This window comes from Ostrea edulis, chromosome 3 (assembly GCF_947568905.1).
Source record: "Ostrea edulis chromosome 3, xbOstEdul1.1, whole genome shotgun sequence".
NCBI classification, from domain to species: Eukaryota; Metazoa; Mollusca; class Bivalvia; order Ostreida; family Ostreidae; genus Ostrea; species Ostrea edulis.
In genome coordinates this window covers 3,064,539-3,208,717 of record NC_079166.1, presented here as the reverse complement: position 1 = coordinate 3,208,717, position 144,179 = coordinate 3,064,539, and the positions used below count along the sequence as shown (strand labels likewise).

The window sequence follows — 144,179 nt, the reverse complement described above, 5'->3', positions numbered from 1 at the left end:
GAAATAGGCAAATTCCCAAACGTTTTAGTTTAGATTTATGAAGAACATAATTAGTTGTTTTAAAAATGTGTGTTACTTTATTTGCGGTTGATGCGAATAAGAGTAAGTAAGACAAAAACCATTGATTTGAACCACAATTCTACAGATTTATTAAATTATAAAAATCAACTTAGGATTGTCCATTATTCATTTTTCTCTTTAAATAAAATATGTAGGATATGTTTTATCATTCAATAAAAACAAAGTAGAATTTTAAGACTATAATGTTTTATATTGAACTTTTGTGCATTACCAAATTCTAGAAGAGAGCCAAATTTGATAAATTTCCATAGCAACCATGATCACCAACTGATTTTTAAATATATTTTCTTGAATATGTTATATATATGTCTTATTCTTGTGATTTTTGTGAATATCGTTGATTTTTGCGTTCCAATGTTTTAAGTGGTTACAGAGAATGGCTCTTAATAATAACTACAAATTGATATATGCTAGAGAGTTACATATGCTCCCTTACGAAAACCGAAAGTTAGGCCGCTTTAATCTGACTGTGGATTAATTCTACGAAAAGGGAGATAAAAGTAAGCAAATATGGCATTTCGATTGTGAAATTGAATTCTTTATTGTTCTTCAGATTTACTTTTACGGGAAAGTAATCTATTACAAAATTCATCAACTGCGTGGAATTATTACATGTACAAGAAAATGGAGTGTGAAGAAAATGACGGACTACTTATTATCATCACGGGTCTTCAGTAAACCAAAGGTCTCTCTCTCTCTCTCTCTCTCTCTCTCTCTCTCTCTCTCTCTCTCTCTCTCTGTGAAATGATGCATCCTAGCCATTCTATATCAGAACAACTATTCACATCCGTCTTGAATTCTTTACATATCTAATTTTGAATTAGCATGTACACTTGGTTAAACACAGATGAAATAGTTTCATGAAATGATGATTTAATTTCCAGGGATGTGAGATGTGGACGGAATTCAAAATGCATGACATACAAGAAAACAAGGAAATTACGGTAAATATATTACTACTTCTAAACTCTGGTTTCTTTAATACCAGTTTTCATAGTTTAAACTATCAGTGTGTTTGCAAAAAATACTACTTCGTTGACTCGTATTATTTTATATATATATATATATATATATATATATATATATATATATCCAAATGTGAAAAATTGCCTCAGTGTCCGGTAATCAATAGGTAAAATATTAAATAAATTATGACAACACATTGTAAAACGTAAGCGCTTTCATTTTTAAAAAATGTTCAGACGTTTTACATAATTATATTGTTATGACTATAACAATATAATGACGTCACAATACATAGGGAGTCATTTGGAGCGTATTATTGTGACGTAATACAAAGAATTTACATTAAACTATTAAGCGTAGGTCTAAATGAGCGAATGACATATTTTTATTTTTCTCTCCTTTCCACTAAATTGGCCGTGAAAGTTTGTAAAAAGGAAAAACGTTAAAATGTCAATTTCCACACACGTCTAAATGTTCACTCAGTTTTATTTTACAATATTCCGGTACTTGAATGTGTTGCTTATGTACACGAATTCTGCCTCTAAGAGTTTATTTAATATTTTACCTATATATATAGATATATATATATATATATATATATATATATATATATATATATATATATTGTAACTATAAAGATCCTCTTTTTGTAAAATGATATACTAAGATTCGTTCAAAATCTGATCATGATTATTGTATGTCAAGCTTACTGTTACACATTTTCAAAGACACAAGTGCATAAGTACAATTCATCTGTCATAGTAAGTGGCATGATTGATTTTCATGCAAAACTAACCCTTAATCAAAAATAGAGGGATTTGTCTTAATATTTCGCATAACTAAAAATACCATGGAATGAAACCTAGAAACTTGACTATGCGGTTGCTACATCTAGATACAGAAAAACCAGAATTTTATATTCATATACCCCTTTCCGTGATAATTTCTTAGTCATTGTTGGACTTCTTACTTAATCTAAAGAACGATCTTGATTTGGTTAATCACGTAAGCTATTCATACCGCTGTTCTATGTTGGGTAAGTGGTCTACGTTTTAAGCATCCGGGGACTTAGTAGTCACTTTCCATAACTCTAGGCTGAAATTAAGTTCCTAATGATCAATCTCATAAATCCTATAAGTAATACAAAATAGAGAGTTGGGCAAAAACGGACCACTGGACACACCAGAGGTAGGATCAGGTGCCTAGGAGGAGTAAGCATCCCCTGTCGACCGGTCACACCCGCTTGATCTTGATCAGGTAAACGGAGTCAAAACCAGTGTACCACGAACGGTCTAACAATCAGTAAGAAACACGTCAGACAGCATTTGACCCATTGATAGGTTATATTGGCAAGCTAGATCGTTATAACGATCATAGAATTTGCAAAATGCTGACTTTAAAAGAGGCTATTGATCAACGAGACATGACTTCGGAGGAAATGACTATCTATAGAGTTCTTTCTTGACGTGAAAAACATATAGTATGAATGTATGAATGTTTAGACACATTTTTGTCTACTAATTTTTGGAGCTGGCTATGCTTGTTTCAGGACCTTTAGGTGCTATCCATAATATATGTTATTTGTCTGTACCTGCATACATTGCATCAATTTCAATTGCAAGGTAATTAACATATAGGTATATGAATAATACCCCTGTGGTGGTTTACATATTGATATCATAATGATGAACAGGTTGGTCATCTTAAAAACGCGGATCACTGGTTCGCTTGGAAAAGACTTAATGGGGTGAATCGAAACCTGATTAGGGCTGTTGATGGAATACCAGAAAGGTACGGTATCTTATCAAGCTAAAATATCCTAATTGAAGACTCCAGATATTGTTTTGAGTTGTATATGTAGATGAAAAAGGGGTGATAGATTTTTCTATATTTTAATTGTAGATTTCAGGATATTGATGGGAAACCTCATCCATATCTAGATCAATCTGGATCAGACAAAAAGCTATTCTTTGAGGTGGATCTTGCTGAGATTTCAGAAGATAGTGAAAACCTTTGTGTAAAATTTATTTTAGTTATACATTCAGAATGCTTAACGAGGTTGACCACTGTTCGTCATATTCACCTTTCATTCAGCTAAAACGTAAATTGAATGGTTTATTTTTTTATTTTAATTGTCTGCATTTCTGTTTGCATTACTATTGCTGCTTATTTCTCTTCTTTAGATAAAATGTATTGTATAACAATGTCTGCAAAAATCAAACCATAATAAAAAATTTAAAAAAAACGCCGAAGCTAATAGACACCTAAGCGTGAGTTTCTGCAAAGTTTTAGGATTCCGAAGCAATTCATTATGATGTTTTTTTTGGTTTTCACTATTCAGAAACGAACCTGTCAATATATATGTTTATCAAGTATACAAGAAAAAAGGGATAACTTATTCCAATGAGACCATATACTTCAGTTACTGCAATTTAAGCCATTCATACCAGCTCTAAAGCTCTAAAGCAAATTGAAAAGATATCTTGTTTACGTGTGGCTATTACATGATAGTAACTCACACGACTCACACGACTTGAACCTCATGTGTAAGTCAACTAACCTACAGGTGGTGACGTCCAAAATGTGTGAAATAGCCTTCAATGAAAAGCGACGATAACGAACAATGATCAATCTCTTAACTCCTATAATATGACTTGGAAAATAGCTAAGACACTAAAGAAATGTAACAAACTATACTATATTTCCTGGTAAAGGTAAGATGAAATAGTGAAGATATCAAGCAATGATCAATCTCACAACTTTCACAGTAGGGCAAACATGGACTAGTGGCTAGAAGGAGTAAAAATCTCCTGTCAAACCGATCGCACCCGCCTTGACCCCAATATATCGATCGGGTAAATAGATGAATCCGCAGTCAAATTCGGTGTGTTGAGAACGGCCTCGATTGGGCGATCAGGTCTCAGTCTGTTGGAATTCCCATGGACGCGAATTGTGCTCCTTTGGTAGCTGACCTATTTTTATATTCTAATGGGGAAGATTTTATTCAAAAGTTTCTACATGAGAACAAATACCTTACTGTAGCCTTCAACTCGACTTTTAGGTATATCGACCTAAACTATTACCAATAATCACTTTAATTCTCATGTCGATTCGATATATCCCAGTAAACTCGAAGTAAAACATCACAGAGTCCTGTGCATCTGTGTTGTAAGTAGAATGCTCTTGTTCTGAGTATGATCATTTTTTAAATCGAGACAGGCTACTGACAAACAAGTTGATGTTGAAGGGTTTTCAACAATCTTGTTTAAAGTCAGCATTTCATTAAATTCCATTGTCGTTATACAATTTTGTTATTTGATCAAATATTGTCTGACGTGTTTTATATAAATTTTAGGCCATTCTTTACACACTAATTTTGCCTACGGTTTACTCCGTTTACCGGATCAAGATATAGGACTCACAGTTCAACAGGGGTTGTTTGCTCCTCCTAGGCGTATGATCTCGCCTCTGGTATTTCCAGGAATCCGTATTTCCCCAACTTCCTATTTTGCATTCCTTATAGAATTAATGATAATGATCACTCTTCATTATGCTCATCTTTTCATTGCTATGAAACATGTTAGACAGCATTCTACCCAATGACAGTTTGCATTGGTAAACTAGATCGTTATAACAACCATGAAATTTGCGAAATGAGGTTATTGCAACCCACTTGTGCGCAGCATCCGAGCGGTGTATGAAGCAGTAATTTTAATGTGTAAAACAAAACTGAAAAGGCTTTAAAATGGACAATGAATGTTCTTTCAAATTCTCATAGAGTGCAGATCAAATTCAGAACCGTAAGTGAGGCCTTAGTAAAGCGTCCAGAGTAGATGAGTAGATGCGTCTAAGATTTATGATATACCAAGACCTATATGTACATATAAGCGGATAGATGTGCCCATTAATTATATGTTACCTGAATTGTTAATAATGCGGTTTTTTAAGATTCTACACATAATTCCTATTGCGTGGAAATTACCAATAACAATCTTATGTTTTAGATGTCACCATTAACAGTACTCTTTGTGGTATATTCAGAATTGTTGATGCCAGTTGCCATCTGCGACCATCATAGAAATAGGGTCAGTTTAAAGATGAATTTTAATGACATTTTATGATACAGATTTTGATATTCGTTTTGCTTTTATATGTAAAAACTAACAGCTGACTGTGGTAGAAAAGAAATATACTCTCTATCACCACCTCCTCTGTATTCAGTTGCAAACGGTATTCTATACCGGATGATGAAATGGTATTGTTATCTATGTAGGTTTCTATACCTGCAACGGATGCCCATGAGCGGAGGGAAATTGAAAGATGGACAAAAGAAAAAATGAAATTTGACATGATGGATGCACAGTACCATGAATCTATTACTCACTTAGGTACTAGTATTCATACGCACAAAATATACTCTCTAAGGAAATAATACCTGTGCAGCTGGAAAGTTGCGACCAACACGATATGCGTGAGATAATTCAAACTATTGAGAAAGTTATATCTGAATATGAAACGTTGTTATTGTTCTGTGTTGATTTACAAAAGAAATACTGATTAAATTTGAATCCCAATATAGTTGTAAGAGGTCTTCTTACCTTGTCGCGTTCACACATATAGGCCTTAAATGTGTACTTGTCTTGTAGAGTTAATATGTATAGTCCTTAGATGTCAACTTATCGTGTAGAGTTCATGGGTATAGTCCTTAAATGTCTACTTATCCTGTAGAGTTAATATGTATAGTCCTTAGATGTCAACTTATCGTGTAGAGTTCATGGGTATAGTCCTTAAATGTCTACTTATCCTGTAGAGTTAATATGTATAGTCCTTAAATGTCTACTTATCCTGTAGGGTTCGTGGGTATAGTCCTTAAATTTCTACTTATCTTGTAGGGTTCATGGGTATAATCCTTAAATGTCTACTTATCCTGTAGGGTTCATGGGTATAGTCCTTAAATGTCTACTTATCTTGTAGGGTTCATGGGTATAATTCTTAAATGTCTACTTATCCTGTAGGGTTCATGGGTATAGTCCTTAAATGTCTACTTATTCTGTAGAGTTAATATGTATAGTCCTTAAATGTCTACTTATCCTGTAGAGTTAATATGTATAGTCCTTAATTGTCTACTTATGCTGTAGAGTTAATATGTATAGTCCTTAATTGTCTACTTATGCTGTAGGTTTCATAGGTATAGTCCTTAAATATCTACTTATATTGTAGAGGTCACGATATAGACGTTAAAATGTCTACTTATATTGTAGGGTTCACACATATAGTCCTTAAATGTCTACTTATATTGTAGGGTTCACACATATAGTCCTTAAATGTCTACTTATCCTGTAGGGTTCACACATATGTTGATGGATGGTGTTAGCGTCTGTGCTCGTAGAAACCTCTCAGACAGACATCCACTTCTGATCCTACTGGCTCCTCATTTCCGATACATGCATCAAATCAATTAGTAAGTGCTTATTATATACAAACACAGAGAGGTTAGACATATTAATCTTCATATGAAACAAAATATGGTATGTCCATTATCCGGTGATAATTTAATTTCACTCGTAACACGCAATTTGAGTGGATGGGCACACTGAAAATAAGTATGTAATGTATAGCCAAACTTGGTATTGGGGCACAACTCCTAGCAAACTCAAGTCGGTACTACAGGTACTTTTTCTGAATGCACATTGCAGTACTGTAAAGATACAGGCCTACTATGAAATAAAAATGGACGGAAATAAACAATAAGATACTTTTGTTAAACGGTTTTTCTCTACGTCAAACAAACGTACATCTACATGTAGAAAAACCTTTATGATATCCGTATCATATTTGAATAACAGCGAAAAACAAAGATGCCATATTCTGGTGTGTCCAGGGGTCCGTGTTTGCCCAACTATCTTTTTGTATTGCTTGTAGGAGTTATGAGATTGATCACTGTTCGTTATCTTCACCTTGCATTCGAAATAATGATGTATAAAGAATTTGCAAATTTTGTCCACTGTGAACGATTCCTTGATCTGCCTTTCAAAGCATAAAATGTGTCACGTTTTACCAGATAACCTGTGCATCGTGTCCTTTGGCCACGATTTGTGCTTCGTTATAATATGACCTGTTTTAAATTTTTATTAGGCAGAATTTATTCAAAGGTTTCTACATAAAAGGCGACGATAACGAACAGTGATCAATCCCATAACTCATATAAGCAATACAAAGTAGATAGTTGGGCAAACACGGACCCCTGGACACACCAGGGGTGGGATCAGATGCCTAGGAGGAGTAAGCATCCCATGTCGACCGGTCACACCGCCATGAGCCCTATATCCTGATCATGTAAAAGGAGTTATCCGTAGTTAAAATCAGTGTACTAAGAACGGCCTAACAATCGGTATGAAACACGTCAGACAGCATTTGACCTAATGATAGGTTTAACTGGCAAAATAGATCGTTATAACGACCATATAATACGGATTGTCCTAAGTTATGTTATATCGTATAAAATAGGTAGAAATTAGCCCCATTTCTTATATATTCATTGTTATAATTGGTTGTGAATATTAGAATTTTTTAATTATACAAATGTGGATATATATTCTATATCTAAAATTAAATATTAGTCAACACCTTTATGTTTTATAGTCTTGCAACTGTGAGGCTCTTAAATAAAAACGGTTACGTCGATCAGGATATGTTGATTAGCCGAAAGGAGATGTTAATGGCAGTGGCGAAACAGTAAGTATTGTATAAAAACAGGAATGTTTTGTATCAATTAGAGCGTTGTATCACTTATCCTCTGTCGTGTTTTTTTTAATTTGAATTGCTTATCCATGCCGGATTCATAACACTATTCACTTCTTTCTTATCTTTACGGGGTTTTTTTAAATTACAAGTTATCCATATTTTGTTATAAAGATATTCATTATGCTATATAAAAACGAGAAAAAAGTCATGCCATGTAGTATGTTTCTATTTCAACCTTCTAAAATGACTATTCCTTTGGGATCCGTGTTAGAATAGGTCCTCAGTACCCCTTGCTTGTCGTAAGAGGCAACTAAATGGGGCGGTCCTTCAGATGAGACCGAAAAACCAGAGGTCCCGAGTCACAGCAGGTGTGGCACGATAAAGATCCCATCCTGCTCAAAGACCGTAAGTGCCGGGCATAGGCCTAAATTTTGCAGCCTTTCACTGGCAATGGTGACGTCTCCATATGAATGAAAGATTCTCGAGAGGGACGTTAAACAATATTCAAACAATCAATCTATCTAATATGACTTCAGGTTTCTTAAAGGAATTCTTTTGAAGAGCACATGTACAGCTTTGTGATATGAATTATTTTTACTTTGTATGAAATGCTTCAAAACTTTATCAGTTGATGGGTTTTGATTGATATTTTTGATGAAACAAATGCAACATTTTTGTAAAACTTTTCTTCTAGTAGATGTTCTCATCTGACAATGACACTAGCAATAAAGATGACTACTTAGAATGTACAGAAAATGTAATCAGTTTTATATATTTTGCTATAGCAACAGGACATGGCGTCTAGATCACCATGGATCATTTAAAAAAGATTTGAGAACGAGAGGTGTAGAGGTATGTTACAGAAAGCTTCATGAATATTTTATGAAATGGATTGTAATTAATTTCAAAGTCGGAGAGTTACTGCAGTATGTATTTTGTCAACTTTGAAATGCAGGAAAGAATTCATTATTTTAAATCGTATTAAACATGTCAAAGATTATCTAGTGATTTATAAATGCATGTCTTATGTGGTTGGAAGATTGTTGATATGTTATATTGTTACAAACGCAATATATTTGATTTACATCACAGAATCTTCCTGGATACTACTTCAGAGATGATGCCATGAAGGTGCATGAAGCTATCCAAGACTTTGTCGATGAATACGTCAAACTATATTACGGTTAGTATGAAATGTAACGGATCAAGAATTGCTTGATTGTAAAACTTCATAAAGAAGCAGTCGAAAGTAGATGCTTATTCCTCCTAGGTACTTGATCCGACGTTTGGTATATTCAGGGGGTCCGTGTTTGCCCAGCTCTTAATTTTGTATTTTTTATAGGAGTTGTCAGTTTGATCACTGTTCGTTTTCTTCACCTTTCCATTATTAAGATTGATTGATTGATTGTATCTTGCTTAACGTCTCACTCGAGAATTTTTCACTCATATGGACACGTCATCAAGATCGCTTCAAATTTAGGCCTATGCTCGGCGCTTACGGCCATTGAGCAGTGAGGGTTCTTTAGCGTGCCACACCTACTGTAACACGGGTCATCCGTTTTTAAGGTCATCTCCGAGGACCCGTGACGTTCACACCTGAGACCGAGCGTTTGGCGATGGAACTGTCACTACCTATTTTAACGACTTAGGTGTGTCGCCGCCGGGATTCAAACCCCGGGCCTTCCACATGCGGGGCGAACGCTCTAACCTCTTGGCCACCGCGGCGGTCCCATTATTAAGGTTCCAGTGACAAAAATAAACCTGTGAAAAACGCTTCTCTTACACTATCGTATCACATTCTTTATAGGATTGATAAGATTGATCACAATTCGTTATATTCTTCCTGTAACACTGTTTCAAATTTGCAACATCTAAATGGTAAATTGCAACTTCTACAAAGAAACAAAACCAGATATATTCCGAATAGAGTAAACTTTTCATTCATATGTGGGAGGAAATGATTCGAATTCTTAGGATTTCCCCTCTGTATAATTTGTTCTTCCGACAATTGCTAATGATCCTAGGAAACTATGTATACCAAACCTCTCTATATCTAACCATTCTGAACGGATTTTGAAAACGCTGCACAATGATATCATTTTATGAATTTTCATAATTTATTTCACAGATTTTAAAAGATTTGATGCATTTCTTCTGCATCTCTTGATTTAACCTGGAGCGAATGCAATTTAGGTACAACACGAAGATTGTAAAAGTGGGTCATATGGCTTACATTCTTTTTTAAAAATGTATTTGTCTATAGACAACATGTAGCAGTCAAAGAATAGACAATGTGCTTTTTGTGACAACACTATATGCTATTGTTTGATTGATAATGATTATATACACAATGAAAGGGATTGGACAGTACTAACGGCCTATTTGGGTTTCTCCCAATATTGGTTGGTATTTGGATGTTAAGCTTGTATAGTTCAACACAATGATTTCATGTCAAAATGTTTTCTATATCAGAATATGATATATTGAAGTCATAGAGATGATTGTGCAATTTTCCCATGATAAACTATCCCATATTAAACATATATTAATCAAGCATGATTTATACGTAATATTCGCTATTACATTCCAGGCTGCAACGATGACGTGAGCAAGGATTATGAGCTTCAGGATTTCAGAACGGAGCTCACAAAACAAAGGAATTTGAATGGCACAGGTGGATGTGGCATGCAGGTGAATATATTTTTCTCAACCCCAAACGAATCTCACTCTCATCACCTTGCAAATTATAAGTCATGTGAAGGATTGTGGCTAATGTTGAAATAATTTCGCTTATTCATAAATCATTGCGAATGTAAATCAAACGGAATATGTATCTTGATTCACTATGAGCCTAAGTTTACTAGATTTAATGTATACTACTTCGTGTTGTTCACAGTAGAGAAAATGCGAAGTCATTTGAAGCGTTATATTTGCATGTCTGGCTAGTCGTGCTGTACACTTAAAAGTTGCGACGTCGTTGAATACCAATTCCTGTATTCTTTATATACTGATTTTGACTACGGATTGCTCAGTTTACCTGATCAAGATGTAAGATTCAATGCAGGAATGATCGGTCAACAGGGGTGCTTACTCTTACTATGCACCTGATCCCATCTATGGTGTGTCAAGGGGTCCGTGTTTGTTCTTTTTTAGTTTTTATTCTTTATAGAAATTACTAGGTTGATCACTGTTCTTTATCTTTACTTTTTCATCTTTCAATCGGAAGGAAACAACCTACAATACCAGAAAAAAAGTTTTCTAAATATTGATGGAATACGCTAGTTTCGAGATACGAAGTCTTCTGTATAGGAGGTACATTTAGTGGAACTTTGAATGCCTAAGTGGGACATAGTGGATATACAGCCAACGAGGAAGACGATGAAATGTATTACAAGCGGCTTCTCTTTAAATATGTAAATGTGGGAAATACAAAATACTATCGACAGAAATGTTTTACCGAAGTGGAAACATACAAACAATGTCATATTTGCAAGAAATATATTGGATATGATACTTATGACCAACAAAATAACGTGATAGGATAAGAATGCTATGTATTTAATTACTCCCTAAATAATTATCACTTAATTAGTTTGTGTATCAGTCGAATTCGGGTTATCAAACAGCGTATGAGAAACTTACTGAGTACATTCACTTACGCTGTGATGAATATCTGTCCCACTCCCGCGTGTAAACAAATTCTTTCGCGCCTTACTATGTACGAGAGTTCTCCAAAGGGAAATAACTCGGACGTCTCTCGAAACCGGCGTATTGTAACACGGAACTGAATAAAATGCCAGCAATATTTGTAGTTTCCTTTTATATTGAAATATCTACATTGTGTCTGGATTGCTCAGTCGTTTATCATGTCAACTGCTACACTGTAAGTCCAGCATGGAATTTGAATTCTTCAGATTATTTTCAACTAAAACTGTGGGTTTTTGACTAAATAACGTTTTGAAATTTTTCAATTTCATAATATTGTTGTACAGATCCTCCACAATCTCTGGTGCGTTATTCCTCCCTAATTAAATTTACTTGAAAATGTATGTACATCTGATGTATTATTTGGATCTCTTTTCTTTTCAGGGGGTTCCTGAATTTGAGAACATAGAAAACGTTGTCACGACCTTGACAAGTTTCATCTTCATTTGTAGTGTTGAACACTCCGCTGCAAATTTTCCTCAATTTGACCATTATGGATATCCACCAAATCATCCAGCCATCCTGGACATGGCAGAACATAAAGATGTAAAATCAGCTATTCTAAACTCGGAATATGCCTATATATATCGTAGAAACTCTGGCCCCTGAATAATTCCTATTTTTGATCTGAATTGTCAATAAATGGTTGATATTGAATGAATTATATTATGATTTTTTCACATAGATATTAAAAATTGAATAACATAGATTTGTAATACAACTTTTTTATCTTTGGAGGACCAAATTATGCTCCTTTGAAAACATAATGCAGAATTTAGGGTTACATTTCAATTTGCATTGAAGCTTTTAATGAGGGGATGAACTATACACCCTTCAAGGAATCTATTCCATATTCATCATTTCATTTGCTATTCTTTTTTGTTAAAAAGGTCGAGGAAGGGATTGATGTCTTAATGCCAACTACGAAACAGTTCTTTTCCACTTTGAGCATCATGAAAATTTTAACAATGGTTATGACGAACAAACTGGGTACCTACGAAAAGGAATACTGGGACGCAATGGATAGATCAGCCAAAGGGATTATCGAAAGGTATACACAAGAGCACACACACACACACAAACACACACACACGCATGCATGCATGTATATATCTATATATTGAAAAATACATGTCTGACTATATATAAATACATGTGTTTTGAATTTTAGTTTTCAAGGTAACCTTTCTAAAATACAAACACAAATTACAACGAGGAATAAGGCCATCGAGGACAGTGCTTCGAATGCAGAAGTTATTAAAGAATTTCCGTACGTATATCTTCTTCCCGATAACATCCTGGCGGCCGTTTCACTAAACGATCGTAGATCGTAAACGTAGACTTAAATGTGAACGTAGCACGTACGACCGTTTCACTAAAAGTTACGATTTGCGATTTACGATCAGTATTGATCGTAACCCTACGAGTGGTCTAGGGCTATCGTAAGTGCTCCTACATGCACGTAAATGAGCAATATGGCCGCCATGCTGGCCCGCCTGAGATCATTTTGTGGTAGTATTTACCTGACTGAGTTTGTATATACTTTGTAGGAAGAAAACAATCACAATGAATTGCAGTCTGCTTTTGCACAAAAATATTGTACAGTCCGAGCCCGAATCTTAAATCAATTAGAGTTGTCCTTCTTTATTACGCGACAGTCTCACAGGGGTCAAGTCCGTTTTGGGCCTAGCCTCTGTGACCAGTCTGCTGAAATAAATGTATAGGCAATGCATCAATTCATATTTTAAAAAATGAGGAGGGGGGTTGGGGTTGGATTAGTCAATATTTCAAACTTTGCATGTAATAGAAATGTAATAGGGGGGGGGGGGTATTGCTACATGTGCCTGCATCACCGTTAGATTACATGTATATTTAACATTAGGCAGAATTCAAGACATTAATATTCTCATAGACATGTTCAGAAATTAAGTTTCTTTAGTAACAGTTGATTTAAACCCGAGACTTTGCGATTCGACGTACTCAGCTATTTTTTTCCCCGTCGAATCAATACCTTTGATGCAACTGACTAACTGCATAATACATGCACATTTTAAGGAAAAATATGATAATAAAATGATTTGGTAATGGGGGAGGGGTTAAAATCCCAATTTTGCAAGTGGATCGTTTCTGTAGTTTTATGAAGGTCGTTAGAAATTAAACATACAAACTAGACCTATATGTATACACAGACAAGGGAAGGGTCATTATCGGACCCTTGGGGTTCCTACCCCTTGTTATAAGTCCACTCCCGTGGGGATCCGGGTTAGAATAGCTAGGTCCTCAGTACTTCTTGCTTGTCGTAGGAGGCGACTAAATGGGACGGTCCTTCGGATGAGACTGCAAACACTGAGGTCCCGTGTCACAGCAGATGTGGCACGATAAAGATGCCTCCCTGATCAATGGCCGTAAAACTTGTAGCCCTTCACCGGCAATGGTGACGTCTCCATATTAGCGAAAATTCACGTGAGGGACGTTAAACAATATAAAAATCAATCATCATAAAGTGCAATATCGATAATAATTTTTAATAAAAGATCTGGATTATACATCATCACGTAAAGACGGAAGTTAGCGTATGCTTACATAAAAAAATTATATAGAATACAAACGTATGGGAAAAATAAATTCCAAGTCATTTAAGGAACAAATTGAGCCCATGCTTTGTTTGAAATTTATACAAATAAGTGAATAGATATGTCATTAGTGTTACAGCGTATTTTACAACAATGATTAAACGACGGAGTACATATCCATGGTTTGATGTAGGATAAAATTTCCTATACTTGTGTGCAATTTTATTTTCATTTTATTATTTCTTTTTATCAATATCATTTCATTATCTTATTTTTTTTTTTTTAATCTTGAACATAGTTTACTTATTGATGGAAACTTGGCTCACATGAGCAGATCGATACATGACAATTAAAATTCTAAAATGAAAATCTTTTATGTTATTTCTTGTATCATTTTCCCCCCAATTTTAGTTTCATGAAAGTTAATAAAAATTATTCTATCAATTGTTTAAACATTCTAAGAATTTTCTTTACGTTACACTAGAGATCGGGCTCAAAATTTCCATTATTTTTGTTGACAACTTGCATGGGTTACTGCAGACGATAAGGATATGTTTAAAACCATGAGGAAATAATGAATGGATATTTCTTTCCATGGTAGGATTAATTTTAAATATACCTCTATGGAGAAAAGAGTTCTAAAAAGTCAGACGTAAATCGCAATCGTAAGTGTTACGACAACGATACGTTTCGTGAAACGCTCGTATACGTGCGAGTCAAATGATCTTAAACGTAATCGTACGTTTACGATCTACGATCGGTTAGTGAAACGGCCGCCTGAATTCCATCAGCATCTGATCAGCTGTTCAGGACAAGATCACAGCACCTTAGACATACGGACCACGTTGTACTTTATGCTTTGTTTTTGTTTGTTTTGTTCTTGTATTTATTGGATTTGGACTTCGTTCCGGGACAGAGTGGTCATGAATAAATTGCAAGGAACTAGGTGTGAGCCACATACCACCTTTACCCTTCTTTGATACACATAACAGACATTATAGAAAACATCCATTCAAATCATATAGTCAATTTCAAATATACAAAGGTTAAGATTTGTATCGTTTGATGTAAACAGCATGATAAGTAAGAGAGATGTTAATTTGTGTCGTAATCTGAACATTTTTTTTCGGTTTGTTTTACGCTTACCCATGCCATTGGTATTGTGATTTAAATTCTTTCGTTATGAACTATATGAATTCGGCTGTACACAAACACTCGGGGCCTACCTTTGTTGGTCTGCGGATCGAGCTTTCCCTTTGCAATTTCAAGATATTATTTTTTCTGTTAAATACACATAGAATTATATTCAGTTAGGAGGGGGGGGGGGTATAAAACGTATGTAATATAAACTTCTAAATGCATGATTTCATTTAATAAATTAAACAGTGTCTTTCTTTCTTGTTATTTTGAAATTACACTGACAACGGAGAGCAAATATCAACCTGGGTTGAAATACAATGTGACTCTTTCCCATATATACTACAGTTGTTTTAACTTATTATGCATTTATCAACTTTATATATATATATATATTATATTACTTATATGTATTTCTTATCTAAAATCAATAATCTATGTTTATTATAATTCATTTTTATCTTAGTTCTGTCAATAAGTAGCAATAAAATGATTTTAAAATTGCAGGTGTGTGTTTACAAGATAGTTATATATATCATTTAAAAGATTTACATATATTGTGTAAAGTACGCTTACCAATATTCATTATGAAAGGTGACGATAACGAACAGTGATCTATCTCACAACTCCTATGATATCTTTCATAGTCCTAATGCAGACCCGTCGCATATTCTTAATCAAGTTTTCGGACAAATCTCGTCGAGATCGGATTATAGATTGATCAGCTAAATGTGAGTATTTTGTTAGTATGAATGATTTATCCAGATCAATGTGTTGGACTCCATTAGTACATAATGAGGTATGACTACTGTTTGGTGCAGCTTTCTTCACATAGAATGGCATTATATCAAAATGAATAAATTTCGAGGCTATTGATTGATTGAATTTATCGGTAATACAAAAACTAATTCTGAAAGAATGATACAATATTGTGTTTCAATATTCTAAAATGAAATTTAATCTCTGTCTAGTTTCCTGAGATGACACAGCCATTTCATTGGATTCTACTTATCTTTATTAGCTGCATATTAAAGGTGGTTCAACCACTATATTTACCCAGGGATGTGGATTGTTACCATATTTACATATGTGCTTTACATATAGGCTTCATATGAGCATTAATTGTGCTCCTTTGTTAGCTGACCTGTTTCTATATTCATATGAAGCAGTGTTTATTCAACAACTTCTACGTGAGAAGATAAATATCTTGCTGTGACCTTCAATTCCACATTGAGATATATCGACGACGTTTTGTCTATTAACAATAATAAATTTCATCCATATATCGATTCAATATATCCCTGTGAGCTCGAAATAAAAGACACCAAAGAGTCGTCCACTTCTGCTTCATACTTAGATATTTTATTAAAAGTAGACATTAACGGCAAACAGACAACTCACCTGTATTACAAACGGGATGATTTTAGCTTCTCCATCGTCAACTTCCACTTTCCATGACATTTTTTTAAATTATCAAACCTAACACCACCACCACCACCAAATTTGTGTTTAATTGCAAGGTAGATCCAGCATGGGTCCAGATACCCACCCCTTCAAGATTGACAACTATATACAAACTAATGCGTTTTGTATATTTTCATGCAGCATCTGGTGCATCAAAATTGGTACCGTATAAGTTTTACATTATGACCCCTGGGTCGAGGTCTCTGCTGGTGGACTGTTAGTTCCCGGGGATATCTACAGCCCAGTAGCTAAGTACTTCGTTACTAGCTTGAAAATACGGATGTATATTTAATTGCTGTTATAAAATTTAGAAATTCATTTCAAAATTAAGGATTATCTCCATCACGAATAGCTCTTATCCTTAGACGAATTTGACTCCACTTTTTGGCACACTGTTTTTCCCTATAATAGCTCTAAAACTTCATTGTTCAGGCCCGTAGGAAGCAATATCACTTGGGGGGGGGGGGGACCACACCAAAGTAATTTACGACAAAAAAGTGATATCGACAAAACCATTAGTAAAAAGATAAATGCATAAATATGTGCAAGCATTGAGGTGTACATCATGTTCATAAATCTAATTATGTACATAGAATGTAATTAGTTTCCCAGAAAACCCCTCAACTTTGATTTTAAGTTTTTTTTGGAGGGGGGTGTTAAGGATTTTTTTTAAAATCTTTTTTGTTTATATCTTTATCCTTTTGTTATCAATCATTTGTTAGTCATGAGGTATTTAGTACTCGGTAAACTTTCCAAAAATCGCCAGTCTGTGTTCACTTTCACTTACGAACTCCTCAACTATTTTTTCTGGATTCAGTTCATCAGTCTCATTTTTATGAACATGCAATAAAACCAAATTGTTTATTCGTATTTGGCTCATTGTTGATCTCAGTGATGTTTTCAATCTTTTCAAGGCGCTGAATGAGCGCTCGCTGGTAGCGTTAGTTGCAGGAAGTACCAAAATTAGTTTGAGGATTTTGAGGATCTCGGCAAACATACTTTTTTCATTTGAATGTCTGAAAAATTCAACCACACTTGGTATATCTGGCGTAAAGTTTTTTGGCAAAACAGTCTTTAACATTATAAGCTGGCAGTGAAGATCCTTTGGCTTCAAATCTGTATCATATAGGGTCGTGGCAAAATTGAATTCTTCTTCAAACGTTTGACCTGTGCAAGCCTTAATTACGAGGTTTTCAAGATTAACACAAGCTTTGTAACCTGGTTGGTCAAATCTAGATTTTATGCCTGCTAAAAGCAGATCTAATGCCTCGTAGAAATATTTCCTATACATATCTGCACACGATGAAAAAGTATGTGCTGCTGTCCCATCATCAAGTTTACGAGGAATTTTGCGTTTTCTAGGAAGAACAGGATCATCGATGTTCATCTGTTTTGCTTTATCAACAACTTCCTCGTAAAACTGAGTGAAGATTGTCTCATCTCTGAGACTTTGCAATGCACTCATTGTCGTTGATGCCATTTTTTGACCATCACTCGCCGAGATATTTGGAGCCTGCAGAGCCCTTTCCAAATTATCACTATAACGTAAAAGTTTTTCATTCAGTAAACACCCAAAGAAGAAATCAAACCTGCACATATAAGCAGCCACTTCCCTAATTATGTTTCTCATTTCTACCTCACGCAAGTATTGGAGGCCAATATCTTAGAATTTCTTAGAATTCCATAGTTTGACAAAATGCTCAAAAATGTGTCGGCTTTTATTGTCCATCTTGTGGGACACTAAAACCTTTATTCCCGCTGACGTTTTTTCTAGATTTTGGGCATTTTTTAATGTATTGAAAATCATCTCCCTTCTTGGAAATTCTTTAATGAATTTTGTTTTATCCTTTGCAATGTCCAGGGTGTCTCTAAGCAACTTACATCCCTTAATAGAATCACTGCAAGCTAGGTTAAGAGCATGACCATAACAGTGTATGTAAAGGACTCTGGGTTCAAGTGCATGAATTTGTGTTGCATCACCTGTCTTTGAACCAGCCATAGAAACAGCCATGTCATAACACTGGCCTCGTACTTTGTTGATAGGCAGATCGAACCTCAAAAGGGCATTGTTTAATTGATAGGGTTATTGAATTAGCTCCAATGTCAGAAAGACAGTACATCCCTAATAAATCTTCATGAGCGGTAAAATTTTGATCAACCCATCGAATGCATAAAACAAGTTGCTCTTTGTTGGAAATATCTCGTGTTTCCTCTGCCATTGTTGAAAAGAATTCAGACGATTTGATGAAAGCAATAATTTGTCGCAAAACCTGCAACCCCATCACCTGCAAAATTTCATTTTGTATATCTGGAGCAACATACTTATTTGTCTTGCGTTGTAGCCATTCCTGAAGCTGAGGATCGCGTTTAGCCTCTAGCATGAGAAGTTGATTAAAGTTTTTCTCGTCTTTGTCACCCCGAAGAGCAATTCCTTGTCGAGCAAGAAACTTCAAAATGTTTGTGATTTTAAGCAAAATCTCTGTGTTAGACTTCTTCTCGACTTTGTGCGTCTTTGAAAGACATTCTCCAACATCTTTAACCTCCTCCTTTATCGTAAACTCCCTTTCCATTGCCTCTTTATGGCAATCACTTTTCTCGTGTGCGGCGAATTTTGTGGTTGCTTTTTTCCAGTTTTTAAAACCACTTGATACGAAAGTTTTTAGCTTTCTTGTGACAACTGAGAGTCTTCTTCTGAAATGATTTTATTCACGGAAAACAGAATACAACATCTTTGATTTCTACATAATGTAACCAAGACCACCGATCAAACCAGGAGACATTGAAAGATCTCATCTTTTTACCAAACGTTTTTGCTCGTAAGAAAATATTCCGTGACTGATTTGGGGTACTACCGATCTCTGGGGTATGCCATTTTTCATGTACAACCTGGGCCTTTTCAACTGGTATTTCTGAGATATCATCATCTGAAGAAGAGAAGAATCAATAAAGGAAACAACATTAACATGTTTGTTTGTTTCTTTGTTTGCAGTTTCCCCCAATTTACCTGTTGCAACAGACTCCTCATTTGTGTTAGACTCCAAGAGTGGGGAAGGACTATCTTGTGATTGTTTTGGTTCAAATGAGCGATGAGGTTCAGAATCCTCAAAGGATAACCTCGAACGCTTTGAAAGAGGTTCCTCATGCTTGTGAATACAGGCAACAAAATGATTAGGTGTCCAACCAACTATTTTTGTAGCAATTGTTTGAGTCCACATGATGTGGATAGCATCCTGATATTATTCAGCATCAGCACGGTCAAGAGGAACAATAAGCTGATTATGATCTTGTCTGTTTACATCAGGGTTTTGCACCTGGGGGAAAATCAACATGATTGGTTTCTGCAAAACGTTAGAAGCTACGAACATATGTAAAAGGCTTGAATAGTAACCGTTCTGGGTTGTTTTTATTGTTTCCTTTTGCAACGAAGCAATCAAATCACCAGTAATTAAACACTCTTCTGACAGGGAACTTTCAAAGACATATTGAAGTGAACTTTTGTTTCTGGACATGGTCACAAAAGTGTTTTCATTCGTGTAGCGCTTCAGGTTTGAAACAAATTCAAACACAATTCGTACCCTCATTTCCTTAAAATTGTCCTCATGTCCAAACACAAAAAAGAGAGAGTTCTGAATAAACAATTCCCATCACCATATATCTGAATCGGGATAAGCTCAGAAGGAGCATCATTTGGATAAAGCCTGAGGAAACAGCATCTTTTCGAATATTCGAAGTTGGGATATTAGGTATGCTTGTTGGAAGAGAATATTTCTTAAAAATTTGCCCTTTGAGTCTAACAAGAAAACTTAGTGCTCCCCATCCCTTTTTTCCTGCATTCCTTGCTTCTTCGTGCACTTTTTCGAAAAATGCCTTTCTTTCGTCCGTCTGGGCATACATTGTGAAATATAATCAAAGTTAAAACTGTGCGGAAGGTTGATCTTACACTGATACGATAGTGTCTACTCTTGGACCAAGAATGAAACAGGTCTTGACAGCCTGAGACTTTACAAACTTTGAAAAAGTTGTTACACGTCATGACCTACGTCACATTGGGGGTGTTACGTCACTGATAAATAGTACTTCACACATTGTCGGGTTTACCTTTACCATAAAAACTGTGATGATAAAAAAGTCAACAATTCATCATATTAGCTTTGCAAAAAGATTTTAAATATATACAAACGTTGAACTGGTATTAGGGCAGTTGGGCATAGACATTTTTGTATCAAGACGAAGTTTCTATGAACAAGCTATTTAATGAATTATTAGACCTTGAAAGTTAATCAAGGTCACACATATTAGATACCTTTTGATCAGTCGTCCCTTGCGAGATTTTTTCACTCGTATGAGTCGTCAACAAATACCGGTAAAGGACTTTAAACGACACTAATGCCGGGCACTTAGCAAAGGAACAGTCACTACATATCATAGGTTTGACGCCAGATGCGGAGCTAGGAACAAGAACCAAACCATTACCTCATGATTACGACCTTTTGGATGATGCCCTAAGAAATGTTAAGGCATTAAGTGCTTTTCATATTTTTTTTTATTTAAGCTAAAGGACAGTCACACTGACTGACTCTGAGTCTCATTGAATTAAATGAACTTTCTGCTTAAAAATAATTATACATTACACTATATGTGAATTTTACTATATGAATTTTTTTTGGAGGGAAAAATATTGCCCCCCCCCCCGTGCCCCCCCCCCCCCCCTGGTATAGGCCATGTACATCCCCAATCCGACCTTCCACTCCCACAAAAAGGAGGGGTCGGGCACCCGGGGTAAATTCCTAGGTCAGCGCGTGATTTGCACTATGATACTTTAATTGCAAAGGATTTGCATTTAGAATATGGTTTAATTTCGTTCGTTCTGTTTGTTTAGTCGGTAAATTAATTACTCGCGACAGCACGGAAGGTTACATTCACATGCATCATGTATGTATGTTCGACAAAATGAGAATAATTGAATACCGCGCCGAGCTCTTCCTTCTATCCGGTTTAATTTTGAACATCAGCATTAACTTTTCAAATAGGTGAAACAGGACCTTACCTTTACTTTGAGAGCAACACTGTTAAATATTTCCAACAAGTACTGAAGATTTGTCTCCCCTATTTGGAATCAGCTCTTCATTTGAAAGCAATGTTCAGTCACATTCGAAATTCCACAATGTAACTGAGTATTTTTGAGATCTTATCCTTATTTATTTATTGTACACTAGGAAATGCACTGAATTCTGTATATTCTCCCTATTTTTGTTCATATAAAATACGTTTATGGAATGTCTGATTGTTTGAGCATTACTGTTTGAATAATATAGACTCTAAATCTTGAACGAAATTAACATTTGCCGACTTGCCCTTGAACTTTTGTCTCAAAGTTGATGTACTGATTTTTTACCAGAAACATCACCCACATGACTGTATTGCATCTTCTTTAAAGTCCCTCTCGAGAATGTCTCACTCATATGGAGACGTCACCGATACCGGGGAAGGGCTGTAAATTTCGACCTATGCTCTGCGTATACGGCCATTGAGCAGTGAGGGTTCTTTAGCGTGCCACACCTACTGTGACACGGGGCATCCGTTTTTAAGGTTATCTCCGAGGACCCGTGACATTCACACCTGATATCGAGTGTTTGGCGATGGAACTGTCACTACCTGTTTTAACGACTTAGGTCTGTCGGGGACGGGATTCGAACGCCCTACCTCTAGACCACCGCGGTGGTAATTGTATCCGATCATGTGACGAACAAAAATAGCAACATTGTAAACATTAAAACATGTGTCATAGTAATGTGAACCGTTACGACAATGTCGGGCTTGTTGCGTTTTACGTCTAAATTGGAAAAACGGCATTAAAAGAAATGTAAAACATAACGTTATTTATGTTCTTTTCTTCAAGTTATTGATTTTGTGCGATACCGAGCTGTGTTGTTTGATTTGTTTGGCAATAAAAAAAAATATTATATCGCCCCTTTAGAATTTTTAAAGTAGAATTGTAAAAACAATATAGGGTGATAGAACTCAAAAAAATCACACGAGATCTGTGTCGACATAGATTTATATCGGACAGGAATTGAGAGCAACATTGCACAATGAAGCGAGATTTTAAATGCACTTAATGCAAACTAGCACAACTGACATAATTATATATAATATGATCATAGAAATAATCCTATGGCTTTCATGAAATTCTTTTTCAACGTGCTTCGGAGTCCACTGTTGCCATATATTAACCCCAAATTTTATATTGATATGACAAACTACGGGTCCCTGTCGTAATACTACAGTGTTTAAAACTTCATAAGGCCGAGTCACGCCATTCCTGATCCATCTTGGGGAACACGCACAGTTCTGGTAATGTTGCATAATGAATTAGATATGTTGTTCAAAGGTTGCATGAATGGTACCAACTGTCATATACTAAACCAAAACAATGCAACAAACAAAACGCAAAAAAAAAATGTGAATAGCGTAAATCTCCACAGATTTTTAAAAGTAGTTTTAGATAATGAAAATATGTTTTCTCCGAGTTGCAAACCAGACCAAAATTTGTTTTATTGTGATAAACTATATGAAATGATAATACCTGACAATGTCAGCAAAATATTGACTTGTATTAATGAAGTATTGGTATATTTAATTAATAGATTTATTTTCTATATTTACATTTTGTTTTCATTTCTTTTGGATCCCGTAGGGATCCGGGTTAGAATAGGTCTTCAGTACCCCTTGCTTGTCGTAAGAGGCGACTAAATGGGGCGGTCCTTCGGATGAGGTCCCGTGTAACAGCAGGTGTGGCACGATAAAGATCCCTCCCTGCTCAATGGCCATAAGCGCCGAGCATAGGCCTAAATTTTGCAGTCTATCACCGCCAATGGTGACGTCTCCATGTGAGTGAAATATTCTCGAGAGGGACAATAAACAATATACAATCAATCAATCATTTATTTTGGGATATTCCCAGCTGTTGAAATAGTTGTGCTATATTTATCAAGATTCATACGCGCATTGTTCACATTCATGAGTTCAATTGGTGAAGATATCGAAGATAAAATATTTTAAAGTAGATATTGGTTAGTGTAAAGAATAATTTTCTATTAACACATTTTTGTTACGCAATCCTTTGTCTTTTTAGGCTTTTATATAGGAGAAAGTCCACTTGTAGTGAAAGGGTTACCTGTAGGTGTCCAATAAGTTGACAATTGCTGTCCATTATTTTTAAGACAGTGTCAGGTAAATCCAATAACTTATTAGACGTCTACAGGTAGGCTGAAAATAAGAGAAAGACCATACCTTTGTCAAAGAGATACAAATTTAATTTTAAATTCCCTACAAGTAAGAATCAACACAGATATAGGAAAAATCACTAAAACACTTAAGGCTGTATGACCCGAAGTTCATGTATTATTTTTGTACATAATTACTTTAAAACAGATTAATTACTTTATAAAGTTATCAACTTTCCCTTAATTACATGCTTGAAAACTTCTGCATGTAAAAGAAAACAGTGAGACTATTATTTAGAAAGTAAATATACTAAATACAGTGTGGTACATATATAAATCATCCAGAAAACCTCAGGCCTTTCACCCAAAACACGGTGTTTTCGGTGAAAGGCCCAAGGTGTTCCAGATAACGCATAAATTATACAGTGTTAGACGTCTATAAATAGACCCGCGTGCGTCAGGGGAATCCCAACATGATGTATTAACTCATACGCAATTGCCTAGTTTTAAGGCTAAAAGAGCGTAAAACAACGAATTACTAAGAGGTATTTGATATTTTTATTTCTATTAAACTTATGACACGATACTATTGTAACAAAATACACAGCTTTACATAGATAAGGCCACCGATGATCTAAAAGTTTGACTGGTCACGTGACTGTCACTTGAAATGGCAGAGTGACGTTTTTATTTGTAAACATCGATTTAAAATCAAATTTTGGTTAAAACAGGTGGAATAATGTATGATATGTCATACGTGCGATGATTTAATAGCGTTTTTACGAAATGAAAAAAAAATGTAATTCGGACCATGCAGCTTTAAAACGATATTTCCCCTTGGTAGAATTCTCTGCTTCAACTTTAAGATTCCCAATTTTTTAAATTCCATTGGCCATTATATCGCATCAAAACTTAAATTTGAAAGACATATTTCCATACCGTATTTGAATTTCGCTGGATTCAGAGACACATTCCAAAACTTCTTCACAACGCGACGCTTTTCTTTATGTTTTCTTTATTAGCATATCCTAATTTTATTTTCGCTTTCATGAATAATTTCTTTTCACGAGTTGGGCGTATTGAGTTCTTTAGGCTGACGTTAATTATTTCCTCATCCAAATATTCGAAAACGCAATGCTTTTCAAATCAAAATTTGGCTCCATAACTTTCTCACCTTCCATATCCAGAATATAACACTCATTAAGATAATATTTGCAGTATTTTCATTAAAATCCTTAAATTTTGATTGTGCAATGAAAATCCCATCAAAGGAAGACATGTTGATATGGCTCAGTACTATAGAGTGAGTGAATATAAAAACTGCAGTACAAGACAACTTACCTGACACTGTCCAATAAGTGAACAAAAGAAACAGACGTCTACGCACGACTGGTTATATTGTCAGACTATTCAAAAATAGCTTTATTCATGATTATCATTCTCAATGGGTTTACCTGAGACTGTCCATTCTTAGAACAAAATATGTAACGTTTTAAGTAGGATATAAGCCTCAAACTGTCCATTCTCTGAGAGAAAGAACTGATATCGGCCCTACGGGCCTCGATCAGTTCTTTCTCTCACAGAATGGACAGTTTGAGGCTTATATCCTTTACATATATATTTGCGAGATTGATCACTGTTCGTTGTCTTTACCTTCCATTTATGATAGATGTGCGCGAGCGAGCAGCACTAGTGTAAATATAATTAGAAACGTCACCGATGAAATGAGTTTCGTTTACAATATATGCATATAGTCGTATTAAAACTTATTTTAAGTTAAGCATTAAATTCAATTACATTTTACAAGTTTCTATTACTCAAATTGCCTCTCCCTACCATCTGATTGTCTGTTATCAATGAAAGTGTTCTATGGATACTTCGATTAAATAATTGATTCATTTTTACGTCCTGGCGAGAATTTTTCACTCATACTGAGACGCCACCTGCTGTAGGTGAAGTACCACGAATTTAGACCTACGCTTAGCGCTCAGGGCCGTAGAAGTCAGTGTTCTTTATCGTGCCAACGCCTGTCGCGACACGAGACCTTGGTTTTAAGGTCATATCCGAAAGACCCGTGATTCTCCCTTCTAAATGCCGAGCGTTTTTCGAAGCAGCAATCACTACCTATGACCGATGGGATATTTCGAAAAATGTCATTTTTTATCTCCCTAATATAAGGAACCAATAGATAAGAAATCGTCTTGATTGGTTTTAAATTCATTTTAGTCAACTTAGTAAGTAAGTAAGTAAATTTTATCTAACGTCGGCATTGTGTACAGACATAAACAAATAACATGAGCTGTACAGAGCTCTTAAACCGACTATAAGTTAGATTACATAACTTGTATAAAGTATATAACTTATATTACTAGATAAAATTACTTACTTTTATTTCTTTGATAATATCCAAATAATGCAGCACATATATCATCAAGTTAATTCATATGACTTCACCCATTGAACGTAAACGATTTCATAACAATTAGATATACGCATAATACTTCAATGAAGAAAAATTAAAGAAATGTTTGAGAAAAAATAACAAGACAAATACGGCCATCTGGACACACCACAGGGGGAATCAGATGCATCTGAAGAATAAGCATCCCCTGTTGACCGGTCACACCCGCCGTGAGCCCTCTACCTTGATCAAGTAAACGGAGTAATCCGCAATCAAACTCAGTATATAAAGGACGGAGTGTATTTGTAAATCGGAGTAAATTTATAATTTCTAACGACAATAGAATTTACGAACAGCTTACGTGGTACTTTAAAGCACACTATTGAAACAAATTCAATATGAATTTAATTTTCAGTAGCAGGCCTCATTTTAAACATTCTCAAACACAGAACTTGTTCTTCCCTATCGAATCATTTAAGGGATATGTAGGGGATTATGGAATATTGCAACATAGATATAGGAAGATGACGATGAAGAGGCTGGAGTCGTTGAGTTTGTAATATGGTTGAGTTTGCTTCTAACGTCTAACGTCTATATCAAAATCAGTACCTCTGTAGAATCAGAATGCTGTTTAATAAATTTATTTTTGGGATGACACTAGCTGCAGAACTGTAGCTCTTTGAGAAATTACTGGGATAGATCAGAGACCTACAGACCCACCACTTATAAAAACCTTCTATTTACGGCGCACAAAAAGCTACCGCAAATCGAAGGTTTTTAGAAGGGTTGGATCTGTAGCTCTCTGATCTGTCCCAGTATTTTATCAGTGGGCTACAATTCTGCAGCTAGAATGACACAAGATATGACAATTTTTCGATATGAGTGTTTTAAATGTTAGTTTCCAAGATGAACGTTCTGACATACAATAACATGTTAATAAGAGGAAAAAGAAAATCGAGAAACGTGATCTAATTTAAGATGGTATTGGGAAAATCCCTTACACATATCTTCTTCTAGATATATCCGGAATTTTAGTAGTATCTGATCAGTATCTTAGGTCAATTTCTCCGGTAATCGGACACAGCGCGCATGGGTATATCACAAGGGGTTTGTGTGAGCCGTATCACACCTTCGTCTCTCTCTCTCTCTCTCTCTCTCTCTCTCTCTCTGATATATAATAGACATAACCGGGGGTCGTGATTTAGAACGCACTCGTGGCCATGAATGCATCAAACTAAAGACGCAATGCTCTTTCGAAAAATGCTCGGCTCCTAAATTTCCAAACCTTTAGTCTTTCAGATATAAACTTAACGGAGGTCTGTGTCGCGTCTGGCGTTGATACACTTAAAACCCCTTATGGTTACAGACTTGTGCTCTTAATATTCACCTGAAGTCGTGGTACTTCACGTACAGCTGGTGATGTGTCAGTATGAGTGACAAATTTTTGACGGAACGTAAAACAAAGAAAAACCATAATGGAAAACCTATATTAAAACATAATCTTATAATTAATATATTTCTTTTGTTATCTGTAAACAGCATCGTGAGGAAAAAGAACAGTCTTAAATATTCCACAACAACATCAAAGAAAACGAAGGGCAAACACAGATCACTGGATGCATGAGAGGTGGGATCAGTTCTCCTGTGCATCTCCTGTGCATCAAAATTGGTACCGTATAAGTTTGACATTATGACCCCTGGGTCGAGGCCTATGCTGGTGGACTGTTAGTCCTCAAGGTCTCTACATCCCAGTAGCTAAGTACGTCGTTACTAGCTTGAAAATACGGATGTATATTTAATTGCTGTTATAAAATTTAGAAACATTAATTTGAAAATTAAGGGTTATCTCCCTCACGCATAGCTCTTATCCTTAGACGTATTTGACTCCACTTTTTTGGCACACTGTTTTTACCTATAATAGATCTAAAACTTCATTGTTATTTCGGATTTCAAACATTTCGGTTGAGCATCACTGAAGAGACATTATTTGTCGAAATGCGCATCTGGTGCATCAAAATTGGTACCGTATAAGGTTTACATTATTATGGATTTGAGATACTATTGTATTTCAGCAAAATAAATACCACAGGAGAATGAGTATGTTTTATCTTTGCATAAACCTGAAAGAGTTCCATAATATGCTTTTTTTTTCAGAAATAAAAGAACATGAAGATTATGTCAACGTACATAAATAGAAGAGGAACATCATATCCTATTGGTCTTCTCTAGCTAGATATTGTCGTAAAACCTTTTCATTTCCAAGCTTACTATTTTGTAAATAAATGCTATTGAGTTGAGAAGATTTTTACACAAAAAAATCTGTATAAGTGTTCCAATACACGAACAGATATGCGGATACGAGTTTGAAGGTTACCTTGAATTACACATTATAATGAATTATCGCTTTGCTTTTTATGGAAGTTTCAACATGTTACGTTTATATAATCATAGTGCACCATTTCATATGTAAATACTGTAAACCTATCCCGGTTTGAGTCTAAGCTATATGTATAGATATAATAAGAATTTCGGAAATTGAATAATTGAACAGTTCCAAGAAAGACAAAAAACCACTCTTGTAAAACTTCATCTAGAAACCATTCTAAAGCTTTAGATATATATATTTTTTTTTTACATTTGACGCGCGTTATCTAATACCTCTGTCCAAATTTGTGTGAATAAGATGTAAATTAAATCAATTAAAGCAGATACTTAGTACCAACAGGTATACGAGTTGTTTTTGAAATCCCAATTACTCTGCTGCTATAATGACATTGAGACATTTTGTGATGCGTCATGAATCTCTAATGCTTAGACACGATATGGATATTATAATAACATATCATAGATGCTTTGTTTTATGTTCTGTTCAGTATTTTTCAATCATAATGATACGTCACCAGCTGTACGTGAAGCTTAGGTGCGGTGTGAAGGGGGGTGGTTCTTTCACATATTAACGCCTGTCGCGATACGGGACCTCCGTTTTAAGGTCATATCCGAAAGACCCGTTATTTTCAATTCTAAATGCGGAGCGCTTGGCAAAGGAGCGATCGTATCTTATATTTACGTCTTAGGTTTCACGCCATCGTGACATGAGCGGGTTTGATCTCACGACTTTCTGAATTTTGCAGCTCTTCACCGGCAATGCTGACGTCTCCATATGAGTGAAAGATTCTTGAGATGGACGTTCAACAATATTCGATCAATCCTGGTTTCAAAGAGAAAGCTCTACCGTTGAGTTGGTCATATCGCAGATACTAAAATCCTGAATTGACAATTTGGTATGAAATCCAATATTAGAATATGTATCAGAAATATAAATGAAATCAATTTAAAGGGACTGGTTCACCGTTTTTCGAAAGAAATAATTTTCATTATTGATGTTAAAATTTAAGATATAACTCATTTAATGTTGACAACCAAAATTTGGACCCTCTGAACGCAAGAATAAGAGCAATATTTTAGCCATAATTCTGTTTTATGTAAACAAAGACTCGAGTCTTTAATTTAAACAAACAAACCAGTGAAACGTTAATTTCGTAAATTAAAGCATTTTGATTTTGTACAATCATAAATTTTAACTTTTAAATGACACATTTTATCTAAAGTATACTTGATATGTGATATATATATATAATAGGATTGGGTCAATATCCATTCATTTTGAAAACTTCGTAAACAATAACACACTTCAATCATTGTTTTCAAAACAAATAATAAACTCTCTATAATGAGCTTCTGCCATGATAAATAACTTTATTTTTTGTTATGAAACCTTCTAAACATATTAGACTGTATATTTTGATCATTTAAAGTGAAAAACAAAATTTGGGAAAAAATTGTGAATCAGTCCCTTTAAATGACAGAACGTCTTGTATGTCAATGAATTGGATAGCTTCCATACGTGATTCTCCGAATTTGAAACAGGTGTGCTCTTCTCCGAAATCATAAGATCTAAGACATAAATCAGAACAACAATGAAATACATTGAACGTTACAAAAGATAAGCATTTCGGAAATTGAATAATTGAACAGTTCCAAGAAAGAAAAAAAAAACGCAATCTTGTAAAACTCCAGCCAGAAACCATTCTAAAGCTTTTGGATATTTTTTTTTTCTGACATTTGACGCGCGTTATTTAATATCTCTGTCCAAATATGTGTGAATAAGATGTACATTAAATCAATTAAAACAGATATTTAGTACCAACAGGTATACGAGTCGTTTTTGAAATCCCAATTACCCTGCTGCTATAATTACATTGAGACATTTTGTGATGCGTCACGAATCTTTAATGCTTAGACACGATGTGGATATTATAATAACATTTATATCATATATGTTTTGTTTTATGTTCTGTTCAGTATTTTTCAATCATAATGATACGTCACCAGCTGTACGTGAAGCTTAGGTGCGGTGGGATGTGAGGTGGTTCTTTCACATATTAACGCCTGTCGCGATACGGGACCTCCGTTTTAAGGTCATATTCGAAAGACCCGTTATTCTCACTTCTAAATGCGGAGCGTTTGGCAAAGGAGCAATTGTATCTTATATTTACGTCTTAGGTTTCACGCCATCGTGACATGAGCGGGTTTGATCTCACGACTTTCTGAATTTTGCAGCTCTTCACCGGCAATGCTGACGTCTCCATATGAGTGAAAGATTCTTGAGATGGACGTTCAACAATATTCGATCAATCCTGGTTTCAAAGAGAAAGCTCTACCGTTGAGTTGGTCATATCGCAGATACTAAAATCCTGAATTGACAATTTGGTATGAAATCCAATATTAGAATATGTATCAGAAATATAAATGAAATCAATTTAAATGACAGCACGTCTTGTATGTCAATGACTTGAACAGCTTCCATACGCGATTCTCCGAATTTGAAACAGGTGTGCTCTTCTTCGAAATCATAAGATCTAAGACATAAATCAGAACAACAATGAAATACATTGAACGTTACAAAAGATATGAATTTGAAAAGAAGTGCGCTGTGAATCGTTGAAGGAATGCACTCTAAATTTCGTTGAACTACCTCATGAATTATGATTGTGCGCTTTCAATTCACTTAATGATAATCTAGAGTTGTTAACTACATTGACATTGAAAAATAGAAAGGTTACAGTAACCCAAGGGTCTCTACATCCCAGTAGCTAAGTACTTCGTTACTAGCTTGAAAATACGGATGTATATGTAATTGCTGTGGTAAAATTTAGAAATTCATTTCAAAATTAAGGATTATCTCTCTCATGCATAGCTTTTATCCTTAGACAAATTTGACTCCAGGTTGTTTTTTTCCGCACTCTGTATTTCCCTAAAATAGCTCTTACAAGTTTATTGTTATTTCGGATTTCAAAAATTTCGGCTTGCATCACTGAAGAGATATTATTTGTCGAAATGCGCATCTAGTGCATCAAAATTGGTGCCGTATAAATTTTACTTTATCGACTTTAAAAAAAATTATTTTGCAGACCATTTCTTGTTAGTCATCAAGTCATTTGGGGGTAAGAATAAATGTCTTCATCAATTTGTCTAATGTAAAAACTGTGAAGGAAATCAACAGTCATCAATGTCATAAAAGTTATAAAGAATTCAACTTTAACAAAAGGACCAATTTGGACCCCTAACCCCATCAGAGGTGGAACCAGGTGTCTCGGAGGAGTAAGTGTTCCCTGTTGACCGGTCACAACCCTATGAACTATATATCTTGATAAGGTAAAAGGTGTAATTCGCAGTCAAATCCATTATGTGATGAAAGGGTAAACTAAAGGTATGAAATACCTCAAACATTATTCGATTTAATGACAGGTTTGTATCTGCAAAAAAGATCATTAAAATGACCATAGGTTTGCGAAATGCTGATTTCAACAACTGATATCTCTATAACACCAATATATTTGTTCGTAGCACGTCATGGTTAAAAAAAATGATCATATGCAGAACATGCGCTCACATATCGACCTAGTAGAGAAGTCTTGATTATGCAGGTAATGTTTTGATATTTCTACTTAATTTTGGGAAATTGACACTGAAGAAGCTAAGGTCATCCCGTCTGTCCTGTCTTAGTGTGCCGTTAATATCTACATAAAGCATTCACACATGAAGCTGATATGAAAGACTACGTCATGTCTTTAAGTTTGAGTTCTCTGAGATCAAATCAACTTATCAATGGAAGAAAATATTGTTAAGAAATAGATTGGTGTCGCGTCGATTTTTTTAAATACCGCTTAAATGGTATTTTTAACGAGACACAAATTTAGCGATTTGTGCATGAATGCAAGGTGAAGATAACGAACAGTGATCAATCTCATAACTCCTATAAGCAATACAAAATAGATAGTTGGGCAGACACGGACCCCTGGACACACCAGAGGTGGGATCAGGTGCCTAGGAGGAGTAAGCATCCCCTGTTGACCGGTCACACCCGCCGTGAGCCTTATATCCTGAGCAGGTAAACGGAGTTATCCGCAGTCAAAATCAGTGTGCCAAGAACGGCTTAACAATCTTTATGAAACACGTCAGACAGCATTTGACCCAAAGATAGGTTGTATTGACGAACTAGATCGTTATAACGACCATAGAATTTGCGAAATGCTGACTTCAATCGAGACTGTTGTAACCCCTGTACCATCAACTTGTTTGTCAGTAATCTAATCTAATCATAGCGACTTTGTTATTCCAAGAAAGATAGCTTTCACCTCTGCTGTGGAATAAATATTAGCGATATTAAAATTCAGTGACCTCAAACCTGTCGCTAATATTGCCAAAATGAAATCCTTGCGAAAAATTTCTACTTATACGGTATTGAGCACATGCCACAGCAAGGAATTTCTTTGTCTCCTGTGGAAGTTTTTTTAATGAAAGACAGATCAGCTAATATTGGAGCAATATTTGTACCCATGTTAATTCCAAAAGATATTTAGTAGACCTGATCTCCAAAAAGTATGTAAATACTATTGACGTCAATAAGGAAAGCCAGCATTTTTATAACAAGTTTACAGTATTTGTGCGTGGTATCAGCGTGTTGTTTAAGAATGTATGTTGTTTTTAAGAGTGATCAAAAGATACATATGTGTGAAAATTTCCAAGTAACATCTGTCTATAATGTAGAAAAGCCTTGACTTTGATTTATTGTTAGGAATGGTGGTGTAGACACCCCATACGTTTTAATGTTCATTTTGCAACAAAAAAAAAAAGAAGGTTTTGATCAATTTCAGTACTATTTGAGAATTCAATTCGATTGATACATGTGGATAACTTCTCCCACAAGTTCGTATCATTACTTTTCAAATGGTTAGGGTACCTGCATAAGAGGTTGGCTTCTATAACGTTATCTTTTTATTGATTTAGAATTTTATCAAAACATTTTAAGTGAAATAATACAATCTTTTTCCCCCTAATTTCCAAGTCCATTCCACTACAATGATCATGCGATGCCAGAAATATTCTCAGGAAACCTGGTCACATATCAATTTCTGGACACATCATGGTGTCTTATAAATGCTGTCGTCATTTCCTAAATATCGTTGGTGTTAAACATTCTTGCAGATTTCATTTAATTCATTATCGTCTCTTAAAATCTTTTACATTACCAATGGTTTGATAAATTGCAATGATATTTATTTCCTCATGCATGCAAGGCAGCTGTAAGCATTGCAGGCATGAATCTTAATAAATATAATACGTTTGTTTTACGTTTGGGAATTCCGAAAAAAAATGAAATTAGAATGTAAATCTAATAAAAACTAAATTTCATTTTGAAAATGCATGAGGTTTGGAAACGATTCACGCCGGCATTCACATTTCATTAAAAGTTAATGCGTATATGAAAGTTGACGATAACGAACAGGGATCAATCTCATAACTCCTGTAAGCAATTGTTTTCAAAATGAAATTCATTTATTTAAAAGACAAAAGGTTGTGAGCGATATTCCATAGCATTAACTGTTGAAAGGTGAACACTTTGAAAATGTATGTCATGAATGACGTCATAAGCAATTCACTGAATGCTACCGGTGGTTTATCGTACTATTACAATACAGTTGTAGTGACATTCTCTCAATTGTGGCAAAACTACTCCGGATGAGGATTTCAAATTATTCTAGAAACAAATGAAAGTTTAGCATCTTTACTCCTGTATCTGGGAGTTACATATGATGTATACTAGTAAGCTTGTGTTTTGAATTTCATGTTCCATTTACAACTTTCTAAAGTAGAGAAAAATTAGGAATGAAATGAGGAATGAAAACATCGAGGAAAAGAATCAGGATTCGTGGAGAAGTTCCTCACAGATATCTTCTTCCATTAATCTTAATCCAATAGCATCTGATCAGATGTTCATGACAATCTCGCAGCATTTAAGACATATAGTACGTTGTGCACGAGACACTAACTTCAACTCGGTTTCACTTATACTGTGTATGTACATATCCTAGTTGTGTTGTTACAATTTAGTTTATGATATCACCACAGTGTGCTTATTATTACAGAATACCCCTAGAGATAGAACCAGATCTAAACAAGCGACTCTCACACAGACTACCCCAAGAGAGAGAACCAGATCTCATCAAGCGACTCTCACACAGATGAAGAGTGTCGTCTCGGGAACCAAAACGGCATCTCCTAAAGGAAATGCATTTGACTCTAAAAATCGAGGCGGAAAGGGCTAATTTCACCCTAACATTTTGTGCTCGCATAAGATCCAAACCCTTAACTCGGACTTCAAATGGACAATGTCTTTGTTTCTGTTTAAGGTAAATAGAAATGTTTTTCTTTAGTATGATTTTTTGTTTGAAGCATGGAAGCATGGACAACCTTAAATTTCTGTCTGTTAATGCAAGAGGTTTAAATACCAAAGAAAAGCGTTTAAAATATTATAATTGGTTAAAACATTCAAAAATCGATATTGTATTTTTACAGGAAACGCATTTCATTGAAGAAAACCAATCGTTGTATAATTTTTCATGGTATGGAAAAGCTATACACTGCTTTTCTGATTCAACATTTAGCAGAGGTTATTTCAATATTGACTAAAAATGGATTAGACATTAATATTCTTAATACTCACAGATCAAACGACGGACGAAACTTATTAATCAACGTGAAATTGAACGACATAGAATTGACTTTAATTAATATATATGCACCAAATAATGAAACATGTAGAATCCAATTTTTCAAAAGACTAAGAACTTTCATTAATAATTACTCGAACATTTCATCCAATATTATTATATGTGGAGACTTCAACTGTAAAATAAATAATTGTACAGATAAAAGCTCTAAAGTATTAAATGACATAATATTTCAGTTAAATCTTGTCGATTTATGGACAAGCAAACATGATAAAACAGATGGTTTCACGTGGTGTGATGCTTCTGACATACCCAAAAGTAGAATCGATTTTGTATTCATTAGTAAAACTTTTCTAAATAAATGCAAATCTCCCATGTTACGGAAAATTCCAGGAACTCATTCTAATAGAACCAGAATGTCTGACCAAAAAGCAATTAGATTTGATCTTAATATACACGATAACAAGAGAGGAACAGTTTACTGGAAATTAAATACTTCCTACTTAAAAAGTAGCGAATATAAAAACTAAATTGTAAATATTATACAAAATATAAAAAACTCACAAGTAACAAACACGCAAAAATGGGGAAATTTAAAACATAAAATTAAGCTATTTTCTATACATTTTTCAATCAAATCGCAAAAAAATCTTAAGAATACAATTTCAAACATTGAAAAAGAAATAAATGAAATAGAATCTCTCCCACATCTCCAAATTGATATGAATAAAAAGAGAGACTTGGAGTTGCAATTAAATAACTTGTATGATAAAAAAGCAAAAGGAGCTCAAATTAGGTCACGCGCTAAGTGGCTTGACAAAGGTGAAAAAAACACAAAGTACTTTTTAAGTCTAGAAAAAAAGCATCAATCACAGAATGTTATTAATCAACTACAGAACGAACGAAAAGAAACTTTAACTACTGATGAAGATATTTTGAGTGAAATGTGTAATTTTTATGAAAATCTGTATGATACTAAAAATATAAATTCTTCTGACATTCAGAGTTATTTAAATAATAGCCATATTAAATGTTTATCTGAGAGTGCGAGAGATAATTGTGACCAATTTCCAACTTTAGATGAATGTCGAGAAGCTGTTATGAGTATGAAACACAATAAATCGCCAGGTCTAGACGGTTTACCAACTGAATTTTATCAATGCTTTTGGGATCAGTTATCGGAACTTTTTTTTTGGAATGCTTAAAGAAATTTTTTTCTCAAATGAAATGTCTTTTTCCCAACGACTTGCTGTCATATCATTAATTCACAAAAAAGGAGAGAAATTCCTATTAAAAAATGACAGACCCATTAGCCTTACAAATACAGACTACAAGATAATTGCATTCATATTTGCTCGTCGTTTACAAAAAGTTATCGATGATTACATAAATAACGAACAAACAGCATATATAAAAGGAAGATTTATAGGAAGCAACGCACGATTAATATTCGATATTTTTTATTACTGGGAAAACAATAATCAAGAGGGCTTATTATTATTTCTCGACTTTGAGAAAGCATTCGATTCAGTTGAGTGGAATTTTCTGTTCAAAACTCTAGAAACATTTAATTTTGGAATTAATTTTATTGAATGGATAAAAATACTTTATAAAAACCCTATCTTCCGTTTAAAAAATAATGGCTGGATCTCTAGAACATGCCAGATGCACAGGGGAATTAGACAAGGCTGTCCAATTTCCGAGATTTTATACCTATTTGTTGCAGAAATTCTATCAGATAAAATAAAATCTAATAATTCGATTCACGGTTTTAAAATAAAAACTTAGAAAATGAAATTAAAAATATTCAACATGCAGACGACATGACACTGGCTTTAAGTGATACAGATTCTCTAAAACATGCAATAAACACCATTAAAAGTTTCTGTGAATTAGCAGGATCAAAAATAAATTTCACAAAAACAGAATGTATTTTACTCGGAAACCTGAGAAACCACCTTGAAACAGTCGAGGGAATAAAGGTAACTAAGAAAGCCGTAAAATGTTTAGGTATTTATATAGGTCAAGATAAGATTGAATGTTACAATAAAAACTGGACGAAAATATATCACGAAATTCAAATGTTATTTGAATCATGGAAAAGAAGGAAACTATCATTATTTGGAAAATGTACACTCATTAACTCATTGAAAATGTACACTCATTAACTCATTGAAAATGTACACTCATTAACTCATTGAAAATGTACACTCATTAACTCATTGAAAATGTACACTCATTAATTCATTGAAAATGTACACTCATTAATTCATTGAAAATGTACACTCATTAACTCATTGAAAATGTACACTCATTAATTCATTGAAAATGTACACTCATTAATTCATTGAAAATGTACACTCATTAACTCATTGAAAATGTACACTCATTAACTCATTGAAAATGTACACTCATTAACTCATTGAAAATGTACACTCATTAACTCATTGAAAATGTACACTCATTAACTCATTGAAAATGTACACTCATTAACTCATTGGCTTTATCAAAATTGACTTATGTTGCAAGTATTTTAAAATTACCCGATCCTAAGTTTATAAAAGACATGAATAGGTTGATATATATTTTTTTATGGAATAAAAAAGATAGAATCAAAAGGAACACATTGATAGGGGATATTAAAGATGTAGATTCCACGCCTTATTACTAGTAATCATATCATTCAAAAATATGCAGAAAGGTTCAGCAAAACTTTAAATCTTGATATAGATTATTTAGCTAATACTTCTGAAACATCAACTAACAATTATGGCATTCTTAAAAATTTTCCAGTGTTTTATAAACAGGTGTTTTCTTGCTCCAACCTTTGTCAAGACAACACAAACCAAACTCTTAACTCCACTGAAAAATTCCTTCTACAGCCAATATGGTCAAATGCAAATTTTCTCTTCAAAGGTAAATCAATGTTTCGATGATTGGATAAAAAGTGGAATTTTATATGTTAAAGATATTTTAATGAGGATGGGTTATTAAAATCAGGTAAACAAATTTATGATTGTCTTACTAAGAAAATGAACTGGCTATGCGAGTATAAGATGATAAGACATATTTTTTAAAAATTTCAACGCGGATATGATTTTTCTAAAATTCCCTACATTAAAACCAAAAATATTGATAAAAATGTATGTTTACCACATAAAACTAAAACTTTCTATTCTACTTTGATAAAACATAAATTCCAAAAACCCTCGCTTGCAAAGTTAAGTAGAGAGTTCCAAATAACAGATAAAAAGGAATTGGAATCAATATTTTTATTGAAAGTTATATACATTGAAGACAAATCTTTAGCAGAGTTTAATTATAAACTAATACACAACTTATTGAACAACACTGTTACAAATAAGTGTAAACTGTGTAGAAATGAAATCGAAAACACAAAGCACCTTATTTTTGATTGTATTAATGTACAACATATATGAAAGGTCGCAAGTACCTGTATTAATTTCACAATTACTTGGAAACATATTGCTGTAGGGTTTTATTTAGATAATACTGAATTGATAAAGATATATAACTTTCTTTTATTGCATTTAGAATTTATAAATGTAAGATGTATTGTAGAGTTGTGCAGGTTGATGAGACAGGTGATTTTGTTATTCGTTCCATCAAGGAATATCGCACTGTCAAGTGCTCAGGTTTTTATATAAAACAAAAGAACAGAAACTTTTTCAAAATTTTGTATCCAATCTATAGTTATACTATGAAATTATTTATATCAAAATTTTTAACATTTAAAATTTAAACATTGTTACTACTGCTATTATATGTATGCATGCATATGTATGTATACCTGTGTATATCTGTGTATTATATATACTTGTGTTATATCTGAAGCCACTATTCAGAGTGTCCTGTACTCTTATAGAGCTGCCCAATGAGTGGGATATGAACTGTCGTGATATGTGTGGACTCATTGTGGCAACGTGGCGTTTTAAAAAGAAAACAAAACAACTTATCTTTATTATACATACACTGCCAAATATGTTTCATACGCAGTATTATTCCGTCACTTGAAATTCTGCTGATGTAAATTAATAACTACAATTGTTTGACATATATACTGTATCTATTTTGATTTCATGGTAAAGTAATAATCATATCTTATACACAATGTATCTTATGGTGTTTAACAAAGTAAGTTTTTGAATGACTGATCACTAAATATGAATATTTCCGTTTTCCGTTTTTGTTGAAGAAGCAACTGTCTATGATGTCAAAAAGTCTAGTCTTTCATTTATCGTGAGGAATGGTCGTGTATAGTGTTGAAAAGTCATAGGTTTTAATGCTATTGATTTGGGAAAAATTCTGTGATTTCAGGTTTACTAAAAGTTCTTTAGAATTTTTTAGAATCCGCATTTGATGTACATGTATTTCATTTCTTTTGTATATTTGTATATGTTTTGTCTTGTTTCATAAATAAAAAAAAATAAATAAATAAAATAAAAAAAAGATTCATGTCTCAGTTTAAAATGACACCTATGATTGAGTGACTTGCTCTCTGGCGTGTTTCATACCGATTGGTAGGCCATGTTCGGCACACTGATTTTGAATACGGATTACTCCGTTTACCTGATTAAGACAGAGGGCTCACGGTGGGTGTGACCGGTTGACAGGGGATGCTTACTCCACCTAGATACCTGATTCCACTTCTGGTATGTTCAGGACTCCGTGTTTCGCCCAACTCTTTATTTTGTATTGCTTATAGGAATTACTGTTTGTTTTCTCCACCGTTTATGATTGTTTTCATCCTTATCATAAGTATTACCCCTTTTCTTCACGATAGCTCTATCAATCTGTAGTAATTTCGTAATAACACAGCTACCTGTATAAAACACAGGAACAGTCTTTAAGGTAATTTTCTGATTTTAGATGGAAATCTATAAGTATTTCGATTATTATAATAGCTATATTCTGTATTTTGAAATAGAATTCATATGTTGTAAATGTTCAAATCAATTGATACAAAATGCATTGATTCGGAATACGAAGCAGACTGAAATGAAGGACTTCTTATTCCGTATGTCCATCAAGCTCCAATAATTTATTATACATGTATGTCTCGGAACTTCTTAAGAGGATGTCTCAGTGAAAAATATGCAAAATGGTCCAGTAGAAAAATTCTCTGTTTGGATTCAAACTTTGCCAGTAAAATCTAGTATGGATGAAATGAAATGCTGCAAATTTTTATCTCGATCATTCCATTGGTACAAGGTGGTAGACCTGTTTCTAAAAATAGATTTTCTGTAACAAGATTTTTTGGCAAATTTTACAGGTGTTTGTCCAAATTTGGGGATAAATCAAATGAAATCTTAAATAACTGTTGATATCTTTTATTTTGCAAGTTAATAAATCAGATAAGCACTTCTTGCAATTACAGTCAACATGGCTGACATCCATCCTGTTTAAGTGCAAAAAGGTCATGAAATTGACACATTGTTACATTTTGAAAAATATGCAAATATTCTAAGCTTTTAAAATACTCTTACAGCCATAGTGGTGAATTAAATTTAAAAAGTTCTTTTGCTTATTGTTAACCAATCTATTGTATACAAAATATAACAAATCTGCTGACGGCAAATGCATTTTATAGTATTTTTTACTGTAGGAATATATGGTATATTTTCATGACAAAATATCGAAGTTTTTGAAGCATGTGTAGTGTTATACACACAATGAATTAAAAAAAATGAAAAACATCAAAATATGTCACTGTGGTTGTTCATAAATATACATTTCAAAAGAAAAATACATTTATGATTTCATTCAGATCATAATAAAGAGCAAATCATTCATCAGAAAGGGGGGGGGGTCCACATTAAAATGCAATTTCTAACGGATGCCATTCTCTCTTTACTTTTCAAACTTCTGGAAAAACTACATACGAATGTGTTGTTAAAAAATCATTAATAAAATTGTAAAACAATTTGATTTTTTTTTTTATAAAATTCCTTAAAATTTCTCTGTTTAAGTTTGTAGACAAATGTAAAAAGGTCAGATCTAAAAGAATCATAGTATGTGTCTAATTCAGCAATACACATACAACAATACCTAAATAATCATCAGATTAGAATTTCAAATTACAAATTCACTTTTCTGACTACTGATGAGGTTCCTTAGTACAGTCAAGTAATTTTGTGTAATATATATATATATATATATATATATATATATATATATATATATATATAAACTTGAAATATTCAATGTATATATGCATGATAACACTGTTAAAAATGTACCATTCTGTGGATTGAAATATGTTTCCTAATACGTTTCATAATTATATGTTAACTTGTATGCATACTTATTGAACAATTACAGAAGTAAACACATCACTGACGATACTACTCGTTTGCTCAACATAATCAGTTGAGTCTAAATCAGAAACAAACATCTTTCAGACAACAATTGTTTTCATTTTTGCTTCAGGAGGTTCAATGACAATCTTAAATTTTTTGGACAAATATGAGGCAATATAACCACTTAATGGAGAACCCTGTGGCCTTTTTTCTGCATTTCAATGTCCATTCAGGTTTTTTTCTGCTAGTTGTCTTGGTGGAGTCCATTGTCATCAATTCCTGAAATGACTGTTGATATCAGCAGATCATGAGAAATACTATCATATTTTGAGACATACAAATTAGCTGCTGTGTCCATACTTGATCTTCAACTTGAATTGTAAGAATGATTTCAAATTGCCGGAAGTTTTTCAACATTCTTGCATGATGAGTCTTATGAGAATTTTGAGATTGGTCACTGTTCGTTGTCTTCGCCTTTTCACAAGGATAATGTTGTTGAGTACTATTATCTGTGCTTTCCGTAGAATGACATGCAGAATTTTTATTGTCTGTAAGTATCTTCTGACTCTTGATCAGTCAATTTATGGTGTTGATTGAGCAAAACAGTACCTCTTCTGTGTTCCTTTTCTCTTGGAAAATTCATGAAACATGGAAAACAATGTTTTAAAAGTTAATTAATGATTTATCATATCCAAAACCTTGCCATACTAGTGCCATCATAGTAAGGCCAAAATGAAATGTGTGTTTCCGGTTTCCCTTTTTGCTGCTGACCCTAAATATTTTATAGATGATATACATGTATGAAAAAGAAAATAAAAATCCTGAATTTGGAATTTCTATCTCTTTGCATTCAAATTTCTCTGATGTACATTTTACTACTATTGATCTTCAAAATGTGTGAAAAGTATTTGTAATGTATAGACTTGTATTGAAAGGATATCAAAAACTAAGATTTCAAATAAAATATTTCAATAAAATAAAATGTTTTACCTACCTTAGTACCCTACCTAATTTTTTAAAGAGTGAAATAGGAAACACACATATTTTATTTTGGCCTAATCTAAAGTCAAATACCATCTTTTTGAAACACCTTAAACTTCACTAAATATGCAACATTTGTCTAATATGGTGTAAAAGATAAGATAAATAGTAATTGTGAATACTTAAAATTAATACTTGTATATCATCTGTGAGTCTGTGACTCTTGTGAAAATACTGTGTATGAATTCAAAGATTTTACCTGCACAATCCTACAAATATTCCATTGTAAAATGGTAATATAATAGACAATGAATTAACTCATCTGCATGTACACAGACCCAAAAGTAGAAAAAATATTCTTACTGTGACCAGGCAACCATGCAAGTTGCGAAAAAAGTACTCGTTCTGGACAAGTTAAAATTGGCTCAAGAAGAGTGAATGTCATAGTACACTCGTCATTAGTGACAAGTAAGATTTTCTGTAATTGGTGAATTTATTAACATTTGAACTAGTTCCAAGTCTCAACTACCTGTATCATGAATCATAAAACTGAAATACACGTATAGGAGTATAAAAATCGAAGATATATTGGATGAAACAGAAACTGTAATATCACAAAGATTTAGAACTTTTTGGTTAATCAATCCTTCCACTAACCCCCCCCCCCCCCCCAGCACACCCCCCCCCCCCCCCCCGTGTGCAGTAATGTCAACATCTGGGACCCTATCACTAAACATGCTAAAGTGTATTGAAAAATATATTTTAAGATTTGTTTTGATTAAATAAGCTGTTTTCTTTCATAAATTAAAAAGAAAGAAATTTTGATGCAAAATAATTCATGTGGTTGTATGTATGCAAGGTGAAGATAACGAACAGTGATCAATCTCATAACTCCTACAAGCAATACAAAATAGATAGTTGGGCAAACACGGACCCCTGGACACACCAGAGGTGGGATCAGGTGCCTAGGAGGAGTAAGCATCCCCTGTTGACCGATCCTGATATTCAGTATAATGTCCTGATAAGTCAATTGTACACAAATAATATATTTTTTACAAGTTTATACATCCATATTCTAATTATGTTTATGATTTTTTTATATAATCTTCTAACGTTGCCTACGCCATTGAGTGTAACCTGTGTGGCTTAATTTATGTGGGAGAAACCAAGGGTTCACTTAATAAAAGAATATCGGGGCACAGATTTCAAATTAATAATGGTGGTAACCAACTTCTTTTCAGGCATTTTAATGTACCGGACCACTCCATCTTGTCCATGAGGGTAAGGATTTTGGAAAAAATTTACTATCACACAAACAATCCTACATTAAGCACCCCTTTTCGTAGACAACGAGAAGATTACTGGATCAGGACCCTAGGCACTGCATTTCCATATGGATGCAATGATAATGTATATGATGTGGGAAATTTGACTAGTCCACAAGGAAATAACGTGAATGTGATGGGACTCTTTCCCAATACCCAAAGACGGAAACGCAGTCATGGGCATCGTTCATATAAAAGACCATGTATAAATGATGTCACCTTTGCCTTACGTCAACAGACAATTAGGTACTAAAAGTTCTTTAGAATTTTTTAGAATCCACATTTGATTAACACCACTTCTGGCATATGTAGTCGCACAGTAAGTTTGAAGTTTCTCCTTCACAGCTGTTAACATTTTCGTTGGGAGCAAAGATAGGGGCTTGGTAGAGCACTTACTGGATCCAGCAATGTATCTTTGTTTGTAAGGGTTTTTATGTAGTTTAGGAATCCAGTATAGGTACGGCAAGTCATATTCATTCGACCCATTGACTGGGATATTAAATGTGTCTAAAACTGAAGCATGGTTTTGAAGAATTTCATCTTTTGAAAGGGCAGTTGGAGTATAAGTATGATTACCAAAAGTGGAATTAATGCCAAGTTCGTTTAAAATACAGTTGTAATAATGAGCCTTACAAACAAAGACAATGTTGTTACTAGCTTCGTTAGCTGGAACCAAAACATATTCCTCATGTAACATATCTAATTCTTTTATCACTTCTGGTTTACTAAACACAGAAGGATAGATGGTACGTACTTTTGTTTTCATGTGTCTAATGCGGGATTTTAATATCCCTCTTATGCTTTTAACCCATTCTGACAATGTATCAAGTTTTTTTTGCATATCTAGTCCATCGTCTGGCATAATCTTCGACAGAACTCATAATAGAGATGAAGTTCTGTCGCCAATTAAAAGACCGAGGTTCTCTGTATTTAGGACCTTTAATAATAAGTGATTTGAGGTCTTCATTTTCAACTATATCAACATCACCAGTAATGACATATCCAGCTGGACTATAGTTGAAAGAAGATGAAGAACAAGAACATGTTGGTGAATTACGTATAAGATGGTCTATATCTATGCACTGCAAAGTTTGTTTATAATTAAAAAGTTTGGATGCAATAGTAGAAGTATAGCTGTAGGAAATACAGGGTGTAGACCTGAACTTGAAATAAGTTGGAATGCACGACTGAACCCTTTTATGACGAAGAATGTTGCTCGCAGAATTTTTCCCAAATCAATAACATTAAAATCTATGACTTTTCAACACTATACACGACCATTCCTCATGATAAATTAAAGACTAGACTTTTTGACATCATAGACAGTTGTTTCTTCAACAAAAACGGAAAACGGAAATATTCATATCTAGTGATCAGTCATTCAAAAACTTACTTTGTTAAACACCACTCTGATTCCACGCACAAGTACTCTGAAGTTGAAATAGAAAATATGCTAGAGTTCCTCATTCACAATATCTTCGTGGTCTTTGGTGATTAGGTCTTCCAACAGTCTGTTGGAATTTCCATGGGCACGAATTGTGCTCCTTTGTTAGCTGACCTGTTTCTATATTCATATGAAGCAGCATTTATTCAAAACCTTCTACGCGAGAAGAAAAAATCTCTCGCTGTGGCCTTCAATTCGACATTTAGATATATCGATGACGTTTTGTCCATTAACAATAATAGCTTTCATTCATATGTCGATTTGATATATCCCTGTGAGCTCGAAATAAAGGACACCACAGAGTCGTCCACTTCTGCTTCATACTTAGATATTTTATTGAAAGTAGACATTAACGGCAAACTGACAACTCAACTGTATGACAAACGGGATGATTTCAGCTTCTCCATCGTCAACTTCCCATATTTATGTAGCAATATTCCATTATCACCTGCATATGGTGTTTATATATCTCAACTGATTCGATATGCAAGAGCTTGTTCTGCGTATAGTCAGTTTTTAAATCTTGGTAAGCTACTGACAAACAAGTTGATGGTACAGGGGTTTCAACAGTCTCGATTGAAGTCAGCATTTCGCAGGTTCTATGGTCGTTATAACAATCTAGTTCGTCAGTACAATCTCGCATTGGGTCAAATGCTGTCTGACGTGTTTCATACCGATTGTTAAGCCGTTCTTGGCACACTGATTTTGACTGCGGATAACTCCGTTTACCTGATCAGGATATAGGGCTCACGGCGGGTGTGACCGGTCAACAGGGGATGGTTACTCCTCCTAGGCACCTGATCCCACCTCTGGTGTGTCCAGGGGTCCGTGTTTGCCCAACTATCTATTTTGCATTAGTAATTTCATATTAATTTGGTTATAACTAAACAAGAGTGTGAGTGTTTAACAACTCTATCATGTCATCAGGTAATTCCAATTTTAGGAGTAAATATTAGTGTATTGTCTTGATGAACTTTTTTGATTGTTGACATAATATCTAGGTTTTTCTATGTTTTGTCTTCTTGATAGAAACAAAAATATCTTTTTAAAAAAAACAAACAAAAAATAATTGACGTCAGAGGAGGTGGGGGTGGAGTGGTTAAGTTGATACCCATGCATTGCCCAGGTTCACCTTTATCATGTTTACTGTTTAATGACTGAGTTAATATGTCAATTTGTTTGTTCATGAAAGTGGGTTCTGTGTATGTGTGTGCACGTGTTTATACATACACATGTGAAATATAAACATATGTAAAAATCATAAATAGATACACATACATACATATGATATTTATTTTCTTAATTTGTTTACGAATTAGATCCTACCTGGTCCAACCATAATCACAATTGTCCGTCTCTTTCTCAACCGACCAGTGTTGACAAGTGTAGGGGTTGCCCCTCATTGTGGTTTATCTTTCTGCGTTGTGGTCTGGATGACAGCACCTAGCTTTATTTCTCCTCCATTGTAACCCAAAATTCGATCGATGCATTTGATATATTCTTAGTCTTAATATGCCATTGTCCACGGAAATATTACAATTTTAAATATCGGAAGGATTGCCCCGGCCCCGGCATGTCCAAATATTTACCATACTGTCCAGGAAGTTGTTCAGAGCATTGTAACAGTCGCAAGTGACAAGACACATCTGTCCTACATTCATATATTTGAAATATATGGCATTCACTAAACGCAGTGTTCGAAAAACCGCTGAAATCACACATCTAATGCAATATATGATGCATGTTGCGTCTGCTCGCCATTTTGTACCGTACTTGAATAAAGAGCGGCATTACGGGATATACCTCTTCCAAACATTCTCATAATATTGTAATATTTTTTTCATTTATGGTATGTACTGTTCATTTTTATGATTTTCATTTTTCATTGACTTTATAATATTCATTTACAATAAAATTTGTTTATTGCCTATAAAATAAAACCATATAAATTATGTTTAGATAAAAATATCAAGTAAACAAGATAGTTAAACTCGCTATGGTCATTATTTCAACTACTTGCTTAATACATGTATATTAGATATGAAAAGCCATCAGTGTATTTTATATATTTGTTAAAAACTAAATTGATCTTTATAATTAATATCATTACATGAAATTTTAATCTCCATTTAAGCTGTACTGCTGCACCAAACTTGCATATTTTATCTGTAATTCCAAAGTTTAGCTTACATATGACTTTGTGCTTAATTATAAATACATGCAATCAGAGCAAAACATTAATTTTCTTTAAATTTAACGTATATATATATGATATAGCAAAACAAATAATTTTTTTAAAGTATTGTAATTATTTTATAAGGCCTCAAACTCCCATAATAACTGCTATGCACGAATGCCAATTACTGGTAAATATCAAAACCAGTTGTTTCTAAAAATAGAAACACGTGAGGAAATTCCAAAGTACATTTTTCATATCATGTTACACCCTAGATCATAAAAACAAATAACAAAATGGAAAGTTCTATGTACCCATCTCCGATTTTAGAGATTTTGCATGTTTTTCTCTGAAACATCCTCTTATATCTTAGATATTTTTGAGAAATTGTAATGCATGTGATTCCAAAAATTAATGCAGTGGGTGTTTTGAAGAATATCACCTACAGTGATCCTGGAATTCAAGCATAACAATGCAAACTTTATTTTTCAACAGTGCATGACACATTACTGCATACCGAGAAAACCGACTTCCCTTTAATCCTAGCAATCATCAATTCTATATAATAGGAACTAGAAGTATAAATAGCTGAATCTTGTTCAGATTTTTCAGACCAGTACTGATATTCCGAGCCACCGTTTCTCGAAATGGGTAATGCGCCCCGGCACCCGCCATCACTACCACAGGATGATCCAGATATGGTCGGACGACTGGCTAATATTGGGAGAGCTCAGGAAAAATATGAACTCGAACAAAAAACTTTCGCATTGAAGGATATACACCAAAGAGAAGTTAATGTTGTAAACATTCCGCCAATGGTTCGTATTTGTTGATATTGTTTGATGATACATGAATAATATATAAACATTATTTACTATTGCTCCTTGTGTAATGAAATATTTTTATTGATATCATTAATGACTTATTCAGTGTCAGGCTATATGTACACTATATAAAACCCTGTGTCCAGCTCCATCAAAGATATTTGTTTTTTCTAAGTTCATAGGATTGCAATGCTTGAATAAATATATTATTTTATTCCACATACGAACCACAGTTCAATTTCATTACTTTTAATTTTCAGATACGAGAAGTTCCATTTGCAGAGTGGAGATCGATTTCTTCTTTTGTATGTTCTCTGAGTGATCGGATTTATTTCTGAAACATAGTACACTTTCATTTGACTCGAAAAGCTGCTGAAACTTCAAATTTGAAACCGTACAATTACATTCGAAACATTACAATGCTTGTCGGGTTTTTTTTTTTTTCGATTGTTAATTATCATGAATATTTCACCTGATAAACTATAACCATGGCTCTGTTTTATATCGTAATTGGTTTTAATTATTGGTTGGATTAATGTCATCACACACACGGGAAATCTAAAGAAAGTTTTTGAAGAAAAAAAGCAGGCTGAAATTTTGAAATGTAAACATTATCATACCAAAATACCTTTCGAGATTTGTTTTGGTTAACATAAGTGAAAATTAATAGACAAATGAAATGTAACATCGAATTCGCCTCTTGCAATATCATATTTCTTGGATTGAAAATTCCTTTTATTACATTCTGAATATGTTATTGCCTAAATACGCGCAATGATGCAGTTTTCCTTCTCTTTTTTTTTTCGTGGAATACTTCCATCCAATGAAAATATAATAAATTCATTCCTTAAGAGCTTTTCAAACTAGCCAAATTATCCTCTTGATCTAAAAATGTCGATAATTGCAGAACATCCACCTAAACAAAAGTGGCGTAACAAATTTTAAAAGAGTAATAACAATCACAATGCGATTATCTAGAATATTTTACCAGTGAGGGGATACAATTCTTTTCCAGATGAAATTTGTTGGTCGATTTTTATTCTACAGTCTTTATGAACTTGTTTTTGGACATGGGCGATGGACGATTTTTCAAATGGTCCAACATTTTTTATCATCAAGGGTTTTGCAAATACCAAAGGTTAGTGTATGACTAGAAGTGTATTTACTCTTTTATTGACCACAATAATCAGAATCGTTGTTATCTTAAAACTGTCATATTACTCGCAGCATGCATATCTTACTACGAAGAATATGCATTTTCAACCTCTGTGCATTTTATATTAAGCATTAGTTTATCACTACACTGTATGGCGTGCATAATAGTAGTAAATTTGTAAAGAGCGACTTAGTAATGTTAGCCATTATAAATATTTTGGATTTTTTTCTTCTGATTTTAGGGTTGTGAGGTGTGGAGCTCACAGGCTGTCAACTGCCCGGATCAAGCACCGGTCTGTATAGTCCTTGTTTATATACCTTATTACATGTAATCATACAACCTTGCAGAAAGTAATTGGTAATTCAATGCATTGATATGTCGATTATTGTAATCAAGGCATTCGTATATTTGAGACAGTGGTATTACTATTGAAGGTGGATTTACTTCTTGCACAAATTTGCTAAGCTGTCAATATGTAGAGCTGACATACACATTGTAGGAACAACAAGCGCAAGCGGATCATTGGTTTGCGTGGCAAATGTTGAATGGTGTAACTCAGAATCTCATCAGACGTGTTGAAGAAATCCCTGAAGAGTATTTATATCTTATTTGATATTGTAATACAATTTTCTACATTGATATTTTATTCAATTCAACATTAAATAGATATCAATATTTATATTATGATCATGAATGATTATATGATGTAATCTAAATATAAAGTACACTCCGAATTGATACCACTGACTTTAATGTACATGTATGTATGATAGATTTTTGCCTTTTGTGGACATCATTGAAGATGACCATCCTTATCTAAATGACGCACTCGATGTGCATGCAGAAAATGAGGAATTATTTGTGGTGGATCTAGCGGATGTGTCCTTTAATGAGCCAACTGTAAGTGATTTCCATGTATAATCAATAGTCTGCACTTCATAGATATACATACACATAATTGATTATAGCTAAATGCAACGTGTTTTAATTTTAAAACTTTTGAATCCTGGCCCCCTTATTGCAATTTCTTGACAGCATGTATTGACATATTGTAAATGTTCAATTAAATTCATATATTAAAAAGCAACACGAGTCAAGTTTAAAAGATATTTGAAAATATACACAGTTTTTAAGTGTTGATATGTTTTACCGTCTTATTAATTGAGAAAAAAGAAAGAAAATTGCTCCTTGATTACGACGTCCTGTACTTTCTATGATTTACGTTACGTTGTGTAAACACATTTGTAGTGAGTTTTCAAATTTCGATTAGATATGTTTTTGGGCGATAGCTGATACTTTAGCTGATACTTTAGAACCATTTCTTTCATTGGTCAAATGCTTTCTGACGTATTTCGTATTGATTCTTAGATCGTTCTTGACACATTGATTTTGACTACGGATTACTTAATTTACCTTATTAACATATAAGGCTCACGGCGGGTATGACCGGTCGACAGAGGATGCTTACTCTTCCTAGGCATCTGATCCCACTTCTGGTATGTCAAGGGGTCTGTTTTGCCCAACTCTCTAATTTGTATTCCTTATGGGATTGATCGTTGTTCGCTATTTTCACCTCAGTAAGATATTGACCATGCTGGTTATGGTAGTTCCTTGAAATGGTTTTGGCCATCGAACGTAAACTTTAAAATATTAGTTTTTATTCGATATATTTAACGTGTACTGTTTCATTTATCAGCTTTTGTCTCCCATCGCATTATTCGTTATAAACAACAACCTGTTGATGCCGGTAGCTATACGGATAGATCAGAATGATGCTAATGAGGTAAATAACTTAATTCGATATGCTATATATATATCATGGAACTGCTACTGTATATCAATGATTTTCAAGATCAGTAATTGCATTGAAATTTCAAAAACTCACAATTGTTCTAATTTAATAAACTTCCATTCAACTGTAAGTGAGTTGATACGATTTCTCGTAATAACGTCGTTCAAAACTTACAATTATACTACAACACATTTAAGATTTCCAGGCCCCCTCCCGTTGTTGGGGGTTTCATAGCCATGCAGCAATGGGTGAAGGCGAGAATGTGGTTCAACATGTTGGGCGCGCAATATCACGAGTCCATTACTCACTTAGGTAGGCTATTTAAGCATGATTGCATCTATACCTTGTATACACAAATGCTCTAAACATTTGTCACTTAGGTAATTTTCTATGCATGTTCCCCTTCTTTCAGTTGTATCAATGATCAATGATGGTTGAACCAAACAAAGCACTTTTTGAAAATTGATCTTCAACTATGTTTCAATTATCATTATTCTAATAAGAGAAACCTTAAAATCCCTGAAAGGATCTTGTCTACTTATTTGCAAAGTTCCACATTTTGAATGAATATTTTAAGAGAGAATTGTGAAAGTAAACATTTGTTTGCAGGTTTTACGCATATGCTGATGGATGGAGTAAGTGTGTGCCTGCACAGAAATCTTTCTGAACGCCATCCCATTTACAAACTTATGCTTCCGCATTTCCGATACATGCACTCCATTAATGAGTGAGTAAATTCCTCCTTAAGAGCAACGATTTAAAAAAAATAACAATTATGTATACTTCCAACATTATGTTGTAGGTTGGCCATTTCCAAGTTGCTGGGGCGTGGGGCATTCGTAGACACAGATATGTATTTTGGACGTACACACATGCTGAAATTGATAGCAAGACGGTAATTTCAGAAACAAACGTTTTGATTACACTACACACATGCATGTTTTCAAATTAATCTCTCAGTGGATAATTCATCTTTATATTTTCCCACCTTTTAGACAGTCTAATTATAGATACTGATAACTCCATTTACTTATTCAAAATATAAGGCTCACGGCGGGTGTGACAGGTCGACAGGGGGTGATTACTCCTCCTAGGCACCTGATCCCACCTCTGGTGTGTCCAGGGGTCCGTGTTTGCAAAACACTATTTTGTATTGCTTATAGGAGGTATGAGATTTTGTCACTATCAGTGAACAAATGGCAACTTTACCTGTGAGGCAGTATTTCAATATGTATGTCCAGATAAGTAAAATTTGACAGAGAAAATCCATAAACAACTGATGATAACGAACAGCGATCAATATCATAAGTGCCGTAAATAATTCAAATTTAAGAGAGGGACAAAAACCGATCCTTGGATATACCAGATGTGGGATCAAGTGCTTACGAGGAGTTAGAATATCCTGCTGACCGTCACACTCGCCTTAATCTTAATATCGTGATCAGGTAAACGGAGAAATCCATGGTTAAAATCAGTAACGAAAGAAGGTCCTAACGATTTGAATGAAACACGTCAGACAGTAGTTGACCCAGTGATAGTTTGTATTTGCAAATTAGATCATAATATCAACCATGATGTGCACACGAGAATGTTGGAACCCCGGTAGCATCAACTAATTTGTCAGTAGCAGTAATTGCAAGTATTGATATTAGTTTCAATGAAAACCCTTGCGGATGCACATAGTACTTATAAATGTGATAGTACTTTCGCCAAATCCTTGATCACACTGACAGTGCTGTTAATTAACAATAAAAAACGTTTTTTCTCAAATCTCAATACTTGGCAATTTGGTAGATAAAAAAATTCTTGTTGCTATACCTTGTTTCATTAATATTTTATAGGATATCTTAGGGGAATCGAAATTTGACAAATAGTAATATATCTATCTACCCATTCATTCATTTATCTATCTATATTCATTATATTCTTTAAAACGTCACACTTTCGTCACCCTTATTTTAAGTTTTTAGAGAAGCCGAAAATTATTTACATTCGCATTTTTGTCTTAAAATCCCAGCTTAACCCTGTACACCGTGTCCATGGGAATTCTAACAGACTGTTGGAAAGACCTGATCACCATAGACTACAAAGATATTGTCAATGAAGAACTCCAGTATCTTTTTAATGTCAACTTCAGAGTACTTGTGCAGAAAATTTGTGTTTAAGAAGAGATGAATGACTGATCACAAGAGATGAATATTTACTTTTTCTATTCTTGTTGAAGACGTAACTGTTAAAACGTCCTGTGTTTGCTGTTGTTGATCTGAGAAACGTTTTGTGATTTCAAATCAACTAAATTTTCTTTTGAATGTTTTAGAATCTATATTTGATTTACACCACTTCTGACATATTTTGCGGCACATTGCGTTTGCATTTTAATATTATTAAAAGAAATGAACTGCTATTGAATTGTTATTCGTTTACATATTTTAGCAATGCAAATTGGAACTTCCTCGACCAAATACTGAACAACGACTTAAACAATAGAGGAGTAATGGTAACCCTGTTTATAGATTCTTATAATTACAAGTACTGTAAATATATATTGTGAAATAGAGTTGCTGCATCAAAAACCAAGTTTATAGTTCGTGAATAGCAAACGATTTAAAAAAAACAATGTTTTATAAGTAACGAAACTAGCTATCTGATATCAAACCTGTTGCTATTATTTGGAAAGATATGATACCATTGAAGTGGTACACTATGTTATGATTATACATGTAATGAATATCAAAGTTTGTGTCTGTATATAATGATTGAGCAAAAGAGTCGTTTCCTTCCTTCATATAACAGGATTTGCCAGGATACCATTTCAGACATGATGCTTTATTGCTACAAGGTGCGATACAAAACTACGTCCAGGAATACGTTTCTCATTACTATGACAGTATGTAATGCATCTTTCTAACATACATACGTATTAATGACAAATTTTGAAATGTATGCCTATCCTAGCCTAATTAGAATTTAAATATGATTTTAACGAAGGATGTATCAGTTTTCGATTAATTTATCTAATCCACATAGATAATGATGAAAACGTGGCACAAGATGTCGAAATTCAAAATTTTAGAATTCAACTCGAAGCCGATAGAACAATGGATGGAAACACCGGTTGTGGAATGCAGGTTCTTGTGAAAATAATTACCACAGTACATTTTATGTCCTCGATTATTCGTAAATTGATTCCAATCAATAGTTCTTAATAATTCATGTTCAACTGAGATTGTCTTTATGCCATTGAGCATTACAGTATATACATGACAATGTATGATAAATCACATGATTTTTTATATATCTATTATTAGGGTGTGCCTGAGTTTGACAGCATTGCAAACCTCGTCACTGTGTTGACAAATTTCATCTACATCTGTAGTGTGGAACATTCAGCAACAAATTTCCCACAGTATGATCAATATGGCTTCCCACCCAATATGCCTGCAACTCTACTGGGCCAGCCCGAACTTCAAAATGTAAATCCATATTTATTGTATATTTAATATAGTTTTTAAATCAATATTGTAAAATATCTCGATATCAAATTATTCATTCATAATTCCTTTTCTTTATTCAAGGGTGCAAATGCACTGGACATAGCCATGCCTACAGGACATCAAGTTTTTTCGACAGTCAAAATTATGAAGGTTCTGACGACAGTACTGACAAACAGCTTAGGGAATTACGAGTCTGTCTATTTGAACGCAATGGATAACATCGGAAGAGGTTTTGTGGAAAAGTATGTCCCCATCTGTAACATCATTCGTTTTAACAATTTGATAAGGAAAATTCAATTCTTTTGAACGGTGCTAATTGATCTGTTGTTACATGAAACCAAACATACCTTAAAGACCCTGAAAATATGCACCGTCTTCAAATTTACCTGATTTGTCAACCCTTGTCAATTAAAAGAAATTAAGCTTCAAAATGGATGCTAGAAATTAATGGACATTTAATTACTAGTCTTTTTGTATATACATTATCTATCTTAACTGGCGATCGAGGCGTCCGTGCAATCGTTTGATGCTTACCGCTTAATCCAGCTCGATGGGGAAAGGGGTTGGCTTTTTCATGTAGAGAGAATCACACAGTAATAGTAGTAAATTTTGCATACAATTACTTAAATTATAATAGAATATAGTAGGTTATGCTTAGGAATGGGTACGATTGATAATAATTATTATGGGTTGTTGAATATAATTTACACGGACATCGATTTTATGCTAAACCGATTAATTATGAGTAAATATATTGTACGTTAATGAAATCTTGTTTACACTCAAATGAAAATTATTAAGCGTAATTTTCCTCTCGAAACATGGCGACAAAAGTTCAACTTATCAGAAGAGAATGTAGTCGCTATAAGGGCTCCTTCTTGTGTATAATGGTTGGAATTGGGATCCAGAGGAAGAACAAATTATCCGTCTAGACCAGTTATTGAAGGAACTGTGGGAAAATACGATCGTCCTGTTTTGTAGGCCATGCGTTATGGACGAGTCACACAGACAACTTTGGTAGCTAGATAATTCTGGTGTGCGGTCCAGAAAATCTAATTCAGTCAGAATAAAACTTTCTAAGCTCGTTTGGAATATATAGTCATCATGGGGCGTGGGACGATGATCGGTACATCAGCTGTATATAGCCAGAAAATCTACGCAGGAACTCCCGTCGGAAACTGTATGTTAGGCAGTCAAACATCGTCGGATACTGGATATCCGACCAACGAAGGCAGTCAAATGGATACAAGAAAAATTTGAATAAAGAATATTCTGCCTTAGTTTTCAATGGCTAACGTTCTCATTTATATAAAATAAATTTATCGAGCTTTAATTTTTACGTTTGATTCATTAGATTTAATTATCAACGTTTCGATTAACCTGCACAAGAAAAATCACTACCATGAATTGTTCAATCATACACAAATGTACAGGTAATGCAGGTAACACAGCTAACATCCTGTATATTTGGGACGGTATATACAAACTACAAGTAGCAGGGTTCCCTCGGGCTCGGGGCTTTACACCTGCCTTAAATCAGCTCCCCCTCACTTAACTTACCCGAGGAAACCCGACCTGTTGAAACCCTCGGCCTTTAATAGAATAATCAGTTTTTTCTCTCTTTGTTATCTTCTAAATCTTTTTGTAGAATAGTGTTCATATAAATGGTTTGACCGGTCGTCGCACACTGCTTCAGACTACAGATTACTCCATTTACCTGATCACAATATAGGGCTCATGATGTCACATTTGGTATATCCAACTAATACGAGACTACCTTTACTACATAATGATGATGTGACAGTATTATTGCAGCATGCCTTTTTTATTTTCCAGTTTTCGGATGGCTCTCGCTGAAATCGAAACAACGATAAATCAGCGAAATGCGGGCATACTGCAAAATCAAGATGGTCCACTTCAAGACTATCCCTACGAATGGCTTCTCCCAAGCAAGGTGTTAAATTCAATTAGTATATAACAAGGTGTTATCACAGTGTATGACAGACATAGATAAATGATGCTGAAATAAAATGTAATGCTATGATTTAATTTGTCATAAATGATTAAAAAAAACTGAGGAAAAGAAATCAAGATCCTAAGAACCCTGCTTGTAGACGCACGTATTGAACAAACCAGTTTCAAATGTGAAATCAAATTAATTTGAACCGTTTAAGTAGACGTTAGTTTAGTGTGTCTGTTATAGAGTTATTTTGGATATCACTTTACGTACCATTCGACAGCTCTTGGTAGCTCAATGTTGGGTTCAAGTCCTCCTTGCATTATGTTGATGTCAAACATATAACATAATCATTTGCTAATGATTAAGTATATTATTACTACGAAGAAATAATACTAGATTTAAATAATGAGATTATCTAAGTCTGTGAACACTACTTCGTGCATTGTGGATCAGCCCATTGGAGGAATAGGACATGTCCTAATTTGCTCCGCACTAAACATTGATTAACAGGCATAAAACCAAAAACATGGTTGTTGTGTAAATATGCTGGTAGATTTGTGTAGGTTTAGTGCTAGGTGTATTTTTGTTGATTTGTTATTCTCTGTTAATATTAGCCATATCATGTACATTTTTTCGTTTTCCTTGAAGAAGGGGCAGATCGTCCCGAAAATTTGACAATGTGGCTGTTCATGTCGTTGAAAATTTTAGTGTTTTGTATAATTTTTGTATTTGACTTTTATCCATGTTGTAATTCTAGGTACCGGGTGTTGTCAAAGATTTTTGAAAAACTTATTTATTGTCAGTTATCAAAGTGTTTAATTACATTTCAATGATATGTCATCGGCTTTCAGACCTGGTTGTGGGCGCCAAAATTGTTAAAGATTGAATATTAGCTCTATACCATACAATGTACACTGCAGAATTCCTTTTTCAAAAGCATTTGACACGGTATTTCGCATTATCTTATTTCAGCAAAATCAAATGTTTATGGCTTTACGAGAGAATCTGCTAATGTTATAGAGAGCTGCAAACAATGTGTGAAACATGGAAAATGCTTGTATTGATTTTGTACAATTGTACGTACTTGTTGCACAAGGATCTATTTGTCCTGTTTTGTCGGGGGGGGGGGGGGGTATTATCAATGATATTTTTCAATTTGTCTCTGATTGTGAGCTTTACAATTATGCTGTTGATATAACTCTTTCAAACTCAAACAACAACATTTATGCAATGACAAAAACTCTAGAATCCAAATGTTAACTCCTGCAAAGTGGTTAAAAATCAGTCAAATGCGAATCTAAGACACAAATAAGAGAACATCTGTGAACAATTAAGTTAAGCTTCATGTACTAAATATTTCAAACTGAAGTTAAGCAACCATGTCATTTGCAAACAAGCAACTACAAACTTAGAAACGCTGACAATTTATCACACTTTCATCAACTATTGTCTGCTACTCTAGCATTTTTATGGTGAAATGAAAACTAGAAAAATGGGGACAAAACTCAGAAAAAGCTTTCACGTTTCATATACAACGATTACAATTACTCAAGGACATATATCTTCTAAAAATGAAAACTACGCTGTCTTAAACTCTGGGGCATCGGATAAATTTTACAAAACAATGTCCGACCTATAGCTGACTTCAATTTTTTTTTTTTTTCAAATTTTTTAGACACGAAAACCTCGGTTTTACTAAAACTTAAGGTATCCGATCCACAGAACCCCTAATCCTTCCTTTTCAAGATTTAATTGTTATGTAATTTAAAATCTTTGGTCAAATAAAAGATACTTAACATTCACGGGGATTAACAAAAGAAAAAACTCGATATTGACAAAAGATTAACGTCCTTATGAGAAAATTCATATTTCTAACAAGTAAATTCAATGCAGAATATAATTTCCATACAAAACTCATGACGAAAAGATTCTTATTACTATCTTCTTTTTAAAATATGCAAGGAAAAGTAAAGGGCATCACAAACAAAAATGAAAATTGCCATCTTTAAAGATTTCTACCGGGAGATAACTCTGATGAAAATCGTATTCACTATAAATTGATCTGGGCATCATCTACTCCATCTGTTGTCTCTATCTGACTAAAGATAAGACATTTTGTTTTCACAAAAGATTTAATGCTACATATATTTACTTTATGAGAAAATATATGATGTTATGGATTTATTACCTTAATTCAACAACATATGGGTTGAAATACTTTAGATATGAATATGTAAAACTGTGGATATGATTACCAGAATCGATTATAAATACGACATCTTTCATCCAATCAAATGTCAAATAATCGGCACGGGGATTGTGGAACTTGTGTCTGTAGCTAATTTTATGATACGCATATTGTTCTAAATCATTACTTGCCTTTGAGATATTGTAATAATACTATCTTGAATATGTTGTGATATGTGATTTTAATGTATGTAGCAGAAAATAGTCCTGAAGAGCTTGTTTTCATATGCTGAATGTAACCCTTTATCTGCCATAAGAACAAATAAATCACTAATATATGAGTCGTATGTAATGTATTCGTTATTTCCAAACTTATTTCAAGGGAACATCCTATCGTTCGACAAAGTCCATTCATCAATGCTATATAATCTGTCTCTATAAAGAAAATTTGTCCTGCTATTAAAGAACAAGGTAGGGTTTTGGCCAAAATCTGCCCTGTCAAGAAAAGATTGTAAACAAAACATTAATGACATATGCAAAGCTATCATGTACTTTAACTTTATTCTAACGGTGGAGGTCACTCTTACCACTAGATTTACAACTTACATAGAACAATCAAGAATTTTCTTCACATGGAATTCGAGCAGCTGGTACATGATATTTGCACGTATGAGAACGAAAACCCAATGCTATATATTTTACGGGAAACTTAACCAATGAGGTTTACGCTAGCTGTACAACTAAGAGATATATCCAAATGAAATGTGAAGATGATAGACAGTGATCAATCTTATAGCTCCTTTAACGTACATGTAGGTCGCGGGTTTACAGACCTTTTTTTCTCACTCGAAAACCCTATCTGAAAATTTGACCGATGAATCTTGACAATGTATATACTACTCTGTGAAAATTGTTTTTCATTCAAAAACACAGTTTTTTTTGTTGTTTTTTTTTTGGGGGGGGGGGGGTAATTACGTCTTCAACATACCATTGTTTTAACGGTAGCAACACTGTTTTCCATTGAATTATATAGAAAATAATAGTGATTGACTTTATTCATTGCATAATTCAACTTAAAATAGACAGAATGTGGTGCTGTTCATCTTGATAATATTAATATAAACGCGAAACAAAAATAATTTGAAAAATCTTTCTGAAAAAAAAATCTGGGGTATTCGAGTTCGTTTTTTTAAAGAAAAATATGTCAAAGTTTAATAAAAACCATCAAAGCAACAATTTTTAACAAATAACGTTATAGATATTCGCGACGTCATGCAACAAAGCTTTTCATTTACTTTCCATGCACCACTTCAAAAAGAACTCAAAACAACGTTATTGACTCCTGGTTTCGAAGGGGAAATCAAATATGTATGGACAAAATGATCAATTATTTACAAAATGTATATCGCAAAATGTCTTGATATATGTAAATGTGCACATGTATTGCGCTATATATCTAAATTGTGTTGCGCGGTTAATAATTGAAATTCTTTTCTTCTTTTTTTGCGATCGTATGATCGCAGTAACAATGAATAAACTAATATAGCCTACATGTAATTGTATAATTTTATTTTTGAATCTCATTAAGGTTAAATTTTTAATTCCATATACATGTAGTTTAATCATGTCTTAATATTCTAACCAGAAATACAACTAAAGTTGTTTCTAATTTACAATATATATTTATGTTTATCTAACACGTACCCCCTCACAAACACATTGAACTGTTCACTTTCCCAAGCCAAACAAACCTCTCGAAAACATGAATGCGGTTTAAAACTATAATTATTTTTAACTTGCAGATTCACTTGAAACGTCAGCTACTTTTTCTCATTTTCGACCAACTTCACATTCTTGTTCTTTATACATTTTAGCTGCAGAACTGTAGCTCTCTGAAAACATATTTTGACATAACAGAGAGCTACAGAGCCACCCCTTATAAAAGCCTTCGATTCACGGCGTACAAAAAGCTGCGCACGGTTGAGGCCTTATATCGTTGTATTCTTGAGTTACTGTCTCATAAATTTAATATAAAACAATTCTTAACATATTTTCCTACTATACTTGTGTCTAAACATACCTTCAGATATTCATTAAAACCCCACACGACCTGAAAACTCCCAGCTTCAAATGATTTCGTTTGTTGACGTAGCCATGTTAGGTAGCCGGGTCAGTTCGTACCCTGTTGTTGTTGGTATATAATCATAAAATTCTTTATATGTTATGTATTCGCTCTTCATTTATTATCAATACGAATAATTTATAGAAATTAAAAAAATAAAGTTTTTCTAAAGGTAAAATAAGCTCTTGATTCATGAAAATGCTACTAAAGTCCTTAACACTCGTGTGGCAGGGATGGAGACCGAACCAGACTAACAAAAGCCGCATTGCCGTGAGTTTAGCTATTTGAATAATTATTATTTAAAGGCACTGGGATGATATATTATTTAGAATATTTAGCTAAAATATTTGTGGGGATATTAGTTCACATCTAGACGTTATTGTACAAGTATGGAAATTAACCAGGATTCAACGCTCTGGCTGACGTTTAGTGCATTTGCAACGTCACGTTGTGAATAGCCAGCGTCAAGCATTCCAATACATCTGCCCAGTTGTTCTGTCGTCAGGCGACGCCTTACACGTTGAGGGGGCATTGTGCTGATAAACGCAGTGTAAACACTCAAGTGAGTTTGAAATTTTAGAAAGAATCAGACACCGATGCCTGAGTGAAAATCGTGCAATGGTAGCAAAAGCATAAACTGTGATGAGAAGCGCATTTCCCATGGCATGAAATGCACGTGCAAGTTTGTTGAAGACGTTTTTGATTTCACTCGGACACAATATTGCCAGTTATGCAGTTATTAATTTTTTAAACAGAAAAATATCTCTGATCCTTATCAAATTTTGAGTAGTATATATATTATGCAACAAAAAAATCTCAATGACATCAAACACATGATAAATTTACAATCGATTAAACTGAGTCAGTTACATATAAGAACAATACACAAAAATAAAAACAGAAAATCGTAAAAGCAAACAAACGAAGGGGCACCTGTGTCACGACAGAATGCAAGGAAGGGTTACAAAGAGGCAGTTTTGACTCCTTGGGCCAGGTAACTAAAACTTAAATGAATTATCTTAAGTTAAAAACCTTAGTGTGTTAACTGAAAATACAGATTGAAATACAAACCTTAAAATCAAATTTAAATTGACCATAAAATATAAATCAGATATACTTCATAAAGTCAATCAGGATTTACACATATCAGGGATTTCGTCATACCCATTCAGGTTGAAATTCAATTTGCGAATGTCAAGCAAAGGCGTGAATACAATCTTCACAAAGAGCTCTACATTGTTTAATGCGGTAACTAAGGGGTAACTATGTTATAAAGATATGTGTATTCAATCTAAGTATCGTAAATAACACAAACCACCAATGTTAATACACTTGCCTTCGTAAATAACACAAACCACCAATGTTAATACGCTTGCCTTCGTAAATAACACAAACCACCAATGTTAATGCGCTTGCCTTCGTAAATAACACAAACCACCAATGTTAATACGCTTGCCTTCGTAAATAACACAAACCACCAATGTTAATTCGCTTGCCTTCGTAAATAACACAAACCACCAATGTTAATGCGCTTGCCTTCGTAAATAACACAATCCACCAATGTTAATGCGCTTGCCTTCGTCAATAGCACAAACCACCAATGTTAATGCGCTTGCCTTGCTTTTCCCTGATAACACACGTGTTGTCTTTACTGTTCCCGACAATTCCCATGTCTGTTGTATTGCAGAAAATAGTCTACTTTGAGATACAGTGTATATTTATATTTTTGTTTGTTCATCGATAACAAAGTTTAGTACGTGTATATGCATCGAATCATATTAAGATATCGTTGTAGTAGCTTTTAGTTCTACGTAATATATGATCATGCATAGTAGAGTTTTTGAAGATATGTGACAAGTTTACCGAACAGCATTTTAGCAGAGACTGGTGGTGTTGGAGTGTTTTAGGCGCCCCACACTTTCAAGGGTATGTAAATTCAAAAACAGCATATTTTTATGTTTGGTTATATTTTGTTTTAATTTGATTATTTTGGTAGTAACAAATATACTTGTCAATTAATTCAGAGCGCTTTTAAATTCACCACGCTTACCATTCTACAGTAAATGCTACTTTAACTTTTTCGAACTCTTTATTGAGACGATATGATTTCAAATCAAATCAAATATTCTTTAAAAACAAATATTGATTTAATTATTATTTTTTACCTTTGAAAACGAAAGATGTTAGAAAACTTTGAAATGTGTCCGTTTCCTTTGGGTATAGTATACATACACCATATTATATTTAATTACTTTGCATTTGAAAAATCACATTAAAAACAATTATGATTTTTCATATAGTTTGTAATATCAAAAATTGGAAGAGACGACCGTAAATATCAAAAACTGAGAAAAAGAGAAAGATAAAGATTTCTAGATGTGTTTTGTAAGACACTTAATTCATAGCCATTGAAGCAAGTTTGGGTTTATGAACTGTTTAATGTACATTGTATTTGTATTCCAATGCAGTTTTGGCTATTGATAGTGTAGGTAAGTAAATGGTGCAGGCTAAGGATGTTTACAACTAAAAGTACGCGTGTTAGTGCCTGATCATAATCGTGATTTTCTTCTTTGAACTTGAATAAACAATACTTCGATAGGATTATGAAAGGTGAAGATAACGAACACCGATCAATCTCATAACTCCTATAAGCAATACAGAATAGAGAGTTGGGCAAATACGGAACCCTGTATATACCAGAGGTGGGATCATGTGCCTAGGAGGAGTAAGCATCCCCTGTCGACCGGTCACACCCGCCGTGAGCCCTATATCTTGATCAGGTAAACGGAGTTTAGACTATCTGAAAAAGCGTATTTCACATCAAGGTATCCCATTCAACTTACATTAGCCACGTAAGCAGTGGTGTAAACATACTTTCTGAAGGACAATTGTTCTAAACACTGCATTTTGAATTAGTCAGTCAGAGGTTTTACCACAATGTTGATTGCCTCGATTTGGAGTCAGAAAAAATACTGAACAAAGATTCCAGAACAAAAACGTCTGGATGAGAAAAGCTAGGTCATTTCAATTTCGAGATGAGTCCGAGTTATTTCCGTTTAGAGAATTATCGTACACAGTAAGGCGCGCAACAATTTCTTTATAACCAGGTCTTGGACAAATATCCATTACTGCATTATTGAATTTACAGAATAAGTTTCCCATGCGCATTTTCAAAACTCGAATTTCATTAATACACCATGCAAGTAAGAAATAAGTAGTCAGGGAGTAAATAAACAGATAAGATGTGTATTTTATCACGTTATTTCCTTGTTTGACATATCAAATGTAGGGTATCATTTTTATTGTTTAAGTCTGTTTAGCATTACATTTCATTCGACTGTTTAATATATTTCCTATATTTAAATCTTTAAATAGAAACCTCTTTTCATATATTTTTAACATATGAAGTGAACCGGAGACCCTTGTCTAACAAAGTTAAATCTTTATCATTTTCCTCGCCGACTGACGGTTCAATCTGTTCCACTTGGGCGTTCAAAGTAAAACCAAATGTACCTCCTACATAAAAGAGTTCCCCGGGTAGGTTAAGGCTTCCCATAAAATACCACAGAGCACTTTGTGCCTTTACTTCTCCGATCTACCAATATATGACGTCATAATGGAAAATTACGCCAAGTCACTGTATACTTGAGCTGTAATGACGGGGAGAGTTTCAAAAACGTTAGACCTTATTTCAGACTGTCTGTAAGATGTCTGAAGGCTATTGCAAAATTCTGAAATTCTAAATAAAATGTCTGAATTGTATTTTTAAATCGTATAGGTCTGAATGTTTATAATAGATTGTTTAATTACTCTTGATTGAAATTAGCCTGTTAAACTGCTATCGAAAAATATACTTTTGAAATTTACTCTGTCTTATACCAGTGGTTAGAGGTAGAATTTATGATGGGTTTATAAAAGAGTCTAGCGCAGGCAATCAATGAGGATGCATATGAGATGCAGTGCTCTCACTTCCTAACAACGTGTAGATTAAAAAGATACTGTGAAATAAAATTGTTTGATTAAAATAAAGTATTGTGATTTCTACTATAGATTTGATCATTTTTTATTTCAATTTTTTTTTTCAAAATACATCCGTCACAGTAGGCCTAGTTGTCAATTCAATTCAATTTATTCTCATATTGCAATGATATATCGTATCATAATTTATCTAATCCAAAAATAAATCTAATTATAATTGTAAAGTTTATTTAAGAAAAAATAAACAACGCTAATTACAGATATTTAAAGGAATAATATTACCAAGTTGTGTTTGGACAACGAACCCCATGTAAACATCATTTACTCTGCAATTACTCGCTTTCCTCGTTACATTTGGGCCGCTATTTGTACACACTGGTGGCTAAAACTTGTAAGACTCAGAAAAATTTTCAACATCGAAAAAATGTTGTCCATAGTGAATAGATTAGGTCCCTAAAACCCAAGTTTTTTTTTTTTAAAAATATCTAACACTATTTTCACAATGAGTTGATCGACAAAGGTTGCATATGGCCTCACTGTACCACGTGACTACCCAATTAATTAACTAGACTTTTTAAAATCGGGGCATAGATTTAAGTCCGTATTATGGTTAATTATTGCGATATTTCGGCATTTGAACTACTATAATTAATTACTGTAAGCATAAGGAAGACAAAATGCAAATAATTTTGTATACTTTGAAAACATGAGATGTGTCCTTTAACGAACTCGGCATTGATTCTACATTTGGTAATGCTGCATATACTCCAACTTCCCTTTCAAACGATGGAATTCTTCAAAATCCTGCGTTGATTTTAAACACATCCAATATCCTTGTCCATGGGACAAATGGATATGAGTTACAATACCGATACTGGATTCCTAAACTTCACAAACTCCCTAACAGAGATACATTGCTGGATCCAATCAATGTTTCACCAAGCCCCCATCTTTACTCCTCACGAAAATACCAACGGAGAAACTTTATTGTGCCACAAATTATGCCAGAAGAGGATTAGACAACAAAATCAAAACAACTTTTCCCAAATCATTAACATCAAAACTCATGACCTTTAAACACTTCGCACTACCATTTCTCGCGATAGATTCAACACTACACTTTTGATATCATAGATAGCTACGCTTTAAAGAAAACTGGAACAGGCAAATATTCAAATCTTGTGAACAGTCATTCAGAAAATAACTACATGATATACCACTCTGTTTCTACGTACAAGTACTCTGAAGATGATATTGTATAGATCCTTGGGTTCTTCATTGACAATATCGTTGTAGTATGTGGTGCTCATGTCTACCAACAGTATGTTGGGAGTCCCAAGGGCACGGATTGTGCTCCTTTATTAGCTGATCTTAGCCATCATTTCGATCTTTTATTGCACATGGACAATAACGACAAACTCTCGAAACATATTTATAACAAACGGGATGGCTTCAGCTTATTTGTTATTGGCCTCTCATTTTTGTGGCAATATTCCATTAGCACATGTTTATGAACTGATTCCACATATTTGAGGATATGTTCTGAATATGATAAATTCTCAACTCGAGGCAAGCTGCTTACAAATAAGTTGATATTACAGCCTCGTTTAAAGCATTCTGTCAATTCTATGGCAGTTGTGCTGTTCTAATTTTAAAATACAACTTGTCATTAGGTCAAATGGTGTCTGACGTGTTCATGAAAGGTGAAGATAACGAACAGTTATCAATCTCATAATTCCTTTAACGATTGTTAGACCTTCTTTACATATTGATTTGGACTACGAGTTTCTCTGCTTACCTGATCAAGATATAGAGCCCACGGCAAATGTGACATGTCGGCAATGCTTATTCGCCTAGGAACCTGATCCCTCTTATTGTGGTTTCAGGGATCTGGGTTTGTCATACTATTATTTCTGTGATATTCATGGTATCTAAAAGATTGATCCGGTTTTTTACGATTTCATAAATCACCTTACATCGATCATTAGAATTGCGTGTTATCAAGACTTTAGGCGATGGGAATACATCTTTGAAGTACTATGTACTTATATTGGGCAAGCTTCATTGTTTCTTTCAGTTTACAGTCTGATGATCTTAGCATTTCTTTTTCACCTAATTTGTTCGCTGATAAGTTTATAATCACAGAAAAATCATGTTTTGTATACACAGTTAAATTTGATGGGCAAAACTTAATGTTGCACTCTTTATTTATAGCTTTTCCTATCAATCATGTAACAAACAGCAGAAATGGAAGAAGATCACAGTGCCCAAGAAGTCTTACAATGTGATTTATGTAAAACTGTTCCTCTACAGAGTCATTGTGCACTTTGTCAGAACAACTTTTGCGAAAACTGCATTGGAAAGCATCTCTCCGATTCTTCTAAACAGCACCTAGTCGTACCATACAGCGATGTAAAATCTACTCCTAAATGCCCAAAACATGCCCATCATTATTCTTTTTTCTTTCTATGAGAATTGTCATATTCATATATGTTCTGTCTGTGTCGAGTCCGATAACCATATTGGACACAAATTAAGAAATATTTTGCGGAGAACAGCAGAACTTGATCTAAAACGATTAGAAAATAGTATCCTTCCCAGATTCGAACACAGTGCATCAGAGTTGAAAACTCGGAAAGCCAACTTGAAATCAGATTATGAAAAAAGACAGATTATGTCATTGAACATGGTGAACTCTGGCACCAACAAATCAACAACATTGTCAAAAACTTAAAACGTGATATTGAAGAAATGAAAACCAAACACATGGATATCCTAAATCAACAAGACGATGAAATCATATCCAAGATTTCAGAACTGAAGAAGCTCATACTCCATTTGAAAAATTTATTAAAAACCGACGATGCCTCTGCCTACAAATCCAAAATTGATGATTTCAGACGATTACCAGATACAATTAGAGTTTCATTTCCATGTTTTTCTCCTGAAAAATCATTACAGAACGAATACATAAGATGTTTGGATGTCTAACATCATCATCGTTAACATCTGAAGAACGAGGCTACACATTTCTCTATGAGTCACAGGTCATCGCAACCATAGACATTGGATATCGAGGATTACGAAGTGTTGCGTGCCTCATCGATGACGAAATCTGGATACGTGGAAATGAAACATCATGAGACTATGTAATCTCATGGGACAACTACTGAAGTCAGTTTAAACGAAATCAGGGAATGTGCCATCTGATATAGCAGTGACAGGGGATGGCGATTTAGTCTATACCGATGATGTCACAAAAACTGTAAACATAGTGAAGAATAAGCAGATCCGGGAAGTTATCAATCTAGAAGGTTGGGAGACTTTCAAAGTCCGTGTTACCTTCAACGGTGACATGCTGGTGACCATGGACAGAATTGGTTGGAGAATCAAAAATTGTCCGTTATTCTTTGTCCAAAGGTTCGTCTGGTTTCAAAGAAAAACAGACCATTCAATTTGATGATCAGGGTAAATCTTTGTATTCATCGGGTTACCCTAAATATATATGTGGGAACAGAAACCTTGATATTTGCGTGGCCGACCTGGAAGCTAAAGCAGTGGTAGTAGTCAGTCAGTCGGGAAAACTCAGATTTAGATATAATGGTCACGCCGAAGAACCGTTTGATCCCCACAGCATTACAACAGATAGCCACAGTCAAATCCTGACAGCAGATTTTCATAATAACCGTATCCATACCCTAGACCGTGACGGACACTTCCTTCGTTTCATTGATAACTGTGGATTACAACGCCCATACGGTTTATGTGTGGAGATCAGCGACAACGTCTTTGTGGTTGAGTTACAAAGTAGCAAATTGAAGAAAATTCAATACCTGTAATGATCACAACAGCCGTAATTTGAAATATGTGTGATCAATAACTGCAAATGTACTGTAAAACAAACAAACACTTATACAGAATGGTAGCATTTGTACTGCTTGTGTTGGGGAGAGGGGTAGGTGACTGATGCGTGAACGGTGGGCGCAATTTTGATTGCATTTGTTGATCCAGTTGAGATTCGGACTTCTTCCAGGACCTTCCGATCCATTATTAACTTTGTGATTTTGTATATTTTCCTGATATTGATACTGGTCTTTAAACACATTGAAATATGTGTCCCTTGTATTCTGATTGCGTTTTCCAAAATGAAATCTTTTTGCTTCGGATTGAGTTTGATTTGACACTTTTCAGAGTTATCAGTCACCTGGAAAAATAACATTAAAAACATAATAAATATGACGAGAAACTCTGACATGTATTAACCCTTTATCTATGATAAGGACAAATATACCCCTTGTGCATAAGTCAAATTCAAAGTTTCTTTTTTTGTTTGTTTCTGCAATGATGTGACACTACCGTCGCCTTTTAAATAAAACGCTTTCTTTGAATAATCATGAATTCTTTCATACGCAATATACCGATGGTAACGACGGACATGCCGAGAGATAGCAGAAAACCTTTCATCAGAAAAACGTATCCATGTGAGTTAATTAACGTATATTATGCTGACAAATTCCAAGTTATAGAAGAGGGAATCTGATAAATGGATTTTAACGATGAAAACATCTTACATAATTACACTTGGTATCGATCATCTCTGTCAAGTCTGTCAATTGTGTAACTGACGAGTTGTTACGGTCAAATCAAGGATTGTCAATGCAAAATACCTTATACGTTATGCATATCATCCTCTGTTAAAAGTTCTCTATAAATCCAAGGTGACATTGCAGCTCTGTTTTCATTTAAATCATAAAAGAGAAATACGCTAAGGTACAAAGATTATCATTTATTCAAAATGACAAAAAATGAGTGTTAAGAATAAATGTAGAAAGAAATTGGCTGGGGAAAACAGAATTGTCGTCATTCATTTAAGGCATCTTGCTTCCAGGATGTTAATTTCTTTCTCACCATTTTATTTAATTGTTTTCAATTTTTCTTTGCATTGGGGGATATAGGATGCTCCCTAAAAATTGTTATAGAATTTTGTAAAACAATTTGTAAATTTTCGATATTGCTAACACCCAATATATTTACAACAAATTTCCCAATAAAACGTCTATCATTTTTGCATTGTTCACAAAGCTTTACAATTCAATGGAACACATTACCCAAAATTTAAAATCCTCTAAAACAGTCAAACTTTATATTGGTACATTTTATGTATCAGTGCTCGGTTTTGCTTTGTTGTTTGATCAAATAAAGGTCACGCCCACTTAAACACGGTAACATTTTTTGTCATTTGACGCGTACAAAATCTTGGATATTAGATATCTTTAAACCTCTATGTCAATATTGTTCATGCATTGCTTCAATAATGCAATTAAGCACTTCACTGCGATTCAATCTGACAGGTTAGTTATAAAATTCCTCGTATTAAAATCCATCTGCATTTCTTTGAAACCCTCAAAATTCTTTCAAATCGTTTAATCTGACTTGAACGACATTTTATCATACACATGCATCTTAATAAACAAAACAAGCATAGAAACGTAAAGACATATAAGATGATTTTAAGGTTAAAAAACCAAATAAACACAAGAAATATTGATACAGCAGGCGTATATCGGATATATTTCAGTCTGTAAACATATATAAAGCTGATTAAGCATGACTTAATCACTGATCGAATAAACGCTCAGTTGATTGATTGTATCTTGTTTAACGTATCTCATATGGAGACGTCACCAAGACCGATGAAGAGCTTCAAAGTCAGGGCTTTGCTCCGCGCTTACGGCCATTGGGCAGAGGGGGCTCTTTAGCGTGCCATACCTATTGGGACACGGGACATCCGTTTTAAGGTCATCTCCGAGGACCCATGACCTGATGTCGAGCGTTTGGCGATGGAACTGTCACTACCTGGTTTAACAACTTAGGCCTGTCGCGGCCGGTGTTCGAAACCCGGTCTTTCGCATGCGAGGCGAACGCTTTAACCTCTAGTCCATCGCGGAGGTAATATTATAAACGCTCAGGTGTGATTGCGGGACAGTTAAATAGTATCGAAGGTCTAATGAGGGGCATTCAAAGTCAGACAGCCTCCTGTACAGCTCAATTCCATATTCGGGAATAATTGAATTTCACTTGTAAACGCAATTTAATGGGCTCCATTGATTTTATCAATATCAAATCATCGTATTTAAATATGAAAGTAACGAACAGTGATATATCACACGATTCATATACAGAATGCATATTTAAAATTAGAGCAATCACGAGCCAGAGGTGGGATCAGAAACAGGTCACACCCTCCACGAATTTTATTTCAGTCTGGTAAACGGAGTAATCAGTGTAAAAATCAGCGTGCCAAGCATGGTATAACAAGCACGATATTACAAGCACGGTATAACAATTGCTATCAAACACGTCATGCAGCATTTGATCCAATGGCAGCATGTATTGGTAAATTAGATCGCTAATTTCTCGGAAAAATTTGAGAAATTTTGACTTTAAACGAAACTGTTGAAACTCCTGAAACACCAACGTATTGATCAGTAGCCTTCTCCGATCCAAAACAAACCGACCCTTCACGAAACATACACAAAATTGGATCTCGCTGTGCTTAAATCAATAATTGATATAATTTTATTACAAAATATTGATAACAACAACATCGGGATATTACAGAACAATTGCAATAGAGTCAATTTTAAAGGACATTTGATACAATCAAAAATATTATTTGGCTTAATTTGGTTGTATTAAGTACAATTATAGAATTCATAAAAATTGCAGAACTTAAAAATAGTCTACGATGTTCAAATGTTGAAATATATTATCCTTCCCTATATAACTCTATAAATCCCCCACCCACTATTTTGGACTTATCTGAGAAATCGTGGGAATTTATGACATTTCATAGGATAAATTGTATTCATTTTACTTATAAAACATCAATTTACCTTTCATTTTCATCATTTTTTAATTAAATTTGTTCGTAACAGGTGTCGTTGAAAGGTTTCATCATTAGAGGCTGAAGTATATTCGATGCTTCTTACTTAGATAGTATTTTCACAAAAGGGATCAGATTTCAGATAATTTTCATGATGAGTCTCACAAGTGAAATATATTCCGTATCCATGCATTCACCCACTACATATAATATATCCTTTTAACACAGTAACTTCCGCGAATGTCAATCCCGTTTCTTCGCATTTTGAGGTAACTATCCGTGCCATAAGGTATTGCATGATTCAAAGAAAAGCATTGTACAGTTTATGCATATATACAAATTATCTAAAGTGATTACTATTAGAATCATAACATTCATAGAATACCAAAGCGAAGCACGCATCTAGAATCTTTACAATAGTTTTCCACGAATTTGAATATGAGAATGTGTAGATTCCTAAGAAATTTATAAATATCTTCTTTTCTTTCAAAACCAACCATTCGGAATCATATAAAATAACCATACTCTAAACACTTGGTGTACTCATATTAATTCATTGGATACCGGGAGGAACGTAGTGTAATCCACGAAACACAACTGATCAACATGTTTCGATGTATACCGTCGTCCATTGTCAGATACTTTAAACCGCCACCACCGACCTTTTTACCACAGAAGGAGCCATATCCATATCAACGCCAGAAAAGAATTGAAAACGCCCGGGGAAAATATCAACTGAAACAGGTGACATTCGGAATTAAAGACATCGAATCCAGAGACGGGGAGGTACAGTTAGTGAATGTACCCCCAATGGTAAGTTCTCCTCGAACAAACTAACACGTGGTTTCATACCCAGAGATAAGGTTATGCATGCTAGTCGTTCATTTTAAAAATCATTATCACAAAATAAGTGGTGGGTATTTTTCAATTTGAGGTGCTTTATTACAGTTTTTTTCCGAGTTCCCGTCCATTTTATGCTTGTTGATAGGTTGTCCTTAAGACATCCCCCGACACATGAGACCGCTGAAAAAGCATATGGGAGGAAGATCAAAAATATTGATTTATTGTTGCCCTGATTCGATAATACAATATGGGTACATAATGACATGCTTTTCATGCATGATGATGCTAGGGATGGGTTCTTCTCATGTTCATTAGACGCGTTGATGCACTGAGATATTATGATATTTAATCTGCAAGATCTAAATACTGTCTAAATTGTGTTAACAGAGAAAAATGGGCGTGGCTGTTTTATGTCCAGGCCATTTCAAGGTTACACTCTTACTAAATCAACGACCATAGAAATTGCATTGGTAGAGATATAAATTGCATATACTTGTGATTTTGTTTTAATTTTTCAGTATAACCCCAATATATGCAACTATTTCTGTCTGATAAAATCGAATTTCCTCGGATGATTTTAGATCTTTTTCACATTGATCTTTTATGCCTGGCATGCTTCTACGATTTTTATTGATTAACCTAAAATATTGTCCCCATAAGGGACCGGTCAACATTTATTAGGGGTGGGGGATGGGACCGGTGCAAAATGCAATAGGACACACATTTATTTTACTGATAGTACTCCAACTTTTTTTTTCTTTTCAGCACTGATGGGACAGCTAATATTTTTTTTTTTTGTTTGGTGGGTTTTTTTTTTAGTTTTTTTTTTCTGCAAATGTATCGATGAACAAAAAATATTATAAAGTATTTCAAACTTGTACTTCAACTATCTTTTAAACAATAATACTGAATTGTGACAGTGTGGATGCTTTATTTCATGTCCAAGTTGAATATACTAGAGACAATTTGCAATAAAATACTGGACCTTTGAAAATTTTTAATATTAAAACATGTAATTAAAAATCACAAACGAAGTATTCAGCTGTGAATAAAATTGCAAAAATTACATGTAAGTTTTGCATGGAGTATAGATTTCAATCATAGAAAATAAAAATGGTGTATCATGTTGGCCATAAATTGAAGGATACAGACCAGATTTTAACTAAAGTCTCAACACATCTTTAATAATTTGATAGTTTGTCATTACAACCTATCATTGGGTCAAATGCTGTCTGAATTGTTTCATACCGAGTGTTAGGCCTATCTTGGCACACTGATTTTGTCCACGGATAACTCCGTTTACCTGATCAAGAACATGACCAAGTAAACAAAAGTTTCTCAGGAGAGTGAATCCCTCAGCTGATATAACTGGAGAAACAATTATGAAGAACTCAAAAGATTTTTAAAATGAAATCACACTGGTGTTTAATCATACATGTATTTAATTATTCATTAGATAGGACACACACTTTTTAATTACACATCTGATATAGGACAGCAACTTTTTTTGTTTTGTTTTTTAAACTGGAAATAAGGAATGCACCGGTCACAACCCCCAATAAATATTGACAGGTACCTAACTCATGTTCCCCGGACCTCATGCTCTCGTGAAATACTACACCTGTAAGCAATTATTATGATCTACTTTATAACTGGAAAAAATGTGTGTCACCTATCATCTCATTGTTATTTACCTGCATGCTGACAAGAATTAATCATCTGTGTCGATGATGACAAATCAAATACATATTATATCATCGCTGTATGTTACACGTTGTGATGTTAATTGCACAGCGGTGTTAGAAGTATACCTGTCTATTGTAATTTTAATTGTTCATAATGGCTGTAGTGATGTTAATTGCTTAATATGGGTGTAATAATGCTAATTGCTATGCATAATTGTAATAAATTTAATTGCTAGGAATGTCTGTAGTAATATTAATTGCTACGCATAAGTGTAGTAATATTAATTGCTAGGAATGTATGTAGTAATATTAATTGCAAGGCATGTCTGTAGTAATATTAATTGCTAGACATGGCTGTCGAGATATTCATCGATAAGCATGGAGTAATGTTAGTTATGTATTATGGTTGTAGTGATGTTAGTTGTATATCATGTAGTGATGTTATATGCATGGCATGCCTGTAATGTTACATGTACACATGGCTGTGGGGAGAATGAAGAGTCAGTGGAGGGATAGGCTCCAGGTGTTTGTTACAGAAAAATGATGTCTCATTTCACAATGCTTTGGTGCCAATGTCCGTGGATTGTGGATTTCTTACTGTTTTGTTGAGATGTAATTGTTGTATATGGTTTATATACATTGATGAATTGTATAGATTGTGTATTTCGTTGTGGTCTGAGATTTGTGAAGTAGAAGTATCCACGAAATATGCGAAAATTGAACCCTCACGAAATATATTGATTCCACAGCATGTGGTAAATATTACTTACTTCACAATATTGCGTCTTTATCAGATTAAAAATGGGTTTGTTAAATGGATTCTCTTTTTATAATCTGCATACATTGCATATGATTCAAACATAGTTTCTGATTGCAAGGTTGTTGTGGTGTTGTTGGTTTTTTGTTGGTTTTTTTGGGGTTTTTTTTTTTTTTTGGTGTTTTTTTTTTTGTTAATTAAATGAAAAGTTTCATTGTCACTTTTTGTAGTTAAGCAAAGTGCCATGTGAAGAACGAAGTCCACTCAGTTATCTCGTAAGTAGTATTGAATTACTGTTTTCCTCTAGAATTAAACAAATGAACGTATTTTGTGTCATTGACACCCACCATTTCTTTACTTCTCAAAAAGACCAAGGTGTTATCTACTAAGCTGTTATATATACATATATATATGAACTTCTAATACAGCTTTGGCACATTTGACTATCATCTGAAGGGGTGAGAAATACGCCTTCGATACAAAATCTTATGGGAAAACGTAGATGTCTGAGGTGATCGAATTTCATTTAGAAGAAATAATATTCCCGTTGGATTTGAAGAACAATCCACACTCGACCTACTTTGTGTTTAATCAATTCCCATATACGTAGTCATGTGGGGATTTGGGTTACAATATGTTCTCTGTACCCGTTGCTTGTCGTAAGGAGAATAGGGCAGTCCTTCAGATGAGGCCGCAAAAAACGAGACCCCGTGTCACAGCAGGTGTTTCACGATAAAGATCCCTCCCTGTTCAAAGGTCATAAGCGCCGAGCATAAGCCTAAATTTTGCATTCCTTCCTCGGCAATGGTGACGTCTCCGTATGAGTGAAATATTCTCGAGTTGAACGTTAAACAATATACAACCAACCAACTTATACATGTAAAGAAAAATTTAATTCTTTTTCAAAAGTTTTGTATTCTCCAAAGGGATATGAATTTCTTCATGGGATTTAGAATATTTCTAATCTGATGAAATCTTCAAAAAAGACTTTTTAATTTAATTTCCATGGCTTTTTTACTTTCCTTTGTCACTTGGGACATGGTAGATGCTTTTGACAACGTGTTGATATTAAAATATTACCTAGGAAATCCTTTTTAAATGAAAATGTTTCAATTTTAGATTAAAGTGGGAGCAAAATCCGCATTGTATGAAATATACCAAAGAATACACGGACGAGGTCACTGGACGGTTGACGATATGATATCACATTTTAAATCCTCATGGATTCTTAATGAACCTAAGGTATTGTATGATGCCATAGAAAACATGAAATGAACATTCTCCAACAGTATTGATTATGCAGTTATACAATAAATTTGTTTTGATAGGGATGTGAAGTATGGAGAACCGAAAATGTGAACAATGTGAATCAAACACCGGTTTGTAGAATTATGATGTATTTTTGTCAGTTCGTTTTACAATATGTACGCTTTTTCTTCAATGTTATATAACAAATGAATATGATTAAATATTGAAATCAACAGAATCAGATGGCACAGGCGGATCACTGGTTTGCCTGGCAGAGAATGAATGGTGTCACTCGAAATCTCATCAGAATTACAAAGGACATACCCAAGGAGTAAGTACATGTATTGTAACAATGTCTTAGTGACAATATACCTATGAAAGAATTCCACTATGAAAGAGACCACAATTTACACGAGAGAAATATAAAGCATACGGTTCTTATTATCAGATTATTCCAATTAAAATGTACAACAACCAAACAAGCAATGATTTTTGTATGAACGGTTTTATTTATTTATTTTTCAAATAATGAGTGCATTTTAGAAATTCTTTTAGAAAAAGAATTTCTTAGAATGATTCAGAGACATATTACAATTCAGAGATATTCATTAATTAGCGGAGTGAACATTGTATCTTGAATTCATCACGTGACCATGCTTGGTAAGAAGCGACATACCTCTTCTTTCTATAAAGATTACCGTAGAATTATTATGATGTGTGGTGATCGATTTTCCTGGATTTCTTAGATACCCCTTCATCAAGAATTTTAAATCACAACAAAATACACAATCTATAAATCGTTCCAATACACAGAAACTGTATCCGATCTTGGCACATTGATGTTGACAAAGATTTACTCCGGTTACCTGATCAAGACATAGGGCTCACGTCGAGTGTGACTGGTCGACAAGGGATGCTTACTCCCCCTATGCACCTGATACCGCCTTTGGTATGACCAGGGGTCCATGTTTGTCCAACTTCCTATTTTGTATAATGGCTTATAGGAGTTACGAGATTCATCGCTGTTCGTTATCGTTACCTTTCATCGTTGAAATTACATCCTAGCGAAACTGTGGGTATGTACAATCCACGAAAAAAATTGCCCCCCCCCCCCCCCGGCTTTTAGTGATTCCACGTTATTCATTAAAGATATATTTATACATCCCATCTCTGGTGTGTCGAGGGATCCGTGTTTGCCCAACTATATATTTTGTATTGCTTATAGGAGTTATGAGATTGATCACTGTTCGTTATCTTCACCATGCATACATACATATTTATACATACATATATGTGCATTTTTTGATTATTGAAAGATTTTCGACCTTTGAAAATGAAGTTGGTTCTGGCCATCCTTATCTAGGAAAGAAATCTCTCAAAGATATCCAGGACCTTTATGTCGTGGATTTATTCGATGTTGCTCTAGATCAACCAAAGGTAAGATTCCTCGTTAATAATGTTTCTGGTTGCATTATTACTGTGGTCGTTTACTTTATTAAAGCATAATAAGTGCTTACCAGTAATCCATACAAGTAGCTATCGTATACAGGACCGATCAAAATATAAATCTGTATTTTCCGTCAGGTAAATTCGTCGAAGGTTACACAAGAAGGAGTTAAAAATAAAGGTTCTAAGGTCATATGCTTTGATACATATATATATAGAGAGAGAGGGGGGGAGATAGAGAGAGGGGGAGAGAGAGACACAGAGAGAGGGAGAGAGAGAGACAGAGAGAGGGGAGAGGGAGAGAGAGAGAGTGAGACAGAAAGAGAGAGAAAGTATCTTACATTGGTGTTATCCAGTTACTTTGCAAACAAAAATGTAGATGACATTTAGACTCTTAAAGGAGAAATTATTTAAAGATTTGTGCCAAAATGATTTACATACATAGCAGCATATTACAAACCTATATTTCTCAGGATTATTTGCAGATATAAAAAAACATAATACTATAGTATGTGAAATTCCTTTTTGTACATTTGACAATATTCAAAAAATAACTTCGTGATCATTTGTCATTAATATTAAATCTAATAGGGTCATCTTTGATAAAATAGTTAAAGGACTGTATCTTTTATTTAGTTGTTGTGTCCAAAAGCCTTGTTTGCCGTACGGGAAGGTATCTTAATGCCTATTGCCATCCATGGAAAGTTTGAAGGCGGGGATGGCCAGGTAACTTTACTCATTACTATTCATGGAATTATGGATGAATTTTATCGAAAAATAGCACTACTGAGGGGAGATTAATTCAAAGTAGTACATTGTTAGTATTTTTGTCCAACTGGTATGTAACATCCAGGATTTATGATACACTATTATCTATCATTTCCGTTCACATTCAGAGAACGTTTAGATCACTCGTAAACTGTGGATACAGTTGAATTTGAATATACAAATCGTGCGTTCATTGAATGTTTTTACAGATCTTCACACCGCCGCCGACTGGTGCAGACCACAAACTCATACAGCGATGGACAAAAGCAAAAATGTGGTTCAACATGCTAGACGCCCAGTACCACGAGTCCATTACTCATTTGGGTATATTTATCTTTAATGCAATAAACATAGAGAAAGACTACACAATTTATTATCATAGTTTAAGTAATACAGACGTTAAACCTAGTTCGACTCCATTGTATCATCAATTCTGTTTCACTTATTCGTGGAAAGATTTAGAACTGCTATGTAATGATTATGACCTGTTATATCATGATTATGCCTCTTAAAGACGTTTGAAAATCAGCAAAGCTTCAGACATCATCGAGGAGTAAGCAGAAATATTCATAATAATATCGCTTGATTTAACACTGTGATAATGTGTATATGTTAAAGTGTATAGCACAGACATTTATGCATGCAATATCATCTTCACATTAATAATAATAATAATAATTATTATTATTATTATTATTATTATTATTCATACATGATAACACAAATTAGCATATAGCTAGTTTATATTGTGATCCTGAGTTAAAACATTTACAAAAACATAAAATAAACATCTAAAATTAGTATCTAAACATGAATACGATATAAAAAGAAAAGGGGAAAAATATATCATCAGACACATCTAATTAGTGATAAGATTATTACCTAAATATGAATACATGACATAAAAGGAAAGAAGAAGAAATAGCATAAGACACATGCACACACAGTGCCATATCAAAACTACATTTGGCACACCTGAACAAAAAGAGGAAAGCACGATGTTATACTTCTATGAAAATATTCCATCAAATGCATAGCTTTAAAAATACCAACCTAACCAGAGCTTCGAACATTTTGAGACAGTTTGTTCCAACGGAATGCAGAAGACTGGCTGTATGAACGCTTAAAATTTTCAGTTTTAGCTCTTGGTAAATATAATGAATTAGACATATATTCATTCGACCTGGTTTGACGGCAATTCACATCCCTTGTATATTTAAACACGTTTAGGTAATTTGGCATTTGATTATTTAAAACTTTGAACAGAAAGATAACCTTTCTAAACATAGAATAATCGTTAATTGGCATCCAGTTCAAACAAGAAAATAAAAAGCTAGTAGAGGTCCTGATATCTCGAATATTTAAAAGTACTCTTGCTGCCCTCTTTTGTAGCTTGAATGTTTTTCTAAATATAGTTGAATTTGTACGTTTCACCAGACAGTACAGCAGTAAGTAAAATGTGGAAAAACAATACTATTAAAAACCTTGATAAGTGCATTTGGTGGCATAAAATAACTCACTCTCTTAAGTACAGTAAGTTTTCCTACAATTTTCTTTAAAATAAACTCCACGTGTGCATCCCATGGTAAAGTATTAACATTGGGGGGTGGGGGATTGACATCTCAAATGTCACTGAAGTGTTGAGCATTTTAGCGTTGGATTAACATACCGAGTACCTATTTGTACAATTGCGAGTAAATAAGAGAGGATTTGATTTCCTGTCATCAAATAACATTTTGGCAATTGTATGGGCCGCATTCGTGACAATACGCATGCTATTTGATGAAATGCGGAGATAACGAACGGGTATTGTCTACAGTTCAAAGTCCCTTTCTTTGTAGATCATATTAGAAATCCTTTTAAAAAAACACCTGTCGTCATATTTCCTTAATCTTTAATATATTTCCATGCTTGTGTGGAATTTCTAACATTAGTAATCCTTGCACAACTTCTACGATATGCACAATTTTGAACCTATGCCATTTATTAACATCATATACATGTATTGCATACATCATATCCAAATTATGGCAAAGTTGTGGATTATAAATTTCCTAATATAATCTTAAACTTGCCGTCTATGAAACCAAAATTTAGCTTAAATCCTTGCGATGCAAGTCCTGAAACTCTTAAGACGAAAGTTATCGTAGTGCATTTCTCGATGAAATTTAAATAGAACCCGTTCACCAGCTTCAGTTTGGATTGGAATGCCTACAAGTTTCCAAGACAACTCTCGTACTTTCAATGATATGCTATAGTAATAAATTGTTATGGTAGTACATAATGGTCCCATCCTGCAATCATTTTGACTAATCAATAACAACATTACAACTTAGAAATAAATAGCAAGTTCGTATCTTTTACTTTCTAAAAGAAGACCTCCAAATGACAGAAAATGACTATATTTATTTTCTAAAATATTCAACAAAACCTTTGCCTCTCAGAATGATTTGAATCATTCACATGATGAAAAAGGTTGAATTTGCTCTATTACGTAAACGGACAATTTGCGTCTATATTGTCGGACATTGGAAAAACATTGCTGAAAATGCTAAGCAAAATAGTCAGAAAAGTGAGATGTCGGGTGTGACACACGTCACAGATGAGATGGGGATACTTGCTCCTCTAGTATGGCATGTGGTTCGTGTTTACCCAACTGTCTTTCTGTCCAATTTTAGTTTAAAATAAAGTAGCCATAATGCAGTTTATATTGTAAAATAAAAATATGACAGAAAGACAATACTTTAATTTTATATTATTTTTGGGTATATTATCCCACCTCTTGCATATATAGGGGTCCGTGTTTGACCAATTCTCTTGTTTAAATTGCTTATAGAGTCATGGGATGGATCACTGTTCGTTATCTTCGTCATTCATGTATATGAGATTTATCACTGCTCGTGACATGTATCTTTATGTAGATATTTTCACTTATGTAAATAATTTTATTCATTTTTGAAAATTGGTAGAAGTGCTTGTCAAGTCAAGTGATACAACTTTCAAATTGTTAAAAATACATTTGAAATATGACATTGATTTGAAACTTGAATTGAATATTCTGTTGAAGGTTTCACACATTTGCTTATGGACGGGGTGAGTGTCTGCGTTCACAGGAACCTGTCGGAAAGGCACCCGGTTTTCAAACTCCTGGCACCTCATTTTCGTCACATGCATGCCATAAATAAGTATGCATATTTGCTGATATATTACATATAGAAAATGAAATCATGTTATAATAACCTGCAGGTACAACGCATCTTGAAATTATGTAGAAATACTAAAGTCGAAATTTCTAAGTAATATACAGTAATTTGCTTGTGATGTGCATGTTAATGTTGAAGTAGAAAATGCTTATCATTGACCCTGAGAGTGTCATCTATATATATATATATATATATATATATATATATATATATATATATATATCCCCCATTACAGCCTTGCAGCAAATACTCTTATCGACTTCGGAGGGTATGTAGATTTAGACATGTATTATGGAAGGAAACACATGCTGAGATTGATCGCGAAACAGTGAGTATCATTTGCGTCTTTAAAATATCCATGTTTTACCATGAGCCTACAAAAAATACCACATACGTAAAAACGGAATGCATTTTATAATGCATAAGTAACAAATGAATAGATGTCATGTATGAATGTCACAACCAGATCCAGCTCAACTGTGATATTTGTTTTACTTGTAATTTGGAATAGTTCAATATATTATCCCACCTCTGATGTGTCCAGGGGTTCGTGTTTGCCCTACTATCTATTTTGTATTGCTTATGGGATTTATGAGATTGATCACTATTCGTTATCTTAACCTTTAATTGTGTTATGTTGTGTTTGTGTCATAAGATATTAGAGTGTAGATTTGTTTCATATGTAGCAATACGAAATGGCATCTCAATCAACAAGGCTCTCTGAAGTGGGACCTGGAAAACAGAGGTGTTGAGGTTTGTCATCCTTGAATCATGTTCTCCTCGAAGGAACCATTCAACCTTCAGGGTGTTCCCGCGACACATTTCCTAGAGGGTCATGATTCTTCTTCTTTTCTGATCGATGTATATCAAATTTAAATAGATTAGATAAAGATGGTAAAAACAAATTCGTTTTCACACTTGCACTTAGATAATATTAGATAACAGTATAAAAATTGTTGCTATCTTAATATCACTAGTACTGCTAAACATTCGCATTATCATGTTATGCCAACTTCAAAATAAGTTCTTTAACATCTTTTTTCCGAAGGTGTTTTTCAATATTTTCCAAGTAGTATGTACTGTACGCATCATTAAGGATTTTAATGTCGGATTTTAGTATTTTGTCTACAGCAATGTCATTGCACAAAATCATTATACATTTACTTGCGCAGGGTCTACCAGGGTATTATTTCAAAGATGATGCCTGGAATATTCACGAAGCAATCCGCAATTACGTGGAGGAGTACCTAAAACTATATTACGGTACTGTTCTATCTTTTGAACGTGTTCAATCCTTTAAAATTGCTCCACGATATGAAATGTATTTCAGAGTTTAACCATAAAATTGAGATAAACCAATCCTTAAATATTTCAAACATCCCTACTCTATTTTTCCCGTTATTTTTCCTCTAATCGTGCTTTTATGAAATTGATAATCATAATATTATCATTTAATTTCTAAAAAGAAAACGACAATACAGTTAAGCAAGATGAAGAACTTCAGGCTTTAAGAAGAGAGCTTACGGCTCCAAGGTCTTTGACAGGTGGAGGAGGATGCGGAATGCAGGTAAAATAAAGGAAAGCTTCTTTAGTTCGGAGTTGTACATCTTATGATAAGTAAGACATGCTATATTTCAAGGTTTTATATCGTTTTTAATCGAAACTACATTCACCTCGTTATTTTCCATACATTTATTTTCCCAAATATCTACACCACATTTCTTGTTTCAAATCATTATAGCATGAAAGGTGAAGATAACGAATAGTGATCAATCTCATAAATCCCACAAGCAATACAAAATTGATATATATATCCACCTGAACCCATCTCTGGTATTTCCAGGGGCCCTTGTTTGCCCAATTCTCTATTTTGTATTCCTGAAAGGAGTTATGAGATTGATCAAAGTTCGTCATTTTTACCTTTCATTTGTGCAGCAAATTCGTCAAATGCCGCAGTCAAAGGTCCATAGCTTGTTAGACATCACATCATCATGTACATTTCAGCAAATCCTGTATTGAGTGTGATAAGTGATACAATTGATACTACACTGTACAAATCCTAACATCATATGTTCTTGTTAAACTGAAACCCATCAATATTTCAAATTCCAATGGAATTAGGCACGTTGAAAATGCGTACCTCTCCTTTTATCTTAGTAAACCAAAAGTTATGAAACTATTAGGCATATATGTTACATGGGGAATATGCACTGTTTCCAGTTAAGAAAGTTTGTAACATTGCCATCGTTTATATTGTTTGGACTGTGAAGGATAACTCTAGATGTATAATACCAAAACATATGCGAGATGTTGTGTGAATCAAATGTAGATTCTCAAAAAATCAACATCAAATATCTGATTTTACAACACTTTATATCATTAAGATGAATTAAAGACTAGGCCTTTTGGTATCATAGAGAGCTACCTTTTCAATAGAATGGAACTTGGAAATATCCATGTCGTTCAGAAAAATAACTTTTTGAAACGTCATTGTGATTGACTCTGAAGTTGGTATTAAAATATGTTGGACAATGTAGTTAATGTAAAACTTATACGGTACCAATGTTGATGCACCAGATGCGCATTTCGACAAATAATGTCTCTTCAGTGATGCTCAATCCGAAATTATGGAAATTCGAAATGACAAAAAACTTGTAACAGCTAAAAGGAAAGCTAGAGTGCCAAAATATGGAACCAAATTCGTCCAAGGATCAGAGCTATGCATGAGAGAGATGTCATCCTTCATTTTGAAATTAAATCAATGGAAATCAGCTGGCGTTTCCAGGTTCCTAAATTGCACTGCTGCTGATCTTCTGACGATTAAGAAATTGATCATTGATTGTTATCTCCACTTTTTGCATTGAAAAAAAATAATCTATTCAAACTACAAGAATAATTGAACTCTTTGCTTTTCATATTTATAGGGTGTTCCAAATTTTGATTCGATCAGTAGTCTTGCCACATCTTTAGTCAGCTTCATCTACATATGTAGTGTCGAACATTCGGCCACAAATTTCCCACAATATGAGCAGTATGGTTTTCCACCAAACTACGCTGCTAAACTCAACGGACATCCTGAGGAACAGCATGTGATTCTAGTTATATATAAATATACATTGAATCAAATCAACGAGTTCACATTTTTCTAATGAAAGGCGAATACAATGAGATCAAATGTTTTATTTACTTACTGTCGTTTTTTTTTAAAATAAATGATACTGTTGGGTTTCCTGAATTTTAAAATGTCGATGTGCTTGATTTGCAGGGAGCAACTCAGCTAGATGCTGCATTACCCACGGGCAAGGAGTTTTTCTCCACTATAAGGATGATGAAACTCTTGACAACTGTATTGACAAACAATCTTGGAAACTATGAAAAGGAGTACATGAATGCAATGGACAAAGATGCACAACGAATCGTTCAAAAGCACGTAACATTATTATATTTTAATTCTGGATTATTTAGTATAAAGCATATTCACGTGATAGTTTCCTTAAGGCACTAAAATTTTAAACCAATTTAGTTTGGTGCAAATTCTGAAATTGATATACATTAATATATATATATATATATATATATATATATATATATATATATATATGTAAGATACGTCCATAACCATGTAGCAATACATGAATGAAAATATTTTTATCTAACATTTATTGTGAAGTAGGTGAAATGCACAAAACTACTTATAGTCTTTGTAATGAATTATGTAATTTGTTCACATGCGTTACAATCACGTGATATTCCTCAAGTTCTATATCTGGTGAGATTCATAAAGTATACGCCTTATGCGTTTTAGATATGTTGTGATTTATATTCTAAGTGTATTAAAATAGTTTTGGCAATCAAAACACGCAATATCCATGACTTTTAATTCAAACCCTGTTTAAAAGGTGTGCATTCACCATTTCCCTTGTTGGGAAATCCGTTTCGGATTAAACCTGTAAAGTGAAGAGTTTTGCCCTCTTTGTGACGTAATATACAATATTGGATTTCAAATCGGTGGAAATGAGTCTTAATTTTTGTTCTTCACTATCCACCAACATCAATTTGAAAATAAGTAAATTTTAGAGAGAGAAAAACGAAGGACATAATAGCGAGTTATGAGATTGATCACTGTTCGTTATATCCACCTTGCATATAATAGCGTTATCTTCTCTATGCAGTAAACTTTTGAATGAATGTACACATGTACATCACACCGTTTGAAATTGATGTATTTTAACAGAAATATCACAGTGTAGTACGTTACTGGGGAAAACTGTCAAAAATATCTTATATCTATACTATATTTGTCTTTTTTAGCTTCCAAAAAGCCCTTGGTCAAATAACCATTGACATAAAGAATAGAAACAGTCAAATCCAACAACATCCCCAGAATCAGTGGAAAGTTCAAACATACCCATACACCTGGCTCCTTCCAGACCGAGTTCTGAATTCAATCAGTATCTAACATTTGTCAGTTTGGACTCGGGCAAAGAGTGTGATTTGAAGTGTTTATTGTATATAAAATAACTTTATAGTCCTCGATTTAGATATGATGAAGCCATGCAAGTGTGAGTCATAATGTACCCAACAGAGTTACATTATCTTATTATATTAAATTTACTTAATGTGATACACGTATCTATATATATCAAATATATACTGACCGGTTTATGTATTCATATGAAGCAGAATTTATTCAACAACTTTAACGTGAGAAAAGAAATTCTTGCTGTGGCCTTCAATTCGACATTTAGAAATGTCTATTAACAATAATAAATTTCATTCATATGTCGATTTGATATATCCCTGTGAGTTCGAAATAAAGGACACCACAGAGTCGTCCACTTCTGCTTCATACTTAGATATTTTATTGAAAGTGGACATTAACGGCAGACTGACAACTCAACTATATGACAAATGGGATGATTTCAGCTTCTCCATTGTCAAATTCCCATATTTATGTAGCAATATTCCATCACCACCTGTATATGATGTTTATATCTCTCAACTGATTCGATACGCAAGAGCTTGTTCTGCGTATGGTCAGTTTTTAAATCGAGGCAAGCTACTGACAAACAAGTTGATGGTACAGGGTTTTCAACAGTCTCGATTGAAGTCAGCATTTCGCAAATTATATGGTCGTTATAACGATCTAGTTCCTCAATACAACTTATCATTGGGTCAAATGCTGTCTGACGTGTTTCATACCGATTGTTAGGCCGTTCTTGGCACATTGATTTTGATTACGGATAACTCCGTTTACCTGATTAGGACATAGGGCTCACGGCGGGTTTGACCGGTCGACAGGGGGTGCTTACTCCTCCTAGGCACCCTGTTGAAACCCCTGTAATATCGTCTCGTTTGTCAGTAGCGTGTCTCGATTTAAAAACTGACCATACGCAGAACAAGCTCTTGCGTATCGAATCAGTTGAGAGATATAAACACAATATACAGGTGTTAGCAAGAAGCCAGGTGAAAGTACCTGACTTTCGAAGCGTTGATTGTATTCATTCAAAAGAAATTTTGATCACATGACCTACTTCATGTCATCAAAATTAAATGCCAATTCAGTTAGTATTGTCAGATAAGGAAACACATTGGCAAATGTAACTATTATAGCACAATATTCTGCGTTTCGTCCATGTTCCTACATGATGCTAAAATTTCATTATACATTTACATATGAAAATTTGTTGATGATATAATAAAATGACTTCCATATTAGACAAGCATTGGGGGATACAGGTTTCTCCTCTAAACAAAGGCTTTTATCTCATGATTATGAAGTCTGATTTCGGGTATCTTTACATTTATTAACCTTGTAAATCTCGTTATTATTCTAACTGGATTTGTATCAAAGAAATTAGTTATATCAAAAACTTTATTGGTGCGGTACATAGGATTAATTACGAAGTTTACTGACATACAAGCATATACTTCCCGTAGAGTGTTGTAGTCTTCCCTCAGGAAAACATGTCAGAATCTGAAGCAAACATCATTGTATACATTCGCACATGTATCATGCATACATTATCAACCTTCATGTATCTTAAATGGAAGAATGATCTGACTCTAAAATGTTGATCACTAAACCAGAAAGTATAGGTCAACTGTTGCATCCATTATCTTATTGCTCAAATCACAATCACAATCACTCAGTCAAATCATATACTGTACAGTTTCCGATGAAATTCATAAGAGTTCTACCGATTTGACGTTCATCGGACTAAGAAATAAAGTACAGATATTATCAACAGCATGAAAGGTGAAGACAACGAACAGTGGTCAATCCCATCAACAATACAAAATAGATAGTTGGGCAAACACGAACCCCTGGACACAGCATACAACAACTTTCTAATTTCCAACTTAATAAGGTGTGTTGTCCCCACAAGAACATGTCACGCCATAGAGACATCGCCAAATATAGTTGAAGAAAATTGAACAAATTCAGATCTATGTTATGCATTCAAAATCATTTCGCATTGGATATTTTTTAATCCTTCCAAAGCCTATTCTGATTTGTATTCTCAATATTTAGAACTTACAACATTCATATTTAGTACAAAGTGTTAAGCAAAGAAGCAATCATTACAGTTTTAAAGCTTCGGGCCTGGCGCGACAAGAGTTCGAACATATACTTCTTTCTAACACTATCACCTGTCTTAAGATTTCTTTAGGTTGATTAATTGATTGATTTCATCGTGTTTAACGTCTAACTCGAGAATTTTTCATTCATATGGACACGTCACCATTGCCGGTAAAGGGCTGCAAAATGTAGGTCTATGCTCGGCGCTCACGTCTTTGAGAAGGGATGGATCTTTACCATACTGAACCTGCCGTGTCAGGGTTCCTCGGCTTTTGCGGTCTCATCCGAAAGATCGCCCCATTTAGTCACGTCTTACAACAAGCAACAGGTACTGAGGACCTATTCTAATCCGGATCTCCACGAGACTTATGGAGAAGGTGAACTATAGCATAGAGAAGGAGAACTAATGTTGTTTGCCACGGACTTCTTTAGGTTGAAAATCCAAATCAACTTTAATCAAACTGTGTGATTCACATAAATGATAGATGCACTTAACAATAAATTGAAATTAGAAATTTTTGACAATGATTTCAAATCACTGTAGAATACAAATTCCGAATTTGTAATTTACAAGATCTTTTTTGCGCCTATTACATACAATGTATATATATATTCTTGTATGCTAGTTACTAAGCCCACATTGGACACCGTGATATATGCGGGCTTTTTGTATTTTATACGACAGAACTTATTGACAAAGCTGCGACATAAAAAGAAGAAATAGCTTGCTGTGCCCTTCAACTCCACATTCATATACATTGACATTTTATTTATCAACAACATTTAATTCTATTATTTCGATAAACCTCAGTTAACTTAAATAAAGAACACTGCATGTTTTGAGCATTTTTTTTTCATATGGGTGCTGTTTTCTTTAACATAATAAGTCGCATACGTCAACCTAACAACCCCACTATAAGAGAAATGGGATAACTTCAGCTTCTCTGTCGTCAACTTCCATATTTCCTATTTTATATTATTACGAGGCACAATTTATTCAAAAGCTCCTTAATAAGATTAAGATAATTCTTCCTATGAACTTTTACTTAAATTCAGATATAGCGATGACGTTTTATCTATTAACAATACAAATTTTCGTTCAGATATCGACTCGATATTTCCCAATAAACTCGAAATAAATGACATCACGAAGTCTTCCACCTCTCTCTTCATACTAGTATATTTTATCGATAGTTATGCGTATAATCAATTTTCAAATGGAGGAAGGCAGAGATCTAATTTACCAATACAACCTGTCGATAGGTCGAATTCCCTCGCACGTGTTTCGTACCAATTGTTAGATCGCTCTACACATACTAATGTTACATACTCCGTTTACCTGATCAAGATCACAGTGGGCGTGACCAGTCAACAGTGGATGCTTACTCTTCCGACCTCTGATGTGCCCAGGTGTCCAAGTTTGCCCTAATTTCAATGGGATTTATGAGATTGATTACTGTTCGTTATCTTCATTTATTATTAATATCTTAATTGTTCAAATCTTTCATTCAAAAGAGCATTAGCAATTTAGTAAGCACGTTTTAATTCTGAATAATGACTGATCTAAAAGGAAGAAAAGTTAATCTCGCCGCCATAGATAGATAGATAGATATCTACTAGAAAGCTAGATAGATATGTAGACAGATAGCTGTTTATATCAAAATTACAAAAAATTTAAGAATATGTCAGTGCAATTTATATGAAATGCAATGTACTGTATATGTGTGTGTGTGTGTGTGTGTGTGTGTGTGTGTGTGTGTGTGTGTGTGTGTGTGTGATTATTCCTCAATAATCAAACACGTGATTTTAGCAGCTAATTCTTCTTCAAATGATAGTCTGATATATGTATATACATATATATATATATATATATATATATATATGCACGCTTAAAATAGAAATTTTGAAAAAGAAAATAAAGTCAGTTATCTGCAAAACTAATTCATTCAAATAACATAATACATAATGTATTTTAAACATATTTCATTTCTATCAGCAACCAAAATATAACTCCCATGACCCATTCATCAGGAATCACAACAATATAAACATCTACATTAGCAACAGACCTGCTGCACAATAAAGCGAGACACTCAAATAAAAATATTCGTTGCTTCTGGCAAAAAAAAAACCCCTTTTTTTCTTCAAGATACCCATTAAACACGCAATCTTGAAACAATGGAACCATAAAATCTTTCTTTTTCTTGCAAACAACGTTAAAAACCTAGGATGATTTCCATTATTTTCGGCTAAAAGTACGTTCTTAGCGATTCGAGACGCTCTGGGTATATACACACAATCTACTACATTACAAACCCTTTTACATGCACGAAAGGAATACCATGCACATCTAATGACCAGGGTACATATAAAACAAAAGAACAATAACCGTCACTTCCAAAACAATGGAGTTAATCAACTGGTGTCCGTACCCAAAAGTGATTCCGAATCTCGTTGTGACATATCACTTTCGCTCACATTAGAACTTCCAGAATTGTTTCTTCTATATTTAATATCGTTGTTCTGCGAGTCTAGAAGCCTCGTACCTTCGAGGTCTTTCGGGTCCGGGAGTTCTACTATTCGTACAACCTCTAGTTCCGACGTCGTACCTTGATGTGGGTTCACTCCGTTCACTTGGTTAAGTTGATTTAATTGAGCTGTCAAAATATGGCTGATTTGAGTGCATGTTTAACTACCTTAAAGTAATTTACGACGTAATTTATTAACAAAATCACCTTTCATGCATGAATTTTCTAAATATGGAACTTGGGCGATTTTCAGTGTGAAATGTTATGTACAATTTGAAAAGAAGAAAACACATAGCAACGTCATCATTGTGGTTATTTTAAGAAAGCTTAATAAGTAAGACTCTGGGTGCAAGGAATGATGCATGAATCGACACTCAATGAACCGCATACCTGATCTGCTGGTACTGGCGTGATAAACATCTAACATTGAGAAAGAGGCAAACGTATGCGTTTCTGTCACTGCAGGATAACTCTGAAATACACATATATAAATGCGACATCAAACGCTGCATGCTGTACGTAATACGCAAGAGATTCCTTTGAATGCACAATCTTTATATTCTACAACTCATGAACCCTTGGCGATCATTAAATCGTTGGATAGTCTGGTTTAGAAGATGGCTTAAAATGGATAACAATAATTCCATCAACTTTGAATAGCCCTACCTGCTTGACCCTTGGAATTAAACACATCATAATGGCACCCACAATAGGAGGCACGCCCGCAGCCACAAACGCCACTTCATACGTGTGTAGTTTATCGTATAATAAACCTGAAAATCAGGAAAAAATGACACTGTGTTTATTAAATTGATAAAAATATTTACATAAGGTTGTCTTGATGCAATCTAAGGCTTTCCGATACATGATTATTAAACAGTGTAAATCATACTGATTGATTGATTGTATATTGTTTAACGTCCTATCAGAGAATTTTTCACTCATATGGAGTCGTCACATTTACCGGTGAATGGCTGCAAAATTTAGGCCTGTACTCGCCGCTTACGGCGTTTGGGCAGAGATGTGTCTTTATCGTGCCACACCTGCTGTGACACGGGTCCTCGATTTTTTGCAGTCTCATCCGAAGGACGTCCCCGTTTAGTTACCTCCTAAGACAAGCATGTAGTACGGAGGGTCTATTCTAATCCGGATTCCCACGGGAGCAAATAATATTGAAAGTACATGCTTCTAAAAGTAGCTAAACGTCTATATATATTCGTTATTATTCTACAAGTACATAACCTCTGTGTTATGAGTTCAGACTGGACTGTATGTTTCAAATAGTAAAGCAACATTCGTGAACTTTTCTTTTTCTTCAAATGGTTTATATATCTATCTATCTATCTATCTATTTATCTATATATATATATATATATATATATATATATATATATATATATACGATATATATAGATGTATATATAAATAAATAAATATATATATTTCTTCTGAGGAGTGATAGTTGCCGTAAACAAATCTAACAAACATACTGAATAGTTAGAAGTATGATACAGGAAGAGACGCAATGCTAGAGTACTGACAGATTTGTAGCCTTGTCGTTATTCCAACTCTTGAGAAAATTGCTCCACTCCTGAAGATCTAGCAGATAAATCAGTAACATAAATAACATCATCATTGAACAACTCATCGAAATGTTCTCGGAAAAAGAGATTTTCAAAGGATGCAACACATTAATTTCCTCTAAAGCGATGTCTTGTTCCTATCACAGAAATGATCTTCGTAGATGTCAGAAATGGCCATCAATAGTCTCAGTGTTAGGTTGCATTGGATGGGACACAGAGCTTAAAAAACGTCTTTGAATCATATGGATTTGGGAGGTGGTCATGTGACATATCACTGGAAATATCCCGAGATAGATATAGGTCACTTCCCTCAACAGAGCACTGGGTAATGATTTTTTATTGATAAACATTTACGAGATGATGAACAAATACTGGCCTTGCACTGGTCATGTAACGTTTTAGCAATACAATTGATTCAATTCTTTTAAAACATTGAAACTTTATTGTGACTATAATTAACCAAAAATAACTCTACACTACATAATAATTTTGTACCTCGTATTGACAAAACGCACTTTGTGGTCCTCAAGACGAATATCTATACATAGAAAGGCAGAGTTGTAGACCCTTCAATGAATTAGGTGTTTGTGGGTTTTCATTTGTATACATTGTGTTTAGTTTATTCCCTATTGAGGATTAGTTTCACTCATAGAGAGACATCACCAGTTTTGGGTGAATTCACACAACCAACGCATACATGGAACCTCCGTTTATTAGGTCTGAAAGTCTGTAAACTCTTGATTTTCTCATATTATACCGAGTGTTAGTGGAAGAAATATGTATACTGGTATTTCACTTGTCTTAGGTTAAACACGGTGTTACCTCTAAGAACCCATACCTCTTGGTTACAGAGCTAGTGGACTAACAACAAGGTAATGCAACGACCATTGACGATAAGAGTCCAATGTGGATGACGTGACCTAGACCAATACTAAAATTGTTACTAAACATCACAAGAACGATTTCTTATCCATCGCCATATCTGATCATCAGAAGAAAGGCACCTAATTAACAGAATATGGAAAATGTACTCATAAAGACTCCTATTGGAAAACTGTACTAATTGCATTTTTGTAGGGAACTGATTTGCAACTTAAAGTGTTTTAGCAAGTTTACATCACCAATATATTGAAATTTAAATTACAATAACATTATCATATATTTCAAACAAAATAATTCCTCACCTGCAATTGGAGGACCAACAGTAAATGGAATAGAAAACCCGCCAAGCATAAAACCAATAGCTTGTGATGCTTCCATGGGACCAACGATGTCAAATGCAATAGGTCCTAGCAAGCATACAAATATCCCATCGCAGATTCCCAAAATAAGACAAATAGCTATCAATCCTTCGAAACTGGCCGAGAAAGGAATGCATGCTGTTACTACACCCATCACCACGAAAGCGGTCTGCTGCATGTAAATTCGGTTCACCCATTCCAAATCCGCCAATTTTCCAAATAATAATCTACCAACACCGGATGTGACTTGCATGCAGGTGATCAAAATAAACGCGTTTGACGTGGGAAAGTTGTCTTGGGTATGTTTTACCTACAATTGAAAAAAATACACGTCAGTGATCTTTACACTTCATACACATGGAAAACAAGTGTAACAATGGTATATAATCTATATTATATTGTTAATATGAGCTGTTGTATAACTTCACATTTAGACTGATTTAGTTAGTATATCAAGATGAAGATAACGAACAGTGATCAATCTCATAACTCCTATAAGCACTACAAAATAGATAGTTGGGCAAACACGGACCCCTGGACACACCCAAGGTGGGACCAGGTGCCTTGTAGGAGTAAGCATCCCTTGTTGACCGGTCACACCCGCCGTGAGCCCTATATCCTGATCAGGTAAACGGAGTTATCCGCAGTCGAAATCAGTGTGCCAAAAACGGCTTAACAATCGGTATGAAACACGACAGACAGCATTTGACCCAATGAAATTGTGAACAGTAATAAAGAATATCTGGGGGTCTTCTACAGTATGCTTGAAAACCTAATAAAAATCTATGATTATAAATTTTCATGGATGTCGATGCAAATTGCCCTTATAACACCTCGCAAAAATACTTAGTATAACACTATGAATATCGGCATAAACGCTCATCTGGGTAAATCTACATATAAAGTATAATGTGTTTACGGGGGTTCATAATCAATATAATATCTAAAGGTTTTGAAGAGGTCAAATGCCATATAATAAACTTAAAAGATCATAAATACAATTATTCTGAGCCTTTGGATGATTTCTATTGAATGGAATTGTAAAAAAGATATTTAAATATACATGCATATAGAATAATGTCAACTTCATTTTAAAATTACCTGTACCCAAGGGCGATGTCTTGACCAAATTTATTTCTATTTGTTTTTATTCTCCTTTACCTAGAAACATCTCCTCCTTTTCAGTATATCATATAGCCCCAACTTTAAGGATACTTGGGTTCAGATTTGATAAAATTATTTCAAAGGATTTCAAGCTGCATCTCACATTATAAAAATCATACCATGATACACACTGCAAGTCATCTCATGGGTTAAACAGCATTTGTCTCAGGTGAGCTTTAAAAATAAATATCTCTTTGAGTGTTTAAATTTACCAATGAATTGTTTTAGTGCAGTCTGCTTGTTATAGAAGACTGGTGTGTGGTGTTTTTGCTATAACCTTACATGAAGGAAATAATTCATTGAAGTCATCAACCAAAAATGCAAGATAGATTGTTATTTGCATTTGTTTCTAAAAAGTACAACATTTAAGAGATTGCGAATAGCGTTCCTGGTTGTAATTTATTTTGTAAAACATAGAGTTTTGAAATATTACAATTCGTTTAGATGAAGTTGGGGAAAAAACATGAACTCAATAGATCTCATGATCATTCTTTGGTTTTTTGGAGTTAATAACTTAGTGAGGCGGAGTAGATGTGGAGTTGACACAAATCCTTTAACTCAACACCACAAAACTTTTAACCCGTAAAATCACAGTACATCAATACAGGAGGCATAACACAGCGCTATTGATCTTCTTTGGGGGGGGGGGGGGGACAATAATCAGTCCATATTGTTATTTATGAATTACGACATGCATTAACATTACTTACTGATGACGGCACGAACAATACTACAACATTTAATTCAGATGTACGTGCGATAGTACTGTTAATAAAGGTCGGTCGTGACTGTGGGTAACAGGTAGATTTAGTGTTTGTTATTGTAGGGGAGTCCCTGACCCGAGGTTACCCCCATTCCTCTCTACATAACATGTTGCCACATAATTAAACCTTATCTCGAGCGTCCGTAACATATATGTAATCATGCTAATAGCTGTGATATTTTCTATCGACAAACCAGGGCAATATAAACACAGAACGCAGTAGTATTTCTATAAATATGAGTTCACTATATGCACTAGACTTACTCAAGTCTATGTTTAATAATCAGTGCCCTCTTTAATACTTTTTAATGCCAAACATCGGAGACTCCTTACTGTATATTCACGTATACCATGTCTCATAGACTTGCTCAAGTCTCTATGCTGTATTTATTACATTATCATTTCATCCAAATTTTACTGTGTTTCTCTGCTCTCTCCCATGTTCTCTGCCAGGTTTGGTGACATTTAAGTATGGTAGAGAGTAGATAATTAGACTTTTGAAACACAGTATTTGGACGATTGATTGATTGTATCTTGCTTAACGTCTCGCTCGAGAATTTTTCACACAAATGGAAACGTCACCAAGACCGGTGAAAGGCTTCAAATTTAGGCCTATGCTCGGCGCTTAAGGTCATTGAGCAGTGAGGGTTCTTTAGCGTGCCACACCTACTGTGACACGGGTCATCCGTTTTTAAGGTCATCTCTGAGGAACCGTGACATTCACACCTGATGCCTAGCGTTTGGCGATGGAACTGTCACTACCTGTTTTAACGACTTAGGTTTGTCGCGGCCGGGATTCAAACTCCCGCCTTCCGCATGCGGGGCGAACGCTCTAACCTCTCGGCCACCGCGGAAATGATAAAGTAATAAAACCAACATAGAGACTTGAGCAAGTCTATATATGCACCATCCTGTGGCGTGCTAAAGCACATCCAAAAGCGACCCGTGTTGTGGTTCATGCAAATCGATTATTGTTCCATGCAAACTAGACCGTGTTCAATGCAAATTGTTCAGAATACCGTTCTGTACAAGAACTGTCCGAGCAAAGCAGAGACGATCATACCCTTAGAAAGGTATACAATAGGGAAAAGTCTTCTCTGTTATGTCGATTGGAAATGGGGTCGGAAAGTGTCTGTATCCGAGCTAGAGTTTATCACAAAAAACTATCTAATGAGAAAAGTTATAATTAATCTTTTTTTATATATATAGTATAAACCCATCTCAAGTGCAGTATAGTTCAATGACTTGCATGGTTTCCCATTTAGTTTTTTAATTATCATTTTGTGAAAATTTGAGTGTTAACTTGATTTTTTTTGAAAATGCACTAGTATGAATCATACATTGAAATACCTCATTTAGATCAAGTTCATTTAAATGATTTTTTTTTTTTTTTTTTTTTTTTTGCAATAAAGACCTTAAATAAATTCCCAAATTACTTTTTAATATACATGTATCTGCAGGGTGTGAAACTGCGATGTACCTTTCGTTCTATATTTGATCCTCTATAATACTGCAAACATCGAGTACACGCCCCTGTGTATCTACCCTGCAGTAATAGTGCACTGAAGCCCTCGGTGACACACTTTACAGCTTACCGATGTCAGAAGAACAATTACAAAATATCAAATGTATCTCAATATCAAAGATTTTCCCCGACACTCTGTACCGAGTAAAGGAGTATATTAGCGTCATTTCAGACAGCATGTCATTTTCAGAAAAATACTTTTAAAATGATACATACATTGGGGGGGGGGGGGGTCTTTGTTTAAATTTGTTTTATCATTAGTATTTCTTTTTTGTATGTGTTATTAATTATTTCTACTTTCATGTATTCGTAGTACTGAGAAGAGCGTTTCTTTAAATTTATTTATCTATTCACTCTTACTGGAGCGCTGCCAACGCAGGTATAGAAATACGGGGAAGGCTAAATATCAAATAAAATCAAAACAATGTGCAGTCACAGTTTGCAGACCACGCCTACCGCATCCTACAAAGGCTAAACGTATAGACCGTTTCATATAAACGTATTGTGAACAAAAGTGAATATAACGAACAGTGATCAATCTCAGAAATCCTAAAAAGAATAAAAGATTGAGAGCACTTGCAAACACAGACCCCTGGATATACCAGAGATGGGGTCAGGTGCATAGAAGCAGTAAACATTCCCCGATAACCAGTCACACCCGCCACAAGTCTTAATCTGAGTGATCCGCAGTCAAAATAAGTTTGTAACTTGTTTGAATTTCCTGCAAACCCTTGAGTATTTCGTGCAAACCTTTGTCGTTTTGTGCAAATCGTACATCGTTCAGTGCAAACTGTTCATTATTCTGCGCAAACCTTTAATTTTTCCGTGCAATTGTTCAACGTTCTGCGCAAACTATGCAGAATTTCATGCAAACTGTTCAGGTTACGTGCAAGAATCGTTTCCTATCGTTCCATCCACACTTCAGGGTCTTCATTACATACTCTTTCTAATAATGATAAACGTTACAGAACAAGCAGTTCTATGTACGATGAGAGAATGCTTGATATCGTTGTGGATCACATTAATGGACAAACATAAGTTGCCGATTTCTGACTACTTGTTCACAACTTTAGAGCATAATATGAATAGATACCACGGATCTCAAAATATAATGGAGCCTACTCATATATTTTTTTCTTTCTAACGGTCTTACAAAAACTGACGTGTCTCTAAATCAGAACATCGGATCACTCTAATACGACCAGACAGTCACGTTCTATTCAGCTCGCGGGTCACATCTACTATATGTCAGCGGTAGAAATCACATGTTATCAAAGTCGTCACGATAGCACTCCCCTCAGTGTTGAGTGTCTCTAGATATACCGAATGACTATCAGTCAATTATACACAAATTATGATAAGCTTTGACCCCCAAAGTACATACACATTTAACAAGGAGTGCATAACAGGCCACATTGTTTCCTACTCATCATGACCGAATCTTCTGAAGGCCCACAGACCATAACACTCACCTATGCTTGTCTGACAATATCGGAAACCTTTTATCATTTGTTAAACAAACTGAATAAACGCAATCAACCTATATTTAAGGTACTCAATGTATAACAACCATATTTCAAATCAATGAAATGGATGGTGGGATTTTTGTAATCATGGTATCATTTTGAAGGGTTCATCAAATAAAAATAATCCAACATAGAAATTTTCTAAATTTTGTTTACTGCTTGATTTATTTCACCTAGAATTTAACATGAAAGTTTATGGGAAGAGCATGTTTTATGGCAATATTTTAAAAAGAAATTATATTTTCATACAAATTTCTTAGAAAGTTACATACATTTTCTTTTTATAAAAATATGAAATGAAATTAATCATTTACCGCACAAATTTGTAGAAAATAGATTTTAAAGACACCACAGAGTCGTACCACGCCTGCTCCATACTTATTTATTGAAAGTAGACATTAACGGCAAACTGACAACTCAACTTCCCAGGGTTTTGTAATATTGTAGTCCCTTATTGTGAACCAGAACATGAAGATTTGAACTATATGTAAGTATATATATTTTTCGTCTATCCCATTTTTTGTTACAAATACATGTCATATCTTTAAATCTATTTTGGTATTGTTCACGTTGTTTATTTTCTTGTTAAGAAATACAAGTTCATATGCTATATCAAGGAAGGAAATTCATAAACAGAGAATTGTAAAAATTGATAATACCCGGTAAATGCTAATGGTACTTTACCATTAACGGTTGTTGGAGCCCCCAATCAAGTGTAACTGAACGTAAAGTTGAATCTATTTTGCTATTCTTGTGAGGACCTGACGGAATCAAGTCATCGGAGCTCAATCAGCATACAACAATTATCATCATCCCCTGACTAACTCGTGACACTACGTGAAAACCACGAAATATTCATACAAAGTACTATGTTACTACAGGCCACACGTGACACTACGCGAAAACCAATATTCATACAAAGTACTATATGTTACTACAGGTCACAATAAAACTGGAAAGTAGTAATTAATAATTTTTAACGAACCAGATAAGAAATTCTGATATAAACTATCATTAAACACTTTTAATGGATAGTACTTGACCGTTTTGAAGTAAGACGTGCTACATTTTTTTGTTTTATTTATATGCATGTCAAGTCTGGTGAACTATAGGCCTTTCCGAAAACGTGAGTTATCTCTCTTTGTATTCTTACATTTAGTGTGAATATGACAACTTCCGGGTAGTAACACACTCAGGCTGCGCATATATTATAAGAGTTATATTAGTATGGGTGTTGTTCAAAATCGTAAACAGTTGAAATCATTTGTACGAGAGAGTAAGAAAATGTTAATGGAAACAAAAACGAATTTCTTGATCGAGTCGGCTGTGATTTTTCGGGGGTTGGGGGGTTGGGGTTAAAAACTGAATTGGAAATCACGCAGACATTCATTTGTTTACATATGTCTCCAATAACGACTGACATAATTATTTTGTATGAAATCAGAACAGAACTTCTGATTCTCAAGAGATGATGGTATCTCATCAACTCAAAGCTCGGGTTTTTACGAGGATCGACACGTGCAAAGATCTTGCATAACCTGCCCCCCCCCCCCCCCCTCTCCAAAAAAAAAAATCAATTAAATTAGGAAATCAACGCTCTCATTGTTTTATCAGCGCTAAAATTATTCCACCACTACCAATCGATTCTTTCAAAAATAAACCAGATCGCAATGTTTGGGTAACTTTCTCCAAAGTGCCTGGACGTGTTCATTCTGTGTGCAAATCATTTGTACACTGCAGCATGAGGCTGAAATTGTTTTAAAATATCAACTGATATGTTTAAAATGCAGAAAAATAGGTAGTTAAATAAAAAAAATTAACTAATTTTATTCAATATTGCTCGATTGATATAAATTATTTTTCATAGACCTGTGTGATCCAAGGGGGGGGGGGGGTATATTCTCAAATGTACTTTCTGGGGGAAGGTAAGTTTAACCCCCAATAGAATGCTATTGACGTCTCTGTATCTTCCCTCTTTTATTCGTTTTAGCCCCCTTGAAATGTAAGTGATTATATATAGGCACGTATCGTGTCATAACAGAAATTGCAATGACAGATTTAGATCCCCCCTTTCGCCACAAATTTACAAAATAATTGGAGTAAAACTCCAAATATTTTACCCCAGATGGCTGTATTTACAGGTACACACTCTTGCCGACTATACATTCAGGGCGTTTAATTATAAGTTATTTTATTTTCAAAACAATTGTATGTGTAAATGTCAGTTTAAAGTTGGTTTGTGACGATGAATTTCTTTATGGCTATACTTGTATTTGAAACTGTATAAAATTTGTGAGTAGTCAGCTGGAAATCTGTCAGTGGACTCTCACTTAAAAGTACAGGCTGGGATAAATTTTACTCGCCAATCAAAGAGATGGACATTTTCAAAATCCAGAGGTGTCAGTCCGACATACCTAGACGTTCATCGTGGCAGAACTGTTATCGCTGAATGTACTACATTGATATTGAACAAGTAACTTTTGATATTTTATTATAAATCTGACTATTGAAACACGGGCTAAAGATCCTGATGAAATGTATGCAATATATAATATATACTAATTTCAGTCATAAAACACGTGAAATCCTGGAAAGTGGGAGGGGGAAGGGTAGTTAGAATAATCTAACTGCGTCTCATGACAGGCCCGCCGTAGGAAATTACATCATTTTAACGATAGAACATTCTATCGGGGAGGGGGGGGGGGGGTCCTCCTCTACTTACAACATTAATTGTCTATTATTTTTACATGCAAAGTTGGTTATTTTCACGTGTATGAAGTAAACTTATGCATTGGGATTTTTTATTAACGTTAACATATTTGTTGGCATGATTACTGTAAAATTATACAGCAATATCTTTGCGGTCTTCTGCACTGTTGATAATGACGCTTCTCGAATATACTACCCGGAAGTCTTAAACTACTGTTACGCAAGGGCACTACGCTCCGGATCAAGGAAAGATAACTCATGTTTTCGGATTGGCCTATATCTACACATTGATAAAGAAATTAATCTGCATTTATGATCTAGAGCAGACATACTTAAATTGCTATTCTTGCAAACTATGACCAAAACGTGTACTTACTAAATGTACAAATGGCACAAAGTATCCGAATAGTGCAACGGAAAGTCCCAAAAACCAAATCAGATATGCACGATTTTTGAAGATCTTCAAATTAAGGAACTCTTTTGTCCAAGAGCAGCAGTCATCCACATGTTCTACAATGCTTTCTTTGGACAAAGCCAGTTCTGGGATGCTCGTCTCTCTGTGAAAAAGTGGTTTCCAAGTCAGAGTGCCCAGCAGCGGCAAGCAGTACAAACCTCCGAGGATAAGAAACGTGTACTTGATGCCAAGGGATTCCAGCACGATCGGAAGAACAATGGACAGGACAATTGTGTATATTGAACTTCCAAAAGCTACGATCCCATTCACAATACCCATATGCTTCTTAAAGTAGTGTCCGAGAATGACCAAGGATGGCGAATACACAAATCCTCCTCCTGTTCCGAGCAAGATACCGTACGTTAGATATAGAAGTTCTAGCTGTGTAATAAAAGCACTAGAAATGAGTCCTATCACACCTAAAGCAGCACCGAAAAACGCCGTCGGTCTGATACCAATCCGATCACTGCATATGCTGGCAAAGATGCACATCAAGAAGGTCACGCCTGTACACACGGATCCGACCCATGCTGAAAAAAACAAGCAATGGTAAGCTATGATGAAAGACCCTGGCAGGAGCAGAAGTATTGTACCGAAAATCTAAGAAGAAACATGTAGATATTCCCGCTCATCTTCATCAATAAGAAAACTATATTGTTACACTGATTAAGTTAGTAATTAAGAAAGCTCCAAATCTACCAAGAAAACTTATGTTCAAACAAAATATGATGACAAGTTTGAAAATTGGGTTTAGAGATTACAAAATACATATACGTAAAAAGATGATTGAATTACTTAAATCTTGACTTTATTAAACGGGATATGAGGGTGACAAACATCGCAGAGTAAATGCATAACCTGCTAGCGTTTTCTTTCTGCAATGTTTGCGACCTTCATCCTCCGTTTATCAAACCAAAATTTTAATTTTCAGTAATTTTTCTCGATATATTATTTTAAGGAGGTACTCTACATCGTCATAATCAGATAATGGTTGACTTCCTTTTTAAACATGATGAAAAAAAATAAATGTCTATTCATTTAAAATATTCTCGCCTAGCTGAGTAGCTCAGAAGGTTAGCACGTCGACTGCTGAACTGTATACCGGGTGTTCAACTCCAGCAGGGGTTTTAAATTTTTCTCAGATTAATTTCAACTAAAACTGTATTTTTTTTTTTTTTTGACTAAATAAAGTACATTTGAAAGTTTTGAGTTTCAAAATATTGTTGTACATATTCCCCACTTTTCATCCATACCCCTCTGGTGTAGCATACCTCCTTAAAGTACGTGAAATGTAGATATTCTGGATCAGTAAGTAGCTAGTATCTACAGCTGACAGTAACCTCAACCTACAAGTAGCCTAACTTATCTCCATATTCATCTATTGAACGATGGCTAAGGGAATTAGTCAATGAAGGACAAACTCTACACTCATCAAATAAACCATCGTATAAAATAGTTGATAATTTATCATAATAATGTCAAATAAAAGGTAAACATTACACCAGAAAACATATTTTCGAACAATTTCAACAATGCCGCGAAATAGGCCGCTGAGTTCGTAAAATGTGTATATTCACGCACGGAGAGACGGCACTAAAAACTGGATCTAAATGTGTTGTAATAGTTGCAAATGACAACCAATGGATATCAAGAAATTAAGCAGAATACAAACAATAAATGTAACTATTTATAGCATTGAATTATGTTACATGTAGCATCGATCCCAATCAATATAGGTACATTTATGTAAAAGAAAGGTGAAGATAACGAACAGTGATCAATCTCATAACTCCAACAAGCAATACAAAATATAGAGTTGGACAAACACGGACCCCTGGACACACCAGAGGTGGGATCAGGTGCCTAGGATTACTTGATGTCAGCAGTATTGATTACTTGATGTCAGTAGTATTGATTAATTAATGTCAGCAGTATTGATTACTTGATGTCAGTAGTATTGATTACTTGATGTCAGTAGTATTGATTACTTGATGTCAGCAGTATTGATTACTTGATGTCAGTATTGATTACTTGATGTTAGTAGTATTGATTACTTGATGTCAGTAGTATTGATTACTTGATGTCAGTATTGATTACTTGATTACTTGATGTCAGCAGTATTGATTACTTGATGTCAGTAGTATTGATTACTTGATGTCAGCAGTATTGATTACTTGATGTCAGCAGTATTGATTACTTAATGTCAGTATTGATTACTTGATGTCAGTAGTATTGATTCCTTGATGTCAGTAGTATTGATTACTTGATGTCAGCAGTATTGATTACTTAATGTCAGTATTGATTCCTTGATGTCAGTATTGATTCCTTGATGTCAGTATTGATTACTTGATGTCAGTAGTATTGATTAATTGATGTCAGTAGTATTGATTACTTGATTACTTAATGTCAGTATTGGTTACTTGATGTCAGTAGTATTGATTACTTGATGTCAGTAGTATTGATTACTTGATGTCAGCAGTATTGATTACTTAATGTCAGTATTGATTACTTGATGTCAGTAGTATTGATTACTTGATGTCAGTAGTATTGATTACTTGATGTCAGTAGTATTGATTACTTGATTACTTAATGTCAGTATTGATTACTTAATGTCAGTATTGATTACTTAATGTCAGTAGTATTGATTACTTGATGTCAGTATTGATTACTTAATGTCAGTATTGATTACTTAATGTCAGTAGTATTGATTACTTAATGTCAGTATTGATTACTTAATGTCAGTAGTATTGATTACTTGATGTCAGTATTGATTACTTAATGTCAGTAGTATTGATTACTTGATGTCAGTATTGATTACTTAATGTCAGTAGTATTGATTACTTGATGTCAGCAGTATTGATTACTTGATGTCAGTATTGATTACTTAATGTCAGTATTGATTACTTAATGTCAGTAGTATTGATTACTTAATGTCAGTATTGATTACTTAATGTCAGTAGTATTGATTACTTGATGTCGGTATTGATTACTTAATGTCAGTAGTATTGATTACTTAATGTCAGTATTGATTACTTAATGTCAGTAGTATTGATTACTTGATGTCAGCAGTATTGATTACTTAATGTCAGTATTGATTACTTAATGTCAGTAGTATTGATTACTTGATGTCAGTAGTATTGGTTACTTGATGTCAGTATTGGTTACTTGATGTCAGTAGTATTGGTTACTTGATGTCAGTAGTATTGATTACTTGATGTCAGTAGTATTGACTACTTGATGTCAGTAGTATTGATTACTTGATGTCAGTATTGATTACTTGATGTCAGCAGCATTGATTACTTAATGTCAGCAGTATTGATTACTTGATGTCAGTAGTATTGATTACTTAATGTCAGCAGTATTGATTACTTAATGTCAGTAGTATTGATTACTTGATGTCAGTATTGGTTACTTAATGTCAGCAGTATTGATTACTTAATGTCAGTAGTACTGATTACTTGATGTCAGTATTGATTACTTGATGTCAGTATTGATTACTTGATGTCAGCAGCATTGATTACTTAATGTCAGCAGTATTGATTACTTAATGTCAGCAGTATTGATTACTTAATGTCAGTAGTATTGATTACTTGATGTCAGTAGTATTGATTACTTGATGTCAGTAGTATTGATTACTTGATGTCAGTATTGGTTACTTAATGTCAGCAGTATTGATTACTTGATGTCAGTAGTATTGATTACTTGATGTCAGTATTGGTTACTTAATGTCAGCAGTATTGATTACTTGATGTCAGTAGTATTGATTACTTAATGTCAGTAGTATTCATAACTTGATGTCAGTAGTATTGATTACTTGATTACTTGATGTCAGTAGTATTGATTACTTGATGTCAGTAGTATTGATTACTTAATGTCAGTAGTATTGATTACTTGATGTCAGCAGTATTGGTTACTTGATGTCTGTAGTATAGATTACTTGATGTCAGTAGTATTGGTTACTTGATGTCAGTAGTATTGGTTACTTGATGTCAGTAGTATTGATTACTTGATATCAGTAGTATTGATTACTTGATGTTAGTAGTATTGGTTACTTGATGTCAGTAGTATTGGTTACTTGATGTCAGTAGTATTGATTACTTAATGTTAGTAGTATTGGTTACTTGATGTCAGTAGTATTGATTACTTAATGTCAGTAGTATTGATTACTTGATGTCAGCAGTATTGATTACTTGATGTCAGTAGTATTGATTACTTGATGTCAGTATTGATTACTTGATTACTTGATGTGAATAGCATTGATTACTTAATGTCAGCAGTATTGATTATTTGATGTCAGTTATTTGATGTTAGTAGTATTGATTACTTGATGTCAGTATTGGTTACTTAATGTCAGTGGTATTGATTATTTGATGTCAGTAGTATTGGTTACTTGATGTCAGTAGTATTGATTACTTGATGTCAGTAGTATTGATTACTTGATGTCAGCAGTATTGATTACTTGATGTCAGTATTGGTTACTTAATGTCAGTAGTATTGATTATTTGATGTCAGTAGTATTGATTATTTTATGTCAGTTACTTGAAGTTAGTAGTATTGATTACTTGATGTCAGTAGTATTGATTACTTGATGTCAGTAGTATTGATTACTTAATGTCAGCAGTATTGATTATTTTATGTCAGTTACTTGATGTTAGTAGTATTGATTACTTGATGTCAGTAGTATTGATTACTTGATGTCAGTAGTATTGATTACTTAATGTCAGCAGTAGTGATTACTTGATGTCAGCAGTATTGATTACTTAATGTCAGCAGTATTGATTACTTGATGTCAATATTGATTACTTGATGTCAGTAGTATTGATTACTTGATGTCAATATTGATTATTTAATGTCAGCAGTATTGATTACTTGATATCAGCAGAATTTATTACTTGATGTCAGTAGCATTGATTACTTGATGTTAGTAGTATTGATTACTTGATGTCAGTAGTATTGATTACTTGATGTCAGTTACTTGTTGTCAGCAGTATTAATTACTTAATGTCAGTAGTGTTGATTACTTGATGTCAGTAGTATTGATTACTTGATGTCAGTAGTATTGATTACTTAATGTCAGTAGTGTTGATTACTTGATGTCAGTAGTATTGATTACTTAATGTCAGTAGTATTGATTACTTAATGTCAGTAGTATTGGTTACTTGATGTCAGTAGTATTGATTACTTGATGTCAGCAGTATTGATTACTTGATGTCAGTAGTATTGATTACTTGATGTCAGCAGTATTGATTACTTGATGTAGCAGTATTGATTATTTAATATCAGCAGTATTGATTACTTAATGTCAGTAGTATTGATTACTTGATGTCAGTAGTATTGATTACTTAATGTCAGCAGTAGTGATTACCTGATGTCAGCAGTATTGATTACTTAATGTCAGCAGTATTGATTACTTGATGTCAATATTGATTACTTGATGTCAGTAGTATTGATTACTTGATGTCAATATTGATTATTTAATGTCAGCAGTATTGATTACTTGATATCAGCAGAATTTATTACTTGATGTCAGTAGCATTGATTACTTGATGTTAGTAGTATTGATTACTTGATGTCAGTAGTATTGATTACTTGATGTCAGTTACTTGTTGTCAGCAGTATTAATTACTTAATGTCAGTAGTGTTGATTACTTGATGTCAGTAGTATTGATTACTTGATGTCAGTAGTATTGATTACTTAATGTCAGTAGTGTTGATTACTTGATGTCAGTAGTATTGATTACTTAATGTCAGTAGTATTGATTACTTGATGTCAGTAGTATTGGTTACTTGATGTCAGTAGTATTGATTACTTGATGTCAGCAGTATTGATTACTTGATGTCAGTAGTATTGATTACTTGATGTCAGCAGTATTGATTACTTGATGTCAGCAGTATTGATTACTTGATGTAGCAGTATTGATTATTTAATATCAGCAGTATTGATTACTTAATGTCAGTAGTATTGATTACTTGATGTCAGTAGTATTGATTACTTGACGAATAAAGAATTTATCAAGAAAAAATCGCGAGAAATGCATAGGTCTCTGAAAACGCCCGAACATTCGTAAGGAACAGCGCGCAGTAATACCTGAGGTAGACGCCCGAACATTCGAAAGGAAAAGCGCGTAATAATATCTGTTGGAGACGCCAAATAACGGAGGCACAGGTATACTAGTAATCGGAATACAAGCAAGCTGTTGATTTATACAAGTGGCATAAACGGTTTTCTGACGGTGTATTCGATTGTGGAAATTCTGCAAGAAGTGGAATACCGTTATTAGATAGTGAAAATACGGAGAGAAGTCTCGTATCCATGACGTTATGATGAAAGACATGCAGACGCCTTACGGCGAGAGAAGTTGTGCCGGTCTGTGAGGTTAGGGAATCTTACGGCGAGAGAAGTTGTGCCGGTCTGTGAGGTTAGGGAATCTTACGGCGAGAGAAGTTGTGCCGGTCTGTGAGGTTAGGGAATCTTACGGCGAGAGAAGTTGCGCCGGTCTGTGAGGTTAGGGAATCTTCGGTTGTTAATTCTCACCAAGGACTGTAAATGGTATTATAGTGTATATTGATTAACAGCTGAGGAGATGTAAGAAGTGGTGAACATGTGACTGGGATAAGAAATAGATTATAGAGGATACTTTAGTCTGACTGCACGTCCGATGAGGCCGTGTGGCTTTATACTGACAACACTTAAAGCAGTGATTCATTTTGAAAATGGTTATCATGAGTCCAGTGGACTCCCCTTGATTACAATAATGAGTCCCATGCTAAAATCAATGAGTCCAAATTTCATTCCTTCAAACAGCCTGACAATCACAGGTATAAACAAACCAAGTTAAGGAAGAAGCTTACTGTTGTCACCTCCTTCTAGGGAATTTATATTTTGCTTTTTATTACAAGTCATCAGATAATTCATTTGCAGAAAATTCTTATTCGTAGTTCATATTGCAAAATGATTTTCAGATAAAGAAAATTCTCAAGACCAAGTTCATGCAACAGATCAATCAATGATTTGAATTTTAAGAGTGGTGCAATGTAAATTTTCTGATACTAACCAATCCACACACACAAATAAGTTTATGATCCGTCAAGTTCACGCGTCTGCTTAAAGTTGAATGATGGAAGTTTTTATTCCTAGCTACTTTGTTCATGCCATTTATTTTTTCTGTGTTGTGTGCAAATGCGGGAATATAAATTTGTCTCCATTTTCTTCATTTTTCTCAAATCTTAGCGAAGAATAAAGTGTAAACCATATTTGGTGACATTTTTTTTTTCACCTTTCGAATTTTCTCAACCTCTACTTCTTTTTCAGGATCGACGTTTCATTTCGGGGACTCCCGTGTTTGGTTTTTTTTTTTTACCCGTAGTAACTGACAATATTATCATTCACATCACTTTGCAAAAATGTTGTTAACTTTCCTTGATTAGACGTTTTTTAAAGTAAAAAAAAATATCGGTGGAATCGGATTATATGCGAGGAAATTCTAGTTCCCAGTTTTGTTTATCCGCCGTAATGCCATATATATCATTTTGTTTCATTGGTTAATGCAATACGAGTTGACCAATGAAATATCATAATTCTTAATTCGGAATATCTCGGATGTGTAGTACGTTCTGGAGCTTAGATTTTGTACGAATTGCCGGAGGGAAAATGAAAACATTTTCATATAAGTTTTCATGTGTCCGCTGGGATGCATAGTTATTGAAATAATGCGTCCTGAGCAAATTCAATGCGTAATTTACGCAGGACGCACGCCAAAATGAATCACTGTTAAAGTACTGCACATTGCTCTGATATTTGTAAAATTTTATTTATCGTGTCACAGTCGTTATTATAAAGGTGCTAGCACGTGTTCACAAACTTTTTTGGACAGCCCTCGTTTGCATTATTTCACCAGATGGCGAGTTACGCAAGCTTCACATACAGTGCGAGGAGCGCACGGAACTCTGGGTAGAGAATGCCCTCGTATGTTCATGTAAATCTAATCAGGGTTTTTTTCCTAAGGATAATTTTATTTACATTATGTCTGCCTATCTTATCAATTATGTCAACTTATATATGATATGTCCAAGCACTACAAGACCTCTCTCCTCGGATAGACCCTGCGTGTTGGACCGTTCAGTCCCACTCAACGATCCCTTCAACTCTGTTGATATAACTCTGTCATCGAAGCATCTTGCTCATTCAAGAGGGGTTTTGAGCAGCCGAGATTAGTGTCAACGGACAGTTGACCCACGCGGGAATGTTTATATCTTATATACACGCTTTCTAGTCCGTTGTTTATTGGTGCAATTAACTATGAATTAAAAGATAAATAAAAACAATGTAAACTAGTTTATACAACTAATTGTGCAATCCTGTATAAATAAAGGATATTATTATTATTATTATAATTGTGAGCAGTGCCGTGAATTATAAGCACGCTGTCAGTTTTAGTATGTGAGGTCTTCAAATTGATATCTTGTTTACAGTGTACAACTTATGAGGAGAATAATGAGTGCAGACAACAAAAGAACAGATAGCGTATTTAATATTTCTTTTTTGAAAATGACGATTTTTTACTTTGTACTACATACATCCCATACGCACATGTACAATTACACGTAATAGTTCTGAAAAACACCACAAACATATTGTGACTTTTATCAATATTCTACTTATTTCATTCAATAGATGTCTTATTTATAATTTTTATTTTAAACCACCACAAAAGATTCGATCAGGCATCGTTTACCGCAAATGATCTGAAACATCTATATATATACATGTACATGTATACATGTAATTCAGATGGAATAAACTTAATGTTGTATTAACCGAATTCAACTACCTTAAACTGCATTAATTACAGCAGTGGGATACTGTACATATATCGTCACTATTGAATAAACATGACATCGTCACTTGAGTGATATTACCACAGTGTGTGTGTGATGGGGGGGGGGGGGGGGGGGGTGCTTGTGGCTTGTGTGCCCTCTATAATAAGATTTACACTCGACAGAAACATAATAACTGGGGGGTGGTGGTATAAATGCTTCCATTGCACTCTTAACAACCCTGACAAACTCGCGAAATGGTTTCCAATAGAATGCTGAGTACCTCTACACAATAATGACTAACATCAGGATGTTTCATCCTCACTATCACGTGCAAATGAGGTTACAAATCATATCAAGGGCATAAAGGCGACTCGGAAAAACTACAGATTGATGTGCTCGATAAATCCATTTCGATTGTCCTCAAATTAAGGACAATTTTACATGTGATGCGTGTCAGCTGCTTTCATCGTTTAAAGTCATATGCGAGTGACTAACCCATATCGTTTGACTATGAATGATACTGCAAGCGCAGAGCTGGTGAACGTAGAGAATTAATTCTCGCATACCTGCTGTGTTGTGCGCATGTAAACGTTGATCTTTCTCCGATTAAGAGGCTATCGTATGCTATCGTATATAATGCAGATAAGCCTCCAACCTTGAACTATTTATTGCGATTGTAAATTGCATTACAGCATGAGAAAAATATCCATGTCTTTTTGTTGCACGTAGGGTTATCAGTCGATATTTCTAACCTGCACCCTGATCACTGTGCAGTGCAATTCATTCGCCTGTGTCGGTATGGATACGAGAGGCGACGAATCTGTATGAAATTGCATTGTACCCAACGGTTTAAGGTAAAGGTTTGAAACATGGACTGATCACCAAGACACGAGAGGAGAAAATGCTAATTATCATCATGCCACACACCATAAAAATTCCTCATTTTGAGCTATTGGTGATTTATTTCTTTATTTTGAGCTATTCAGTTTTCATGCTTTCTGTCCTTCGTAACAGTATACAAACTACAAGTGATGTTTTTCTCCAAAGTGTGAAGAAATCTAGCATGAATTAGCTATAAAGCATTTTGCCACAATAAAAAGGGTAAATAATAAACAAAAGTCTTGGAGTCAGCAAACAGATGGATGAACCTACACATCAAAAGGAGAAATTATCGTTTATTTTTTTCTTTGTATACCTGCCATAGTACAGTCAAATATGTAAGGTCAGTGACTTGTCTGGTTAACATAATTATTATTACTAGTAAACTATGCTGTGTCTTTAGAGTGATCCATACAGGATCATATGGTTTAAAATTTGTCACCGGGATTACAGTCATTTTTATACTCCAAAAATTTATTTATCATGCCAAATACTTCAATTTATTTTTTAAAAACGCCCATAACACCTGACTCTGTCCACCATATTCCTTTACGATGGTCAGATCCTCAAAGCCTGCATAATTACATGTATCTCCATTGAATACATATAATATTACGAAATGTAGGTGTTAATATTAAATAGTTTTTTTTTTTTTTTTTTTGCATCAAAACTTATCAATGGGCATGCTGTAGAATACTTTATAACAAATGTACTTCAAGATGAAAAAAAATTAAGTAGCTTAACAAGAATTTTTTTCCTAAGGGGTTTGAATAATAATTGACAAAATGGATTTAAGCCTCAGATTCTTTTACGGAATTACAACAAACTTATAAATAAAATTTCTCTATTTTCAAATATTTCTGTACAAAATGGGAATCAGAATATGCAAAACCTATATAATTAGCAACACTGCTAGCTGAATTCAGTCAAGTTAATCAAATTATTAGCGGGTATTTGTTTCAATTCTTTTCACACATTGATTAAAAACTTGCTCTAGAAGCATCATGCAGGTACATAACTATCAATAAATACTCCACAATCAGGAAACTCTCAAACTTGCCCTAATTTCGTCAAATACTTGGAACTATTTATCAAAATAGAGTTTTAAAAAATGTCATAGCAAGTGTCTTTAGTAACAGCAGGAATATGAATTCCTGAATACATGTTTAACACACCTTAACCATTCTATATACAATAGTGCTACAGTATATATCTAATTTAAAATCATTAATCTTGGAAATTAAAAACTCCTTGATTTTCAATTCCTTTTTAAATTGAAGTAAAATATGATACACACCAAACTTAACACATGTGCTATCAGACATCTGAGAGATATAGCATTCTGCAGGTTTTAACAACCTAATGCAAATTTAATTATAATGTAAAAAATAAAGAAATAATGAATTTTAAAAGTATAATGATACTTACATGTTTTAAATGAAATTTCTGGGTCTCCATTTGCATATTCCTTGATTAAGTACACATATATTATGCCAAACGTGTTGAGGATGCTGAATGCAGTGCCATTTGTTAGGAGTGATGTGATACACACAACCCAGCCCCACCCCCCATCTGGGGGAACAAACTCCTCCTCTTGAGGTCCTTTTCTAAGAGCCTGATCTGAATCCGTAGCACTGACAAATTTCGAAGTGTATTCTATATCAATCCTGGACAGTTCCTTCTTCTCGTCGTCTTTGGCCATTTTTAATTGTTTTCTGCAACAAATCAGAACATTTATAAACTTATTCATAAGAATTAAGAAAAAAATCTGAAAAATTCATGAATTTCCCTGTTTTGCATTATATATACATTGTGTATATTGGAAAGATTTATCTAAAATCCACATGAAGACAATAATTCAAATCATTCATCCATAAAAATAATCATATTTAAATAAACTTTACACAGAAACATTTATGAAACTTTCAATGTGGGTAGAGAAAGTAACATAAATTATGCAAATCAGAGCGTTAAGGAAAACAACAATCAAATCCGACCTGTAAAAGAATTGAAATGTGTGTTCAACAGCTGATTGCCTCGAATGGGTTCATGCTTTTTGCTTGGTTCTCAGGTAGACCTGGAGTAAGAGCTTAGTCTACATACCTGGCTGTACAAACAGAAGATACCAGTGACACTTCTGTGTCAAGTATCAGTGTATGTATGAATGATAATGTACAATACTAGTAGTTAGTACAAGTAAATTACAGCTGTACTGCAAAAACATCATCAATACTGCTAACCATCATCAGTGTATTCATGTATTGATGAAGCAAAAACACTACAAATATAACATTAGTGTTCTGATAGTGTACTGCTAAAACACTACAAATATAACATTAGTGTTCTGATGGTGTACTACTAAAACACTACAAATATAACATTAGTGTTCTGATGGTGTACTGCTAAACACTACAAATATAACATTAGTGTTCTGATGGTGTACTGCTAAACACTACAAATATAACATTAGTGTTCTGATGGTGTACTACTAAAACACTACAAATATAACATTAGTGTTCTGATAGTGTACTGCTAAAACACTACAAATATAACATTAGTGTTCTGATAGTGTACTGCTAAAACACTACAAATATAACATTAGTGTTCTGATGGTGTACTACTAAAACACTACAAATATAACATTAGTGTTCTGATAGTGTACTGCTAAAACACTACAAATATATGACATTAGTGTTGCATAATAAATGTATAACAGAAAAAAAGGATTTAATATGTTTGTGTCTTGGGTCATTTCTTTTAACACATTATCTTAAAATTCACAAACAGCTGTAATCACAACTCAGTATTGATTAATTGAATCATGTGAAACATTTATATATATATACAAGTTACAGCTAATCATATTCATTAATAAAACTGTCACACAACATTGACCATTAAACAGTCCATACATCCTCCGTGAACGGGTATTGTACATTAAGTGTATGTGATTATTTAGTATTAGGCCTCTATAATTATTCAGCATACCTGTATTAATTTTAATTTTAGCTCCACTACTTTAAAAATTCCAGTATGTACATTTTGTACAGACATAAGCCTCAATGTTACTCTTATTTCTATGTCAACAGTTTCAAAGTCCATTTAAAAACTACAACTACATGTATATGAGTGAACTGTTGAGAAATGATTTTTTTTTAATACAATGAAAACAATACAATAAGTAAATACACCTTTTTCTAAATTTCAGATTACAATAACTACAACCTAGCAGTAAAATTGTTCAGGAAAACATTGGGATCCGTGCAATTTTTCTTCTTTTTCCCCCTAGAGCCGCTGCATATTTGTTCAGCTAACCACAACTGTCTGGCTGCAGTTATGAATAATAATTAAGAAATTTATAAAAAAAAAAAAAAAAATTTAAAAATCCTTTTCTGCATAGAATGTAGTTGGTATACATATTTAATATGTGTATATGATATATTTTTCATTTACAGACCTTTAAAAGATATCGATGAGACAGCTATTATCCATTACTATAAAAAAAAAGATATTTGATTTTTCTTTCAGAAGCTAGATTTATACATGTAGATATAATATCTAGAGCATGCACTGTAAATGAGAAAGGAATCTCTCATATGTATTTATAGACCTGGGAAAGGAATCTCTCATATGTATTTATAGACCTGGCTGTGTTATATACCTGGACATTAATTTTACAAGAAAAACTTTCCACCAGTTTTACCAAGCATGAATATGATGCAAAACAATGTAAAAATGTGAGCAAGGAGAAGACTGGAGCTTTAAACATCGCTACTTCAGTTTCTGAAATTCTTGATATTACCTTTAATTTTCCCTGTACTCATGATCCTTTTATCAAAACATAGAACAACACAAAACAAATATGGCTTTGTTGTTGTTGTTTTTTTGTTTTTTTTAATTTTTTTTTTATAAATTTCAATATATATGTACCTTTTTAAAATATATTAAATAATGACTGAATTCATCTCTCTCTCTCTCTCTCTCTCTCTCTCAGAAAATAATATATACATATACCATTGATAGTTTCTTATAAACATTTTGTACAAGTTTCTTTGCAGATGTATGTATATATATACTGTATGTATGTTTAAAAAAAAAAAAAATATATAAAAAAAAAAAATGGCTTAGTTATGAATATACATGTATGTACATGTATGTATATATCTCAAAGTTATAATGACCAAATCTCCATAATTTTAATTATAATCTAATGTCTTAACATTAAAGAGCTCCACCCACTCATGACAGAATACATTTCCATGCCTTTTTAAGAAGTTATTTTATTTTTACCAATTTAAGAGTAATTCAAGTGACAGCTTCATTGTGATCCGAGTTCTCCGAGAACATGATCCGAGTTCTCCAAGAACATGATCCGAGTTCTCTAAGAACATGATCTGCGTTCTCCAAGAAACAATTCTGTGCCTACCTACCTGTCCAGATTTATACTGTAGAAGTTAGGTCTATATGGACCATAGATATCGGTTTGGGTAGCTCAGTGGTAAGAGCACTTGACTAGTAATATAGGGGTCCCGAGTTCGATTTCCAGTCCAGTCACAAATTTCTGATTTCTTTTGGCATATGGTGCCATAGGTGAAAATGCCTGGATAGATGTATGAAGGTGTACAATTATTTAGGGCAGGAGGAATGTGGTGGTCAGAAAGGTTCGGTCGCTGATGGCTATTGAATGGTTTAGTTGCTAGAGCACCTGATTGGAGATTCGGGGAGCCATCAAAACTAATTGACATCAGTCCTTATATGAACTTGATGATTTATCCCAGTATTCTTAGGAAATAAGTAAAAGAAATAAATAAATACATAATCATATCAATTGGTGTGACCAAATTTTCTTACCCCCCCCCCCCCCCCCCCCCCCCCAAGGGGGCTCCCCTCTTATATGGTGGGGTTTTATGTGTGTATGTGGAAAGGATGAATAAACAACTGTGCACAAAGCCAATCATTGATACCGGTAAGGTTACAATATTGAAAATCAGAATACACTTTATGTACCACTGAATAGCAATACTATTATATTTATATGCATTCATCTTGACTATATATGTCATGTGCAAATTTTATAAAAATAAATAATATGGTACAAGCATTTAATAAGGACAAATGTGACGTGTCGTTTCTCAATAATATGATTTTTCATCACATTTCATTTGCATTCTATCTCATTTCTATAAAAATTCTTAGATTATATTACCATGTCTGTTTTAGAGTTAGCATATTTTGATAGTTCCTGGTTGTTGCAAGTAGAAATATATTCAATCTAATTATTAAAATTAGACCTTCCATCCGCTCCCCAGTTTTCATATCGTAGGGGATGGAAGATCTAATTTTAATTAGATTGAAATATATATTTAGTTTACTCTTAAATGGACATTACTGTAGCTAAAGCAGAAATTAAAATATTTTGAACAATCGGGTATTGAATTTAACCTGGAACCATTGCATAAATTACTCAATTAATGATCTAACCACTGAGCTACCCAGGCTAATTATATACAAAGTCTGACAATATCATTACAATAGAAAATTAATTTTTAACCTATTTTAGAATTTCCATATCAAGATGAAAAAATAATTTTAAAGAAAATGTAAGAAACATCATGCATGTCCTTAAAATTACAAAACTTGAATCTCAAAATAAATTGGTACATTACATACGGAAGTAATTCATTGGATTTTGTAAGTGTGTGTGTGTATGTGTGGTTTGTTTTGTTTTTTCTTTGGATTTTTTAGTTAAGTTTTTTTTTTTTGGTTTTTGGTTTTTGGTTTTTTTTATTTTAATTTTTCTTTTATGCTTTAATTAAAATGTTTCATATAGATTCTATATCATTAGAAAGAAAACAAGGTTTAAAAAGAAATGAATTACAAAGTAATCTTATATCATGCTTATGATTTTGAATATATACATAATGTCTTTGATCTTAATCGATTTTTCTGATGTACACAATGGAGCATGCAGTGTTACCGTGATATCCGTGGTGCACAATGTATCCCAACACTAAAGAGACGTCCTCGTGTGACCTAAATATAGCAGCTCTACGGTCGTCTGCTAGAACTTCAATGCATTCAGCGATCTCTCATCTTTATTCCGTTATATCGGAAAGGCAACGAGTCCTGGTGAAAACAAACACACAAATGAATAATTATGACCTATCCTAGGCTTCCAGCAGCTAAAACAGTCCTTTGTTCCCCTCATGACAAAAAAAATCTCAATAACCGCGAATCAGCTGATTCGTGAATCATGATTGTAAACAAAGCGTGCATACTTACATTTCAGAATGCAAAGGACGGGTATTTTAGCGCTGGTGACGAGCAATGAACATCGTGAAGGACAGGTTGTTAAATCAATGCGTTGTATGTAAATACTTGGCACCAAAGTGTTGCTTCCTCAGCATCTTGACCCACTTCTGAAGTTTGTTTTGGTTGGTAGTCCAGTGCTATATCACCGATCACAGAATTCAAAAGGCGCAAAATACAGGATACCGATCCCGACGGAAAAGTGAAAATGAAGTGATGTTGCATACATGCGACTCACTGAATTTGTTCTGTTGCGTTATCAACACTATTTTCTGACCTTTGTTTAACCCTTCGTCATGTGTCATAAATAATTCATAAAGCCAGGATAGGGAGGTGTATTTGCTGAAATATAAATCAGAGCTTAGAAAAATTAGTAAGTTAAAGGCAAGTGCAATCACCAGGTCATTTGACAGAATTTTCTGAATTACATTAAGATGAACAGCCGATACAAATAATGATACTGGACTGAAATGAGAGCATAGAGTGTCCCCCAAAATCTGTACAATGTTGGAACAACGCCAAGGATGTTGTTTATGAAGTTGAAATTCAATAAGTCTGTTATTTCTAAATATCTCTCTCTCTCTCTCTCTCTCTCTCTCTCTCTCTCTCTCTCTCTCTCTCTCAAAATTAAAGCAAGATGTTCCATTAAAAACCTTCATATCATTACAATAATTTCACTATTTTGACAATTTGCAGGTGAAGGAAAACAATTATCAATTTATATATTTGAAGTTTTTTCTCAAAAAAAAAAATGAGAGAAAAGAAATAATGATAATAAAAATAGAGTGTCTGGGTATAGGGGAACTTTTCTTCCTGTCAAGGTTTGGATGGCAGTGTTAAGGATGATATCTTAAATCAACAAATTAGCTGGATTTCGTACGAAATTACTTAAATCAAAATTACTTCTAATCTAGTAAGTTTCTGTATATGAAGGTACACCTAGGGGTGGTGTAGTAGGGACCCCCATTACTATTCTTATTACAGACAAAATTCCCGGTTCCTGTACATGTGCATCAGTGTATATGTCAAAACTACAGAGGTGGGAAAAGGGTACACATTTGTACAGCTTTAATATACACCAGAGGTGGGATCAGGTGCCTAGGAGGAATAAGCCTCCCCTGCCGACCGTGAGCCCCATATCTTGATCATGTAAACGGAGTTATCTGTAGTCAAAATCAGTGTAGTTTTACTTTGAGTAATTTGGCATGAAATCCAACTAATCTGATGATTGATTTAAAATAACCTCAACCTCTCTCTCTCTCTCTCTCTCTCTCTCTCTCTCTCTCCACTTACAATAACACAACGTGGGAGCATGGCATCTTCCCAAGTCAAGGGTTTAAGGGTTTCTGATCCGCTTCGCTCCACATACATGTAGGGGCGGAGCGGATCAGAAACCCTTGACTTGGGAAGGTGGAAGCATGGGTTTGGTTTCCAGTTGTGATCGGGGGGGGGGGGGGGGGGGGTCGGCGCCTTTTGGACGCTAGCTCTATATGCAGTGATATACATGACTTAAGAATGGACTGCAAGCTTTTTCTTTGTATTTACTCAACATTTTGACAAGAGGGGAAACATCATAAAATAGTACAAACAAATACATTTCGAAGCATCTGTTTACATCGATATATTCTGCCTTCAAATCCATTCACTAAATATACAAATGTGCTGTAGAAAAGTTCCCTATCCGGTAGATTTTTAGGAGGGGGGATTTCTTTCTTAAATGACTTGATAATTCGTCTTTAAAAACTGTTGCAATAATATACATCTAGATATAATTCAATATTTTACTTGTTACACGCAATTTGATTGGTTCGTTTCACTTGATCAACATGGTTTATATTGTATAAACAAAGTTAGAATCAGGTCCTTTTGACCCGCTCAAGTGTAGTATATCAGCGATATACGTGAGCGAATCAAAGGATCTAATCTTAATTAGATTTTATTTACATGTATATTTACGATTCAGTCACTAGCATACGATCAAACCTTTGATTTTCAAAACCAAAGTGTTCAAAACTACGACGAATAGACATACCCCATGTAATCTGTCTCGATAAAACTGAATACCCATTTCAGTATTTCACCACCGACCATTAGGTATGAATATATCATGTAAATATTAAGAAATTTAAAAATCACACCTGTGGCAAACATGATACACTATAAAGCAGCAGGTAAATCTAACTGTTTAGTGTGTCAAAGCAGTAATTACTTTAAGTCTGTCTGCTCAAATTTACAAAACAAAAGTAATATTAGAAAGGTTATCTTTACATGTTTTTATTATCATTATTATTATTATTATTATTATTTAGAGCAAGGATATATTCAAGGTATAGACACGAGTTCTCGCTCTTTGATCCAAACAATTTCAAATAAACCAAATTTCTGTTATGATATTAGTCCTGTGATATTCGGGCATAACTTTCCCAACCTCCGTTAAAATTTCCTTTCTGTCAAAATTTTACTATATAGGTATTCGTATTGCATATAATGCATATTCAAGTGGGTATCCAAACAAACCGTCAAAATATGTTGCAAATTCTATATCTAAGAAAGGTATTACTATCTAACATGAAGTGCATGGAACCCTCATACCATCCATGATCAAGCATCGTGTTTTGCAGATAAAATACCTTATAAATCGTATATTAAGTATGGTAAATAGTAAAAAGGCTAGATATTGCAGAATCTGTCAAATCATCAGTAGCGATTCAAGAGTATAGGCCATTGCACATGCACCAACTGAATGGCAAAGTGATGAGGAGCACAATGACACATATAACAAACTCTGTCATCTCTCCAAAAGAAATCACTTAGCGGCACATTATTATCCATGGCTTGTGGCATTGGCAGTTCATCAAAACATGCCACCACCCCCACCCCCTCCTTACCCAGGCACCTTACTGTCCATACCCCACGTCTATCCAACAAATCTCGTAAGCGCCGAGTATAGGCCTAAATTTAAAGCCCTTCACCGGTCTTGGTGACGTCTCCATATGAGGCCGTTCGTTACACGCTGATTTTAACTACGGATTGCTCTGTTTACCCGATCGAGATACAGGGCTCACATTGGGTGTGACCGGTCGACAAAAAATGCTTATTTCCCTAAGGTACCCGATTTCATCTCCGGTATATCCATGGGTCCGTGTTCGACCAACTCTCAATTTTGTATAGAAGTTATGAGATTAATCCTTATTCGTTATCTTCACATTTTCGTATACCTTGGATCGCCTCATGCAGACGACAATTTACACCAAAGATACACCAACGTTCTTAAATTGGTAGTAAAATTACATCAATGTTTATACCCATAATTAAGATCTTTCAAAAATGTAACGCACTGTTTTTTGTAGAATGCAGCCAGTTTTGATTGATTGATTGATTGTATCTTACTTAAGGTAGTGATTGCATGAGTCATTGAAAATTAATGAATCTATGAATTTTTTTTATTTTTACATATTTTGTAGTTAACAGTATCTGTAACTCATTATGAAAGTATCATATATGGTTTTCACGGAAATTGTGACGCCACGGTTGTCATAGTAACCCCTCTTGTCTACTTTCCGTAATAAATGGTACAGGTATTTGAGGTGATGTTTAAAAATGATACAAAAGGGGTAAGGGATACAAATTTTATATCAAATTGAAGTTAAAGCCTTAAATGATATATGATTTGTATTAATATGTCCATTTATTTTCATATGAAGTAGAAGCAGGGCTGCTTATGAGCAATTTCGCAATTTTTAGAAGTCAATTATTCACCAAAGCAGACATAATTTCACCCCTTGAGGAATAAATAACCAATTATTTTTTTTAATTTTTAAATATGTTTTAACATATGTTAGGAGGAATTTTTGCTGAAAGTATCAATATTGGTTTTCAGGTTTACTATGGCGCTATGAGTACTATAGTTACCCCCTCCCCCTCCTTACATAAATGCTGCAGGTGATAATTACAATAGATATGCATCTTACATGCATTTATTTCAACTCATATTAAAACTATGAAAATGTTTTGATGTTTATTATTGAATTTATTCTACATAGAATGATAGTACTGTTGCTTTGGAGATATTTTTATCACTTTCTAGTTGAAATTATTTGTATATTCATGCTCTGTAAGCGTATGTTAAAAACGCGGGAAATATAACACGGTCGATGTAAGCTGTGCATTGTGACGTCGTATTATCTGCGACGTTTTTTCTCTCTTTTCAAACCAAGCGATTATCAAAAACAACAAAACTTTCATTATTTTTTAAATTATAAGAAATAACTGAACTAATTGAGAAAAACATAATAACAGCAAGTGTTGTTTTCGAAATTCACACTTTTTGATTTCTGTTAACATCCACATTACATGGTAGATTTCCTCGATTCCCCGACTCGGGGGCTCTTAGCTGACGATCTCAAAGTGGAGGATGGGAATATTTGTAGCAAAAGAAAGGTTTTAAATCTATATATAGTGTACTTAGGCAAGATATGATTAAAATTATTGATATTTTTTGTTCAAAATGACGCGTTTACATAACCCGTACGTGATTCCTTGGCCTAACAGTTTCCCTTGGATATTACATCCAGCATTTTAGATTTATGTGCATGTTATGAAATTTATAGCATTATATACTGTATCATAAATTTTAATAGTCCTAGTGGTTTGTGAATTAAATTTACGTTTTGTAAGACTGGAAATTAACCAGGGAGCGGGGGAGGGGGGGGGGGTATATGAATCATGGAGACGTAAACTATGACTATTATTTATAAGATAGGCCTTATTCAATAATTAAAACACAAGGGATTTTTCATTTGTATTTTATTTTACTTGTATATTTCTAAACATATTTTCACTTTATCCTGTGTTTGGTTATATCTGACAAGTCTTTGTTTCGATTGTCTCTCATTATTACTGATGCTTAGCGTTTGACGTATTCCGGAATCGGAAACGAAAATAATCTCTTTTTTTAGATAATACATGAATTAAACAAATTAAGCAACTTTCGGCAGCTCCCTGCTACAGAGTTGCGCATGCGCATTGTAACTTTTTCTTTCGCTTTGAATCCTGAACGGTAAACAAATTCAGTCATGATTGCGCTAGCTATTTTCTGTGTGGTATGTTCCTTTTTAATCATTTTTTAAATTAATATGTTGACGGTGCTACCGTTTGAGCGAGCGCAGCTTCATGTATGTACAGATTAAATTTTGTAATGTAAATATATAGTATGTGCATGTATAAAAATATATCCACATTTGGTATGGACCCCCCCCCCCCCCCTCCTTTTTTATACATGCACATACTATATATTTACATTAACTTCCAGTGCCCGTGATTTAAACAATATATCTATTGTAATGTTCATGCTTTGATCAGGTTCAATTTAAACAATATCTATTTGCCAAATAATCACATATATGGCAAGGAATAAGGACTCAGTTTTTAAGTGCTTCTTTTGTACCCAAGGTTACATGCTCTATATTCCTTTATACAAAAGTTACAGAAAGGGTACAGCACAAATCATGTAAATTGAAAGTAAGAATTACATGAGGTGGCTCTACATAACCTAGGGTACAATGGGTACAGAAGTTAAAATGGTCTGTTGGATGCAGCTGATTGGTCAAGAATGTAACATGTCCACGCCTTCGATTACCTATATAGCTATTGCTACCTGTGATTATGACCTCGTCCTATCTGAACAATCAATTACAATTGATTCTATCTATTATTTCTGCTGTGTGTACAGCATATATAGGGACAATCTTTAAAAATCTTCTTCTCAAGAACCATTGGGCCAAAGAAGTTCACATTTACATGAAAGCTTTCTGACATAGTGTAGATTCAAGTTTGCAAAAACCATGGCCCCCAGGGGAAGGTTTGGGGCCATAATAAGGACTACGGTTTTACATGCAAATAGATATGGAAAATCTTCTGATATGGACCAAGGTGACTCAGGTGAGCGATGTGGCCCATGGGCCTCTTGTTTTCTAAGAAAAGTTATAACCATGTATTATAAATTATTTTGCACCAGGAAGGTCTCAGGAATAAATCTGTTCTCTTACCTGACTGATGAGGCCCAAAGAGAACATTTAAATATCAGCATTTTCAAAAGTATATTTCTTATTTCAAAACAAGCATTAAGAAGCCAAAGAGGCACATCAGATTTGATGTATAGATGCACCTTTTAAAAAAACTTCTCTCTACTATAATACTCAGTATCAGTGAGTGAATGGAAGCATTAACTGAGAAGAAGATTCATTAAAATATTCAATATGATGTGGGTGTTGCAGTTGGGGTGGGAAAAGTTATAATGTAGCTGGAGGGGGGAAGCCCAACTCAATCATTTGAATTAAATATTGGTTATTAATCATCACAATGTTTGTTAAAATTGTGATTTTTTTTTTATTTGAATCATTCAAATAACAAAGAGAAAAGAAAAAGTGTTAATAAACCTTGTACATCTACTTCCAATTTCTTTTCCACCTATATTTTAGAGCTTTTCATTCCCACATGGGTCCAACACAAAACTAATTTTATTCACTTCATTAAAATACATATGTGGTCACTATTGTGTTTATACATGTATGTCTTAATTTATAAAAATATCACAGGCACTTAACATATTTTTCTTATCTAAATTTCGGTGTACTCTGCAACGTAAAGCTGGCGGGGGGGGGGGGGGGGGTTAAATACCACTGTGCTTAATTTGTCAAGGTATCTTAAACCACTTACACATTGGGTTAAAATTCCAAGCAAGTTAATACCTTTGTTACCTTGAGTAACACATTAAATATCATAACATTAAACTAACACGCAAAAGAGACGACTGATACGGGATTTGACCGTTTTCTTACTTGATTCTAGGCCTACTTTCACTTTGTGTGTGACGTCACAATTATGGTCACATGGTGTGCAGGGAGCTGCCTTTAGACTCGTTCGAATTAAACCACGTGATGTCATGCAATCACTACCTGCAGGTTGCACCACTCTATTAATTTTGCCTATATGTTCTTACCAAAATTACTCACCTTTGACCTGACCCTGCTGCCTTAAAGTAAACTTTTCAGAAGTTGTACTTTAACATCATGTAGTACAGTTCTTAATGAGCATTTTCATACCAAAAAATACATACCCATCCAGCAAGGTGTGAGAGTTTGTTTACATCGAAGTCAAGCACGTGCAAAATCAGCTGGTCAAAAGCCAAATCACCCACCTCTACAACAAAAATTCAAAAAAATATTTAAATCCTTCTTTCATGGTTTTTACTCACAAAATTTCAAACACAATACTTGAATTTACATCTCATAAAAAATTGGAGAGCCTACCTCATAAGGAAAGTCCCATAAAACATGCAAAGTTCCAGGAATTATTTTCTTTCGGCCATGATTCGACGTGAACCTCCACATAAATAGAGTGATGCAACCTGCAATAAAAATATGGTTTCTTTAAATTTCAATAAACTTCATAAAAAAGAAGTTGAATGATATGTGTGTGTGACTGTACATTCATTTTTTTGATTTCTGATCTTTATGAAGTGAAACAGGCCTTGGGTAAATGAGGTGTGTTTGGATGAAATTGAGTCCATTTTGAGCAATTCTGATAGAAAATGTGTGTGTGTGAAATTTGGATTTTTCGCCTATTTGTTTGTAATGGATGACAGTGATTTTTTTGTATATTGTTGTGGAAGGCCTTACCTTGTATATAGGAAAATTGTTGGTGATTTTGTGTGGTATACTTATATTTTATTGAGATTTGATGTGTAAAATTGCAATTGAAATGTGATGATGTTCTTGATTAAACTTATCAAATTTAATTAATGTGTTGTTCAATTCCTTTGAAATATAGTTGGTATCATGTAGAATTATCTTATCTTTAATTGTAATGGGAAGATGGAGAACATTACTCACTGCACCCAGCAAGGCATTCTGATTTTCCTGGACATGGTCAAGTCGAGCTGTCAAGGGGGGTCCTGTAGAAACAAGATAATACATATTGTCACTTTGGGAGATGTTAAGCATCCAAACATCAAACTCAATCATTAGACTTCAGATAACAGAAAGAGAAAGACAAAACTAGCATTACAGTCAAAAATTGGTAAAAATGAAGGGGAAAAGTAAGGCAAAAAGTGGATATTTCAGAGTAAAAGATGGCCGCCGCAGGGGGTCAGCCCACGGAGGATGGGAGAGAAGGGGAAAAGAGATTAAATACACCAGGAAACAGACTCTGGAGGAAGTCAGTAAAACGGGATCATGCATATTACAAGACCATGCAGACAGTAGGCAGCCTTTAAGCACCATCATGCAACTGCGGCCAAGGGGCACCTGTGACGAGACCAAAACTCCCTGCATCCCCGACAACGAGAAGAACACATACAGACTTTTTCTCATGGGAAAACTGTGTGAAATGTTCAACTTAGCTTACCACCAGCACAAACTAGAGAGCCCAAACTGCCCAACCAACCTTCAATTTGACTACCCAGCTGAACAACAAAAGGGAGTCTGCTGGGTAGAGAGCCTAAAGTGCAAGTACTGCACTTACCACAGCCAGAGTACCAAACTCTACGAGGAAGTTGACACCGGAAAACGTGGACCCAAGCCAGCAAAGCCAAACCTATCTGTGTGGGTAGCCCTCCTGGACAATCCCATCATGGGAACTGGACTGCAGGAAATTTTCCATGCCCTCAACTGTCCAGCACCCTCAGCCAATTGTTTACAACAAAATGCAAACAAGGTTGGGCCCATGATTGTGGAAATGGTTCAGGAGGACTTACGAAGAGAAAGGGCTCACCTCAAAGACCTCATCGAGAACTGTGGGTTCCCACGGGAGACACCAATACCTGTGGAAGGTGATGGGCGGTACAATAATCCTCTGTACTGGTCTCGAGACAGAAATCCTTTTCAGCCAGCAACCCAGGCAACATATACCATGTCTGAAAATGTAACGGAAGAGAAAAAAATTATTGGCTGCATCACCAAAAACAAGCTCTGCAAGAGAAGATCACAGGAAATCCCATGCCCGGAACACCCTGGAAAATGCACAGCCAACCTACAACTACAGGATCCCATAGGGAGGGAGGACAAGGCAACAGAGGAAATCTGCCGGGAATTTCTCAACGATCAAGAGCCCACACTAATCAGCCACTTCACCACAGACGGGGATAGTGCTGCTTTCCGGGGCGTCGAGAGGGCCATGGCCGAGTCTGGTCAAGCGGTAGAATCCTTGAGGGACACCCGTCATCTAGCCCAGTCCCAGAAAAAAGCAGTTGACAATGCCAAGTTCAGCGAGGAAATGTTTCCTGGACGTACAGCTGCCCAAAAACTGGCCGTCAAAAGAAAATTCTCGGTGGACTTCATGAAGAGATGCACCGCAGAGTACGACGTAGCAGTCAAGAAGTTCCGAGGTGACGCAGGAAAGCTGGTCAACACCCTGAGTTATGCCACGGATGCCATAATACACTGCTACTCGGGCAGATGTGGCAAGACCTGTGCCGAACACTCTCTCGTCTGTGGCGGCACACCCGAAAGACACTGGGCCAAAGACTACCTCCCAACCCATGCCAGAACACTGAACCCGACTGATGACGATGAGGAAACCTTACGCCAGCTCATCAACTTCCGATTCAGCCGGACAACACTCATAGCCACCAGATATGGGACCAACACTCAGAAGTCTGAGGGACTACATCGCGGGTATTCAAAATCCAACCCAAAGAATGTTACCTGTTCTCGGAACTTTGAGCCTCAGATCTTCTCCTCTATACACCGGATGAATCATGGACCCGGAAAATCGACTGCCCTCAAGTGTGCTGCACTCGGTTCATCAATTCCTGAAGGCACTCGTCTTACGCGGCAACTGAAAAGAAAGCAAGAGTTGTACGAACACAGCAAACAGAGGAAAAGATCTAAGACCTATCGTACCAGGAGACAAGTCCTTGTGAGAGAAAAATTCAATCTATATTTCCAGAGAGGGACCGAGACTCAAACAGGATATCTGAAGGGCATGAGTGATCCCCCCTTACCACAGTGTAGCCCAAGGACAAGTAACGAACACTCCTACAGTAAGCAGAAGAAGAAAAAATAGTGTCGAGTGAAATTTGACTTACCTCGATTTAACTTTCAAAAAGACAATCTGGATATCCCGGGTGCTTCAGACAGACTTTAGGTACTAAATGTGTACATATTTGCCTTTCGTTATTTATGTGTGGTGCTTCTAAACTTAAATGAAGTGGATTAATGCAAAGACTGTTGTGACATATGTGTGATACATGTTTATTATGTGGAATGTGTAATGCATTTGTATGTAACATGTACATGAGCCTGTGTGCCAATAAAACTTTACGTGTACCCTCTGGAAATGTTATTTTAACTCTGCCATAGATATTCCCCCTACCCCGTCTGTTTGTAGCCAAGTTAACATCATAAAAATTACACCCCAACCCATTGACCCTACCCCTATCTACCTTCTCTAATAAAACTGCTAATTTCTCTTCTCGCCACGTGGCATCCATTGTTTTTTTTAAATATGTCTATGTAATTACCCAGACTCCCCATCTCGATTTAAAAAAGTACACCAAACACGTGTATATGTAAACATTTACCTCCCGGATTGCCTCGCTGCAGGTTGCACCACTCTATTAATTTTGCCTATATGTTCTTACCAAAATTACTCACCTTTGACCTGACCCTGCTGCCTTAAAGTAAACTTTTCAGAAGTTGTACTTTCACATCATGTAGTACAGTTCTTAATGAGCATTTTCATACCAAAAAATACATACCCATCCAGCAAGGTGTGAGAGTTTGTTTACATCGAAGTCAAGCACGTGCAAAATCAGCTGGTCAAAAGCCAAATCACCCACCTCTACAACAAAAATTCAAAAAAATATTTAAATCCTTCTTTCATGGTTTTTACTCACAAAATTTCAAACACAATACTTGAATTTACATCTCATAAAAAATTGGAGAGCCTACCTCATAAGGAAAGTCCCATAAAACATGCAAAGTTCCAGGAATTATTTTCTTTCGGCCATGATTCGACGTGAACCTCCACATAAATAGAGTGATGCAACCTGCAATAAAAATATGGTTTCTTTAAATTTCAATAAACTTCATAAAAAAGAAGTTGAATGATATGTGTGTGTGACTGTACATTCATTTTTTTGATTTCTGATCTTTATGAAGTGAAACAGGCCTTGGGTAAATGAGGTGTGTTTGGATGAAATTGAGTCCATTTTGAGCAATTCTGATAGAAAATGTGTGTGTGTGAAATTTGGATTTTTCGCCTATTTGTTTGTAATGGATGACAGTGATTTTTTTGTATATTGTTGTGGAAGGCCTTACCTTGTATATAGGAAAATTGTTGGTGATTTTGTGTGGTATACTTATATTTTATTGAGATTTGATGTGTAAAATTGCAATTGAAATGTGATGATGTTCTTGATTAAACTTATCAAATTTAATTAATGTGTTGTTCAATTCCTTTGAAATATAGTTGGTATCATGTAGAATTATCTTATCTTTAATTGTAATGGGAAGATGGAGAACATTACTCACTGCACCCAGCAAGGCATTCTGATTTTCCTGGACATGGTCAAGTCGAGCTGTCAAGGGGGGTCCTGTAGAAACAAGATAATACATATTGTCACTTTGGGAGATGTTAAGCATCCAAACATCAAACTCAATCATTAGACTTCAGATAACAGAAAGAGAAAGACAAAACTAGCATTACAGTCAAAAATTGGTAAAAATGAAGGGGAAAAGTAAGGCAAAAAGTGGATATTTCAGAGTAAAAGATGGCCGCCGCAGGGGGTCAGCCCACGGAGGATGGGAGAGAAGGGGAAAAGAGATTAAATACACCAGGAAACAGACTCTGGAGGAAGTCAGTAAAACGGGATCATGCATATTACAAGACCATGCAGACAGTAGGCAGCCTTTAAGCACCATCATGCAACTGCGGCCAAGGGGCACCTGTGACGAGACCAAAACTCCCTGCATCCCCGACAACGAGAAGAACACATACAGACTTTTTCTCATGGGAAAACTGTGTGAAATGTTCAACTTAGCTTACCACCAGCACAAACTAGAGAGCCCAAACTGCCCAACCAACCTTCAATTTGACTACCCAGCTGAACAACAAAAGGGAGTCTGCTGGGTAGAGAGCCTAAAGTGCAAGTACTGCACTTACCACAGCCAGAGTACCAAACTCTACGAGGAAGTTGACACCGGAAAACGTGGACCCAAGCCAGCAAAGCCAAACCTATCTGTGTGGGTAGCCCTCCTGGACAATCCCATCATGGGAACTGGACTGCAGGAAATTTTCCATGCCCTCAACTGTCCAGCACCCTCAGCCAATTGTTTACAACAAAATGCAAACAAGGTTGGGCCCATGATTGTGGAAATGGTTCAGGAGGACTTACGAAGAGAAAGGGCTCACCTCAAAGACCTCATCGAGAACTGTGGGTTCCCACGGGAGACACCAATACCTGTGGAAGGTGATGGGCGGTACAATAATCCTCTGTACTGGTCTCGAGACAGAAATCCTTTTCAGCCAGCAACCCAGGCAACATATACCATGTCTGAAAATGTAACGGAAGAGAAAAAAATTATTGGCTGCATCACCAAAAACAAGCTCTGCAAGAGAAGATCACAGGAAATCCCATGCCCGGAACACCCTGGAAAATGCACAGCCAACCTACAACTACAGGATCCCATAGGGAGGGAGGACAAGGCAACAGAGGAAATCTGCCGGGAATTTCTCAACGATCAAGAGCCCACACTAATCAGCCACTTCACCACAGACGGGGATAGTGCTGCTTTCCGGGGCGTCGAGAGGGCCATGGCCGAGTCTGGTCAAGCGGTAGAATCCTTGAGGGACACCCGTCATCTAGCCCAGTCCCAGAAAAAAGCAGTTGACAATGCCAAGTTCAGCGAGGAAATGTTTCCTGGACGTACAGCTGCCCAAAAACTGGCCGTCAAAAGAAAATTCTCGGTGGACTTCATGAAGAGATGCACCGCAGAGTACGACGTAGCAGTCAAGAAGTTCCGAGGTGACGCAGGAAAGCTGGTCAACACCCTGAGTTATGCCACGGATGCCATAATACACTGCTACTCGGGCAGATGTGGCAAGACCTGTGCCGAACACTCTCTCGTCTGTGGCGGCACACCCGAAAGACACTGGGCCAAAGACTACCTCCCAACCCATGCCAGAACACTGAACCCGACTGATGACGATGAGGAAACCTTACGCCAGCTCATCAACTTCCGATTCAGCCGGACAACACTCATAGCCACCAGATATGGGACCAACACTCAGAAGTCTGAGGGACTACATCGCGGGTATTCAAAATCCAACCCAAAGAATGTTACCTGTTCTCGGAACTTTGAGCCTCAGATCTTCTCCTCTATACACCGGATGAATCATGGACCCGGAAAATCGACTGCCCTCAAGTGTGCTGCACTCGGTTCATCAATTCCTGAAGGCACTCGTCTTACGCGGCAACTGAAAAGAAAGCAAGAGTTGTACGAACACAGCAAACAGAGGAAAAGATCTAAGACCTATCGTACCAGGAGACAAGTCCTTGTGAGAGAAAAATTCAATCTATATTTCCAGAGAGGGACCGAGACTCAAACAGGATATCTGAAGGGCATGAGTGATCCCCCCTTACCACAGTGTAGCCCAAGGACAAGTAACGAACACTCCTACAGTAAGCAGAAGAAGAAAAAATAGTGTCGAGTGAAATTTGACTTACCTCGATTTAACTTTCAAAAAGACAATCTGGATATCCCGGGTGCTTCAGACAGACTTTAGGTACTAAATGTGTACATATTTGCCTTTCGTTATTTATGTGTGGTGCTTCTAAACTTAAATGAAGTGGATTAATGCAAAGACTGTTGTGACATATGTGTGATACATGTTTATTATGTGGAATGTGTAATGCATTTGTATGTAACATGTACATGAGCCTGTGTGCCAATAAAACTTTACGTGTACCCTCTGGAAATGTTATTTTAACTCTGCCATAGATATTCCCCCTACCCCGTCTGTTTGTAGCCAAGTTAACATCATAAAAATTACACCCCAACCCATTGACCCTACCCCTATCTACCTTCTCTAATAAAACTGCTAATTTCTCTTCTCGCCACGTGGCATCCATTGTTTTTTTAAATATGTCTATGTAATTACCCAGACTCCCCATCTCGATTTAAAAAAGTACACCAAACACGTGTATATGTAAACATTTACCTCCCGGATTGCCTCGCTGCAGGTTGCACCACTCTATTAATTTTGCCTATATGTTCTTACCAAAATTACTCACCTTTGACCTGACCCTGCTGCCTTAAAGTAAACTTTTCAGAAGTTGTACTTTCACATCATGTAGTACAGTTCTTAATGAGCATTTTCATACCAAAAAATACATACCCATCCAGCAAGGTGTGAGAGTTTGTTTACATCGAAGTCAAGCACGTGCAAAATCAGCTGGTCAAAAGCCAAATCACCCACCTCTACAACAAAAATTCAAAAAAATATTTAAATCCTTCTTTCATGGTTTTTACTCACAAAATTTCAAACACAATACTTGAATTTACATCTCATAAAAAATTGGAGAGCCTACCTCATAAGGAAAGTCCCATAAAACATGCAAAGTTCCAGGAATTATTTTCTTTCGGCCATGATTCGACGTGAACCTCCACATAAATAGAGTGATGCAACCTGCAATAAAAATATGGTTTCTTTAAATTTCAATAAACTTCATAAAAAAGAAGTTGAATGATATGTGTGTGTGACTGTACATTCATTTTTTTGATTTCTGATCTTTATGAAGTGAAACAGGCCTTGGGTAAATGAGGTGTGTTTGGATGAAATTGAGTCCATTTTGAGCAATTCTGATAGAAAATGTGTGTGTGTGAAATTTGGATTTTTCGCCTATTTGTTTGTAATGGATGACAGTGATTTTTTTGTATATTGTTGTGGAAGGCCTTACCTTGTATATAGGAAAATTGTTGGTGATTTTGTGTGGTATACTTATATTTTATTGAGATTTGATGTGTAAAATTGCAATTGAAATGTGATGATGTTCTTGATTAAACTTATCAAATTTAATTAATGTGTTGTTCAATTCCTTTGAAATATAGTTGGTATCATGTAGAATTATCTTATCTTTAATTGTAATGGGAAGATGGAGAACATTACTCACTGCACCCAGCAAGGCATTCTGATTTTCCTGGACATGGTCAAGTCGAGCTGTCAAGGGGGGTCCTGTAGAAACAAGATAATACATATTGTCACTTTGGGAGATGTTAAGCATCCAAACATCAAACTCAATCATTAGACTTCAGATAACAGAAAGAGAAAGACAAAACTAGCATTACAGTCAAAAATTGGTAAAAATGAAGGGGAAAAGTAAGGCAAAAAGTGGATATTTCAGAGTAAAAGATGGCCGCCGCAGGGGGTCAGCCCACGGAGGATGGGAGAGAAGGGGAAAAGAGATTAAATACACCAGGAAACAGACTCTGGAGGAAGTCAGTAAAACGGGATCATGCATATTACAAGACCATGCAGACAGTAGGCAGCCTTTAAGCACCATCATGCAACTGCGGCCAAGGGGCACCTGTGACGAGACCAAAACTCCCTGCATCCCCGACAACGAGAAGAACACATACAGACTTTTTCTCATGGGAAAACTGTGTGAAATGTTCAACTTAGCTTACCACCAGCACAAACTAGAGAGCCCAAACTGCCCAACCAACCTTCAATTTGACTACCCAGCTGAACAACAAAAGGGAGTCTGCTGGGTAGAGAGCCTAAAGTGCAAGTACTGCACTTACCACAGCCAGAGTACCAAACTCTACGAGGAAGTTGACACCGGAAAACGTGGACCCAAGCCAGCAAAGCCAAACCTATCTGTGTGGGTAGCCCTCCTGGACAATCCCATCATGGGAACTGGACTGCAGGAAATTTTCCATGCCCTCAACTGTCCAGCACCCTCAGCCAATTGTTTACAACAAAATGCAAACAAGGTTGGGCCCATGATTGTGGAAATGGTTCAGGAGGACTTACGAAGAGAAAGGGCTCACCTCAAAGACCTCATCGAGAACTGTGGGTTCCCACGGGAGACACCAATACCTGTGGAAGGTGATGGGCGGTACAATAATCCTCTGTACTGGTCTCGAGACAGAAATCCTTTTCAGCCAGCAACCCAGGCAACATATACCATGTCTGAAAATGTAACGGAAGAGAAAAAAATTATTGGCTGCATCACCAAAAACAAGCTCTGCAAGAGAAGATCACAGGAAATCCCATGCCCGGAACACCCTGGAAAATGCACAGCCAACCTACAACTACAGGATCCCATAGGGAGGGAGGACAAGGCAACAGAGGAAATCTGCCGGGAATTTCTCAACGATCAAGAGCCCACACTAATCAGCCACTTCACCACAGACGGGGATAGTGCTGCTTTCCGGGGCGTCGAGAGGGCCATGGCCGAGTCTGGTCAAGCGGTAGAATCCTTGAGGGACACCCGTCATCTAGCCCAGTCCCAGAAAAAAGCAGTTGACAATGCCAAGTTCAGCGAGGAAATGTTTCCTGGACGTACAGCTGCCCAAAAACTGGCCGTCAAAAGAAAATTCTCGGTGGACTTCATGAAGAGATGCACCGCAGAGTACGACGTAGCAGTCAAGAAGTTCCGAGGTGACGCAGGAAAGCTGGTCAACACCCTGAGTTATGCCACGGATGCCATAATACACTGCTACTCGGGCAGATGTGGCAAGACCTGTGCCGAACACTCTCTCGTCTGTGGCGGCACACCCGAAAGACACTGGGCCAAAGACTACCTCCCAACCCATGCCAGAACACTGAACCCGACTGATGACGATGAGGAAACCTTACGCCAGCTCATCAACTTCCGATTCAGCCGGACAACACTCATAGCCACCAGATATGGGACCAACACTCAGAAGTCTGAGGGACTACATCGCGGGTATTCAAAATCCAACCCAAAGAATGTTACCTGTTCTCGGAACTTTGAGCCTCAGATCTTCTCCTCTATACACCGGATGAATCATGGACCCGGAAAATCGACTGCCCTCAAGTGTGCTGCACTCGGTTCATCAATTCCTGAAGGCACTCGTCTTACGCGGCAACTGAAAAGAAAGCAAGAGTTGTACGAACACAGCAAACAGAGGAAAAGATCTAAGACCTATCGTACCAGGAGACAAGTCCTTGTGAGAGAAAAATTCAATCTATATTTCCAGAGAGGGACCGAGACTCAAACAGGATATCTGAAGGGCATGAGTGATCCCCCCTTACCACAGTGTAGCCCAAGGACAAGTAACGAACACTCCTACAGTAAGCAGAAGAAGAAAAAATAGTGTCGAGTGAAATTTGACTTACCTCGATTTAACTTTCAAAAAGACAATCTGGATATCCCGGGTGCTTCAGACAGACTTTAGGTACTAAATGTGTACATATTTGCCTTTCGTTATTTATGTGTGGTGCTTCTAAACTTAAATGAAGTGGATTAATGCAAAGACTGTTGTGACATATGTGTGATACATGTTTATTATGTGGAATGTGTAATGCATTTGTATGTAACATGTACATGAGCCTGTGTGCCAATAAAACTTTACGTGTACCCTCTGGAAATGTTATTTTAACTCTGCCATAGATATTCCCCCTACCCCGTCTGTTTGTAGCCAAGTTAACATCATAAAAATTACACCCCAACCCATTGACCCTACCCCTATCTACCTTCTCTAATAAAACTGCTAATTTCTCTTCTCGCCACGTGGCATCCATTGTTTTTTTTAAATATGTCTATGTAATTACCCAGACTCCCCATCTCGATTTAAAAAAGTACACCAAACACGTGTATATGTAAACATTTACCTCCCGGATTGCCTCGCTGCAGGTTGCACCACTCTATTAATTTTGCCTATATGTTCTTACCAAAATTACTCACCTTTGACCTGACCCTGCTGCCTTAAAGTAAACTTTTCAGAAGTTGTACTTTCACATCATGTAGTACAGTTCTTAATGAGCATTTTCATACCAAAAAATACATACCCATCCAGCAAGGTGTGAGAGTTTGTTTACATCGAAGTCAAGCACGTGCAAAATCAGCTGGTCAAAAGCCAAATCACCCACCTCTACAACAAAAATTCAAAAAAATATTTAAATCCTTCTTTCATGGTTTTTACTCACAAAATTTCAAACACAATACTTGAATTTACATCTCATAAAAAATTGGAGAGCCTACCTCATAAGGAAAGTCCCATAAAACATGCAAAGTTCCAGGAATTATTTTCTTTCGGCCATGATTCGACGTGAACCTCCACATAAATAGAGTGATGCAACCTGCAATAAAAATATGGTTTCTTTAAATTTCAATAAACTTCATAAAAAAGAAGTTGAATGATATGTGTGTGTGACTGTACATTCATTTTTTTGATTTCTGATCTTTATGAAGTGAAACAGGCCTTGGGTAAATGAGGTGTGTTTGGATGAAATTGAGTCCATTTTGAGCAATTCTGATAGAAAATGTGTGTGTGTGAAATTTGGATTTTTCGCCTATTTGTTTGTAATGGATGACAGTGATTTTTTTGTATATTGTTGTGGAAGGCCTTACCTTGTATATAGGAAAATTGTTGGTGATTTTGTGTGGTATACTTATATTTTATTGAGATTTGATGTGTAAAATTGCAATTGAAATGTGATGATGTTCTTGATTAAACTTATCAAATTTAATTAATGTGTTGTTCAATTCCTTTGAAATATAGTTGGTATCATGTAGAATTATCTTATCTTTAATTGTAATGGGAAGATGGAGAACATTACTCACTGCACCCAGCAAGGCATTCTGATTTTCCTGGACATGGTCAAGTCGAGCTGTCAAGGGGGGTCCTGTAGAAACAAGATAATACATATTGTCACTTTGGGAGATGTTAAGCATCCAAACATCAAACTCAATCATTAGACTTCAGATAACAGAAAGAGAAAGACAAAACTAGCATTACAGTCAAAAATTGGTAAAAATGAAGGGGAAAAGTAAGGCAAAAAGTGGATATTTCAGAGTAAAAGATGGCCGCCGCAGGGGGTCAGCCCACGGAGGATGGGAGAGAAGGGGAAAAGAGATTAAATACACCAGGAAACAGACTCTGGAGGAAGTCAGTAAAACGGGATCATGCATATTACAAGACCATGCAGACAGTAGGCAGCCTTTAAGCACCATCATGCAACTGCGGCCAAGGGGCACCTGTGACGAGACCAAAACTCCCTGCATCCCCGACAACGAGAAGAACACATACAGACTTTTTCTCATGGGAAAACTGTGTGAAATGTTCAACTTAGCTTACCACCAGCACAAACTAGAGAGCCCAAACTGCCCAACCAACCTTCAATTTGACTACCCAGCTGAACAACAAAAGGGAGTCTGCTGGGTAGAGAGCCTAAAGTGCAAGTACTGCACTTACCACAGCCAGAGTACCAAACTCTACGAGGAAGTTGACACCGGAAAACGTGGACCCAAGCCAGCAAAGCCAAACCTATCTGTGTGGGTAGCCCTCCTGGACAATCCCATCATGGGAACTGGACTGCAGGAAATTTTCCATGCCCTCAACTGTCCAGCACCCTCAGCCAATTGTTTACAACAAAATGCAAACAAGGTTGGGCCCATGATTGTGGAAATGGTTCAGGAGGACTTACGAAGAGAAAGGGCTCACCTCAAAGACCTCATCGAGAACTGTGGGTTCCCACGGGAGACACCAATACCTGTGGAAGGTGATGGGCGGTACAATAATCCTCTGTACTGGTCTCGAGACAGAAATCCTTTTCAGCCAGCAACCCAGGCAACATATACCATGTCTGAAAATGTAACGGAAGAGAAAAAAATTATTGGCTGCATCACCAAAAACAAGCTCTGCAAGAGAAGATCACAGGAAATCCCATGCCCGGAACACCCTGGAAAATGCACAGCCAACCTACAACTACAGGATCCCATAGGGAGGGAGGACAAGGCAACAGAGGAAATCTGCCGGGAATTTCTCAACGATCAAGAGCCCACACTAATCAGCCACTTCACCACAGACGGGGATAGTGCTGCTTTCCGGGGCGTCGAGAGGACCATGGCCGAGTCTGGTCAAGCGGTAGAATCCTTGAGGGACACCCGTCATCTAGCCCAGTCCCAGAAAAAAGCAGTTGACAATGCCAAGTTCAGCGAGGAAATGTTTCCTGGACGTACAGCTGCCCAAAAACTGGCCGTCAAAAGAAAATTCTCGGTGGACTTCATGAAGAGATGCACCGCAGAGTACGACGTAGCAGTCAAGAAGTTCCGAGGTGACGCAGGAAAGCTGGTCAACACCCTGAGTTATGCCACGGATGCCATAATACACTGCTACTCGGGCAGATGTGGCAAGACCTGTGCCGAACACTCTCTCGTCTGTGGCGGCACACCCGAAAGACACTGGGCCAAAGACTACCTCCCAACCCATGCCAGAACACTGAACCCGACTGATGACGATGAGGAAACCTTACGCCAGCTCATCAACTTCCGATTCAGCCGGACAACACTCATAGCCACCAGATATGGGACCAACACTCAGAAGTCTGAGGGACTACATCGCGGGTATTCAAAATCCAACCCAAAGAATGTTACCTGTTCTCGGAACTTTGAGCCTCAGATCTTCTCCTCTATACACCGGATGAATCATGGACCCGGAAAATCGACTGCCCTCAAGTGTGCTGCACTCGGTTCATCAATTCCTGAAGGCACTCGTCTTACGCGGCAACTGAAAAGAAAGCAAGAGTTGTACGAACACAGCAAACAGAGGAAAAGATCTAAGACCTATCGTACCAGGAGACAAGTCCTTGTGAGAGAAAAATTCAATCTATATTTCCAGAGAGGGACCGAGACTCAAACAGGATATCTGAAGGGCATGAGTGATCCCCCCTTACCACAGTGTAGCCCAAGGACAAGTAACGAACACTCCTACAGTAAGCAGAAGAAGAAAAAATAGTGTCGAGTGAAATTTGACTTACCTCGATTTAACTTTCAAAAAGACAATCTGGATATCCCGGGTGCTTCAGACAGACTTTAGGTACTAAATGTGTACATATTTGCCTTTCGTTATTTATGTGTGGTGCTTCTAAACTTAAATGAAGTGGATTAATGCAAAGACTGTTGTGACATATGTGTGATACATGTTTATTATGTGGAATGTGTAATGCATTTGTATGTAACATGTACATGAGCCTGTGTGCCAATAAAACTTTACGTGTACCCTCTGGAAATGTTATTTTAACTCTGCCATAGATATTCCCCCTACCCCGTCTGTTTGTAGCCAAGTTAACATCATAAAAATTACACCCCAACCCATTGACCCTACCCCTATCTACCTTCTCTAATAAAACTGCTAATTTCTCTTCTCGCCACGTGGCATCCATTGTTTTTTTTAAATATGTCTATGTAATTACCCAGACTCCCCATCTCGATTTAAAAAAGTACACCAAACACGTGTATATGTAAACATTTACCTCCCGGATTGCCTCGCTGCAGGTTGCACCACTCTATTAATTTTGCCTATATGTTCTTACCAAAATTACTCACCTTTGACCTGACCCTGCTGCCTTAAAGTAAACTTTTCAGAAGTTGTACTTTCACATCATGTAGTACAGTTCTTAATGAGCATTTTCATACCAAAAAATACATACCCATCCAGCAAGGTGTGAGAGTTTGTTTACATCGAAGTCAAGCACGTGCAAAATCAGCTGGTCAAAAGCCAAATCACCCACCTCTACAACAAAAATTCAAAAAAATATTTAAATCCTTCTTTCATGGTTTTTACTCACAAAATTTCAAACACAATACTTGAATTTACATCTCATAAAAAATTGGAGAGCCTACCTCATAAGGAAAGTCCCATAAAACATGCAAAGTTCCAGGAATTATTTTCTTTCGGCCATGATTCGACGTGAACCTCCACATAAATAGAGTGATGCAACCTTAAGGTAGCGACGGATAGCAACCACGTGATCAGTAAAAATTGTGTATTTTCACGTGAATTCATTTTCCGGAATTCCTTACTCCGTCATAGAATAGTCGAAAAACAAAAATGGGTTCCGAAAGTGTTTTGTTGCTGTGACTGACTCGCCTACAGAAAATATGCACATACCACATAAGTATACGTCAATGTCTGTAATAATGGTAGATCAAATGTTTCATCTGTGTGAAACTTTTTGCTAATCGAAATGTTAAACCAACCACCAATCCATGTACATAGATGCGCTACGTAAACAAAGTTGTTGATTGTTGCATCGTAATGTCCGAGTGCTGCATGCTGAGAGATTAAATACTGTTTATACAGTCATTGAGAGGCTAAACAAAGTTTCTTGCAAGAAGAGGAAGTTGGTGGATGCATTCAACTTGGACAACGAAATCATAGTTTCGTTTGGTGAGTGAAAAAAATGCCATAAATTTGTATTCAAAAGTTCAACTCACATTTCCTCTGCTATTTCACAACGCGATTTATAATAACATCTGTAAGTTTAAACACACGACATACAGTAGATGTATTATTTTGTATGTATATATGTATTCCATATGTGCATAAAATATAACTCCCACCTGTGCATGTGATTGTAAACGAACGGATGTCATGTAAATGTATACATTTGTAAATATGGGCTCTCACAACTCTTTTATTAAGAAAATAATAATATCGTTATGAAAATAACCGTTACGAAAATAACATACCTTGAACTACATGTATAAAAGTAATGAAAAACAAATATCTGTATAGACCTACTATCTAGGGGTATGAGGGAACCGGATAAAGAGTGGAAGGGGGGGGGGGATGTGTTGAATTATAAATTCCCTAGACTATAGTATACATATACTATTACTTTGAAATTTCAGTGACCTAAGAAATATATCAAACCTGAAGTTTCGTGTTTCACACAAACATGTTGGTTGGCAAAACCTTTTTAAATAATGTAAATTAATCACAAGTCTGCATATGCCCTCTCATAGGCAAATGTATGCACTGTATGTATAAGTAAGATATGTATACTACACGTATGCCCTTCTCTTGACCCACATTTTGTAAATAAAACAGATATGATAAGTCTATGGCAGTTTATGAAAACATATATACATGTCATCTCATTGCAATTTATAATTTTGAAACATCAGTATTTAAATTTTAACTGAATCTGTGTTGAGACACAGTTTTAAAATTCACATTGTCTGACGCAGTCTAATTACTCAATGGTATAATATAGACATAACTGTGCAAATATCAATTATGATGATCTTTTTTCTAGGCATCAGCCTGAAGACCGAGGGAGGTTAGATAGGACCAGTGCAGGTTGAAGTGGATTTCGAGTCAACAAGTATAACAGCAAGAGAGGTACTATATTTTTTTTTTTGATAAACATTTGTAAAGACAATTCTGAGTATATCAGATATTCATCTTTTTTGCTATATTTAAATATATTTATCTATATTTTGAACAGGTACTCCATTTACAGTGATGATGACATATCCCCTGGACCCCCACAACTCCACAAATTTAAAAATGTTTGATCAAGTTCCGAAGATTAAAGAACTACTGCAAAATTTGGGACTGGATGAAAAACATTAATTCACTTATATGAGCTCAGAGCAGTGGATGTTATACAACATACTTTAAACTAAATTGTGAATTTAAGGGAAAACAAGTACATGTACTCGTATATTACAAGTACATGCCTTTTGAAAGACAATAATATTGCATAGATGTAAAGGAAATTTCAATGTTGATTATTCTTTCTTAGATATATTAGTAAAAAATGTGCACATGATAGAATATCAATTTTATAACTTCAATCATTGTGTTTGAATTTTCCTTGTAATTCAAAATTTAGTTGAAACATACATCATAGATACATTAATGTATATCAAATTTTTAGAAAAGTTTCATAATGGAACTAATTCACCCCCCTCCCCCCCTTATACATACAGTGAACATAGACCTTCACCTGGGGAAAACTTCAGTTAGTTAATGCAATATACATGTACATGCATTCTCAGTTATCCAATAGTGAGTTTTTGGTTCCATGTGAAACTACAATTAGAAATCTTAAACTTATGAAAGACACACCTATCTGTGAGGGCAAGATGACTCAGATGGACTTAAATGTAGTGATCCATGGGCAGTCCATGGGTCTCTTTCCATTGATATTAATTATTTATTGAAATATGAAGTGGTTATTTAAACATATTTGGTGTATTATACTGTATAGTGATATAAATTTCTATCAAAAAATATGTATAGGTAATAGATTTGGTCCAGTTATTACAAGAAATTGTATGAAAAATAACTAAATATTTAGGCAATCATTGTGAGTGTGAAAAGGTCAACTGCAATAGCACACACTATATATCATTCTTAAATGGCTCATAGAAACTTCTAGTATTGTGAGTTTGAATGCTCAATATGGTAATTTGGGAATGCTTAATCATTTAAGGTCAATAGTTTATCTCTGCTGACTGTATCTCTTAAAATTCATTTCTAGAAGGGAGGGGGGTAGGGTTACAAAATCTGACATAGTTTCAGATTAAACCTCATTTGGTATATTTTTTTCTATTCAATATTTTAGATACTACTTGACTTAATGTAAAAATGAAATAAAATCAGAAATTTTATGAGCAGAATTTTGTTGTTGTCAGAAAATGTATGCCTGATAGTATTTGAGAAATGCCATATTTAGGGTAAATTTGGCCAATTGCCAAGTCGAATCATGCCAATGTTTTCCTTAGATGCATTTTGAATTTCTAATCCATGTTGATTTTTTATCTGTTTGTGTTTAATTTACATAACTATATATGACAAACAATATTTCTGGTGTCAATAAAATTTTTATTGGCTTTTGTGTTAATTTGCTCAATTTTGGCATTTTTTGCCTTTTGGGGCTGCAAAAAAGGGGATTTCAATCTCACTTTCCTCGAAAATTAACCTGATTACTTTTGTTGATTTTTTGATATGTTTTAGGATAAAGTCAAAATGTTATAATAAATAAAAGTGAAAAAATTCAATGAGCGGTTTTTTGGGGGGCTAGCTATCAATAGCTACCTTAACGTCTCTTTCAAGAATTTTTCACTCATACGGAGACGTCAGTCACGAAGACCGGTGAAGGGCTTCAAATTTAAACCTATACTCGGCGATTACGGCCTTGAATCAGTGAGGGTTCTTTAGCGTGTCACACCTACTGTGACGCGGGTCATCCGTTTTTAAGGTCATCACCGAGGACCCGTGACATTCACACCTGATGCCGAGCATTTGGTAATGGAACTGTCACTACCTGTTTTAACGACGTAGGTCTGTCGCGGTCGGGATTCGAACTCCGGCCTTCCGCATGCGGGGCGAACTATCTAACCTCTAGGCCACCGCGGCGATTAGCCAGTTTGGACGAATCCATCGATTGTGTACATGTACAAAATGAATGGTATTGTAATGTTCTTGTATTTATTTACATTTTTATGCTAAGTTTTCCCTAGAGTTATTTTCCTTTACATCTACAAGAGTTATTTTCCCTGATAATGTGAATTAGTTATCTTTCCTTTTTAAAAGAGTTAATGTTCCTTACTTCCTGTTTACTTGTTTTGGGTGTGACCCACACCACTCACCGTTCACTCTGAGCTCCTCAGATTTTCATCCGTATGCAGGCACACAGTGTAAGTACATTGTGATATTTGTGCATATTTATTGTTGTATATATCATTACAATGTTTATTATTTTCTATAATTAGGAATTTAGACTGTATCAGTAATTCTCTCATTCACTCTTAAAAGTATGGAAAACCATTATTGTCATAAACTTTATATGTAGAAAAGTACGGTTCTAACAATTTTCTATGGAAAGCCATTTGTGTTATAAATACATAGTTTGGACTTATATTGTTACTTTTGATAGTCCTTCAGCCTTTATTATTATAATTACCAATTTGTCATATGTTTCATTGTATTCAATAGCTATTATATATGTTATGTGAATCAATTAGTAATTAGAACATGTTTCTTTGTTGCAGTCTTTTACCACACACACTCACACGCATACATGTACATGGTTTAGGACTAGTACCACTTACAAAGGAATCAAGTCTACAGAATTCCACC

At 35.0% G+C, this 144,179-nt stretch overlaps 5 protein-coding genes and 2 long non-coding RNA genes across 10 annotated transcripts; 6 read left to right on the top strand and 1 right to left on the bottom strand.

Moving 5' to 3' along the window:
• The first annotated feature begins 2,729 nt into the window (after positions 1-2,729).
• Positions 2,730-16,349, top strand: LOC125676781 (allene oxide synthase-lipoxygenase protein-like). The gene is made up of 12 exons (XM_056158976.1): positions 2,730-2,740; positions 2,950-3,064; positions 5,052-5,132; positions 5,321-5,435; positions 6,391-6,508; positions 7,690-7,782; positions 8,577-8,643; positions 8,884-8,974; positions 10,382-10,482; positions 11,881-12,042; positions 12,387-12,547; positions 16,346-16,349. Exons 1-12 carry the CDS (start codon positions 2,730-2,732, stop codon positions 16,347-16,349), a joined length of 1,119 nt encoding a protein of 372 aa, XP_056014951.1.
• A 31,873-nt stretch (positions 16,350-48,222) lies between these two features.
• LOC125677166 (arachidonate 12-lipoxygenase, 12R-type-like) lies at positions 48,223-59,468 on the top strand. Of its 3 annotated transcripts, XM_048915141.2 has the most exons (16): positions 48,223-48,435; positions 48,702-48,746; positions 49,457-49,579; positions 49,839-49,889; positions 50,097-50,191; positions 50,371-50,497; positions 51,294-51,380; positions 51,587-51,701; positions 51,999-52,116; positions 52,192-52,284; positions 53,823-53,886; positions 54,183-54,276; positions 54,417-54,517; positions 54,698-54,862; positions 54,965-55,125; positions 56,720-59,468. In XM_048915141.2, exons 1-16 carry the CDS (start codon positions 48,265-48,267, stop codon positions 56,859-56,861), a joined length of 1,752 nt encoding a protein of 583 aa, XP_048771098.2. In that variant the 5' UTR covers positions 48,223-48,264; the 3' UTR covers positions 56,862-59,468. The 3 variants fall into 3 exon arrangements, with proteins under 3 accessions (XP_048771098.2, XP_048771099.2, XP_056015730.1); XM_048915142.2 differs by lacking the exon at positions 49,457-49,579; XM_056159755.1 differs by lacking the exons at positions 48,223-48,435; positions 48,702-48,746 and having other exon boundaries at positions 49,492-49,579; positions 50,032-50,191.
• An 8,413-nt stretch (positions 59,469-67,881) lies between these two features.
• On the top strand, positions 67,882-68,969 carry LOC125676782 (tripartite motif-containing protein 3-like). The gene is made up of 2 exons (XM_056158975.1): positions 67,882-68,107; positions 68,551-68,969. Exons 1-2 carry the CDS (start codon positions 67,882-67,884, stop codon positions 68,967-68,969), a joined length of 645 nt encoding a protein of 214 aa, XP_056014950.1.
• A 7,451-nt stretch (positions 68,970-76,420) lies between these two features.
• LOC125677169 (uncharacterized) lies at positions 76,421-76,874 on the top strand. The gene is made up of 3 exons (XR_008801614.1): positions 76,421-76,543; positions 76,630-76,680; positions 76,786-76,874. It is a non-coding gene; the product is annotated as an uncharacterized LOC125677169 (long non-coding RNA).
• Positions 76,875-77,871: 997 nt separating this feature from the next.
• LOC125677168 (allene oxide synthase-lipoxygenase protein-like) lies at positions 77,872-87,036 on the top strand. The gene is made up of 11 exons (XM_056159754.1): positions 77,872-77,986; positions 78,632-78,721; positions 78,973-79,087; positions 81,831-81,948; positions 82,202-82,294; positions 82,653-82,719; positions 83,139-83,229; positions 83,433-83,533; positions 84,891-85,055; positions 85,232-85,392; positions 86,278-87,036. The coding sequence occupies exons 2-11, from the start codon at positions 78,677-78,679 to the stop codon at positions 86,423-86,425; spliced, it is 1,104 nt and encodes a 367-aa protein (XP_056015729.1). The 5' UTR covers positions 77,872-77,986; positions 78,632-78,676; the 3' UTR covers positions 86,426-87,036.
• A 3,438-nt stretch (positions 87,037-90,474) lies between these two features.
• On the bottom strand, positions 90,475-118,810 carry LOC125677167 (monocarboxylate transporter 10-like). Of its 2 annotated transcripts, none has more exons than XM_056159753.1 (8): positions 118,024-118,810; positions 113,739-117,867; positions 113,170-113,456; positions 101,965-102,572; positions 93,845-94,211; positions 91,744-91,850; positions 91,468-91,549; positions 90,475-91,206 (listed from the first exon to the last, which is right to left on the bottom strand). In XM_056159753.1, exons 3-8 carry the CDS (start codon positions 113,441-113,443, stop codon positions 90,965-90,967), a joined length of 1,680 nt encoding a protein of 559 aa, XP_056015728.1. In that variant the 5' UTR covers positions 113,444-113,456; positions 113,739-117,867; positions 118,024-118,810; the 3' UTR covers positions 90,475-90,964. The 2 variants fall into 2 exon arrangements, with proteins under 2 accessions (XP_056015728.1, XP_048771101.2); XM_048915144.2 differs by having other exon boundaries at positions 117,719-117,867.
• Positions 118,811-140,115: 21,305 nt separating this feature from the next.
• Positions 140,116-143,098, top strand: LOC130053123 (uncharacterized). The gene is made up of 3 exons (XR_008801607.1): positions 140,116-140,474; positions 141,346-141,431; positions 141,538-143,098. It is a non-coding gene; the product is annotated as an uncharacterized LOC130053123 (long non-coding RNA).
• The last annotated feature ends 1,081 nt before the right edge of the window (positions 143,099-144,179 follow it).

What these genes read in the sequence shown, in the direction of transcription:
- LOC125677166 (XM_048915141.2), top strand. Translation starts at nt 48,265, where the DNA reads ATGGGTAATGCGCCCCGGCACCCGCCATCACTACCACAGGATGATCCA. An exon ending in TACATGCACTCCATTAATGA is followed by an intron (nt 52,117 to 52,191) that starts GTGAGTAAATTC and finishes ATTATGTTGTAG; the next exon opens with GTTGGCCATTTCCAAGTTGC. An exon ending in CTGAAATTGATAGCAAGACG is followed by an intron (nt 52,285 to 53,822) that starts GTAATTTCAGAA and finishes TACATATTTTAG; the next exon opens with CAATGCAAATTGGAACTTCC.
- LOC125677168 (XM_056159754.1), top strand. Translation starts at nt 78,677, where the DNA reads ATGCCTATTGCCATCCATGGAAAGTTTGAAGGCGGGGATGGCCAG. An exon ending in TTGAAGGCGGGGATGGCCAG is followed by an intron (nt 78,722 to 78,972) that starts GTAACTTTACTC and finishes ATGTTTTTACAG; the next exon opens with ATCTTCACACCGCCGCCGAC. An exon ending in GACATCCTGAGGAACAGCAT is followed by an intron (nt 85,056 to 85,231) that starts GTGATTCTAGTT and finishes CTTGATTTGCAG; the next exon opens with GGAGCAACTCAGCTAGATGC.
- LOC125677167 (XM_056159753.1), bottom strand. Translation starts at nt 113,443, where the DNA reads ATGGCCAAAGACGACGAGAAGAAGGAACTGTCCAGGATTGATATAGAA. An exon ending in TTGTGCCATTTGTACATTTA is followed by an intron (nt 94,212 to 101,964) that starts GTAAGTACACGT and finishes TTTCAATTGTAG; the next exon opens with GTAAAACATACCCAAGACAA. An exon ending in CGCCAGTACCAGCAGATCAG is followed by an intron (nt 91,207 to 91,467) that starts GTATGCGGTTCA and finishes ATATTTTGACAG; the next exon opens with CTCAATTAAATCAACTTAAC.
- LOC125676781 (XM_056158976.1), top strand. An exon ending in GCGACCATCATAGAAATAGG is followed by an intron (nt 5,133 to 5,320) that starts GTCAGTTTAAAG and finishes TTATCTATGTAG; the next exon opens with GTTTCTATACCTGCAACGGA. An exon ending in CAGGTGGATGTGGCATGCAG is followed by an intron (nt 10,483 to 11,880) that starts GTGAATATATTT and finishes TTTTCTTTTCAG; the next exon opens with GGGGTTCCTGAATTTGAGAA.
- LOC125676782 (XM_056158975.1), top strand. Translation starts at nt 67,882, where the DNA reads ATGAAAACCAAACACATGGATATCCTAAATCAACAAGACGATGAAATC. An exon ending in ACAGAACGAATACATAAGAT is followed by an intron (nt 68,108 to 68,550) that starts GTTTGGATGTCT and finishes CTTTGTCCAAAG; the next exon opens with GTTCGTCTGGTTTCAAAGAA.